General features: G+C 52.9%; 6 protein-coding genes and 1 long non-coding RNA gene across 22 annotated transcripts; 4 read left to right on the forward strand and 3 right to left on the reverse strand.

Annotated features, from left to right (window-relative positions):
- Positions 1-2,059: 2,059 nt before the first annotated feature.
- RASA4B (RAS p21 protein activator 4B) lies at positions 2,060-24,925 on the forward strand. 7 transcript variants are annotated; one of them, XM_025425894.3, is made up of 21 exons: positions 2,067-2,220; positions 7,120-7,176; positions 8,731-8,844; positions 9,380-9,441; positions 10,457-10,586; positions 12,736-12,817; positions 13,391-13,522; positions 13,761-13,852; positions 15,144-15,261; positions 15,516-15,666; positions 15,932-15,996; positions 16,256-16,368; positions 16,539-16,731; positions 16,876-17,013; positions 17,230-17,374; positions 17,622-17,788; positions 19,654-19,791; positions 20,762-20,897; positions 22,349-22,469; positions 24,094-24,161; positions 24,289-24,925. In XM_025425894.3, the coding sequence occupies exons 1-21, from the start codon at positions 2,156-2,158 to the stop codon at positions 24,408-24,410; spliced, it is 2,409 nt and encodes an 802-aa protein (XP_025281679.1). In that variant the 5' UTR covers positions 2,067-2,155; the 3' UTR covers positions 24,411-24,925. The 7 variants fall into 7 exon arrangements, with proteins under 7 accessions (XP_035573064.1, XP_048967034.1, XP_025281680.1 ...); XM_049111077.1 differs by lacking the exon at positions 24,094-24,161 and having other exon boundaries at positions 2,061-2,220; positions 8,731-8,971; XM_025425895.3 differs by lacking the exon at positions 19,654-19,791 and having other exon boundaries at positions 2,061-2,220.
- Positions 24,926-26,337: 1,412 nt separating this feature from the next.
- On the forward strand, positions 26,338-29,805 carry POLR2J (RNA polymerase II subunit J). Of its 3 annotated transcripts, none has more exons than XM_025425908.3 (4): positions 26,338-26,509; positions 27,550-27,639; positions 28,852-29,026; positions 29,590-29,805. In XM_025425908.3, exons 1-4 carry the CDS (start codon positions 26,457-26,459, stop codon positions 29,623-29,625), a joined length of 354 nt encoding a protein of 117 aa, XP_025281693.1. In that variant the 5' UTR covers positions 26,338-26,456; the 3' UTR covers positions 29,626-29,805. The 3 variants fall into 3 exon arrangements, with proteins under 3 accessions (XP_025281693.1, XP_035573066.1, XP_048967037.1); XM_049111080.1 differs by lacking the exon at positions 26,338-26,509 and adding an exon at positions 27,111-27,360; XM_035717173.2 differs by lacking the exon at positions 27,550-27,639.
- Positions 29,806-29,975: 170 nt separating this feature from the next.
- LRWD1 (leucine rich repeats and WD repeat domain containing 1) lies at positions 29,976-36,146 on the reverse strand. 4 transcript variants are annotated; one of them, XM_025425896.3, is made up of 15 exons: positions 35,886-36,146; positions 35,147-35,381; positions 34,929-35,045; positions 34,333-34,470; positions 34,002-34,106; positions 33,625-33,738; positions 33,445-33,553; positions 33,116-33,225; positions 32,806-33,013; positions 32,308-32,380; positions 32,085-32,225; positions 30,880-30,971; positions 30,533-30,688; positions 30,333-30,445; positions 29,976-30,244 (listed from the first exon to the last, which is right to left on the reverse strand). In XM_025425896.3, exons 1-15 carry the CDS (start codon positions 35,963-35,965, stop codon positions 30,104-30,106), a joined length of 1,932 nt encoding a protein of 643 aa, XP_025281681.1. In that variant the 5' UTR covers positions 35,966-36,146; the 3' UTR covers positions 29,976-30,103. The 4 variants fall into 4 exon arrangements, with proteins under 4 accessions (XP_025281681.1, XP_025281682.1, XP_025281684.1 ...); XM_025425897.3 differs by lacking the exon at positions 34,929-35,045 and having other exon boundaries at positions 35,886-36,073; XM_025425899.3 differs by lacking the exon at positions 34,333-34,470 and having other exon boundaries at positions 35,886-36,073.
- A 15-nt stretch (positions 36,147-36,161) lies between these two features.
- ALKBH4 (alkB homolog 4, lysine demethylase) lies at positions 36,162-42,290 on the forward strand. Of its 2 annotated transcripts, none has more exons than XM_025425901.3 (3): positions 36,162-36,330; positions 38,515-38,712; positions 41,387-42,290. In XM_025425901.3, exons 1-3 carry the CDS (start codon positions 36,208-36,210, stop codon positions 41,972-41,974), a joined length of 909 nt encoding a protein of 302 aa, XP_025281686.1. In that variant the 5' UTR covers positions 36,162-36,207; the 3' UTR covers positions 41,975-42,290. The 2 variants fall into 2 exon arrangements, with proteins under 2 accessions (XP_025281686.1, XP_025281687.1); XM_025425902.3 differs by lacking the exon at positions 36,162-36,330 and adding an exon at positions 36,987-37,214.
- Positions 42,291-44,826: 2,536 nt separating this feature from the next.
- On the reverse strand, positions 44,827-56,714 carry ORAI2 (ORAI calcium release-activated calcium modulator 2). 2 transcript variants are annotated; one of them, XM_025425903.3, is made up of 3 exons: positions 56,557-56,714; positions 53,065-53,352; positions 44,827-47,970 (listed from the first exon to the last, which is right to left on the reverse strand). In XM_025425903.3, exons 2-3 carry the CDS (start codon positions 53,287-53,289, stop codon positions 47,431-47,433), a joined length of 765 nt encoding a protein of 254 aa, XP_025281688.1. In that variant the 5' UTR covers positions 53,290-53,352; positions 56,557-56,714; the 3' UTR covers positions 44,827-47,430. The 2 variants fall into 2 exon arrangements, with proteins under 2 accessions (XP_025281688.1, XP_025281689.1); XM_025425904.3 differs by having other exon boundaries at positions 53,065-53,302; positions 56,557-56,707.
- Positions 56,715-56,876: 162 nt separating this feature from the next.
- LOC112646187 (uncharacterized) lies at positions 56,877-63,858 on the forward strand. Of its 2 annotated transcripts, XR_007411108.1 has the most exons (4): positions 56,877-57,150; positions 57,408-57,551; positions 58,482-58,690; positions 59,686-63,858. It is a non-coding gene; the product is annotated as an uncharacterized LOC112646187 (long non-coding RNA). The 2 variants fall into 2 exon arrangements; XR_007411107.1 differs by lacking the exon at positions 58,482-58,690.
- A 203-nt stretch (positions 63,859-64,061) lies between these two features.
- PRKRIP1 (PRKR interacting protein 1) lies at positions 64,062-90,136 on the reverse strand. Of its 2 annotated transcripts, none has more exons than XM_025425911.3 (6): positions 89,951-90,136; positions 87,405-87,505; positions 83,663-83,726; positions 81,590-81,675; positions 79,938-80,005; positions 64,062-65,389 (listed from the first exon to the last, which is right to left on the reverse strand). In XM_025425911.3, the coding sequence occupies exons 1-6, from the start codon at positions 90,122-90,124 to the stop codon at positions 65,289-65,291; spliced, it is 594 nt and encodes a 197-aa protein (XP_025281696.1). In that variant the 5' UTR covers positions 90,125-90,136; the 3' UTR covers positions 64,062-65,288. The 2 variants fall into 2 exon arrangements, with proteins under 2 accessions (XP_025281696.1, XP_025281695.1); XM_025425910.3 differs by lacking the exon at positions 83,663-83,726 and adding an exon at positions 89,151-89,229 and having other exon boundaries at positions 64,880-65,389; positions 89,951-90,134.
- Positions 90,137-101,912: the final 11,776 nt, after the last annotated feature.

Here is a 101,912-nt window from a genome sequence, read left to right on the forward strand (position 1 = left end):
CGTACGATATGATGTGTGAGCCACGCTATTGTTTGGTGAAAGCAATCGCCCATCAACTCACAGGAGACCCGTCAAAGAGATGATGGTACGTCCACACTGGAAAACCCGGCAGTTGGCAGAGAATGAGAATTTTTTTAACGCATAAATATGTATGGCTTTCCAAGATAAAGTAAGAGAAACTGTAGGCAGAACCTGTTAGCTACTATTTGCATGTAAAAGAAAAACATGTATGTCTGCTGCTGCATCGTAGGCAGAGACTGTCTTCAGTAGGCTGCACAAGGAATCAGGGGTGTGGATGCCTTGGGGGAGGGAATTTGTGTGGCTGGAAGAGAAGAGCGATTGTCTTTTTATTGAAAACACTTTATTGAAAACACTTGTTTATGGAGCCTACTTAAAATATATATATATATATATATATAAGGTAGGCTCCACACCCAATGTGGGGCTTGAACTCACAACCCTGATATTAAGGGTTGCATGCTTTATCAACTGAGCCATCCAGCCACCCTGAAACCATCTTTTTAAAGAAATCTCTATGGGCAGCCCAGGTGGCTCAGTGGTTTAGCGCCGCCTTCAGCCCAGGGTGCAAACCTGGGATCAGGTTTCACATCAGGCTCCCTGCATGGAACCTGCTTCTCCCTCTGCCTGTGTCTCTGCCCCTCTGTGTATGTGTGTGTGTGTGTGTGTGTGTGTGTCTCATGAATAAATAAATAAAAATATTAAAAAAAAAAGTAAAGTAATCTCTACATCCAAGGTGGGGCTCAAACTTAAAACTCCCAGACCAAGAGTCACATGCTCTATACTGAGCCAGCCAGGTGCCCCTCCTTTTTTTTTTTTAAGGAAGCATTGAAAGCATTGTAAATATTTGATATCCTTCGAATTTGGTAAAGTATGCATGTGTTGTATAAATAACAGAATAGGAAAAGAAAACAGAAGGTAAGAGAAAACAGAACCTGTGCTAGGCGCCCACACATTCAATGTTTCCTGGGTATCTATGGCAGGTGTCTCTGCTCCCTCTTTGCTGGGGATTAAATGGAACCAGCTCATAGAAGATCAGAAAGCCACTCAGAGTGACCAGCAAGGGAGTGCTGAGCAGTGGTGTTTGGGGAAGTGCCCTCCCGGGGCAGACAGATGCCCAGGGCCAGCTGCCGCTGTGCCAGCCCCAGGACTATGACCTCTAGCTCTGGGAGAAAACCACAAAGAGGTGGACTCTAGAGACTCAGGTCTGGACACCAAGTCTGGGAGAAGGACGGTGCCCGTACTGGAAAGGCCCCTGCTCACCGAGGACCCGGTAGGTCAAGCCTCGCCCTCCTTGGGCCAAACGGGTGACATCTAGCTAGTGATTTTCCCTCTGTGAACCTGAGGGCCTCATCCAAGTTCCCACTGCGGGGGAGCTAGGAGGCCTAAGTGAAGTGACAACTGAGAAAGCCCCCTCCTCCAGAGCAGGTTCTCAAAAATCATCCATTCTGATCTTTCAGACTCAAAAGCATGGTCCCCAAAGCTCTGGACTGCCACGGCTCTCTCGCTGTCTCCTCCTGGGTCCAGATGGTTCTAACACAGACATAGTGTTTGCTTAGTTCGTCCGATTGTTCATTCATTCATCTTACACCTACGCAGGGCGTCCCACGCGTCAGGCTCGGGTGGCCAGGGCTGTCCTCCCCGCGCGTCCCCTGCCCGCGTGTCCCCGTACTGGCCCACGCCTCTGAGCACACATAGCGTCCGTGCACCTGGGGACTGGCACCGGGACCACGCCCGCCGCCCACGCGTACCGGTGGCACAGGCCACCCGGGCGCCAACCATCGTCCCCTCGCCCCACCGCGACCTCCAGCGCGCGCCGGGCCAGCAGGGCAGCAGCCCTGGGCGCAGGCTCCTCCCCTCCCCCCAGGCGGCCAATGAGCGCCGCGACCCGGGCCGGCCCCGCCTGCCCCGGGGAACCCCGGCCGCCGATTGGCCCGCCCGGGCGCACTGGCCCCCGCACGTGGGGCGGGGGCGGGGGTGAATGAAGTGGAAGCGATTCCCCCGCCCCCGCGCTCACCTCCCGCGCCCCGCGCGGCCCGCCCCCCGCGGCGCCCAGTCCCGAGCCCGCCCGCCTGCCAGCTGCGCCCGACCCCGGCGGCCGGCTCCCCCGGGCCCGGACCCGCGTCGTGGACCCGCGATGGCCAAGCGCAGCTCGCTGTCCATCCGCATCGTGGAGGGGAAGAACCTGCCCGCCAAGGACATGTGAGCGCTGCCGGGGTGGGGGCCCCAACTTTCTGGGGAGGGGCGCTGCCCCTTAAGCCTCACCTCCCGGGGTCCACGCGGCCCGCTCGCAAGTGGAGCAGCGGCGAGGGTGTGGCGAGTGTGGCCGCGGTAGGGGACTGGAAGGGAAATGGGGACAGTAAGATTTGTTGGGAGCACCGGGCGGGGCGGGGGGCTGTAAGGGGCCTTAGATAGTAAGGAGGGAGCGAACGGCGGCTCAGGAGGGGAAGGGGCTTTCATAGGACCGGAGCTGAGCGTGGGGGGCACCTCGCAGGGAGATGTACTGCCGGGGGTGTGGCTGGAGGGGGTGGGGGAGGCCCCTGGAAACGATGTGTCTTCCTCAGTAGTTCTAGAACCTTTAGTACCCGAGAGTGTGCACCTGAAACACGCCCTGGGGCCCGGGGCTGTCCCGGGGCTTCCAGCTGTGCGCCGGCGTGAAAGGTGAATCCGTAGGTCAGGAGGCCGGGCCCATGCAAAGATGGGGTGGCTGGGGAGCAGCTGTTGCTTGTGCCCTGGGCTTTATCGGAGCCATGCGGTGGGCTTACCTCCTCACGAGCATCCAGCAAGGCAGTTCTCACCAGTCCATGTTACAGGTGAGGAAACCGAGGCTCAGAGACCTGAAATGCTGGCTCGAATGGCAGAGCTGGCTCCTTGGCTCCAGAGCTCCTAACAGACACTGAGATCTAGGGCTTTCCCTGGTCCCTGGCCAGATTTGAGGTTTCGGAGCCCCTTGTCCCAGTCTGTTGTTTCTCAGTAGTCGTAGAGCTGAGCTGCCCCATCGCATCCCTGGCTCCCCTGCATCCAGCCTTAGGCAGCATCTTAGCTCTGAAACCTCAGTTTCCCCTTCTGTAAACTGGAGGTCAAAATCCCTTCAGCATAGAGGTGTTGGGTGGCTCAGTTGGCAGAGCATGGGACTCTTGATCTCAGGGTTGTGAGTTCAAGCCCCCTGTTGGATGTAGAGATTACTTAAAAATAAAATCTTAAAAAAAAAAAAAAAACCCTTAAGCACAAAGCAAGAGGTGCTCTGGCTGCCTGGAGCAGCGTGGGGGAAGGGGAGCCCTGAGGCTGCATAGGGTCCAAAGTCTGCTGCCTGGAGTCCGCCCCCCCCCACCTCCCTCCCCTGCCAGCCGCGGCTCCTCAGCCAGCTCCTAGATGCCAAGAGGTGGGGAATGGGGAGGGGTGCCAGAGGCTGGGGCAAGGGTGTCTCTCTCACACGCACAGCGGCCCCTGTGAGTTTCCCTGCTCTCTCAGCCTCTCCAGCAGTTCTAGTTCAAGGCCCCCTGGGCCCGGCCAGGCCAGCTCAGCAGTTGCTATGGCGATGGGGTGAGGGAGGGGGCTGGGCGGGCTGTCTCCGGGTGGGTTTCTTTGTTGAGGGGGGTAGGTGGGGTGGGCGCTGGGTATGCGGCCTCTGGGGAGGACCGCAGACAGCTCTGAGGAGGGTCTCAGCCTCCGGGCCCAGCCTCTAAGCACCCCCGCCCTCCAGGCTGGCACTGCTAACTAGGTCAGCTTGGCCTCCTCTGGCTGGTGGCTGCCGGGAGGAGCAGCCCCTCCGTCTGTCGCCTCCTTCTCCATCCCTGCAGGCCCCTGTGCCTGGCTCAAGGCTTTCCCCAGCCCCGGGTGGTAAAACTGTGGACTGGGGCTTCCTGGGATCCAAGGTGCCAGGTTCTTGGCCAGGCCCTGCCTCTGCACAGCCCAGGGACCCTGAGTCTCCATCCCCCGAGGAGTGGCCACTGAGTCCTATTGGTTCAGCCTCCACCATCTCTTTCCTTGCCCTGCCTGCCTCCCTCCTCACCTCCCCTCATCTTGCTTCCTCTGCCCTCCCCACAGTGGCTGGCATACACAGCTCTATAGGTCACCTGGCTCTTAAATCCAGCTGTGACCTTCCCCAACCCCCCACACTTGGGCTCTTCACAGCCCTGCTTTTGTACACGTTTAGGAGGCTTCTGCCTTCAGACACTCCCCTTCAGAGTCCTTCAGAAAACTCCTGTTCATCCTTCAGAACCCCTCTCAAACTTGTTCCCTTCCAGGGCTTTCCCTGGTGCCCTCCGGCAGGGTTGGTTCGTTTGCCGTGTCATGTGCCCTCCAGCAGTTTAGGTCAGCTGGAGTTGGGATGGTAGCAGTTGCTGCTGCTTGGGCTGCCCCTGCTGTGGAACAGGAGGGTAGGAACCGTTGACTCGTGACTCATTCATCTTGGCATTCCAGGGGCCCTGGGGAGCTCCTGGTCCACGGTAGAGGAGAATGGAGGGTGTTGAGGACCCTTCCATTTAATCCTCGTATTAGTCTTATGAGGTAGTTATGCTCAGTTTGTTGAAGGGGAAACTGAGAGACTCGGGATGTGCAAGTCACTTGCCAAGGCCACACAGCATGTAGGTAGAGAAGTCAGGATTCAAAGCCACTCTTGCTGCTGCTGACGGGCCAAGAATCCTAGCTGGACCAAGGTTGCAGGCTTGTTGCAGGCTTGCTGTCGGGCTCAGTGGGAACCAAGCCCTGCAAATGCCATGCAAATCATTTGGCTCAGGGATGGGGTGGGGTGGGGTTTGGAGATCACAGGAGGCCCTCACTGAGCTTGGAGGCAGGGGTGGTGGTGAGCCTGCCTCAGTGTGCCTCTTAAGTCTGTCTTCTGAGCAGCGTCTCTTTCAGCCGGGACTTGCACACTTCTGAGGATGGGGAGCTCACCACTTTACATAATGGCCCATCTTGACTGAGGCTGTTCTGAGGAGGGAGACCTCATCACAGCTGCCAGTGATACTCATGGGCTTTTTAATTCTCTTAAGGGCACAGAGCACAGCTGTGCTCCTTGTCACCGACAGCTTTTGGAGCCCACCTGTTCCTGTTGTGTTTCCATCCACTATCTCCCATCCTTGAGTGCATAGCTCAGCCAGACAGGAGCTGAGTCTCATAATGACCAGTGACTGCCTGGCTCCCACACCCAGTGGCCCTGGGGACAGGCCCGGGACTATTTCAGGGTTTGCCCTGATCCTTCCCCTTCCACAGCCTGCAAACTGCCAAGGGGCTAAATATAGAGGCCCTGCAAGTAGTCAGGCTGGCTTCCCCAAGTGGCTTGGGGAAGGGGAAGTGGGGCAGGGGACCGGTCCAGGGGCCTCATCAGGCCAAGGGGTAATGGGCAGGGGCACAGATCCCAACAGCTGGCCAGGGATCATGGTTTGGGCTTCTGGCCTTAGTCCACTTCTGACACTACCCCCTTTGCCCTCCTCTGATCCAGCCAGCCAGCTCCTCGCTGCCCCTGCACACCAGGTCTGTTCCTGCCTCCAGGCCTCTGCCCACTTCGGTTATCTTGCTTGTAACACAAGCCCCAAACCGTGCCGTTCATTCAGAGATTCATTCATTGAGTGAGAGCTGCCCAGTGGGCAGAGCTGGATTCACGGGTGCCGGGGTGAGGAGGCAGAGGCAGGGTAGAGGGCCTCCCCCCAGGTCTCAGCCCACACGGGACATCTTCCTCCTTCTGAGTTCCTTGTGCAAATATGCACGCAGCTGCTGGGCCCTGCCACTGGGTAGCCCAGCTCTGGGGGCCCCAGGGATCTTATTGCTGGAGCCCTGGAGTCCCCTGGCTTTGGGGTGTTGGGATGCAGGCTGGCGTCTTTCCAGGGGCTGTCTGGAGGAGGGGGCTCCTAAGTGACAGGGGAAAGGCTTACAGGCAGAAGAGCAAGGGGTTAGGACCTTGCCAACATTTACTAAACACCTGCCATGGGCTGGCCCTCCTACCAGGCCAGGGACCCGGGGCAGCTACGCTGTGAGCGGTCATCATGTGCCCCACTGTACTGTGTGGGGAACTGAGTCCTGCCAGACATTTCCGCTCTGCATCAGGACCTTTGGAGATGTTTGTGTCTCCTCCTCCCTTCCTCTGCAGGAAGAGCCCCTTTTGAGAAGGGAAGCAGGGCTTGGAATTCCCCAACCTCCAACATGCAAATCACTTCCTTTTTATGGACCCTGGGCCTGAAAGGCACTCCCAAGACAGTCCTCACCCCCTTTCTAGTCTGGGACCAGCCCTAGGCCTGGCTGGGGCTGCCCCCACCCCAGGAATCCCCCACCCAACGAAACCAGGGCACCTGAGCAGTCCTGGGCTGGTCTTCCCCTTCCTTCTTTCCCAGATGGCTGAGAGCTCTAGGGCAGACTGTTCATTCTTTCATCCTGTGAACGCTCCTGGGCCCCCTGTCTTGTGCCCGGCTGGCCCTGCCTTAGGCCCTGGTGACACAGAAGTGGTTTAGTCAGATGGGGGTGGCCGCTGAGGACAGCACATCCCTAGCAGTCCTGGGATGGAGGGAAAGATGGAGAGGATGCCTGGCAGAGGGACCAGTGGGTCAGAGGGGAGAGCCTACTCTGGGACAGGGACAGGCAGGCTCTGAGAGGCGGGGGTGGGGGTGAGGGGTGGGGGGGATGCTGAGGCTGGGAGGTAGGCAGCACACTCCAGGTAGGAAGAGCAGAGGAGCATGGGCTGGGGAGAGAACAAGGTGCCGAATTGGGTATTGAGCATAGGGGTTTCTGGAGCTGGCCTGGAGCTGTTCCCTTCTCTGACTGTGGTTTCTGTCCTCCTTGGGGCAGAGCCCGGTGGGGCTGGAGGAAGGGGCTCCTGGAAGGAGCATCCTTTCCCCAGCAGGAGGGGGCAGGGGAGCTTTTGTCACCACCAGCTTCCCAGACTGATGGGGGATGGGGCGGGGCACACGTTTTAGCCTGAGGAGCTCTTAGGCTCCAGCCCAGGCCCCCTGTGCCTCAGCCCTGATTGTCCTTTCCCTAGGGTGACCGAAGCCTGAGCTGCCTGGGAGCCCCTGGACACCCCTACCTACCCTTGCCCCATTGGCCTCTCAGTCCGGGGTCAGCCCCTCGGTCCGTTGGTCAGCCCCTCCTTGGCCTTCTGTCTTGCAGCACTGGCAGCAGTGACCCCTACTGCATCGTGAAGGTGGACAATGAACCCATCATCCGGTACGGCCCCTCGTTCCAGTCCCAGCTGCGGGTGGGTGACAGGGCTGCACCTGTTCCTCCCCACCCACCCCACCTGGTCCAGCTCACATCTGGCGTAGGGGGAGGGCTCAGAGTATCTGATCTCCTGTTCCTGCCCCCTTCTCTGACACATCTGCTGGTAGGTGAGAAAACTGTCCCCTCACTCCTCCCACTGATCACACTGACCTTACGGCCCATCCAGGCATTAGATCCAAGGGCCTCTCACCAACTCTGTTTCTTTCTATGATCTTTAGGGCCCTCAGAAGGGACAGAGGATGGTGATTAGTGACAGCAGCTGTCGTTTATGGAGTACAGTCTGCCGGGCCGTGCGCTAAACCTTTTGTAGCCCATTTAAAAGTTGCAACAAACTAGATGTGATATTATTGAATTGCATTTATAGATGAGGAACCTGGGGACTCAGAGAGGCTAAATAACTTGCCCAGAGTCACATATCTAGGAGGTGGCAAAGTCAGACCAGAAGCCAAATCTGGCTGACTCCAAAGCCTGAGCAACTTCCCCCTCCCCGGTCCTTGCTCTCCCTCGGGGCTCCTGCTCTCTGAGAGACTCCCATGGTGGTTATATCCCAGAAAGGCTACTTCGGGCTAGGGGGCCCCCGCCCGTACCCAGAAGAACCACTTCCTCTGGATGTGCCTATGTCCACAGGCTCCACAATCCTGGGCAGGGATTTGAGGTCCCATCCCCCTGTCTCTTGGGCCTCTGCCTCAGACTTCATGTCTAGAGCCTCCCCACTGTTCTTCCCACCCGAGCACCCATCACTGACCACCACCCAAAGCTGCCAGACTCATGATTCTTCCCCCGGTGCAAATAGGACCCCAAATCTTCTTCCACATTCTATCTATCAAACCATGATACCAAGAAGGGGACAGACAGGATGGCTCTGATTGTCTCTGTGACAGACAGGGAGACCGAGTCTCCAGAGTTCAAATGATCTGTACAAGAAGTGGTTGAGGTGAAGGTCATCATTTGTGCCTTCATCCACATCCTTGGGGGTTTCAGCTCCCCACCGCCCCCAGTATCCCCTGCTAAGTCCCATGAGCTCTGTCCTGGAGGCTGGCCAGAGCTGGATGAGGCTCTCTCCACATAAAACTTCTCTGGGTCAGGCTCTGGACTGTGGCTCCCAGGCCCCCCAGGAGGACTGTTTAGTTCCAGAGTCAACTTGGCTAGTCCCCTGTTTCCACCCTCAGCGAGTCTGCTCAGCATCAGGGGCCAGGGTGAGGCTGGGAGGCCAGCCCTCTGGTTCTAGAAGGCTCTAACACCGTCCTGTTATGTGACCTGAGGCCAGCTATGGCCACCTGTGGTCTCAGTTTCCCCAAATGGAAAGTAGCCTGACAGACCTACCCAGGGCAGAAAGGAAGGTCAGGAAGGAATGATGGTGGACAGTGGGAAATCATCAAATAGCAGAGTGGGAGTGGAAGGGGATATGGAGAGAGGTGAACCTAAGTCACATGGCCCTGTCCTGTCACGTCCTGGGACCCGTGGGTGGCCCAGACAGGTGCTGAGGGTCCTCTCCTGCAGGACAGCCACTGTGTGGAAGACCCTGTGTCCCTTCTGGGGCGAGGAGTATCAGGTGCACCTGCCGCCCACCTTCCACGCAGTGGCCTTCTACGTCATGGATGAGGATGCCCTCAGGTGAGTGGGCCCCCACTCCTCACATGGGCCCAGCCCCTGCCATCTGCCTCCTCCCTGCCCGTGTCACTGCTGGGACTGCTGGTCACTTTGGATCTTCTTTACAGCCTGGAAGGAGGGGGAACCCCAGGTGGGTCTGGAAGGGCTCAGGGTTTGAGTGTGCAGATGTCTGTGGGGGGCGGGGGTGTTCACACTGTTCACCCCACATCGTACATACACATGCACAGCAATAAAGGTACAGGTGTGTTGGGCTGTGCACGGGCGGTGGGGGTGTGTGAGCTAGGGAACCCAGAGAGCATGAACTTGGCATATACGTGGGCACACATGTCTGTCCATGTGCAGAAACCCAGCATGTGCTCATGAGAGTTTCCAGAATACAGGGCCCACAGGAGGGTCATTGGTCCTGCTCTAATAGGCTGCTGTAAATGACTGGAGTGTCAGCCTCCCTGCTTCCCGCAGGGCCCCTAAACTGGGAGGAGAGGGGTCCTGGGCTCTCTGCAGAGCCCTGCCCAGCTCTGGCTCCCTCTCCATCCTCCAGCCGGGACGACGTTATCGGGAAGGTCTGTCTTACCAGGGACACCCTGGCCGCTCACCCTAAGGGTAAGATCCCTGGGAGGGAGCCCATGGCCTGCTCTTTCTTCTCCTCCCCTGGCCTCCCTCCTCTCTCCCTCCACTGGTCAGCCTGGTCCCTGGCCTTCCGCCAATTCAGAGATGCTTGCTCGAGGCTCCTTCACCGCCCATGCTCAGGGAGAGCCATGTCTGCCCTCCCTGGAAGGGCCTCTGTGTCCTGGGTCCCCTTCTGTCCCTTGTTGGGACCGCATCCCTCTAGGGCAAAGAGGGGCTGCTAGTGGTGGGACCTGGGGTCCCCTGTCCCCTCAGCCTGGGCCCCAGTGCCGCTCTGTCCTAAGCCTGAGGGGTTGGTCTGTGGCTGGACTAGGCCCCTTGGATGATTGCTGGGATGCTGACACTGTTTTGAGGCCTCACTGTGTGACCTGGGGCAGGTGCTGCCACCCTTGGGATGGGTGCCTGTCTGCCAGTGAGGGCTCAGACCAGGAGCTCTCAGTTCAGGTTCTCCTTGCTCGAGCCCCTGTGACTCTTCCCAGGCCTTTCCACCACACACCTGCTCCTGTCTGTGAGGCTGGGGCAGGCGTGCGGGGTTGGGCGGACTTTGCTGACTCACGGAGCCTCTCGGCCCCTGCCAGGCCAGAGGCCTCTCCTGCCCGCTGCCCCTGCCAGCCCCTCAGGGTCCAGTGGCCCAAGGGATGCTGGTCCCTTGTGGCTACCCCACTGGGGCTCAGCCCCTCCTCTAGCAGCCCCAGATAAGAACCACTGTTTTAAGATGGAGAAACTGAGGCCAGAGAAGGTGATCCTATCATGAGTCAGGGTCAGCAGCAGGGCACGATAGTAAGGACACAGGGGTTGCTGGATTTGGATTTGCATCAAGCCTCTTCCAACTGCTGTTGCTCAGCTTCCAAGCCCATGTCCACATCTGTCACTGGGGATGACAGCCCTTGCCTCATGGAGGGGGTCCCGAGGGGGTGGCAGAGGGGCCCTGTGACGCCTGGCAGGGCTGACGGATAGGGCCAGGCCCCCAGCTGAGCCACTGCTCCCACAGGGTTCAGTGGTTGGGCCCACCTGACGGAGGTCGACCCTGATGAGGAGGTGCAAGGCGAGATCCACCTGCGCCTGGAGGTGGTGCGAGGGCCAGGGCCCTGCCGGCTGCGCTGCTCTGTGCTGGAGGCCAGGTGAGGCATGCACAGGTCTGGGGTAGGGGTGGGGGACACCCTCTGTGACTGCCCACCTGCTGTGCCCCCCCTCCATGGCCTGGCCCTGCACCTCCTCTCACGGAGGCTGGCGCAGGTGGACAGGGGAAGGTTCAGTGAGCTGAAGGTGTTTTCTGGGTGACCCCACACAGAAGGCTGGGGGACACAAGTCCCCCTTAGGGGACTTGGTGATGTTCTAATGGTGGAACTTCAGGCAGTGGGGGTAGTAGGTGAGAGGGGACTTCAAACTCTGAGCATGCACCCCCAGTGCCATGACTGGGCTTCCCCTGGGTTTAACTCCAGTATGAACTTGGCCTGATGTGTGTGCGCACACCCGTGCATGTGTGCATGTGTGTTGGTGGTGAGGGAGGATGTCCTCAGTGGGGTGAAAGGAGTTGCTGAAAAAATCCAGATGGGAGGGGTGGGTTCTCTCCAGGAGGGACAGTGACTTGGGTGGGAAGGTTGCCTGAGTCACCTGTGACAGGACCCCCCTCCCCCCCCAGGGGTATTTTTAGTTGCGGGCTTCCCTCCTGTCTGGGCCTGAGTGTGAGTCACACACACGCTCCATGAGCAGTACCTTCCCTTCTGGCTCTAACCCGCCTCCACAGGGTCCTTCCCTGCCTCTGGGGTGGGAGGGCCTGGCCTGGCCTGGCCAGTGCCTGTAGAGGAGCGGGTCCCCGCAGGTTGGCTGGCTTCCCTGGGAGGAAGATCTCTCTCCTGCCAGTGAGGCTGTGGCTCCCCTGACTGCATTTTCTGTCCTGGGACTAAAGTGGGGAAGAGGCACAAGCAGATGGAAAGTGTGTGGACTTGAGCAGAGGCACCTTCACACCCTCACACCCAGTCATTCCCACCCTCCGGCCCCGTGCCCACCCGCCTCCTCTCCCATCAGCCTTGCCTGGCAGTGGGCTGTGTGTGGCTCGCATGCACGCACACTCACACATGTGCACATGCTCACACATGCTCACACCGCTCACACATGTGCACACACACTCACATGCTGAGACTCCTGGGGACGCTTAGCCGCTGCCTGGGCGAGGGGAGCAGTCTGTCCACACCTCTGTGCCGAGTGTGGGGGGGCACCCTTGGCCCCCCGTCGCCCCCTGTTCAGACCCTGCTGGCATTCTGGGAGGCCTAAGAAGCTGTCTTTGCAGAAAGAACATTTCTCCTCGCTTTTCTGGGCAGATTCTCAAGGCCACGTTCTGGAATTCTATTAGACGGCTCTGAGGAGGAAAGAAAAGCAGGCATGAGAGGCTTTAAACTGAAAATATGGAAGAGGGATCCCTGGGTGGCGCAGCAGTTTGGCGCCTGCCTTTGGCTCAGGGCGCGGTCCTGGAGACCCGGGATCGAATCCCACGTCGGGCTCCCGGTGCATGGAGCCTGCTTCTCCCTCTGCCTGTGTCTCTGCCTCTCTCTCTCTCACTGTGTGCCTATCATAAATAAATAAAAGTTTAAAAAAAAAATTAAAAAAAAATAAATAAATAAAAAATGAAAATATGGAAGAGAGCAGAAAATCGTATTTACAGTAAATGGAAGAGGAGAGGGCTTTGCTGTTATTCCACAGAAGGTTCTGAGCCGGGGCTGCTGTGACCGTGTTTGGGCCTTGCAAAGGATCGGCAGGATGGCTAATCAGGGCTGCTCTCCAAGATGCACCATCCCAGTCAGGAAATACTGCAGGGCAGGCCTTCTACAAGCCCCATTATCTCAATTGTTGGGGTTATCTTCTCCATTCTACCTATGGGGAAGCTGAGGCTCAGGGAGCCAGCCCCAGCTCAGGGATGCCCTGGGAACAGGGGGTGGGATGGGGGGCACAGCCCAGGAAGGTGCACTTGCCTCGATGCACTTGCCTCCACCGCTCTCCAGAGCAGAGGAGTTGCAGCAGCTCGTCTGCAGCTGTCAGGTCAGAGGAGCCACAGCTTCCACCTCAGGGGATCCTTGCCTGGTATGGGTGCCACAGGGAGGCTGGTGGGGTGAAGGCTGTGAGAACCAGCATCCAGAGAATGAAGAGGTGCTGTCCACAGTTACCCGGCTTGCCAGGGTGTGGATGAGCCTAGCCTGGTGTGGTTACCCCACAGTGGTGGGGTGACAGTCTGGGGAAGGAGATGTGAAAAGTGGATGCTCTGCTTCCCCACAGAGACCTCGCTCCCAAGGATCGGAATGGTGCATCTGACCCCTTTGTCCGAGTGCGCTACAACGGCCGGACGCAGGAGACCTCGGTGAGGGGGTTGGGGGTGGCGGGCGGGCCCTTATCACCTGGGAGAGGCAGGCTGGGACTGCGGTCTCACAGAAGAGGTTTAGAAAAGTGGGTGACCTCAGTGCATAGTAGGTCCCAGCCCTTCTGGCATCAACCCCTACAGCCCCAGCTGCCTCTCACTCCCAGCCACATGGGCCAAGACAGCCAGTGTGGGGTTCATCTGCATGGTCCAACAGCTCCCCACACTGCTTTCCTCACCTCCAGGAAACAGCGTGGGTGGTGGGCTCAGCCCTAGGGTGAGGAGGGTGTGGAGTCCTGGATTCTCAGTGCAGTCTGCTGCCTTTTTGCTGTGTGGCCTTGGACAAGCACCTTACCCACTCTGGGCCTCAATCTCTCCCCTTGAGAAATGAGCAGAGGTTTGGACAGGAAGTTTATACCTCTGCTGTTGCAAGGCCCCTGCAGGGATCCCAAGTGGGGTGTCTGGGGTGGCTGTGTCTTTGGCTGGGCCTTGTTCCCAGGGTGGGGGAGGTGGGGTTGGGGGTGCAGGGGTGGGGCTTGGTGTCAGCTCTCCCCCCACTCATCCTGTTCTGGGTAGATCGTGAAGAAATCATGCTACCCACGTTGGAACGAGACGTTTGAGTTTGAGCTGGAGGAAGGGGCTGCGGAGGCGCTGTGTGTGGAAGCCTGGGACTGGGATCTTGTCAGCCGGAATGATTTCTTGGGCAAAGTGAGTGCCCCGCCCCTTCCGGCTGCACCTGCCACCACCTTGGAGCCTGGCCTCCATCCTAGCACTGCCCCCAACCACACCCCCCACCCCACCGCTGCCCCAAGCACTCCCCAGAACCAGCCACTGCTGTTCAGGGACCCCCAGAAGCAACTCCTCCAAAAGGAACAGTAAGTTGGTGAGGAGGAGAGCTGAGGATATCAGCCCTAGTGTGGCTGCCCTGCCTCTGCCTTGCCCTCAGGTGGTGTTCAATGTCCAGCGACTATGGGCAGCACAGCAGGAGGAAGGCTGGTTCCGGCTGCAGCCCGACCAGTCCAAGAGTCGGCGGGGAGAGTGAGTGTCCAGGCCTGGCAGTGGGGCTGGTGGGCTCTGGGCCCCGGGGGGGGCGACGGGGGCAGTGAGTGCAGCTGACAGTTGGCTCCAGCAGGCAGGCGGGTGGGCTGCGCGGGGATAGGGGCTGACCCTTGCCTACTAGGCCAGGCTCGGTTATCCTGGCTGATCCTGCTGCCTGGCCCTTCTCACAGCCTTGGACTCAGCCCTGTCCTCTGAGCTCTGAGGCAGTACAGGTCTCTTGCTTTCTACCTTCTTGGCAGATTCTGGAACAGGCTCACAGATCCTTTCCCTTGAGGGGTTTCTCAGTAGACCTCAGACCAGAGTTCAAGTCCCCAGAGCTCTGACTCTCCCCCAGATTTTCCAGGAATAAGGTTACCAGATAAAATATAGGATGTCTGCTTAAAGCTGAATTTGAGACGAACATTGAATAATTTTATAGTGTAAGTATGCCCCTGCAGTGTTGGAGACAGACTTCTAAAGATACTCAAACTTAACTGGAGGCTTATATTTTTATTTTGGTAAATCTGGCAACCGTATCCAGGAAGCCCTCTGGGCTCAGCCTGAAAGTAGAGGATCAGCTGTGTCCCCCACCTTGGTTAGTTCAGCTCTGCCTCTGCGGAAAGCCCCAGACTCCCTATCCCCACCATCGACAGGGCAGGGGAGCAGGGCAGACGGCTGTGTCCAGGAGCAAGGCATTTCCACAGAACCAGCCGAGGGCCATGTGGACAGCTTCTACTGTGTGTGACGCCATGGGCTGATTAGCATCATTTTGTGAACTCTGCTATGCTTCTGGAAGTGGGGGCCTTAGAGACAGTTAAGCCTCGGTCAGTACTGTCACCAGGAGGGATTCGAGCAGGGGAGCTTGGCAGTTAGGTCTTTTGTGGCAAGTTGCCTAACCTTCTCCAGGCAGGTTGTTAGGACGACTGGGGATTTGTTTTACTGTGAAGCCTATACACGACGGAGCTGTGCTCTGAGGGTTTAGAGATTCAAGGCTGGGGAGCCCAGCATGTCCACCTGGGTCAAGCTCAGAGTCCAGGGAATCCAGAGGTGACAGGGAGCCAGGCTGTGAAGATGGGTGGAGGTAGGAGGGGCTTCCCAAGCAGGGAAAGAAAGCAGCTTGGCGAAAGGTCAGGACGTGGGGCAGTGCAGGGAAGCAGGATGGAGGGCATGAGCCAAGAGGCTGTGAGGCTGGTCGCAAGTGGGGAAGATGGAGGCAGTGGGGAGGGGGCATAGCCCCGGCGGCCTGGGTCCCTGGTGGAGAGGTGGAGAGGTCACAGGCTGCCCGTTCCAGGGGCAGCCTGGGCTCCTTGCAGCTGGAGGTGCGGCTGTGGGACGAGACGGTACTCCCCTCTGGCTGCTACCAGCCCCTGGTGCAGCTGCTGTGCCATGAGGTGAAGCTGGGCACCCAGGTGAGGGGGCCCCGGGGGAAGGTGGGGGGTCCGGGGACAGTAGGCCTGTCCTCCCTGCCCTTCTAAACCTGTTCTCAAGAGCAAAGCTCTCAGTTCTCAGGATGGTAAGGAACTAGCCAGTGCCCAGGGCCCCTTGCCATCCCTTGGGAAAGTGCCCCCCCCCCTTCCCCATGGTCCTCTGAGGTCCTCAGGGTGAAGGGTTTGGGTTCCCCTGCGCCTCCTCCAACCCTTCCTCTCCTTGCTGCCTCCCACAGGGCCCAGGGCAGCTGATACCACTTATTGAGGAGACAACAAGCACGGAGTGCCGCCAGGATGTGGCCACCAACCTGCTCAAGCTCTTCCTGGGGCAGGGACTGGCCAAAGACTTTCTGGACCTGCTCTTCCAGCTGGAGCTGGGTCGTACCAGTGAGGCCTGGGAGGGGGTGGCCTGTCTGAGGGTTTGATGGAGAGGGGAGCCAGGAGCCAAGGACTCCAGAGATGCTAAGAGGGGAGAAATCTGGGAAGTCTTCCTGTAGGAAGCTGCTGGGTCTGATTAGGAGGCAAAGGAAAGAGCAGAAGGCAGAGGTGGGGCAGTGGGCTGGGAGGTGGCGAGGAAGTTCCTTGCAGAGGGTCCGGTTTAGAGTCCTCTGTCCTCCCCCGACCTCCGACCCACTAGAACCTCTGCTTGTAGGTGAGGCCAACACCCTGTTCCGGAGCAACTCTCTGGCCTCAAAGTCCATGGAATCTTTTCTGAAGGTGAGATTAAGGGGTCTGTGGTCCTTCTTTCATAGACGAGATGGAGGTTCAGAAGGGCCGAGAGACAGTGGGAGCTTAAGCTCAAGTCTTCTGTCAGAGCCCGGGGCCCTGTAGGCTAAGAATGTCATGCATCCAACCACGCATCCGCTCACGGGCTCCTTCGTGCAGCAGGCAGGTGCAGCAGGCGGTGCCGGGGTGGCTGGGAGGCCAGGTGCGGGGCGATGGAGGCAGGACCAATGCCACTCCCCACGGCCCCCAGGTGGCTGGGATGCGCTATCTGCACGGCGTCCTGGGGCCCATCATTGACAGGGTGTTCGAGGAGAAGAAGTACGTGGAGCTGGACCCCAGCAGAGTGGAGGTCAAGGACGTAGGGTGAGGCCGCGGGTGATCCCTGGGGCGGGGGTGCCGGCTCTTTCTGCCTGGGTCTACCTTTCGTCGCTCTGCCCCCCTGTGTCGGCTGACGCCGTACCGCGCCTGCCTGGGGAGCCCCTGTGCGAGCCGCGTGCAGGGGCGCTGACCTCCTTCTCCGCGGGTCCGCTCAGGTGCTCGGGGCTGCACCGCCCACAGACGGAGGCCGAGGTGCTGGAGCAGAGCGCGCAGACGCTGCGCGTCCACCTGGGGGCGCTGCTGAGCGCGCTCAGCCGCTCCGTGCGCGCCTGCCCCGCCGTGGTCCGAGCCACGTTCCGCCAGCTCTTCCTGCGCGTGCGCGAGCGCTTCCCCGGCGCGCAGCACGAGGTGCGCCCCCTGCCGGCGGGGGAGGGCCGCGGGCGGGGCTAGAGCCGCAGGCAGGCTCCCCGCGGTCGCGGTCGCGGTCGCGGTGGCGGTGGGTGGCGAGGTCCGGCCTCGGCAGCCCAGCCCCGCCCCCCCCCCCCCCCCCAGAACGTGCCGTTCATCGCCGTCACCAGCTTCCTGTGCCTGCGCTTCGTGTCTCCTGCCATCATGGCGCCCAAGCTCTTCCACCTGCGCGAGCGGCACGCGGACGCGCGCACCAGCCGCACCCTGCTCCTGCTGGCCAAGGTGCGGCGGCGGCCGGCCCGCCCCAAAGGCTTCGGACTCCCCGCCTGTTCGGCCCTGAGCAGCGGGGGGATGGGATGCGTCCCTGAGCCGACCCGGTGCTGTCCCTGTCCCTGCCTCCGGTTCTACCGCGGGAGCAGCCCGGGTGTGGGGGCGGGGAAGGTGCAGTGCGGGGGCCCTTGACCCAGCGCCGCCTGGCCTTGCTGCCGTCACCCGCAGGCGGTCCAGAACGTGGGCAACATGGACACACCGGCCTCCAGAGCCAAGGAGGCTTGGATGGAGCCGCTGCAGCCCACCGTGCGCCAGGGTGTGGCTCAGCTGAAGGACTTCATCACTAAGTTGGTGGACATCGGGGAGAAGGAGGGTGAGGCTCCCCGCGGGGCCCCGGGCCACCCTCTCACGTTCAAGTTTGCTCCACCCCTGCCCAGTGTGGCCCTGCCCACAGCCTGCAAGTCCTGTTTGTGCTGTGCCCCGTGTCACCACCTACCCCTGTGCCTCTTTGGTCACACTCACAACCCCCTGCCCCCCGCTGCCTGGGCCCCTGGTGGCTGTGCCCCAGCCCTGCCATCATCCCTGGGCTCACGCGTTGCCCTCCCTCCCCGGCCCAGCAGAGCTGGACCTGCAGCGGGCGCTGAGCTTGCAGGCACCACCGGTGAAGGAGGGGCCACTCTTCATCCACAGGACCAAGGGCAAGGGCCCCCTCATGTCCTCCTTCAAGAAACTCCACTTTTCCCTCACCACCGAGGCCCTGAGCTTCGCCAAGACACCCAACTCTAAGGTGGGTAAGGAAGGAAGGAAGCAGGCAGGTGGGGTTGCGAGAGTTTATAACACCCTGGAGGCACCTGTGCCTCCCTCGGAGCCTGTCCAAAGGTCCACTGGGATCGGAGAAGAAAGCTCGGCAGGACCAGCCTTCTGGTGTTAGCCGCAGGATCTCTAAAGACCCGTGGGGAAGAAGCTCCTCTGCCCGGAGGGGAGGCAGCAGCTGCAGTGTCAGGCCTGGCTGTTTGGGGCATGAGTGGGGTGGGGGGCAGAGGGCTGCTTCTGGGAGATGAAGGAATTCGAGGAGGGCTGGAAGGGGTCCTAGTTTCCAGCCCTGTGTATGGAGGAAGTGTCTCAACTTTTCTGAGTTTTGGTTGGTGTCTTGGCCAACAAATCAGGGGTATTGGTCCCCACTTCCCAAGTTGTTGAGGGCAGAGGAGATGGTTGCTCTGAGGATGCAGAGCCCGGGCCCAGCATAGGGCAGGATCAATTTTTTTTTTAAAGATTTTATTTATTTATTTATTTATTTATTTATTTATTTATTTATTTATTTAATTTATGAGAGACATAGAGAGAGAGGCAGAGACACAGGCAGAGAGAGAAGCAGGCTCCATGCAGGGAGCCCGACGTGGGACTCCATCCGGGGTCTTCAGGATCCCACCCTGGGCTGAAGGCGGCGCTAAACCACTGAGCCACCGGAACTGCCCCATAGGGCAGGATCTTAACCAGTGGTGTTACCGAGGGCCCTGGATTGGCCTCCTGTCCATGCTCTTCTCCCAGGAAGGGCAGAGCATATACGTCTTGGATGGATTTGCTGACCCCTAGCTGGGCCTCCCCACCAGCCCCTTGCCAGCCAGGCTCTGGGGACTCTGCTGGGGATGGCCAACCCAGCCTGAGCAGCTGATGGGGAAACTGAGGGGGTGAGGGAGCTCCCTGGGTGACCTGTCAGCCTGGCCTCTCACTTTCCAGCTTCCTCCACTCTGGGCAGCTGCCCAGCGCCTGAGTCCCCCTTGCATTTTCTGTAGCCTCAGCAAAGCTTGGCAGGGCCTTCCCTTATCACACTCTGGGCCCTTTCCGCTCCTGGGCACTGGGCTCTGCCGTTTTGTGGGCACATCCCGTGCATCCACCTTCTGTTTGCTTCCTGTTTCCTCTCCAGCAGCTGCTCCCCAGAACAGCAGGCAGCATATCCTCTGCCTTTTGGGAGGCCCCACCCCAAGATGGCTCAGATGTGTGTCCCCAGGCCTCCCTCCAGGGTTTCCCACTCCTCCCCCAGAGATGACCCTGCCCTTCTCTGCTCGTTTATGAGGCCAGGAGGGGTGGTGGGCTCGGATGCCAGGCTGGGGTTGTGTGGGTGCTCTCCTGAGGGCCATGGGAACTGGTTGCTTGAGTGATGAAGGCCCTGATGAGTTCCAATGGGAAAGCCCAGGGGCTGGGGGCTGCTAGCACAGGTTCAGTTTCCTCAGGTTGGGGGCTTCTCGGGGACATGAATCTGTCAGACACAGGGCTTCTCCCTGTCCCATTTGTATCTCACCGTATCAGATGATGGCAGGAGTGGGGAGGGGCCGGGAGGTGGGGAAGGTAAAGGTAGGTGAGAAAATTATTCATAAGGGAAGAGGCACAGGGCCTGGTCCGGCGGGTGCTACTTTCCAGGCCTGAGGACTGCTGGGAGTCCAGACACTTTTCCGAAGCTCAGATCTCCCAGGACCACTGGGAACCCTCGAGAGGCCAGGCATTTGGTCACTATCTGTCTGGCTGAGGTCACTCACAGAGCTGGGTCCCCTGTGCCAGCCCCTGGTGCTGCAGATGCGGAGACTAAGGCCCAGGACTAGGGCGTGGAGTGGTTCTAGCTCGGACCCTGAGTCTCCTTGTTCTGGCCCACTCCAGAAAAGTGCCCTCATCAAGCTAGCCAATATCCGGGCAGCAGAGAAGGTGGAGGAGAAGAGCTTTGGCAGCTCACACGTCATGCAGGTCATCTACGAGGATGACGCAGGCAAGCCCCAGACCATCTACCTGCAGTGCAAGGTGGGGACCATATGGAGGACACTCAAGGGGAGGGGTGCTGTGAGACTAGCCGCCTGGTGTGGGAGTGAGTCAGGCCCAGCAGAGTGTGAGATCTGATGTGAGTGCACAGTGTGTGTGTGTGTGTCCTGGGCTCTGGGGACCTGTGCCCATGGTGTTCCCTGGGCCCGTCTAGACGCCCACATGTAGGTCTCTGTGTAGTCCAGTGTACGGATATGTACGTTCCTGTGATTCCAAGCTTTGCACATTGTACGTTTGTGGGAAACTGGATTTCTGAGTATCTGTGTTGGTGCCTATGTGTTTGTGGTGCGCGTCAACGCATATTAATCACCTGTTTACACAAGCATGTGGCTTTGAGTACATGCTCTCAAATTCTTCTCTTTAGGTATTAACTCATTCATTCATCTAAGACTTGTTTGTGGCGCCCCTGCAAGGCTCCCGGCGCTGTTCTTGGGGGTGGGATACAGCGTCAGAGGACAAAGCCTTGCCTTTATGGAGCTTGTCCCTCAGGAGACGGATGCTAAGTGAATATGTAAAATGTCACATGGTGACAGTGCCTTGGAGGACACAAGGGGAGAGGGAAGGGACACAGTCGTGTTTAGTAGTGTTTAGTGTTTAGGGGCATGCTACTCTCCCCGAAGGGCGAGCAAGAGGGCCTCTGACAGGTGGCCTTTGAGCTGGGACATTGTGAAGGAGAGAATGTCTAGGGGAAGGATACAGGGAGTAAGAAGGAAGGCTGGAGTCAGAGGGGGTCTGGCTTGTCCCTGAGAGTGACTGTCCAGAGCCACAGGGGAAAATGGTGACAGTGAGGCCACCACATCTGGTTAGCAGGTCATACACTGCCCAGGGGATGGCTGAAGTAGGCCCACTCTGTTCATCGGCCCATGTGCCTGGGAGCTCCAGGAAGGGAGGGAGGGCTTCCTGGAGGGGGTGGCCTCAACCCTCCCACCTACCCTCCCGGCATTCCATGCAGTGTGTGAACGAGCTGAACCAGTGGCTGTCTGCGCTACGGAAGATGAGCATCAGCAACCCTGGCCTGCTGGGCTCCTACCACCCCGGCATCTTCCGCGGGGACAAGTGGAGCTGCTGCCACCAGAAGGACAAGTCAGGTGAGAGAGGAGGCCTGTACCCCCTGACACTGCATCTGTCCACAACTGGCTCCAGGGTCCTAGCTGGGACTGGGGCCTTTGAGCCCTGGCTTGTTGGCCTGGCTGGGGAGCCACCTGTGCACCTGCGGGGACTAATCGGGGGCCGGCTAGTCCCTGCGGGTGCTCCGGGTGGGAAGGGTTCTGTGACAGGGTAGTTTGGGAGATGGTGTGTGGTGTGTGTGACACACATGGGCACGTTGAAGACCCTGCAGAGGCCTGAAAATGAGTTGGAATACCGTCTCTGATGCCATGTAATCCAGCACTCGGAACTCACGGGGAGTTAGGGGAACCCTTTCTTGCCCAGTGAGGGAGGTTCTGGCAAAACCAGTGTTCCAAGAACACACTTCAGGAACTCCTTGCTAAGGAGGGCACATGAGGGCTCCTGAGTTTGCCAGTGCACACCTGGCAGCCTGATACCGAAGCTGCGGGTGGGGGGACTCCAGGCACCAGAGGGATGGCCCATATGAGCTTCTGCTAGAACTTTCCGTGATAGCGGCAGTGGTATGTATCCGTACTGCCCAGTACTGCACTTGTGCTTGTCACGAACATGTGTGGTTAGGCTTGAACCATGGCCAGTGTGGCCCAGGAACTGAATTTTAAGTTTGTTTTAATTTTATGTAGTTTTAATTAATTTAAAATCAAATGGCCTCCTGTGGCTAGGTGGCTACCCTATGGGACAGCTGAGTTCTGGAACTGTTAAGATCTTCCTTCCCTTAACCTCGGTCTGCTTTACAAAATTATTGTTCCCCATTCACAGAAGAGACTCAGCCCCTGGAGCCTGTGGCCTCTGGGCAGGGCCCAGCCTCAGCCCCTGGAGCCTGGCTCGGGGAGGCCCTGGGAAGCTGCCCCGCCTGCTCCAGACCACCCCTGGGTCTGGGAGGGGGCAGTGGCAGCTCTTTACACGGGCATCACTGGTTGGTTGGCCTGACTTGCAGCCCCTGCTCTGACCTTGGTGGTGATAAATCCTGTCACTGGGGAGGGGGGCTCCCCATGGAGCTAGGAGGCATAGGGCCTGGTAGCCCATTTTATGGAGGAGGAAACTGAGGCTAAATGGGCTGATGCCTCTGCCAAGGTTGTAAAACCAACGAGTGACAGGGCCAGCTCCTTCCAGGGCACAAACCCCTCAGCTTCCATCCCCATGCCACTCCCTTCTTCCTTCCAGGCAACCAAACATCCAGAAAGTTGTCCAGCCCCCTGACTTGTGTCTTGTGTGGCTTCCGTGCTCTGCAGTCATGTATCCTTGGCCCTGGGCTCAGGAGTAGACCCGAGAGGGATGAGCTGCTGCCCTCCTGGGGCCCCTGAGGCCGTTCTTGTTCCCCTTTAGCCTCTTGTGTCCCCACCTGCACTATCACCAGGTTGGATGTAAGCTCTCCCAGGGCCTGCCCATGACTCTGCCCTCTCTGTGCCCCCAGATCTGGGCTGTGACAAGACTCGGTCACGTGTGACCCTACAGGAGTGGAATGACCCTCTGGATCATGACCTGGAGGCCCAGCTCATCTACCGGCACCTGCTGGGTGTGGAGGCTATGCTGAGGTGAGGAGGCCTATAGAGCCCCAGGGAATGTGGCCAGCGAGGACCGGGGTGAGGGACAGGGCCAGGGCCAGGGTGAGGGCTCAGGACTGGTCCTTGTGGTCGCTCTTCCCACTGCACATCAGGCCGGCCCCTGCCCTGCCTGCCTGGGACAGCTACACCCGCGGAGGGGCACATGGGCCTCTGTAAGCTCTCCCTCTGTCCTGCCCGGGCCCACCCAGCCTCCCAGCCCGTCCGGCCTTCCCGTTGTGCCCTTGGACCACAGAGCTTGTCCTCAACCCTGGCTCTAGCTCAGAAATGATCAGAATGCCTGGGCCCTACCACACCAACTCAGAGTTTCTGGAAGTGGAGTCCAGCATGGGGATATCTCCAGGCAACCCACTGCTTCCTAAGAGCGCTGTTTCCCTGAGCCTGCTGGAAGGGGGCAGTTTTCTAGCCCAACCCTGGTCCCGGCAGGGCCCAGGACAGGTGGTGGTGGTTGTCCGTGTTCCTCATCGACTTTTCCAGGGTTTAATCTTTCTCAAAACCCTTCAAAGCTCATGGGGTCAAACTGGAACCACTCATTCCCCTGTGAGCCACAGTTTCCGGTAGCTTTCAGGTCATTCTGCAGCCACCTCCTTTTTTGATAGTGTGGCCCCCTTGCTTGGTGACTTCATCCTCCACCTACGGGATGAAGCCACCACCCTGTCTTCTCTGTTCCTGGGACCCACAGTTGTCCTCCATTTAAGCCAGGAAGCGGCAGAGCAAAAACTCGAACCTGAGCCACCTTGGGTTTAGGTGGGCCCCAGCACGGGACCGGTGCCCATGGGCCTCACCGTAGCACCCTGCCTTGAGAGCCTCCCCACCTCCAGAACCACCCTTTCCATTCCACACCGCCAGACCTCCTGCCCCATTGGCACCTCTGATTCCGACTCAGGGGTCTGTCCTTACTCCCCGTCGTAACTGATCACTGCACACTTGTGTTGGGAACAACACTGATGTATTCTCTTGCAGTTTGTGTTGAATAAGCAAATGAGCAGAGCGGTTAAGGGACCAGGCCGACCCCACGGGGCCTAGAAGGCATTTGAGGAGGAGGAGCCTGTTAGATCTTAGCAGAGGGACACATCTCCTCCAAAACAAACCTGGGAGACTCAGAAGGGCCAAGCCAGTGCAGTCCCTAAGCAAGGAACTTCAGGCATGAGGTCCACATGGCTGCTCACTCTTCCTCCATGTGAGCTCCTGGGACTGTGCCTGAGGACCAGGGATCTCTGGTGAACCCCGCTTAGGACTCGTGCTTAAGTTGTCACCGTCTCCTCTTCCTATAAGAAAGAGACTCCTTCCACGGCCAGTTAATATGGGGGATTTTCAGGCCCCAACTGGCCCCTTTCCCCAGGGCCCTCCAAAACAGAAGTGACGTTCCAGAGTGCCTTCCATCGACCCACCGCTGGAGGTGGGGAGGACCAGTGGGGGCTGGAGAGGGAAGGTGCTAGGGGGCCAGAGGACCAAGGCCTGGGCCCCTGTTTTTCTTCCCCACAGAAAGTGTCAGCCCCCCACTCCTGGGATCCCCTCCAGCTCGGGAGGCCTGCAATGGGTCACCCAGCCTTCCTGGCAAGGGCACCACGAGCTCTCATTCGGTCCTCCCCTACAGGGAGAAGCAGCGGGAGCTGAGTGCAGCAGGCACAGAGGCAGGCTCTGCACTTAGGGGCTCAGGGGAAGGTAGGTCCTCCTAGCTGGACTCCCACACTGGCCTAAGTTCCACTCAGGGGTGCTGTGGGTGGGGCCCAGACTGGTGCTGGTGGGTGAGGCCCTGCCTGCTCTGCCCTCATCTGGCATCTGCCTCCAGCCCCCAAGGATCCACTGGCCCAGCTGTTCCAGGTGCTGCAGGACCTCCGGGAGGCCCACAGATCCAGCCCAGCCAGCGTACCGCCCTCGGAGACAAACCGCCTGCTGGAGCTGCAGACGTGAGGCCTGCCCCACATGCCCTCACTGAACCCCCTGCCAGGTGCTCGGAGACCCCCCCCTGGTGCGCTTTCAGCTCTTCACATCACTCCGTCTCACTGGGGAGCGGGGCTTAGGGCTCTCCTGGGCTGGGTGGATTGGGGGCCAGAGGCCCGTCCTTGCCCACCTGTAGTCTCTAGGGGACTTTGTGAGCTCCTTCTCCTCTATGAAGCCTGGCTGTTCCTCGCAGCCCTTGCAGCCATCGCTGGCACCACCCCACTCTCTCCAGGGGCCCTCTCCTACCCCGGCAGACCTAGCCAGAAACCAACCCTAAGATGGCCCTTGACCAGGTGGACTGATACTCCTTGGACTCACAGAGGTGGGAGGGAACATGGGGCCCACCCAGGAGACCAAGCCTTGACCTCAGCATCCCCTCAGCTCCTGGCCATCACATCACCTGCTCCCCTCCAGCCACTGGCTGGGCCCCCCCGGGAGAGCTTTGCGGTGCTGTTGCTGACAATAAACCTGCTGTGACTGCTTGGGCTCTGGGGTCTTGTGATGGGGGTCAGTAGAGGGACTGGGCTTGGTGTGGATTCCAGTGGCTTCTTGAGTGTGGCCAAGGACCGGAGCCACCAGAATAACCTTCGTGCATCCCCTCTGTTCACCCCCCCACACATCCTGGGAGGACTTGTTTCTTCCCCCAACTGCTGTTCCCACCATACTCCTGGGACCCCTGCTCCATCCCCCCCAGGCTACAGAGCCTGAACAGTGCCTCACCTTTCCTTCCTGCCCCCAGGTGGCTGAGCCTGCACCCCCCCTCCGCCATCACCAACACCCTGTTCTCTGGCTCCTTCCTTAGGACCTCACACAAATCCTCATGCTTTTTGAATCTCGGTGGGTTTCCAGGACCTTGTGGTCCGGAAGTACAGAGCCCAGGGTCCACTGCACCCTAATGAGAGTGAAGGGGAAAGTAGTGTGCACTACTTATGGGGCTGCCACAGGTAGAAGCCTGGGTTTGAACTGCATACATAGCCCCCCAGTGGTGTCACCGCCCACCCTCTCTTCCAGGAGGGTCCTGGATGGGGTGGCTGCTGCAGCCTGTAGGGGTGACAGTGAAGCAGGGCCTGGCACTGTCCCCACGGCTCATGTACCCCCACACCTCTAGGTTCTGTCAGGCGGGAGTGAGGCCCCTTTGGGGTAAAAACTATACCCCTTCTCTCCACCCCCAGCCAGCCAAGTGGCATCCTAGCTTTGCCCGGATGGCCCAGAAGGGTCGCGGCTACGCCCCTGTGCATCATCCCCTCATGCCTTCTGTTCCTCACCAGTTAAAGCCCCCCCCGTGGAGTCCAGGCTGGTGTGGGCCTCTGGCCAATGGCACCTCCTCACCCCAGGGCCCAAGCTTAAGCAAGGAATAGCCCTTCCCAGGAAATGGAGGCTCCTGGTTTCCCGGGCAGGTCCCCGGCGGCTCCTCAGATGCTGCGGCTACTGGAGCCGACGGGAGACCCAGCTCCTTGCCTCAAACAGCGCAGGTGGGGTCCGTCCACACAACTGCGGTCGGCAAAATAGCAACCAGCAGTGCCAACGCACTCCTCTCGGCCGCCAACCGCCTCCGCCGCCGGGCCGTCTGCCTGGCAAGCAGCTCATCGGCCCCAAGCCCGCTCCGCAAAGGGGCGACCACGCGGGGGAAGGTGGGGGTCGCGGCCGGCGGCCTTCTGGTCCTAGGACCTGACGCCTGCCGGCCCCACTGCGCCCTGGCTCCATTCTCCACTCGAGGGCCTCGCGCTGGGCCCTCCAAGCGCATTTGCAAAGAAGGATCTTGAGGGGGGGGCGGCCCCCGGGGCCGCCAACGCCCCCGCCAACGCCTCACGCATGCGCAGAGCCACCAGCGCCTCGGTCCTCCCGGGCTCCTCTCGCCTGCGCTACATCCCCCGGGCCTCCAGGGGGCGAGCGGCCGGCCTCCCCACGGGGGCCGTAACCCGGAAGCAGCCGCTAACCCGGAAGAGGTGGCGTCGTAGAGGGTCCTGCAGGCGTCGGGGGCGGCCCTGCGGCTTCGGCTGCGAGTGCGGCGCTAGGATGAACGCCCCTCCCGCCTTTGAGTCGTTCTTGCTCTTCGAGGGCGAAAAGAAGTAAGTGGAGCTGGCGGGGGCGAGCCTGGGGTCCGTCCAGTAGCGGGAGACGGAAGCCTCTGTGTCCGCCAGATTCGAGCCAGCCCTGCCGGGCGGTGGCGACGACCCCCTTCCGCAGATGCGGAAACTGAAGCTCAGAGAGCCAAGGAGCTGCCCCGGCCCTCGGGGAGTGGCGGTGTGCGTGGCGCCAGAGTGCTTCCCCCCGGGATCCGGCAGCCCCCTCGCTCGCGTGCCTGGCCGCCGCCTCCTGCGGCTGCAGCGGGGTCCGGCTCTCAGGCTCTCGTCCCGCCTTCGCTGGCCTCCGGAGAACCTCCAGCGGCTTCTTGCCCGCGGGGTGCAGGCGGTGTAGTCTTGCTGTCTCTCAGCCTGGGCTTGGCTCCTGGCTCCCCCACTTAACGTCTCCGTGTCTTTGGGCAGGTGGCTTAGCCTGCCTGAGGCCTGCTTTCCTCATCTGGAAAATGGGCTTCTTGCTCTGTTAAATCACAGGATTTTCTCAAAGGGGAGCTTGAGATGATTTACGGGAAGTGCTTAGGCCAAGGCTCAGCACACAAAAGACTGTCTTAAACGTCGGCTTTTCCTTCTCTTAACAGCCTGGTGTGCGGGGCTCTATGTCTAGCCCTTGCCAGCCACTTCGTCTCCCTTGGGAGCAGTGGTTGGCAACTAGGGGCTATTTTGCTCCCCAGGGGACTTTTGGCAACGTCTGCAGACACTTTCGTCACATAGGGGCTGCTGCTGGCAGCTAGTGAATAGAGACCAGGGATACTGCTCATATCCTACAATGTACAAGACCACCCCCTGCAGGAAAGAATGATCCACCCTAAGATGTCACTGGTGCCAAGGAGCAATCCAGAGTAGGTGAGGGTCCCGCAGAATCGGGGCATAGCCACTCTGCTGCTCTGAGTCAGAGGTCTTTATGGATGAAGAGATGGAGGAAGGCTTCGAGGTGGAAGTGGGGCTTAAGCCTGAGTTAAAGGGCAGGATTTATCCTGGGGGGAGGAGGAGAGCCCCGTTTCCCATCTGTTGCTACCACCTCTTCCTAGGATTACCATTAACAAGGACACCAAGGTACCCAATGCCTGTTTGTTTACCATCAACAAAGAAGACCACACACTAGGAAACATCATCAAATCGTAAGTTCCGAGCCTCTGACTCAGGCAACGTTTAATGGGGCTCTTTGAGGCAAAGCACACGTCCCAGATTTCCCGAAGTCTCTCTGAGCTGCCGGAAGGTCTGGGTGCTTGTTCTGGCAATTCACACGTTTCAGTACGTTTTCCCCAAAATGCTGCTGCCCTGGATCTGTTCCCACAGCTGTATTTCTGTACTGGTTCATTTATCCGATGAAAGGAAGTGAACGTGTGGCAAAGCCAGAGAAACCTAGGCCGACTTGCCAGAGATTGGAACTTATTAGAATGAGGGGAGAAGGTGGGGGAGAGGCTCTGTGATTATCCGATGCTCATGTTGGTTAGCAGGTGTGTAAGTACATTAGCGAGGTCCTGGCCAGGTAAGTGGTCAGTGATGTGGTTGCTGTTTGGGCTCAAGGGCTTTTGTCAGAAAAGCACCATGGGTGAATCTAGGTCTTTCCGAGGGTCATGTGTTTGAGACCACTGGGCAGGAGCCCACCTCACCTCTGGGCTGAAAGTAGGAGGTGGGGCTGGCTCTCTCCAGTCTGGCTGGCCCCACCCTGAGCCATGCCGGTGCTGCTCCCAGGCCCTTCTGCTCCCCTACTCTGGGAGGCATGTCCCCACCTGTGCAAGAGCCTTCCCTCTTGGTGCCTGCTGCTGACTGAGCTGCTCCAGAGAATCCCCCGCGGGCCCAGGGCAGAGCATGGCATGCACACTTCACCTCACAGCCAGGCACAACGGGTCCCAGGTGTGTGGGCAGCAGCGTTGACCAAAGGGCTTCCGTTTCACTAAGCACTCAGAGCCTGAGCCTTTCCTGCTGTGCCAGACGCTCTTACTGGGCCAGAACCAGCACATTGTGTTCTGGTTACTGAGCACTGGCTGCCTGGGGAGGGCTCTTTGGTGCTGTTGCAGGCCCCCGACTTCCCCTGAGGGAAGTTTGCTGGAAATCCTCTTTACCAGCTGGGGTCCTGGATCCTCATGGATGTAGGGGTGGGGGGAGGAGGGAGGTGTCCTCATGAGGCAGATGTTCCAGATGTTTTACTTGGAGATATCTTTGGGAAATCAAGAGCAGGAAAGCAGCTGGAGTCAGCCATCTCCTCCCTGCCCCACCCCCCTCGCTTCTAGGCCTCAAGCCAGTGGGAAGGCTCCTTGGTTAGAGGCCTGGTGGTCCCAGGTGCTAGGCCCAGCCCCCATGTCACACTGCCCATTTCCTGATCTCAGACAGCTGCTGAAGGACCCCCAGGTGCTGTTTGCTGGCTACAAAGTCCCCCACCCCCTGGAGCACAAGATCATCATTCGAGTGCAGACCACACCAGACTACAGCCCCCAGGAGGCCTTCACCAACGCCATCACAGACCTCATCAGCGAGCTGTCCCTGCTGGAAGAGCGATTCCGGGTGAGGAGCCGGGCGGCGAGGGGTGTTTGCATGCTAGCCAGTATGGCCAGAGCTGTTCTGATGCCCACACCGACAACCCCTGGGTAGTTTCCGGATTTATTGTGGGGTGGGGGCACGTGGTGACTGAGCAGCAGTGCCACTACAGCCTTGAACGAGCTTGGACTAAGGGGTTTTAACAGAGTTGAGGTCGGGGGCCTGCTATCTGCAGGCATGGGTGGGAACTGTACTGAGTGCTCCAGGGTCTCCTTGGGACTGCTCCCCCAAGCCTTCTCTGGTTAAGGCCTGGCTGCTTCCAGGTATCTATCTGTACATGGGGCAGCTCATCCCAGGCAGGGTGGGGTCCCACAGTTGAGGCCGAAAGGGGATGGTCCCACCTGTCCACGCAGAGGGCCTTAAAGTCTGACTTGGGTGTCAAGTGGGAAAGATCCACAGCTTCTCAGGCAGATGGGTGGGGTGTGCTCAGAAGGCCCTGGGGTTGCTGACAGGACAGCAGGGCCCGGGCAGACCTCGGGTCACTGGGGCTGCTTTCCCACTAAGCAGCTGCCCCCTCCCTCTCCGCTCAGGTGGCTATTAAAGACAAGCAAGAAGGCATCGAATAGTGGGCTGGAGGAGTCTTGTTTGGCTGGTTCCTACCCTGCACTGGAACCTTCTCCGGGCTTCCAGTAGAGGCGAGCAGCTTCCCTGGCTTCAGGGACATCTTGTTGAGCTCCTCCCCCCAGAGTTGGTGTGTCCTGTACACGGAGTGTTTTACCTTCCTAATAAAGACCTGGCTATGGGAAGCAGTGGACCTGCTCAGTTTCACAGCGGACAGGCCCTGGGCCCCCGACTCCTAGACCGACAACCTGGAGCCTGGGAGGGCAGGGGTGGCCTGAGAGGCATGCTTTAGGAGTCTGTTCAGAGCTCAAGGTAGGAACACCAGGGGAGCCACAAACAGCTCTCCAGCCTTCCCTCAGACAGCAGAGAGTTTATTAATAAAATATATTCACTGATGAAAAGATTCTCGTCCTTAGCCCCAAAGCTGAATAAGTTAAGTCATGTCCCTGGTGCTCTGCCGCAGAGGCAGGAACCCCACTCTGGCTACTGTCTCTTCCAGATGGCCACGATATTGGAGTCCGTCAGGGCGGTGAGGTAGGTAAAGGTGGGGTTGGCCACCACCGTGTTCACCATGGTCTTGGTCACCATCTGGCCGAGCGCCCAGGGTTGGGGCCACTTAAGAATCTGGGGTGGCAAGAAGAAAGGAGAGCTGGGTTCTGGCGTTCCACACACGGTCCCCAGCAGTGGGAGAGGGCAGGCAGGTGGCGCCTACCTGTGTGGGGGCCTGCGGAGCTGCTGGCCGTGGAGGCGGCTGGGTCAGGATGTGCCTGACGTCGTAAACCCACACGTTGCCCTCTTCATCTCCACACAGCACTATCCCCTCATCTGCTGGGACACATGGACAGAGGTCAAAGGTGGGGTGGGGCTCCCAGGGGTGGGGGGCGGGATTGGGGGGGAGGTGCGTGGGCTCACCGGGACAGGTGCTCAGTGAGAAGTAGGCCAGCTTGGTGGGGGACCACTGCAGCCGAGCCAAGACCACCACTGCCAGAGTGGACTGCTTGCCTCGGCCCATCCAGGTCTGGCTCCAGCTCCACAGGCAGATGGTACCCAGGCTGTTCCCCTTGGAGGCTGTGGGAGGGAGAACAGAGAACTGGGTGGGGGGCCCCCCTAGATGTTTCCTGGTGCACAGTAGGGACCACTCGGGAGCCCCTGGTCCTAAAACCCAGCCCAGGGAGCAGTAGCCCACAGAGGCCTTACCAGGGCCTACCTGGGCTCCCGGGAGGCCAGGCTGTTCCCCCCCTAGGGTGGGGCTTACTCACCCACGACATCCTCATTCACAAATGCCAGCCCATCCACTCTCCGCCCGGCTGCCTCCGCACCCTCGGAAAACACAAACTCCACCTCACACACCCTGCGGGGCAGAAGACGAGGTGGTCAGTTGCCTCGTGCATGCTGGGCAAGTGGCTGCTGCACGTCCCCACATGGAGAAGTGTGTGGGGTCATGTTGTGTCTGGAAAGGCCACCCAGCAGTGGCCCACAGTCCTAGAGATGCCGCCCAGAGCCACAAAAGCTGGCCAAGTACCTAGAGGAGGAGAAGCAGGCACAGCTGAGGCTTGGACTCCTCCCCAAGGCTTGGAGACCAGACAGACCTGGGGACGGGGCACGGGGCTTCACTCTCAGGTGGGGTATGGGCCGGCACAGGCACTTGCCTGGGCAAAAGCCACCAGCTGGCCCAATGCTTCTGTTACTTGGCTCCACAGAGCAGCTGCTTCACTGCCGTTACCTCCCCCCCCACCCGCGCCCCACCCGAAGTTCTTCCCAGACTACTCACGGCACTGAGGACAAAATTCAGTCTTACCAGAGCCAGTGTCCCCTGCTCCAAGCAACCCTGCCACCTCATCCTGTCCTCTCCACTTCCCAGGCTGGGCTGAACCTCCCTGGTCAGCCCACTCTCCCGCCCCTTGCACAGGCCGCCACCCTAGGCCTGCACCTTCTTGCTCTCTGCTGCCCCAACTCCCTTGCTAGGCTCACGTGGAGAAGGCGAGCCTGAGGACCCACCTCACCTCACAGTTCTCTCAACTCTTTCCTTCATACTTGACGTTACAATTCGTGGGGTTTTAATGGGCCACCTTTTTTAAACACCTACCTCTGCCAGAAGGCTGTGGGCCCCACGAGGGCAGGGATGCCATGCCGAGCATGGTCTCCCACCTTCTAGTGGTACAGATAAACCTTTCCAGGCTTCGTGTCTGCCCAGGCACTACCTCCCCACCGCCCAGGTGAGGTGACCACAGCTGGGAGAACCGACCCAGCCCAGTCCCACAGCCAAGCAAGCACTAGAGGGAGGAACAGGGCATGAGACTAGAGGAGATGGGGACAGGCCAGCCTCTTGAAGAGGCCCCTGAAAATGGCCTTTGGCTGCCTAGAATAGGGCATGGCTTGAGCATCACCCATGACAGATGTGCTTGGGGTCAGACATCTGGACTAGCTGCTGCTTAGCACCCAGACTTGGCTTTTGAGGCCTCACCTCCTCTTCTGCGGCTGGTCCAGCCGCACGTCCCAGCAGCAGCAGCCACCCTCACAGCCAGCCAGCAAGTAGGTGTCCGGACAGGAAGCCACAGGGCAGAGGCGCAGGGGGATGGATGCGGTATCAAGTGTGAGCAGCTGGCTGTCGGCAGGGGAGGAGAGGATGCGGCCACGGACCCAGGTGTCTGCCCTAGCAGCCCCCCTGCCCTGCCCCACGGCCTCACCTGGCCTGGAATTCGTAATCGTGGTTGGGCACCCCGAGGTCCCAGAGGATGATCCGCTTGTCATAGGAGGCGGCTGAGGAGGGGATGGGAAGGGGCTCTGAAGAGGCCCTACTCCCACCTAGGCTGAGACCGTGGTCGCAAGGCTGGCCCTTCCAAGGAGGGCAGGGCCACAGCTGGGAGACCCAAGACTCATAGGCCACCCATCCCTACCTCACCACGCCCCATGCCAGGCAGCCATCTTTTTGCAGGCCTCTGCTCACATACCCCTTCTCGGGCTTACCACACTTGGTGGGGTGGGTAAGGGGGCCAGGATCTGAAGCCTGATCTGTTGTCTCCAATGCCATGCTGCTTCTACCATGGCCAGAGTGGACCTTGGTGGCCTGGTGTGAAGGCCACCAGCCCCAGGACCTCCCTGGCATCCCAGGGAGGGCATACTGAGGTGTCAGGCTGCAGGACAGGGTGTTGGGAATGTCTCAGGTGTGCGGGAGAGGGTCTTACTGAAGAGATGGGTCTCGTGGGTGGGGCTGAAGCAGAGGGTGGCAATGGCCTTCTTGTGGGCCCGGATGACCCCACAGCAGAAGCCAGCTCGCACGTGCAGCAGCCGAACCAGGCCCCGAAGGCCTGCAGCCGCCAACACACTCCAGCGCTTCTTGTGGCCTGCCTGCGTGACCACAGTCAGGGCTGTCCAGGCCACTGAAAAGAACTCCTATGGGGGCAGGGGGCACAGGCGTCACCAAGGGGCCGAGTCTGGACCCCCAACCTTAGCACTGTGCCCCCGGCTGTGCAGGAGCCAGGCCCCAGCACTCACCTCGCCAGGCGCCTTGTACTTGTGCAGCACGATGCCTGTCTGGCAGTCTATCACACACACGGCCTCCCCGCCACACGTGGCCACCGTCTGAGACGTGGCCCCCGCCTGCCCTGTGTTGAAGATCAGCCCAATAAAAACATTCTGTGAAGTCTGCCCCTGCAGCTCCTTCTTCCTGTCCTTACAACACCTTGTAGGCGGTCTCTCCCAGGTCCCCCATTCACTGAGCCCCTGACCCCTGCAGGTAGCATTCCCAGGCGCCCAGTCTAGATAGCTCGTTCTGCTCCTTCCCCGTGGTCTTGCCCTGCCCTGCCTGCCCACCAAAGACATACCCTCCTCCCAGGCTGGCTCAAAGGCGCAGGCCCAGAGCTGCGTCTCCAGGTCCCGAGGGCTGTTGTTCTTGCTGTGACATTGTAGAAAGTGCAGGGGCTCCAGGGTGGGCTGTGGGGGAGGGGGGCAGTGGGGGGTCACAGCTGCCCCAGGCCTTGCTCCCTGCCCCCTTGCTAGCTTACCTGGCTGCCATCAGAGCCCTCGACGTGGGCCGACGAGGAAGAGGTACACACCCGCTTGTTGGGAGACAGGCTGAGTGGGGTGTCATCTGGCCGTTTCAAGGCCACGGGCTTGGCCTATGGAAGGTCAGGGCTGGCCTGAGGGCCTAGGGACCACGGGCCCATCTGCCCAGGGCTTGCGTCCTCGGCATTATAGGCTGGGCTGCACCCTCCCATGGGGGGAGAAAACAAGACATGGCCCAGGGTCAGTGCAAAAGAGCTCAGGCATCAGAGGCCATCTCCTGGGCTTGTTTCCAGGACCCCATTCCCCCTTTCCTTACAGTCTCCTTAGGCAGGAAAGGCCAAGGCAGGCCTTGTGGGCTCCATGGGACCACGCTTACCCTGGGCTCCCGGGCAGCTGTGGCTTTTGGAGGTCTCTCTGGGACGTCTGCCTCCCGCACCTGGATCCCACCAGAGGCCACCAGCTCCTCAGAGATCATCCGCACCTACGTGGGGCCAAGAGAGCAGGACGCTGGGTATGGACCTAGGGGCCCCGGCCCCTCTGGATGCCCAGGGCAGAGGAAGCCCTGGCTTCCAGAGTAAGCTGCCTTCCCTGACCCACCCCACTTTCCACCACCCCTCAGGGCCAGAGACCTCTAGGGCAGCTGAAGGCATGGAAGCCATTGAGGAGTGGGGAGAACCGACTCCCAGCATAGCAGGGTGAGGTCATACCCGCCACTGGGTGAACTCGCTGAGGGACTCAGGCCCATAGCGGACGTCCCTGACAGCAGACCTCACAAAGTCGGCCTGGGCCTTCTCTGCCTCCTCTGGGCTCAGTGCAGCCTTGAACTTCTCCCAGTGAGCTGTGACCTGGTACAAGAGGGACCAGATTCAAGCCCAGTCCACCCCAGATGTCTCGGACCCTCTGTGGCACCCCTGACTCCAATCTTATGGCCACAGATGACTCCACCGCATCCTGGAAGCCTCCATGAGCCACAGCTGTCTTGGTGGCAGCGTGCACAAACCTAAACCATGCCCACATGAGAGAAACTGCCCCGAATAACAGGGTCCAGTCACTGTGAAAGTGTCTCTGCCTCGCTGGCTGGGCCCTGCCCACACACCCTGAGAGAGGACCTCCATGGGCAAGAGGCCAAGCGCCATGGCCAGGCTCAGAGCAACATGTCAGGATAGGACATGAGCGCCATTCAGTGTCCCCTGCAGAGAGCCCCTGTCAACCCCGCTCAGGGTCCTCCAAATGTCCAATTCGATCACTCGCTCAAGGGCCCTGAGTGCTCCCGAACACCAGAGATACCTGCCGGCCCCCTCACCCTGCTGGTCAGCTCCCGATTTAGGTTCTCCACCTGAGAACAGGTGGAGGAAGCATCCTTGCCATTGACCTTACGGAGCTTGGGCAGGAGAAAGGAGACTTTCAGGTTGTCACTGACCTGGGGGGAGAGGGAGAATGGCTCAGTGTCACCCCAACTCTGAGCTGTGGCCCCACAGGGTGCTGGCCCTAGGTATGAGGCAGGTGGGGGCCCCCACTTACAGTCAGGAAGGGGTTGCCCTCCAGGCTGAGCTCCTCGAGCTGCGGGAACTGGCACAAGGCAGTGACGTCCCCCAGCTGGTTGTTGGCACAACGGAGGACACGCAAGTGGGACAGGCCCAGGTTGGCGGGCAGCGTCTCCAGCTGGTTGTTGGAGAGGTCCAGCTCTTGCAGCTGCTTCAGGCGGCTCAGGAGCTTGGGGTCCAAGTGCTCTGAGAGCAGCTTCATCCCCGACAAACTGGTTGGGGGCAGACGGGGAGAGCTCAGGACGCAGCCAGGCCTCCCACCTCACACCTGGGGCAGTCCTGGGTGCCTGAGGGCTTTCTCAGCAGAGATTCTCGTGCACGCACAGCCTTTCCTTCTTAAAATCTTTTAACTACAACTGCGTACAAGCTGGCCCTCCAGGACGCTCTCCCCGATCCTCTAGGGGGGCTCCTTTGTGCTGCCCAGGGCCTCAGGAACTAGCTCGACAGGCTGCTTAATACCCTTTCTGCAGAACTGTCTCCCCTACAGCCCGGGCGCCCTTCAGGGGAGAGGCCACCCCGGGCCCCGCCCGCCCGTCTCTTAGCGGGAGCTCGGCGCTTGGCCCGAGTGACTGGAGACGCCGACTAGCCGACAGGGCGATAACGGGGCGGGAAGGGAGTGGGCAAGAGTCCCAGCCTTTCTGCCCGACCTGCCGGCGACCCAGGCCCTGGGGGTGGGCTGTGTGGCCCCGGACGGCGGCCCCCGGCCCGCCTCTTACTCCAGGCTCCGGATCTTCCCCAGCCGGTCGCTCTTGGGACGCCCCCGCTGCATGAGGAGCCGCGCCGAGAGGGGCCCCATGGCGAGGAGGAGCGGCCCGCGCTGGCCGGTCGTTGGCACCGGCGTCCGGTTGGGTCCGTACCGCCCGTAAACCGACGCGAACGTCTGCCGCCGGCGAAGCTCTAGAGGCGGCGGCGCGCGAGCCCGTAGCTAGCGACGACCGGAAGGAAGTGGTCCCGCGGACCTCGTGCCTCGCGGGCGGACTACAACTCCCAGCGGCCCGCGCGGCCCCGCGCCTGCGCCCTGGCCGCCAGGACGGGGCGATGGCTGCTGCGGCGGTGGCGGCCCCCGAGGTCCTCCGGGAATGTGGCTGCAAGGGCATCCGGACCTGTCTGATCTGCGAGCGGCAGCGCGGAGGTGACCCGCCCTGGCAGCACCCCCCGCAGGTGAGGGCTGGGGGAGGGGCCGTGCCACAACTCCCTTCTTCCTATGGGGAAACTGAGGCCCAGACTGGCTACGGAGACTGGCCCGGGATCAACCCGTGTCGGGGGCCCTCGCGGGGGAAGGAGGGCTGTTGCAGGATGAGACGAGCGCTTTGGGGGGGTGGGCTTGGAGCGGGGAGGGGGCTGAAGTGCGTGCTGTCCTACCACAACTCCCCTCTGAGCCCCGGGGGGAGTGTGACGGCAGACCTCCCGTAGCCCCCAGGTCTGGGGCTTGGGAGCTTGCGGGAGAGGGGAGACCACCCGGAAAGAGAAGCGGATGCCGAGAACCAGGCAGGGCAAAGTGTCCTAGACGCCGTTGAGCCGGAGTGGGCAAGCAGGAAATGAATTCCAACTAATTAATGAAAAAGAACTCCGAGCCTTTGCGGCCGGCCTGGGCGTTCCCGCCGGGGGAACTGCTTGGGCAGGGGTCTGGGAGGAGCGGGATGCCTCAGGGGCGGGGTCCTGACCACGGGGGGCTCCGTGTGTGGTCCCTGGGTAGGCCAGACCTGTCCTGAGGGCCTCCAGCAGCCGCTCAGGGTTTTAAAGGAAGTTACACGTGATCTTTAGAAAGATCCCGGGAATGGGGGGGAAGCAGATTGGAAGGTATGGAGCCTGGGAAGCCAGTGCAGAAACTGCCAGAGCGTCCTTGGCGAAAGCTTGGAAGGTCTTGTGGAAAACAGTCTGGTGATTTCTCAGCAAACTAAAAGTAGAATTACTGTGTGATCCAGCAGTTCTGGGTAGACACCCAGAAATATCGAAAGCAGACACTTGAAGAGATACTTGTACGCCCACGTTCTAGCAGCATTCCTAGCAGCGCTGTTCCCAGCAGCTACAATATGGAAGCGAGCGTAAGTGTCCAGCAGTGGATGGCGGATAAACAACATGTGGCATACTGACCGCGGTGGAATATTATGTGCCTTAAAAAGGAAGGGCATTTTGACACCTGCTGGGACATGAATGGATCCTGAGATCATTATGCTGACTGAAATGTCAGTCACAAGAGGATAAATACTGCAGGATTCCACTTATGTGAGGTCCACAGAGGACTCAAATTCATAGAACGGCAGGTGCCTGGGACTTGGGGAAAAGAAAGAAGAGTTGTTTAGAGGACAGAGTCTTAGCGAGGGGGAGTGGGGGCACAACAATATGATGGTACCTAACACTGACCCATACACTTAAAGGTGGTGACGATGACAAATTTTATATGACATATATTTTGCCACAATTAAAGCCTGAGAAGTGCCAAAAGTCTGAACTTTGCCTACGACCAAGGGCGTGGGGGTAGCATCTGTCCAACTTGCTGGTTGTGGGATGAGCAGAAGGTACCGGATGACTCCCTGGTTTTAATGTGTTCGTGTGAGGTGCAAGAAGACATAGGACACGTTGCTTCACAGATAAAGTGGATAGCAGTGGTCGTGAAACGTAAAGGGGGAGAAAGCAGAATTAACTGGACAGGGTGGGCCTCAGACTGCCTGATAAGTGAGTCCCGAGTCGGGTATAAAAAGCCAGACTTGTGCTAAGTCATTGGCTGGGGGCTGCGTGGGATTAGGATGGCCTCAGCCTGAAACCTGAGGCAGGGCGAGGAAGGCACCACAGCAGGAGGTTGTCAGTTGGGCACTCCTTGAGGATGACTGGCAAGTTCTCTCTTGGGAAAGGAGATTCAGACAGTGCCTCCACAGCCACAGAGGCAGGGCCCAGAGTCATCCCTGCCCCAGAGACGGCGTCTGCCCCACAGCTGCCCAGCAAGCTCGCCCTCTGGACAGCCCCGGGGTCCTATCCTTTAGACACCCCACAGCGACACCAGGACGGTGAGGACTCACAGGCAGCCCCCAGCTCTGCAGCCTTAGGCTAGTTCCTTAACTTTGCTTGGCCCAGGTCACCTCATTTTTAAAATGGAGAACAGATAGTGGTTACATGGATGCTCTTCCCACATAAGATGAAGAAAGAGAGAAAGGCCAGGGCAGAGGGCCCTTCTCAAGAGGCAGCCCCAGGCCGGGGTTCTGCCTCCCTTTGGACTCCAGCTGCTTTCCAAAGTGGCTTCAGAGAACCCCTGTGCGGTGGGCTGCCCCCGAGGAGGCCTCCAGAAGGCACACACTTGGGCGGGGGAAGGGCTTCAGTGGTTCCAAGTCCCTCATCTTTCTTTTGCAGAAAACGCACCGTTTCATTTACTACTCTGACACTGGCTGGGCCGTGGGGGCCGAGGAGTCTGACTTTGAAGGCTGGGCCTTCCCCTTCCCTGGTGTGACGCTGATCGAGGACTTTGTGACCCAGGAGGAGGAAGCCGAGATGGTGCAGCTGATGGACCGTGAGCCTTGGAAGCTCTCCCAGTCGGGACGGAGAAAGCAGGTAGGCCAGCCGCAGCTGGGGAGGAGGGGAGGACCAGGCTGGCTGGTCAGAGAGGACTCCCCCCGTTGGGCCCCTCAGACTCCCTGCCCTGCGTGCTTTTGCTCACTTTCCTCCCAATACCTCTCCCTGTGGCCACAGCATCTCAAGGCCACTAGGGGGGTCAGCTCCCCTGTCCCTGAGGTTTGGGCAGCCAGGGGAGTGGTGCATGGGGTGTGTTGGAGGAAGGGGCACAGGCAGGCGTGGCCTGTTCAGCTTCCTCACCAGACACCCCAGACGTGAGGTGGGGCCATCCAGCTGAGGGCAGACTGATGCTCAGCTTGGAGGGTTTCTAGAAGGCCGCCGGTCACCTTCCTGCCAAAGTCCTCTCCCCATCAGTTTCGAGATCCTCAGGCCCCCAAGTCCTAGACCTCCCCTCTGTCGGGGATCGCAGCCCTTCTTTCCTGCAGCTGTGTCTGCCAGGACCTGCAGGCTAGGCAACGGATGCCTTCTCTTCTTCCCTCCCCTTCCTGTCCCCTCTCCTTTCTGTGACCTTTGGTGCCAGGCCGGTCATCACACCACTCACTCTGGTGCTCCTGTGCCCTGTGGCCCCTCACCATCCTACAACTTCCACCAAACCCCAGCCCCGGTCAGGTCTGCCTCCTGTGGCAGGTGGTCTCCTGGGCCTGGCTGTCCAGCCCAAGCTGGGCTGTCCTGCCCCGGAGGTCACCCCAGTGTCCTCTAGGATGGCCCCCTTGTGGCTTCTCCTCCCGCACCTTTCCCCTTCCCCCAGCTCTCTGGCTGTCTCTCTGCTGACAGCCAGGCCTCTCTGTGCGGGGGTGCGCTTCTCACCCCACCCAGGCCTTCTCTCCCTGCCCTGGCTTAGAAGGTGCTGTCCGACCTTGCTCCCCTCTGCCCCTGACATCGCCTGTTCCTCAGCTGGACCTTTCCCACCAGACCGCCCGCAGGCTCCACCTCTCACCCCTGCAGCCCAGCTCCTTGGAGGGCTCCTTCATTGTCTTCAGTGCCTCTCCTCCCATCCCGCTGAGCACCCCGCTGAGCACCCGCACCACTTCCATCCCAACCTCTGCACCCTCACCTAATGGCCAGTTTTCAGGCTCAGTCCTCAGGCCCCTTCTCCTTTTCCAGACACTGCCTTGCCGGGCTCCATGAGTCACGGCTCTGACACTGTGCATGCGCTTGCAACTCCCACACTCACGTCTCCAACTGGCTTCCCATATTTGCCAGATCCTAACTGAGCTTTAGGTCTTGGCCCGCCCCTGCAACCCTGCCATGTCCCCATCTCGGCAAATTCCATCTTCCATCTGCTCTGGCCGGAAAGCATGGAGCTTTCCAGATTTCTCTTTCTCCTTGGTAGTCCCTGTGTACTTTCTCCCTTCACACATACCCGGAATCTGAAAACCCAGCCACCCCCACGGCCCCCCTCTAGGTCCCAGCCCCTGGTTCTGCCACCAGGATTCCTGTGGGAGCCTCCTGTGGCCCTCACCCTCCTTCTGTCAGCTTGCCTTGGAGAGGACCCCTCCTCAGGTGGACCTGCTGCTCTGTGACAGATCCGCCAGGCCTTTCCCTGCTGCTCCAGGCAGCCCCCTCCAAGTCACGTCCCTCTGTGCCCTGCTCTTCCAGCCCTCCTCCCTTGCCTGCTGCTGCCTGGGTTGGGGGGAGCCGCTCTGAGCCGTGCTCATGCCAAAGCTGGAAGGAGAAAGACATTTGCACCAGATAGCACCACCCTCCACTGGGGGTGGGGGGACCCAAAGAGGGCAGGAATTGGTGGATAAATGGACATCCCTTGGGTTACAAGTCTGAGGAGTATTCTAGAAAGCTCCTCCCTAATCGTAAAATTCTCTCATTTAAACTGTATGGTTTGTTTTGCTATATTCATAACGTGCAGCCATGTCCAGTGCCTGCTTCTGGAACGTGCCCATCACCCCAAGGAAACCTGTACCTAGCAGCAGTCCCTCCCTGCTCCTCTGGCCCCTGGCAACTGCTAATCTACTTTGCCTCTGGATTTGCCAGCTCTGGACAGTTCATGTAAATGGGATTACATAACACGTGGCCCTTCATGTTGGCTTCTTTCACTGACCACAACGTCGGCAGCCTGTGTCAGTGTTGTGTGGCATCTGTGGCTGGATGGTGCTCTGTCGTATGGCTCTGCCACGACCGCCTCACCCACTCGTCTGATTGTGGACAGTGGGTCGTTTCTCGGGTTTCTGGCTGCTGTGAACACTCAGGGGCACATGTCTGTGTGGCCAGGAGTAGAATTGCTGGGCCACATGCTAATTTCTCTCTTGTGGTTCAAGCCCTAGTGATCCCAGCTTTGACCGCTTGCTGAGGCTGCCTTGGGCTAGCCCTCCCTCCCTTGCTACTCTTTCTTCCCACCTCCCAACCCCTTGGTATCATGTCCCCGGGCCTTGTTTGTCTCTCCCTCTGGTTTCAGGGGCACTTCATCCCCCCTTCCCTGCTTTATTTTTTCCCTTAGTGTTTATCAACATCAGAGTGTTTGCTGTTTATTTGTCATTGATGCTGGCCTCCTGCTGCTGGAGAGCCAGATCCTGATCCACAGAGTCAGGCAGTTTTGCCTGTCTTGGTCACCGCGATCAGATTCTCCAGACCTGGTCTGTGATAGCCATCCCCATAGACTCAGACGTTTCTCCACTTCCTCTCTGTCCTCACCCTTCAGGACTATGGCCCCAAAGTCAACTTTCGGAAACAGAAGCTAAAGACCACTGGCTTCAGAGGCCTCCCTAGCTTCAGCCGGGACGTGGTGCGGAGAATGGCCCTATACCCCATTCTGGAGGACTTCCGGCCGGTGGAGCAGTGTAACCTGGACTACTGCCCCGAACGGGGCTCGGCCATCGACCCCCACCTGGATGACGCCTGGCTGTGGGGGGAGCGGCTGGTGAGCCTCAACCTCCTGTCCCCGACTGTGCTGTCCATGTCCCGGGAGGCACCCGGCAGCCTGCTGCTCTGTCTTGCTCCTTCCGGCTTTCCGGAGGCCTTGGTGGAGGGCGTGATGGCCCCCAGCAGGTCCGTGCTGTGCCAGGAGGTGGAAGTGGCCGTCCCTTTACCCCGCCGCTCCCTGCTCGTGCTCACAGGCGCTGCGCGGCACCAGTGGAAACACGCCATCCACCGCAGACACATCGAGGCCCGCCGCGTGTGCGCCACCTTCAGGGAGCTGTCGGCCGAGTTCTGTCCCGGCGGGAGGCAGCAAGAACTAGGGCAGGAACTCCTGCAGATCTCTCTCTCCTTTCAGGGGAGACCTATGTAAGCCACCTCCCCAGGGACAGGAGCTGGCACCGGCTCCAGGGTCGACTGTTGGCCAGGTGCCCAGCTCGGGGTCTTTCTCCCCAGCTTCTAGCTTTTAAGAGAAGACTGCTTAGCATCCTGACACCACGACAGTATGGGCCCTGCCTGGGAGCCAGTTGTGATGGGACGCGCCTCAGGTCCTGTTTGACCTGTGCCGTGGCCGCCTGTGTGGCTGGCTTGTCACAGTTTGAGGGCAGTGGGATCATTTGAGCTTAAACGTGTTGGCACCACCTTTCCTCCTTTATATCCCTCCCTTAATGAAGTTCCCTGATACCCCATTCTCCAGTCCTTTGATTTGGGAAGTGAGTTGGAGAACAGAATTGACAGAAGATTGAAAGTTACTATTTCAGCCTGCAGAGCTGGTGACAGCCTCTGAGTTGGGCTCTGCCTGGGTCACGTTTGACCCCCAGGAGGTGTGGGAGGCAGTGAGGAGAGAGGTCTCCTGAGAGTCTGGTCCCACCTCCTTCCCCGCCCTAGGGAGAAGCACGATGTTCACTTGACACTGGTGCTGTGTGGGGTGCTCACCTAGATTGGTGGCCAGCCCTCTTCTGCTGCTTATGAGAAAATACACTCACCAGCCACATGCTCAGCGCCAAACTTTGGGACCAGGGCCCCATCATAGCCCAGGAAAATTCATGGTCCCCATTGGTCTTCGGTCATTCTAGAACCTTCTATGAGCAGTCAGGTGGGGGGCAGTCACTGGCTGCCATACACTGTCTGTGAAGTGGCATCACTCTCGAGACCTGTGGAGAGGCCGCTGGTTTCTAGTGGTTGAATGAGCCCAGCTACAGGGCAGGTGAGCTCAATTGGAGCAGGAGGGTGGACGGCTTCTTCCCAGAGTTGTGACCCTCGCCGACCCTGCTCTGGGGCCCTCACTGGGCATTCAGATGTAGGCCTGGCTGGAGCTCCAGCCAGTCCTGTTGCATATGAGCAGCTCGGTGGGCTTGCAAGCCTGGTGGCCTACTTCTTGGGGGCCTGTGGGGAGCCTATGCCCTGACAGGCTGGGCCTTAGAGCACCCGTGTGTGGAGCCTGTGAGATGCTGTGCTGACATGTGTGTCTGGGAAATGCTGCACACCCAGACCTGTGGGGGAGAGGCCTACGAAGGCCGGGAGAGCTGCTCGGCAAAGCAGCCCATCTCCCCACAGCATCACCCAGTGCTTGGCAGACATTTGACAGTGGGGCCCTCCTACAGCCCTGCAGAGCGCACCTCAGGCCCCACTCCATGCCGTGGTCCATGCAGTCCGCAGAGCACACACTGGGACATGCTGCATCATGTCACGGCCAAGTTGGTGGCCCCAACTTTGTCCTTGAAGCTACAATCTGCAGAGCATCTGGTTCAGTGTGCCCACCTCAGCATCCACTGCTCATGCCGCCACCTAGGTTGGCGTTGGGCAAGGCCCCAGCTGGGGTGGTTCAGCCACAGCCTGAGGGGTACAATGTTTGAGGTTGCAGTTCGCTCTGCGTGAACAACAGATACGCGGGCAGACCATTCTGTCCTAATGCTCTGGCAGTCTCTGACTATGAGGAGAGATGGGCCTTACAGGCACGTACTAATGTGGATGTATCCACTCAGGGTGGCCTCCTGCACCACCTTTCAGAATCAGTCAGGGGAGCTCAGCTGATACTCAGCCTGTCCTGCTCTGAAAGACTGTAAGGAAACTCAGGGCCTTTATTTGTTTGGAGCTGGGGGCAGGGAGGCCCAGGCTGGTCCCATTGGGCAGGAGGATGCTGAGCTCTGTCTAGGGAGCATCCTCTGGGTTATTCCTGTTGAGGCTCACGTAGAACCTGTCTATACTGTGTTCCCAGTAACTGTGGGGGGGACCCACAGACACCAGGAGCTGGAAAGAGGGTTCAGCAGGTTGTAAATGGGCCTAGTGAAGAATCTCAGCGACGTCCTGTGCCGCTTGCCCCAAGGGGCCCCACCCAGGGCTCTGTGGACCCTACCTCTCCACCTTCAGGAGGCATGTGAGTCAAGACAGCCTTGTATGGTTTGGCTGCACTCGCTGGGGAAATGGCTGTGGAGTGGACTTGCTGGACACGGGCTTTGTGCTGAACCCAGCCCTTCTCCAGACCTTCTGGGATGTGCTCCTCCTGAGCGGAGGGGCATGTGCCCCCCACAACAGATTGGCAGGCCTTGTCCATGCAGTGGTGTTGGCTGCTTGGCATACCTGATTCCTAGGAGCCTCTTAGGCTGAAGTGCTGCAGGTTAAAAATAATAAGAGACATCCTTTCCTAGATGGGGACCTCAATGGATAACAGTTACAAAACAGAATGTCTGGCAGCTTCTTGTGAGTGTCACTAGGCTGAGGGAGGGATTCCTGCTGCCTGGCTGGACCCCGGTCCTGACCCCAGCGCCACAAGTACCTGGGATAAAGAAGGCACCACGGGACTAGAGCTTCAGTGGCTTCTCACCTGGAGGGTATGGGGACCTTCAAGCTGATCCTGTTCAGACAGGCTCTGCTGGCACTCAGCCACCTGTGGGGCTGTCCCTTGCTGTGTTTCTAGAAAGAGAGAGTCCCGCTGGGGAAGGGAAGCAGCAGGCAGAGATGCTCCATTCTCTCGGGGCCCCCCTTGGAGGGAGCCTCCCTGCATGTCTGGGGCCAAGCACCCTGCCAGCCCACTCCAGAGAAGTCCACTCCCTTGCCTGGGAAGCTTGTTAAGACCTGAGGCCTGTGACCAGCAATCAGGAGGAGGCAGGAGGGGCTGCAGGAGTAGTAGTCTGCCTTCCAGGATGCGGCTGACACTGGGGAGGAGCCAGGGGCTTCCACCTGTCACCTTTGTCCACGGCGCTCCGCCAAGAGCAGAGAGGGCGCTTCACAGCTTCACTGGTTTATTCAGTTCAATCCAGGGTGACTGTTTTCAAACCCCCCACACAGGACAGGAGTTGTGCACACCACACGTGATCTCCAGTGTCACACATAACGAATGAATCAGCACGAGACAGGTAACCACTTCTGCCGAGCCCTGATGCACTCAGACTCACACAGTTTTCGCCTCAACACACTTTCCTAGAAGACACTAGAATACATTCTGCCCTCGCAGTTTCTAAAATAGAAACGCCGGAGTTTTGGAACTTCTGGTCAGGTACTAAATGGAGACTGTGTTCCACTTTGGAAAGGGCCTCAGCGTATCTGCGGGCGCTTGTTTCCTGAGCACCAGGCAGGCTCTGCTCTGAGGAAAATAGGGCAAGCCCTCACTGGCTCCGGGTGGCGTGCGCGGTGCCTCCGCCCTGTGGCCACTGCGCCTGGAACCTTCACAATCGGGTTAAACCTTCAGAAACCCCCTTTCCAGCTTGTAACCTGCTGTCTCTCCACCCACCCTCCAGCCTGCCCCGCTGAGTTGTCTGCAGCTGATCCTCCATCTCCCCCGAAGCTCCGGGGCTGCCCTGAGATTCTTCTCCGACCGCCAGTCCCCAGACCCGTAGTCCTGTCTGTTCCCACAAATTCCACTTGCCCCGTGCCCTGGGAGCTGGGAGATCACTCTGGATCAAAGAGGACAAGAACTACATTCTCCTAATCAGCGTTAAAAACACGGATGCGGCGTCTTTCCTACCCAGGTGGCACCGTCACAGGTAACCCAGCCACTAGCCCTGTGCGGCGAGGCCGGAAGAGCTGCCTGCGGAGCAAGCATTAACAGGCACCCAGCTGGCACTGGGGGGTGCCTTCCAGTCTGGGGAGCCTGGCACGTCTGGCACACTTGGGGCAGGGGCACAAGACAGCCCCTCTCAAAAGGCTCAGGGAGAGGAAGGGCCCGCTGCCCGCTCCCAGCTGTGGAGAGGAGCCAGCCCGTCTCGTCCCTGCCAGGACACAGGGAGGCTGTCTCACAGTGACGTGGACACAAAGCGAGTACATAAGAAGCCAGACAAGCCTTTTCAGCGAAGCTCCAGGAAAGAACAGACATGCACTAGAGAGCAAGCAAGCAAGGACAGAGGTCTGCAGAAGGCAAGGAACATGCCCAAGAAAGGTGCTAGGCTCTCGTCTGGCTCCAGGGAACCCGATGCCCAGGCTCCCATGATGTCCCGACTTACACCTGTGACTCCCGGCACAGCTCCCAGACAGCCCAGACAGTTGGCATTTTGGTTATGTGTTAAGGTTTATGACCTCCACAGTATGTCATGTTCCCAGCAGCTGCAGCCAGGCTAGCCAGGATTTCTTGGCATAGGCAACCCAGACCCCACAGAGTGAGCAGTCCACAGAGGTGCCATCAGAGCATGACGCCTGATGACAATGAAAACAAAGGCTCCCTCTCAAGGCTGCTGCTGGCTGATGTGGTAAACATGGTTTTTAAAAGCAGCTCGGGGTGTGGCATGCTCACCGATAGGCTGAGCTGTCATATATATGTGCACAGCCCAAGAACCTGAGCTCAGGTCCAGTGAGAACATCTGAGCCCACCCTGCACGTGGCCATGGAAATGTGTGAGCTGGGCCCCTGCATGTGGCTGAGAAGACTGGGGGTCCCTGCAGGGGAGCGTTATGTGGGGTGTTGTCCTCCCTGTGGTTGCTGCATTTGGCCAGCTCAGGCCAAAGGCCTCATCTAGACAGAAAGTCCCCCAGGTTGTGCCCTCCTGCCACCTGGGGTCACAGGCAGGTACCTTTGGCAGCCGAAGCATGGAGGGGCAGTTGCTTGGGGCTCAGAGGCCATCTTGTAACCCAAAGATAGAGGCCTCTGGACTGTGGGCCCTTTCCCCAACCTGGTGGCTTTGCTGGGTCAACGTGACCAGGGTTCCAGGCTGGCTAGAAGAGGGAATTTGAGCCTGGTGTACCTCAGAGCACCCCTCAGTTAAAAGTCTCCTCAGGTGGGCATCTCACACGGGATGCCTGCAGACGTGCCTCCCCAGCCCTGCCAGGCTTCCACCCTTGAAAGTCTCCCCCTGGGCCTGAGCACTGCCCTCACCTGCCAAGCAGACACTTGATCCAGGCTCCTGCCTCTCCCCTGGAAGCCTGGTCACCTATTCCCCCCAGGACAGGGGAGGGAAGCACCAGGCCAAGCTGTGGGCCCCCCTGCTGCCCCAAGACCCACCTCAGGTGTCACAGGGCAAGCCCTTCTCTGAAACTCTCAGCCCTCCCCCGACTCTCCCGGCTGCTGGTTCCACGTTGCTGAGATTGCCTGTGACAACCATGTGCTGCTTGGAGCCGGGTCTCCTGCCGCAGGAAATCCCCAGGCCCCAGGCTTTTTTTTTTTTCCCCCTCTAAGCTCTTAGCAACCGAGTCTCTCTTTTTACTACAAATTTCTATTTTCTGCGGGAGGATCACCCGGGCCGGGTGTTCCGGAATTCAGACGGGAGGAGGGGATACGACTTTGGTCTCGAACTCTGTGGCAGTGTCACAGTGGTGCTATTCCCGGGAGGCAGACAGGCAGTCGATCCTGGTGGGCTCCATGGTGGCGGCAGCACTGGCCTCTGCCCGGGGCACCATGCCCTCACACGACCTGCAGGCTGCGCTCATGCCCGTCCAGCTGCACCTTGAGTTTGTGCAGCTCTTCGATCTCACGGTTGTGCCGCTCAGTCTTGTGGCGCACCAGGGAGCGGTAGAAGTGGATGGTGAAGACCACGAAGATGAGGCCCACGGGCACCATGATGATGGTGGACACGAGGGCAGCTTGCCAGCCTGTGTGGCCACCGGGGCCAGGTGGGGGGCCGGGCTGGCGGCGCGCATCTACGGGAAGGAACTTGATCCAGCAGAGCAGCACCACCTCGGCCAGGAAGAGCAGGATGCCCAGCACGGTGGAGAAGCCCCAGGCCAGCTCGATGTAGGGGTGCATGCGCTCGTGCGGCGACTCGCTGATGGAGTTGAGATTGTGGATGTTGCTCACAGCCTCTACGTTGGGCAGGATGCAGGTGCTGATGAGCAGGGCAAAGAGGTGCACGGCCACCAGCACCGTGGTGCAGGCGCTGAAGGCGATGAGCAGCGGCCTGGGGTACTGGTACTGCGTCTCCAGCTGCACCTCTACCATGGCCACCTGCAACGCACAGTGGGCAGGGCTCAGCCAGGTGCTCTGGTACCAGGGCGCCCGCCTCGCTGTCCACACGCTTCAACTTCTGTTTTCTGCTGAGCTAAAGAACAGCTTGCTAAGGAAGAATCTCGCAGGTACAGGAGAGATTAAAGCAGAGGGTGGGGAACGGGGGGGGGGGCTCACCCCACTTCCCAGGGGCCTTCCCAGTGCTGACCCAGGACCAAGGCCACGCTTGCCAGGAACCAGTGGTTTGGCTGCTGGCATCAGCAGGGCTCCACCACCGAACTGCTGTTTTTCAAAAAATAAAACACTAATCTTTCAAAGGGTAACAAGAGAAAAGTAGTAACGGGGGCTCCTGGGGCCCCCAGACTCCCAAGCTGCACACCTGGACAGCCTCACACGGACCATCGGGTATACCTGGCAGTGGAGACCAGAGCCCCGGGGAGGACCCGCATCCTGAATGCCAAGAATGGTGACAGGAATGAGGGCATAGGTGGTGGGGGTGGTGGTGGGGGTTGGGGGAGGGGGCTGAGCTGGGCAAAGAGCTGAGTCATCACCGCAGTCACAGGAAGCCAACGCCAATAGCTAAGTCCAGAAATGGATAAATCTAGAAACAGCAGTCTGGAGAAAGTTATTCAGAAAGCAGGGGCCTGGAGGCGCTGCCCCTGGGCAGGGGGTGGGGCTGCTTATCAGCCTCCCTGCACTCTTTCCTTTGTAAACTGTAAGCATGTATTAACTTTGATAAAATAAAAACGTTTTATCATTTTTTTCTTAACTAAAAGACTTTTTCAGAGGCGCCTGGGTGGCTCAGTCAGTTGAGCGTCTGCCTTTGGCTCAGGTCATGATCCCAGAGTCCTGGGATCGAGTCCTGCACTAGTCTCCTGCTCAGTGGAGAGCCTGCTTCCCCCTCTCCCTCTGCAGCTCCCTTGCTTGTCTCTCTCTCTCTCTCTCTTACTGTTAAATAAATAAAATTTAAGAAAAAAAATTTTAAACAATAAAAAAATTTTTTAACTCACAACCCCAAGATCATGAGTCACATGTCTTATTGACTGAGCCAGCCAGGCATCCCAAAAACTAGTTTTAAATAAAAGGTAAATGGGCACCTGGGTGGTATAGTCGGTTAAGTGTCTGACTCCTAGTTTCTGCTCAGGTCATGATCTCAGTATCATGAGATTGAGCCCTGCATCCAGGCTCTGATCAGGGGAGTCTACTTGAGATTCTCTCCTCCTCCCGGTACCCCTCCCCCTACTCGGGTGTGCTCTCTCTCTCTCTCTCTCTCTCTCCTTCTCTCTCTAATAAATAAATAATTCTTTAAAAATAAAAGGAAAAAAGATCCACAGGGGGAACCAGAAGCCCCAGCCTATCTCTGTGGCAATGAATAGCCAGCAAGGCAGGATCTACTCACTGCAAGCCTTTCTGAGGGGCTTGCTTTCTTTTTCTTTTTTTTTTTTTTTTTAAAGATTTTATTTATTTATTTATTCATGAGAGACACAGAGAAAGAGGCACAGACACAGGCAGAGAGAAGCAGGCTCCATGCAGGGAGCCCAACATGGGACTTGATCCCAGAACTCCAGGATCACGCGACTCCAGGATCACACCTGGGCGGAAAGCAGATGCTCAATCGCTGAGCCACCCAGGAGTCCCTCTAAGGGGTTTTCAAACCACAGACTAGGAAGCATGCTCCTGCCTTGCCTCCCCCAGGGGAGACCTGGTCCACGGAGACTGGCTCCCACTGTGCCCTGGCACCCCCCCACCACTCCCCACCCAGCACTGTGGACTTCCCTGGATGGTTCAGTCTAGGCCTCGCAAGGACTCTGGGGCTCCGGGTACCCAGAGGTAAGAAACCAGATCAGTCAAGGAAGGAGGATGGGAAGGCAGAAAGAAGCCAGAAGAAGGTTTTTCTACCCACTGTTTGCTTCTTAGACCTAAGACATCCCATTTTTTAAATTTTACAAGAAAGATTTCGCTACTTGTAGCAACTACCACCTTCTAGAGTGAGAGACGCATCCTCTCAGCAGAGACGGAACATTGGGTAGGTAAAAAGAAGACACGGCAGTCCTAGTGGACCACAGCTGAACAGAAACTCAGAAGTGATGAGTGCTCCATACAGAGAGTCGCCCTACCACACAGGCTGAGGGGCGCTCTTTTTTCAGTGCCCTTGTGGCCTGAGCAGGCTCTTGTTACCACAAAGGACATGGCTCAGTCGAAGGAGGTTGTAAACCACAGAGGGCACAGAGGTAAGCAAAGATAATTAAAAGGCCTACAGCAGAAAAAATGGTTTTGGTCACCCTTCAGGAGAGAAAAGGCCAAAGGCCTTTTCAGTGTGTTTATGCAAAGGTTTTATGAGGAGGCCTCGGATCACTGGTTCTGTGTGTTCGCAGAACGATAAACATGAAGAAACAGGCTCAAGGCTGGGCATAAGTGCTTGCTGTTGGACCAAAGGACAGCTCTGCAATTCTTTTTTTTTTTTTTTTTTTAATTTTTATTTATTTATGATAGTCACAGAGAGAGAGAGAGAGAGAGGCATAGACACAGGCAGAGGGAGAAGCAGGCTCCATGCACTGGGAGCCCGACGTGGGATTTGATCCCGGGTCTCCAGAATCACGCCCTGGGCCAAAGGCAGGCGCCAAACCGCTGCGCCACCCAGGGATCCCTGCAATTCTAATTAGGGGATACATAACATGAAGGGAGAGGCTCCACGGAGCAAAGTGCCTGTTTTCATTGCTTCTCGTTCCTGCCCCTTGGTCGGCCACGGTGTCTGTGGCTGGAACGCCATCGGACAATCTGTCTGTATGTGTCTGGTTTCTCCCAAGCTGTGCCACCATCTGAATCATTACCTGGCCTACTGGCAGCGAGTTACTCTAGTCAAGTGGGCGAGCTGTTGCTTTCCCCACCCCTGGTCTTCATGCCCACGCTGTTTCTACGGCTTTCCAGTTTTCCCTGTTACGGCTGCATCTCTGGTGTGTACTAGGCTGTGGCAGCCTCCCCGAGAGGAACCCTCTAGAAGAGAAGGTGAGGGCACTGCACAGCTTCTGAAATGTATCTCGGACTACTCAAGGGAGCTGGTAGAGGAGACAATCCATAAATGCTGAAGAAATGAATTATTATGGCAACTGTGACCACCATTGCCAAGCAAGGGATGGACTCTGCACTCTGTGGTCACTATTTCTTCCTTTCTTTTAAAAGGCTTATTTATTTGAGAGAGAGAGAGCGTGCACGTGCACAAGCAGGTGGAAGGGCAGAGGCAGAGGGGGAAGCAGGTTCCCCAGTGAGCAGGGAGCCCAATGCGGGGCTCGATCCCAGCACCCTGAGATCTGAAGGCAGACGCTTCACAGCTGAGCCATGCAGATGCCCCTGTGGTCACTATTTTCATTCTAAGACCACAACCCTGCGGGCTGCCACTAAGTTTCAACTAGTCCTCCAGAATTCACTCTTTGTTTTACAATCTGATGAACGGGGCTTGTTTTCCAATTTTAAATGAATAGTTTTGGAGGTTCCAATCGGGGCTTCCCCTTTTGTTGGCTGGGAAAACAGTGAAGCTTCTCTAAGTCTGGAGATCCAAATGCTTGGAAGGCAAGGGTCTAAACAGACAACTGCAGACAAGAAGTGACTTCCAAGACCTGGGCCCCACACACAAAGGAAACTGTCTTACTGCATCAGGTCATGAGATACTCCCCATGATTTGTTTTCCAGAGTCACAAAAATAATAAGAGCAGGCCAGACAGACAATGCAATCCTGTAATTCTGTGGTGCAGAAAACAAGGTCTCATTTTTATAGTGACGTTTGATACTTCTCACACCTATTCCTTCAAATTAAGCTTGAGAAACCATTCTGTCTTCTGCATGAGATGGAAACCACGGGAAGAAAATCACCATAAGCCACAGTTGTGCACCATATAATCATACCCTTTTGATGTTAAAAATAAGTAAATCAATACCACGTAACACCTAAATAAAGCCTTTGCTTTAAACTACAGACCTCAACCCAGACTTATTGCCTCTAAGCTTGTGACCTCTGCACACCCTGACTATGCAGGCTCTTGGTTTTCCAAGGGTGGCCTGTACCAATGGGTGAGCAGGCCCCAGCCACAGTGGCCACCGTGGTCACTCTGACAGCTTATTTTCTGTCTCCAATCTGGGCTTCGGCAAAATAACAATCGCTTTTTACATTACAGAAAAAAAAAAGTATTTCTACCCGAGAGACACAACATACAACAACAGAGAAAGAGGGGTGGTCACCCTGTTGTTCTCACTCAGAATCCTGGCATCTTCAGCCTCTGGCACAATCCCCTGAAGGGATGTGGGTCAGGGCGTTGAAGCCAACAGGTGACATGGCCCTTCTCAGGGCACGTGCTTCTGCTCGAGACTGACTCTTGTCCTGGGGAGTGACTCAAGGAAAGCTGCGGCCTGGCAGCCAGGAAGGAGTCAGGCCAGAGGCTCTGCTTCATCACTAAGAGGTCACATTTGAGGGGCACTGGCATCCTGAGCTGGGCTACCCTGAGCAAACCCCAATCCATCCCACGGTACTACTCAAATCCTTCAGATTTCCAAACTCTTGTTTGGTGGTACCCGGGATGGGGCAGACATGGGGACCTTCCTCCTTTACACTGAAGCTATTTCTTTTTTTTTTTTTTTAAGATTTTATTTATTTATTCATAGACACACAGAGAGAGAGGCAGAGACACAGGCAGAGGGAGAAGCAGGCTCCATGCAGGTAGCCCGATGTGGGACTCGATCCCTGGTCTCCAGGATCACACCTCAGGCTGCAGGCGGCGCCAAACCGCTGCGCCACCGGGCTGCCTCACTGAAGCTATTTCAATTGCTCTCAACTTCCCTGCCAGGTAACTGCTTTGTGGGAATGTCAGAAGGGGACATCCTGGGGCCTCTGGGGCTTGGGGACTCTCCTGGGCCCCTAGACAACCCCTCCAGTTGACGGAGAAGCCCTCCTCGCAGGTGCTGAGCTGGGGGGGACCTTCTAAGGGTCCATCCTTGCAGCCAGTAGGGCCTAGAGGGAGTGCTTTGCTCCCTGAAGCATCACGGGGTGGCGACAGCAGAAGCCCACTTTGCAGGTGGCAGGCCCCACCACGTGTCTACACTCACCATGGCGAAGCCTGAGAGGAGGGCAGAGGTCCGGCTGGAGGCTTTCAGCTTGGCTCTGCTCAGGTAAAGTTTCCTCCAGGACAGGGCCTGCACAGAGTGGTGGTTGGAAGTGACCAGTTCCAGGTAGCTGCGGCGCACCCAGTCTCGGTAATCCATGCCCTTGTGGCCCGGTTCAGAGCAGGCAGGAGTGGAGGGGTCCACAGGCACGTTGAGCTCGGCGCTCATGGTGGGAGCCAGGCTGGGGGCAGGAGAGAAACACTCTTAGGCATCCCAGAGGGTTCCCGAGACCTGGAAGGGCCAGAAGCCAGGCAAGTTAACTTTCTCTGGGACCTGCTGTATACACCCTACACCAGAGGTGGTGTGAGTATGATGTACCCTGAGCCCTGCACAGGATTGTGGGGAACCTCTGCTGGGGAGGAGGGCCAGGAATGCATTTCTAGTAACCCCCCGACCTGGTCACTATCCATCGTGTCTCCACAAAGCTAATAATCCAGCCTTCCATCCTATATCAGAAAGGCTCCAAGCAAGTGTGCCTTGTGGGTGAATGGAACTCCAATGTTAGCCAAAAGCACCGAACGAATCCTCCAATTTGTCCCCTATCTTCAGGGAACAGGGAGTTACAGCAAGATCCTAGGATCTAGTTGCCAAGCCCGGATTTGATCCTACTGTGTGACCCTGAGCACATCTGAACTCTCCGACCCTGGGCATCTTCCAGTGGGGACATCCCTACCCTCACAAGACACTTAAACAAAATAACTGCTTCTCATGCCCAAGTGCCAGTCACGAAAAACACATTTCCAAGCAGGGTCTCAAATCCAACTTAGATTTTAATCAGTGAAGTTCACCCCCAGAAATACTTGGTTTACGTAACTAAAGGAAAGCCACATCCAGGCTGTAATGGAAACTGTGAGCAAAAGGAAAAACCGAATCCACCGAGAGGAGCACATTTGACGGAGAAATGGAGGCTACAGACGTCTGCAGTCATCCCAGGTAGATACCTGGTTTGACAGTAACACAGAATAAAGATCAGAAGGGCCAATCTGTCAAGATTTGTGAATTTAAACCCAAATCTCCACTAATCCAAATGGGGGATTGGCGGTTTCATGTGGCCCAAGGGGCTGGCCCATGCAGCAGCATGCCCGGATCGGCTCTAATTAATCTGTAGGGCAGACTTCAAGGGCACAGGCACCTCACAGCTCACTTGGCATCAGATATTAACTTGTACATTCAGGCCCGCATAGGCCCCATGAAAAGCCTACTTAAGGCTATTAAGAGCAGATCAGTGTTCCTAGATCCCAGGGAGCATGGCGGGGGTGGGGGGGTAAGGGATGCTTCCCATGGTCAGTGGCTGTGGAGATGTGCCAGATTTGATCCACCCATGACAATCTCTAAAAAAGGTTCTATGGGGAGATCCTGCAGTTGGGGAAAAGCTCTCTCTTTGGGGTGCCTTCCTCTTTGCTCTCTGCCAGGCTGCAGAGGTACAGCTTTTACTGACCAACAGGACCCTGGGGAACAGTTCTGTATTCTATTTCTGCCAGGGGATACCAATTACTAGGTCATGTCTAGGAATGTCGACTTGGGAGCCTTGGTCACTGCCCCTTCCCCGTGTCTGCAGCCAGCACCACTGCTTTCACGCACTTCAATCACTGAAACATCCCTTCCCTTGGGGAGAATTAAGAGATACGCTGCTCACTAATCCATCAGTTAACTCCAAATAATTTAGAATGCCATCATCTGGAAATTCACTTTTCCTTTTTTCTTTTCCCATATGTAACAAAGGTGAGCCGACAGGTATGAGGAGGACAGCATATGGCCGTGTGGATGGGTGGAAGGCACAACCTTTGCCCCCTCAGAGAATCCCTCCTCCAACCTCCATCGCACAGATGCTCACTGGGATCTCAGGTCAGGCTGCATTTGTTACTTAGGCATCAACGACGAAAATGGTGAGGATCCTATGAGTCCCTCCAAGGAACTCTGCCCAATGGGGGAGCAATTTAAGGGGGCGATTCTCACCTATTGAGCTAAATGCTGCTTTAGTGAAGAGGGTGTGAGAGCCAAGGGAGCAGAGGAGGGGGTGGCTGCCTCAGCCTCGGGAAGGGAGATGTCCTTACTGGGGAGCAAGGAGAGGGGACGAGGACGTTAGTAGTAAAGGCAGCACTGGCAAAGAGGGGCCCTCCCTCAAAGAAGAGAGGCTGCCTGCATGGGAGGGTTCCAAGAGGCAAGGGAACATGACAGAAGGCTGGCTGCAGAGGGGGTCAGGGAAATGTGGGTGGAAGGCAGGATGTGGGGAGGTGGGGGGCCGGGGGCAGCCCAGGCAGTATGAGTATGACTGTGCTGGGCTCCCTGGAGGGGCCGGGCTGCAGGGGCTTTGAAGGAACAGTGAAGGGGGCAGCCTGGGGTCAGGCTGGTCTCGGTGACTGCTGAAATGGTGGCTAAGGGACAGGAGGGCCTGGGAGCCTCCAAAGAGGTAAAGGCATGTGTGGGGTGAAGAAGAGGAAAGCCCAAGGACCATCAGTGGGCGTGGGCAGGGCTGACATTGGAGAGCGGACAGGGAGGCCTCTGGGCAGTGGCCAGGCAGTCTCGGGCCTGCAGATGTCCTCAGAGTGGCAGGGAATGGAAAGAAGGGCGGGCTGTGTGCTGCTGGGAGCCTGGGTCCTGAGGAGGCCTCTGGGTCCTGGAGATAGAGAGGCCACTTCCTGCTGAGGGAGCAGCCTGGACGGGATTCATATCCATCCCAACGTCCCAGCCCCAGGGTCCCACCTTGTGCCAGTCCTCCTCCCCCTACCCCAGGGAGAGGCAGAGTCCCGTCCTCACACTCCGGATGGAGTAGGGGCTGGGGTGGGGCAAGATGGAAATCGACATTTCTGTCAGGTGGCAGAGGCTCCAAAAGGTGCTCTCCTGCCTGAGCTTTGAAGGGTTTTTTTGTTTTTTATATATAAGGGGCAGTCACAGAAAAAGGCTCCTGGAGAATAACGGTGGCTCTCTGAAGACGAGCTGCTCTCCTTGGCAGGCCTGTCTGAAACAGTTCCAGGGGACAGTTTTGGGGTTTGCCTGTCTTAACTTCCTTTACACATCTGGGGCACGAGCAATGGCGAGTCTGTTCCTGACTCTGTCTTTGTCACAGCCGCGCGGGGAGGGCCCCCCGCAGCCCCCACGGGGCGGGTTCCCGGGGGCATCCACCTGCATCTCTGCCCCTTCCCCTAGGGAAGCCTCGGTAGCCGCAGGACCAGCACTCGGCCCCCGCCCCCGCCCCCGCCCCCGCCCTCCGTCCCGGATCTCAGCGCCTCCTCAGCGCCGCACCCGCCCGGGGACCCTGGACCCTGCAGCGTTGCGGCCACCTGGCCACCCTCCGACCCCGCGGCCGCCCCATCCCAAGCTAGCCCAACAGAAAGCCCATCCCCTCCCCTCGTCGAGTCTCCCGGTGCAATTCCGGTCCCCTAGCAGGGCGGGGTGCCCCCCACGCCCCGCCAACCCCCCACGGCGAGCACTCACCGAGCTGCCCCGCCCGCTCGCCCGGCTCGGCTCCGGCTCGGCTCCGGCTCGGGCTTGCGGCAGGCGGTGTGGCCGTGCTGCCCTGCGGCCCCGCGGCCCGGCCGGGGCGCTGAGCGCGGCCCCCTCCCTCCTTCCGCGCGTCCCGCCGGGTTCCCCCGGCCCCGCCCCCGCCGGCCGCCCCGCCCCCGCGGGCCACCGCAGCCGCTGCCAAGGCAACGGCGCGCCGCCGTCACGTGGTTGGCCCGTGGGGGCGCCACGAGCCACGTGACCCGGCAGGCCGGGAGGGAGGGGAGGGGAGGGGAGGGGAGGGGAGGGGAGGGCGGGGCGGCGCTCGCGGCCCCTCCTGGGGGCCCCGCGGCGTGGACCGGCCCTAGCCTGGACCGCCCGGGCCGGACGCCGGGGGGCAGGAGCCGCCAGACGTGCGCATCTCTCCGGTTCCTGGGCGCGCCGTGGGCCCCGGGAGCCCGGGTTGGCGCGCGGCGAAGGGGCCGGAAGCCTGGGCATCCCTCGCGCTCACCAGCCCCCTCCTTCTCCCGCGGGGGCGCCGGCAAACCTTGCGGCTGCGCTTTCCCTGGACAACAGGCCGAGGGCAGGGTGAGCCCCGCTCGGTTTGTGTGGGAGTCTCAGCACAGAGGGAGAGCACGGAGTCTCCGGGGTGAGCCCCAGACGATGCCCAGGACCAGCCGTGGCCAGTAGGAGGGGCGGGGAGAGGGAACAGGTGTCCCATTGTCAGGCCGCAGGGCGGGCGGGGTGAGGGGGCTGGAGTGGGGAAAGCTACACCCATTTGCCGGGTGGACGGTGGCGCGGGGTGGAGCAGGCAGGAACTGGTCAGGTGGTCGCCTGGTCCGCAGCCCCCACCCACAGGCCCAAGTGGACACGCGGGGTCCGAGCGCGGCTGCAGCTCGCTGGGCCCCTGATGGGCGTCCCCCGAGCTCCTCTACTGAGACACTCAAACAGGAACATTCTTTCAGGAAGTGCATACGAATAATTAAGAGGTGAGATGGGTTCATAGCAAGACCCGTGCCGGACCGCCCCTCACAGTCCTTCCCCTGTGCCCTACATAGGATTTTTCCATCTGTCACAACGCTATCCGACAGTGACACATTTATCTAAAGGAAAGAAAAATTCCACTCGTGTCAAGCAGTCCAAGTTTTCTGACAACTGTTAGGGGAGGTGAAGGATGTCAGGCCAAATTCATTTCTCTCTCAAGATATATTTCAGAGGCCATTGCTGAGAGCCAGAATGAGACCTTTTAATTCAGGAAGACATTTAAAAACAGACCACAGCATAGGAAAATCCCAGGGTCTGATTACTCACCCTCCGCCCAACACACACACACAGACACACACACACACACACACACACAGATGGGTATAGGAAAGGGATCATTTGAATTTCAGGGGACAAAATTCTCAAAACCAACAGCTCTTTGTAAAATGATCTGGAAAACAGGAAGAAACCCTTTGTAAACTACAGTCATTGCATCATACATGACCATTCTTTCCACAACAGAATCGCTTGCTTCAGTTTTCACCGTTGGAGTCTGACTGCACATCTTTTAGAAAGCTTCTGGTGCCAGTCAGTGGTGCCTCCACCCCCAAGCACACTTATCGAGCATGCCCAGACAGAAGCAAAATCTAAGTCATCATCACCAGTGCTTTTAGGAGCTGGTTTCCTAACCAAACACAGAAAATGGCTTTTTTTTTTTTCCTCCCAGAAGATTAAGGAAGGTGCTAGCACTATGCTGAACAGAGAGGAACAGTTAGAATAGGATTAGTTGGAGGGCCCCTCAGGTGCACAGCTACACAGAGAAGGAGGGTCGGGCAAGGCCCATGGGTACCAGCCACCCAGCATGTCTGGGTGATACTCCCCGGGCTGTGATTTCCCGAGTAGTTTGGCCACAGCAAGTTGCTCCCTCTTCTCAGGCCTCAGCTTGAAAATCACCCAATTCTCCAAGGCACTGGAGGGGCCGGTTGAGCTCTGATCTTCCCATCAATGCACACCCTCCTGCAGTGAAGACCGTGGCCCCTGCTTCCCTCCTCCCTGGGTCTTCTTATTCAGGATGGCTGCTCAGCTGCTCTGGCCAATGTAGCCAGTCCCGACAGTTCTGCCCCCTTGGCCGTTGACTCCTATGGTTAGTCCTTGTCACTGCTCTTTAGGAGATCTTAAATTCACACCTCCCACTTCCTGACCCTTTCTCACTCCACTGCCAGCCTGTGCTGAGACACGCCCAGCCTCCCCTCCCACTCAGCCCCACTCCTTCCGACCTCTCCTGCCACCGCCTTCCGCCACCTCACGCCACTCTCTTCAAGCGAGCTGTCATCACCACTTCCTTCCCGGCCCTCTACAGCACACTGCCACTGTGATGCTAACTCCAGGACAGAGTTCAGCCGTGTCCTTTCATCCAGAAACGACTCTGTCCTTGTTCTGGTGACCTCACTAACCTGTGCAGGCCCCCCCTCTGCTGTACCCTAGATGTGTTTCTCCACTACCCTCCCCAGGGGGTCCCACCCACTCCCCTTGTTTCAAGGAGCCTGTTGACCCCAAATGGTCACCTCCAGCCCAGATCCCCCGCAGCCTGGCAGGGCATGTCCCCAGCACCCCCCCACCCTCCCGCTTGCAACACTCCCAGCTGAATTAATCTTTCCTCACTTGCCTGCTCCACCTCCTGGATCACCGGTCTTGGCATTACAGATCTGCTGCTGTCATTCCTGATTCCTCCCGAACGCATCCAGTCCTATAAATTCTCCTGTTTCTCCCTGGTCCCACCGGTCTCTCACTAGTTCAGGCCCTCGTCACCTCTGCTCTGCATTCCTGCAAAAGCTTGTCCCCTTCCCATCTAATCTCTGCACTGTAAGGTGGAAAAATCCCCATCTCTTCACGCCCCCCCCAGTCCCCCACCCCACCCTTCAGTTTTCCCTCCAGTTCCCTTAACCTAGTAATCCAGGCCATGACAGGACATCTGCTACTAATCCTTACTCCACTTGCTTTCTTAGAACTGCTATGAGCAACCCCGGAGCTCAGCCCAGCCCTATCCGTACCCCGGAGGCCTGGGTCACATGCTGCCATACTGTACCCAGTGCTACGCACCATCACAATGACCTTTCTCTTGTCTGTGTCTCTTATCAGATCTGGAGCTCCTTCAAGGCAAGGTCTACATCTTGCTCACCATCATCCCATTGCTGAGCCAAGTACACTTAGGAATCCTTCAGATTAAGTTTTTGGTCCTGTTCAACAAACATCTGCTATATTCTATGGAATAATTGAATCCAGGTCTCGGGACCTGCCCCAGGGTGTTCTCTTTACTGAAATATATTAAAATATGGTAATTGTAGCTCACTTGAGTCAAGTGTGCCAAACAGTAGACATGAACGAGCTTCCACAGGGAGAAGGCACACCTGTTTCCCACACCGCCGGAGGTTACGGTGCCCTCCCAGTTCGCTTTCCAAGCAGTCTGCAAGCGGATTTAGTTATATTTCTATTTCTGAAAGTCAACAAAACCTCACTCTAACTCAATTGAATAATTTGTTTTTCCAAAAAGATACATGTTGAAAATGGAAAGGAAACTTGAACTAGTAACAGCGCTCAACAGGTTCCAAACCAGTGTTTCTGAAGGTGTGGGGGTGCCTGTGGCAGAAGCTGTGGTGGGGCGAGGGAGGGGCCCTGTCTGAAATGCCTGAGTTGCGAGGAGACGGCCTCTGGGATGTGGCCAGGGAGCCTGGATGTCTGAGGCAGGCTCTGCTGCTGCCTGGAGCATCGCATCTGTCTTGCGTACACCTGCCCAGACTCTTCCTGCTACAGGCTGTTTTTCGGGTATGAGCGACTTCCCTGTTCGCTTTCAGGCACTGAGATTTGCTCAGTCACCTACCTGGACATCACTCAGCACCTGTGATGTCCCAAGCACCGTGCAGGCACTAGAGGTACAGCAAGAGAACAGGACAGGCAGGTCCTTGCTCTGGTGGTGCTCAGAGTTAAGTGGGGATGTGAGGGATGCTGGTGTGGCAGGGTGCAGACCAGTAAACAAGGGATGCGTGCTAGGAAGACAACGAAACACAACCAGGTAGGTGGAAAGCCAAGGCCTGACAGCACAGGAAGAGGCAGAGCAGGAGTGAGGATAGTGGGGCATGGACCCAGGCAGAGGCGGAGGTTCCAAAGGGAAGCCAAAGGCACAAATTCAGAAGACAGGGGCAGCCCGGGTGGCTCAGCGGCTTAGCGCCACCTTTGGCCTGGGGTGTGATCCTGGAGATCAAGTTCCACATCGGGCTTCCTGCATGGAGCCTGCCTCTCCTTCTGCCTGTGTCTCTGCATCTCTCTGTGTGTCTCTCATGAATAAATAAATAAAATCTTAAAAAAAGTTTTTTAAAAAAAATTCAGAAGACATCGGTGAGGGTGGTATTTAAAGCCATGGGTTAGATTCAGATCTCCTTGGGGCCCGAGTGCTGACCATAAAAGGCAGTGCACTGGGTCACCCTAACATTTAGAATTTGAGCAGAGAAGCAAACCAGGGAAAGGCAGAAAGGCAGGAAGCAGTACTGTCAGGGATGCTAAGGGTTTAGGTTTCTAAACTGTACAGATGCTCCCAGGCCCTGGATGTGGCCAAATTGAAAGCTTTCAGTGGAATGATGGGGATGAAAACTTGGGAGAGGTGGAAGCAAACACAGAACTCTTTGGGAGTTCAGCTGAGAAGGGAGGAGATAAATGGGGTGGTAGTTTGCAGGAGAGCCTGGAGCAGGCCTTTGCTCTGTTGTCACAAATGGGAGACAGCAGAGCTGCTTGCAGCTGGGAGGGAGGGGGCGCACCAGGCACGGTGTTTGCAGGGCAAGCCTGGCAGTGCATGTGGTGGGGCAGGAGGGCTTGGCCTGAACTTCTGCTTTCTCTCTGCTCTGGGAGACAATTTCTTGCTGAGGGGGAAGAGGGCCGAGAAAGGACATGTAAAAGCATCTTTTAGATGGTAGAGGATGAATATATTAGGGAAGACCTAAGGAGAGGTGGGGAGTGCTGTTTCCCATGTGACTGCTATGGTCCTACATTCCAAGTCGGACTGGGGAGTCCAGTTCCTGATCCCCCAGGTGAGGTAAAGTCCCAATCACACAGGTAATACAGCACAAAGTACGTCTTTGCTTTAGGAAACACTGCTCTCTGGAAGCCTAGGCTTGCTCATGCACGTTCCCTCACTCTCCAAACACACGCACACAGTTGGTTCTCATTATTCATGGTAGTTATGTTCTGTAAAGTCACAGGGCCCTGAGTATTGATTAGTGAATAGTGAACCATCGCTGCTTGAGGAAATAGGGTTGTTTCCTCCCCCAGTCACATCACCCGATCAGCACGTAACCTTGTTTTATTTTTGTTTAGAAACACTTTAGTTGGGGGCACCTGGCTGGCTCAGTTGGTGGAGCAAGCAACTCTTTTATTTATTTAGTTTTATTTGGGGGAGAGGGGCTGAGGAATGGGAGAGTCTCAAGCAGACTCCACACTCAGTGCGGAGCCTGGCACAGGGCTTGATCCTCTGACCCTGAGATCATGACCCGAGTTGAAATCAAGAGTTGGAAAAAAAAAAAAAAGAGTTGGACGCTTAACCTACTGAGCCACCTAGGCTAGAGTTGCTAGCCACCTTGAGCATGCAACTCTTGATCTTGAGGTTGAGTTTGAGCCCCACGTTGGAGTGTAGATTACTTAAAAATAAAATCTTAAAGAAAAAATAAAAACACTTGTGTTAATATGTATTGATTCATTAATGACAAACTCGCAGCCAACAGCACTGTAACTCATGCCTGAACGAAGCTTATCTAAGGCACATCTGGTCTTGTGTTTACGACACTAGACAGTACTTTGAGTACTATGCTTTGGGGCCATTTTAAAAATGGCAAAATCATCAAGGAAAAAGCAAAAAATGGGGATCTCTGGGTGGCACAGCAGTTTGGCACCTGCCTTTGGCCCAGGGCGTGATCCTGGAGCCCCAGGATCGAATCCCACGTCGGGCTCCCAGTGCATGGAGCCTGCTTCTCCCTCTGCCTGTGTCTCTGCCTCTCTCTATCATAAATTAAAAAAAAAAAAAAAAAAAAAAAGATAAAGCAAAAAATGCAAAAAATCTGCCATTAAATAGACACATGAGCTGAGCAGGAAGGTAGAGCATTGCCTTGTTTGAACTCAGCTGGAAACAATGCATTTTTTACCACTCTGTGCATGTCTGCAGATGACCTCAAAATTACAAGTACTCATCTTGGGGTTACAGGTGTTAGTGAACAGGTGAATTCACAAATGGAGAGCTTAGGAACAATAAATGGCCTTCAGCCTAAAGCTCTGGCACCAAAAGAGATGCCCTGGGCCTCTCTCCCTACCAGGTCCAGGCTACACACAGCTTCTCCCTAGAGCAGCACAGCATTATGGTGCAGGGGCTGGAATTCTGGGAGGATTCTGGGAGTCACAGTGCTGGGGTTCAAATGTCAGCTCTGCCACTTACTTGCTGGGTGACCTGGGCAAATTTCCATACTGCTCTGTGTGTATAAATCTTGTTTGGTAAACCTATGAGGAACATCTGATTAAAGGACAGAATATTCTAATACAAATAACTTTGGCGGGCACAAGGGTGTCTCATGAAGTGCTCAATAAAAATGTGGGGAGCAAGTAAGTGAACAGAGTCAATCAGAGTTCTTCTACATGAGGTTTCCTGAGACAACCAAGTCATGCACACCTTTGTGGATCAAGCCCAGATTTACCCCCACCCATGAGCCAATTAATGAGGGCATTACTGAATGATTAACTTCCCATCATGGCTTTTTTTGGTGGTGGTGGGGGGTGTCTCTCTATCTTCCACTCCCTTCTCAATGATGACATCTAACTTCCCTTTTCTCAAACAATACTCTGAAGACCATCATTCAACCCAAGGTACTGACAGCCTCTTAAAAATTGCCAGAAATTGCTATAGACATTTCCTACCTAAACATCCTCTTCTGAAACCTAGTAAAGGTGTAGAACATAAACCTCCAATCTAGCATCCTGTTATCTGTCCCAGCGTTGACCCTCCGTCCCACACACTTCTGCGTTGTCATTGAGCTATTGGCCAGGTGCACTGGGCAGAGGTAGCATCAGAACAGGAATACCTGGCGGGGGGGAGGGGTGTCACATCTGGGTGGCTCAGTTGGTTAAGTGTCTGACTTCTGCTCAGGTCATGATCTCAAGCCCCACACTGGGATCCATGCTCAGCAGGGAGTCTGCTTGTCTCTCTCCCTCTGCCATTCATGTTCTCTAATAAAATCTTAAAAAAAAAAAAAAAAAAAAAGGAACTGGAATACCTAGGTCTTCAGGCTCCAAGTTCTAGCACTGTCGACAGCCTCCAGGGCAAGAGAACATCCACGAGATGCAGGCTACAGATTCAAAGCAAGAGTTGTGACACACATCTTGTGGGAAGATAAGGAAACCAACAGTATAAAGATAGTGGAACAAAAAATAAACACAAAACTAACTAGCCAGTCCCTGACAAGAGAAACACAGGTTCCAAAATGTAGAGCCACGGGGTATGCTAATTTACTAGGGCTGATTTTCCATTTCAGCTTCCTGGGAAAGAAAGATTCCTGTGGCTTGAATTGCTTAAAGTACAGAAGTGATCACAGATGTCGCCTGGCTCAGGGTGGGGCCAGGAAAATCCATACTGCAAAAATTAAAAACAAGTAAAATGCTTCTTAGTTTCCCTTAGCTCAAAACCTATTTCCTTAATTCTATCAAACTCCATAAAAGGCATAAAATATACTTAGAAACTTGGAACTAGAGATAAATAACCCCAAAAGTGAGCACAGGCTCTAATTCAAACCATCTCTGTCCCTCCTGCTGGCCTGAGAGGCTGCCCCTGGTCACCTCACACTTTGTTCAGCTCCCCTTTTAACACAGGAAGAAAATGCAGCTTTTAGCCAATTCACTCCCTCCCTTCCAGTTGGGCCAGGACTCCCCATACTCTGCTCTGGTCCAGTCCAGCATGGATTCTCTACCTGCTTATTTTCTAGTCTGTTTTTCTCAAAAGCTCCCTTCATACACCAAGTTGCCCTTCCTATGGCTTGGCCCCCGGGCTGAGCCCCACATCTGCCTTTGCACATGCCTCCCAATTTACACTTGTTGCCTGGGGGGCTGATGGGCAACAGCATGTATCACGGGGTACAGTCTGCCTCTCAGCTGAAGGAAGTAGAGGTCCTGCACTGTGCACTGTGGGCTGACCCCAGAGCCAGGGCCATTTCCTTCAGCAAGCTTGGAAGCAGGCCCACCCTGTCACATTACTTCCCAGCCCTTCCCTATAGCTTTGGAACAACATTACACAGGTCTGAACAAAACCTAAAGTGTTTCTGTTCTTTACTAAATAAACATCTTTTTTTTTTTTTTAATAAACATTTCTTTCATAGAAACTAGTCCAAACTTATCATATCACTGTCCAAATATGAGAACAGGCACCAGGAGCAGAAGGTTATGCGTGATCCCCATCGGTGGAAGCATGAATGAATTCTGCTCGGTGGTGCCCCAAGGGTTCAGGAGACAGTCTCCTCTGTCCCACAGGCATGGAGACCTGCTAACAGGCGGGCTGCGAACAGTCAGGATGGGTTCCCACTTGCTTCTCTTCAGCAAGGCGTTGGGAGGGGACCGGAGTTGAAACAGAGCCTCCTTTGCCTTCGGGTTGTGTGGAGGGTTTTCTGAGGCTCTGGTTCCAGAATGGGCCAGGCTCCAGACAGCCACTACAGCAAACACTGTCATCGCCCTGTGATGAAGCTGGGTTGCTGCTCCTCCTCCTCCTCCGTTCCAGATGCTTCCTCAGAGCTACTGGATGGCTGCTCCTGGGACTGACTGGATCCTGTAATCACATGACATCTGATTAGAAATATCCAAATTCATCCAGAGAACCAAGGGGCACTTTAAAAATGGAGAGGCACTGAGGAAAGATTATCAACTATAGTTTGCCCTTGAACAGTGCAGAGGTTAAGGATGCCAACCCCCCATGCAGTTAAAAATCCACGTATATCTCTTCTTTTTCTTTGCCCAGCACGGAGCCCAACACAGGGCTTGAACTCATGATCCCGAGATCAAGACCTGAGCTGAGATCAAGTTGGATGCTTAACTGAGTCACCCCGGCGCCCCTTCATGTATAACTCCTGACTCCCCCAAAGGTAACTACTAATAAGCCTACAGTTGACCAGAAGGCTTACCAATAACATAAGCAGTTCATTAACACATTTTGTATATGATATTTATTGCATTCTGTGTTTTAAAAAAAGCTAGATGGAAAAAAATATTAAGAAAATCAGGAAAATACATTTTACAGTGCAGTAAAAAAGAAAACTTCACATATATGCAGACCCACACAGTTCACACCTATATTGTTCAAGGGTCAGCTGCAGTTTCTCCTGCACAGGACAGTGAGGAACCAGAGGAAGTGCTCATGGCCATCAGTCCCTCGTGCCGCTTCTCAAATATAAAGGATAGAACCAATCTACCACTATTGGCAGGTGGATCTCATCCTTGTGAAGAAGGTCTAGCAGGATCCATCAAGATAGCCCAACACCCCATCGATTGGGCCTCCCTGCTTTTAAGATGCCATCCCCTTTACCCTACCAGGCCCCCATGTGTGTCACCATGCCAGGGTGATGTCCCCAGCCAACCCTTTACAATTTAATGTTAGGCTGACAACACTCCTGCCCAAGTCTCAAGCTCTCACTACAGTGTGCAAAAGGATTCAAAAACTGTGTAGCAGAGGGCTCTGCCCACAACAAATATGCCAGCTTCCCGGCTCTTCCCACAGACCCAGAAGCCTCCTCTGTTGACACTCCACGTGCAGCTCCGAATTCCAGTGTTTCCCCAGCATCACTGCCGGTACCCACGGTGCAGCTGAGCTGGCCAAAAGCAAAGCAGAAAAACAACCTGTTCCCAGCTACTTTTCCTCCTCCTCCCCTCTTCTTGGGAGCAGGGCAGTGGGCGAGAGCTAAAACAGGAGATCCAGAGCCCACAAATGCAGCCCTGTCCTCCAGCACCTTGCAGGCACAGTAGGCTCCCTAGGCCCACCAACAGGCCTGCTCCCCGAGGATGTGCAGGAACTCCCCCCAGCACCTCCAGAGCCCACAGGGACCCAGAGCTTTGCTACTGCTGTTGTCATAGGGTCAGACAGACAGCTTCAAGAGGGGAGACCCGGGGCACCCAGGGCAGAGAAGTCTACAGTTCACCCTCACACTTAGAATGAACACTAAAGAGCACTCATGGCAATGGCTGGAAACCATCTCTGAGATTTAGTTTAATTACTTGAGGATCTCGGGATGCCTGGGTGGCTCAGCAGTTGAGCACCTCCCTTCAGCCCAGGGCGTGATTCTGGAGTCCCAGGATCGTGTCCCACATCGGGCTCCCTGCATGTAGCCTGCTTCTCCTTCTGCTTGTGTCTCTGCCTCTGTGTGTGTCTCTCGTGAATAAATAAATAAAATCTTTAAAAATAATAATAATAACTTGAGGATCTCAACCTCATGCCAAAAGGAATGAGAAGTTTCCAAAAAAAAAAAAGAGAAGTTTCCAAAGTACAAACGGTGAGCATTTTTTTTTTAAAGATTTTGTTTATTTATTCATGAAAGACACAAGGAGAGGCAGAGACATAGGCAAAAGAAGAAGAAGCAGGTTCCCTGCAGGGAGCCTGATGCAGAATTCGATCCCAGGACCCTGGGGTCACGCCCTGAGCCAAAGGCAGCCGTTCAACCACTGAGCCACCTAGGTGTCCCAATAAATCTTAAAAAAATAACAGATTTATTTATTTACTTTGTGGGGGTGGGGGGTGGGGCAGTAAGAGAAAGAGCATCTCAAGCCAACATCACACTGAGTGGAGAGCCAAACAGCGAGCTCGATCTCATGACCCTAAGATCATGACCTGAGCTGGAACCAAGAGATGCTCAACTGATCGAGCCACCCCGGTGCCCTGAGCATGTTTTAATAACTAATATTTGTTAAAAATCTCTTATGTGCCAGGCACATGCTGGCACATAAGATGGTCTTTCCATATACCATCTCATTTCATTCTAACAGAAGTGTATGAGACAGGGTCACCTGACTGGCTCAGTCAGGAGCATGCGATTCTTGATCACATGGTTGTGAGTTTTATGCCTACACTGGGTGGGGAGATTACTTAAGAGAAGTCTGTGAGACAAGTACCACTACTACAGATCCACTTTATAGATGAGGAATGGAGTCTATAGAGGTCATATAACTTGTTACTCAAGGTCTCATAGTTACTAAGAATCAGGGCTCTGACCTGGACTGACTCTCTAGCCCTCTGCCTGGTGTGCCTGCAGGAGTGTACAAGGAAATTGAGACAGAAGGAAAATGAGGTGGAGATGGGGGTGAGGTGAGCATGCTGAGTGGATAAGCAAAGCGTCGTCTATGCACACAATGCAATTATTATTCAGCATTAAAAAGGATATTCTGACACCTGCCACTACATGAATGAACCCCGAGGACATTACACTCAAGTGAAATAAGCCAGCCACAGGGAGATACCTACGATTCCAATGAACAGAGATAGAGAGTAAACTGGTGGTTGCTAGGGGCTGGGAGTAGGGAGAAGGGGGGAGTCAGTGTCATTAGTTTCCATTAAACAAGTTGAAGAGTTCTGGGGATAGACAGTGGCGACGGCTGCACAACAGTGTGAATGTACTTAACACCACTGAACTGTCACTTAAAAATGGTTAAGATGATAAACGTTATGTGTATTTTACCACAACACACAGACACACACACAAAAAAAAAAAAGGGAAAGAAAAAAGAAAAACCATGCATGCCATTGAAAGATGGAGTAAAAAACTAGAGATGCATCAAAAACCTGGCTCTGACCTCTGGACACTACTAGGGCAGTACTCTCCAGCTACCTGAGTGCTGCACTCACAGAAAAGGATGCTATTTCTATAGCATGTGGTGCGACTGGTCCAGTCTCCACCCTGAGGGCCAAGGGGAACAGGGTCTTTGCCACTTATAGCCCATTCCATGGCTGGGAGCCCTGCTTAGAACTTAGGCTCCAAGGAGGAAACTGATTATTTGCTTTGTTCCATAACTTAGTCACCCTCTCTGCCTCAAGGTTCTTTAAGAACCACCAACCACCCATGCAGAGGTCTGAACACAGCAGACAGGTGCACAGGTTTCGATCTTCAACAAACAGGGAAACACTGACTAACTTGGATGTTTGTGCAATGGGTCTACTGGATGCCCGAGATGCTGAATACAAGAGGAAGGCTCAAATCCTCCCTTGTGATAGAAAAGCCTCTGGAAATGGGTTACTTAATAGCAATGCAACTGATTCCTACATGTGGGAAACATGTTGTCAGGACCTAGAAGCATCACTCTCAAAGAGAAGCCTAGGAATCTGGTACACACCCAAGTCCTTTGGTAATTCGACAAAATTATTTCACTTGCTTATTCATTCAACATAATAAACAAAAAATAAAGTGTTTATCACTACTATGTTTAATATCAAGGACAAAGAATCAAAAAGATGTCCCAAATTAAAACAACAGTGAGATACCACAACACAGACTAGAATGGCTGAAATTAAACAAACTGGCGCTGCCACTTGCTGGTGAGGATGTGGAGCAGCAGCAGCTCTCATTTATTGCTGGTGGGCACGCAAGATGGTCCAGCTACTCTGGAAGCTAGTTTGTCAGTTTCTTTTCTTTTTTTTTTTTTAATTTTTTAAAAAAGATTTATTTATTTATTCATGATAGACCCAGAGAGAGAGAGAGGCAGAGACACAAGAGGAGGGAGAAGCAGGCTCCATGCCGGGAGCCCAACGTGGGTCTTGATCTCGGGACTCCAGGATCACGCTCCCGGCCAAAGGCAGGCGCTAAACTGCTGAGCCACCCAGGGATCCCCAGTTTGTCAGTTTCTTACACAGCTAAACACACTCTTATCATAGGACCCAGCAATCACCCTCCTAGGTATACACTCAGCTGATCTGAAAACACATCCACACAAAAGTCACCACATAGATGTTTGCAGCAGCCTTCTTCATAATCACCAGAAATAGAATGCAAAAAAAATGTCCTTCAACAGGTGAAAGGATAAACAAACTGTGGCATATCCATATGATGGAATACCATTCCACAATAAAAAGGAATGAGCTATAAGCAAAAGCACGGATGTATCTTAAATGCATTTTTTCTAAATAAAAGAAGCCAGTCTGGAAAGGCCACATACTATAGGACTCCAACTATTTGGCCTTCTGGAAAATGGTGAACAGACTGGTGGTTACCAGGGATTGCAGGTGGGAGGAGGCTGGAGGTGAAGTATGGGATTCTTTAAGGCAGTGAAACTATTATGATACTATAACAGTGGATACCATCTGTCAAAACTCAAAGAACTTTATAGCACAAAGACTAAATCTCAACATATACAAATTTTAAGTTATTTAGGATCCCAGAATGAATGCAAAAGGTGACACATGAATCCAACTCTATACAAAATGGATGAAACAATTTTTGTAAAAGGGGTGGGGGAAAAGTGCTGTCCTAAGTAATTTTGGAAATGGTAGAGTCTGTAAGACCAAAGGCAAAGGAACTGTACAAAACACTATACTCTAGCTGACAAAATTATTTCATACAGGGAACAGGTTAACAATTCTGGAGCCACTATCCACATGCACTGGAAATGAACAACTAAATAAATGAATGGTGCAGGGTGCATAACGCCTCGCTCTTTTAAGTGTGGGCTGCATATAGTAACTTCTTTCCCAAAAGTGCAGTGTGGGAAGGGGGAAACATGGAATCAGTTTACAGTAGACAATCCTGACAGGCACTACGTCAGCCAGGTGATCAAGGTCAACACATTCAACAGTGTAAGTCATCTTGACAGTATATACCCTTGATATAATGTGATTAAGAATGGAACTTTAGGAGTGCCTGGGAGACTCTTTGGTTAAGCGTCTGCCTTCAGCTCAGGTTATGATCCCAGGGCCCTGGGATTGAGCCCCATGAGGGCTCCCTGCTCAGTGGGAGTCTGGTTCTCCCTCTCCCTCTGCTTGTGCTCTCTGGCTCACTGTGTGTGTGTCAGATAAATAAAATCTTAAAAAAAAAAAAAAAAAAAAAGACCTTTATTTGTGTGGCCTTCCTCCCCAAAATAAAGTTAACTCCAATCAAATCAGGAGAAAACTATCTGGGACACGTGGGTGGCTCAGGGCCTGATCCTGGATTCCCAGGATTGAGTCCCATATCATGCTCCTTGCACGGAGCCTGCTTCTCCCTCTGCCTGTGTCTCTCATGAATGAATGAATAAAATCTTGAAAAAAATAAAAAGAAAAGAAAACTATCAGACAAATCCCAGTTAAGGGGCATTCTACAGGATATCCAACCCTCCAAACTCTCAAAGGCATTGAAAATAAGCAAGTCTGAGAAACTGTCATAGAAGCCTAAGGATATGTGGTGATTAAATGAAATGTGATATCCTGGATGGCCATCCAGGGATCCCCCAGGATATCACAGCGGTTTGGTGCCTGCCTTCGGCCCAGGGCATGGTTCTGGGGTCCTGGAATCGAGTCCCCAATTGGGCTCCCTGCATGGAGCCTGCTTCTCCCTCTGCCTGTGTCTCTGCCGCATGCATGCTCGCTCGCTATCTCTCTGCGCCTCTCATGAATAAATAAATAAAATCTTAAAAAAAAAGAAAAAAAAGAAATGTGATATCCTGGTAAAAACTAAGGAAATCCGAATAGAGTAGAGACCTTAGCTAATACATCTATCAATATTGGTTTATTAACCGTGAAAAAACAGTTAACTTCAGATGTTAACAAAGAAATTTGGTATATGGAAATCCTTTGGGCTATACTGTCTCTGAACTTTTCCTGTAAATCTTAAACCATTCTAAAGTTTTTTATTTTAAAAAAAGATACTGCCCAGCACTCATGGAACTGGGATTACAAGCTGAATTGTGTTGGGGATGAATAATTTCCTCTGCCTTTCAAGGTCTTTCTAGCTGGACTAAGAATCAAATTGACATGAGATAGTAACAGGAGAAAATCAAATTTAATTTTGTATGTATGAGGAATCCAGACAGACACAAAATTCCAAAAAACAGGCAACAGGAAGGCTTAAGTGACATCCTGAGCATAGGAGAGGGGTACAAGGATACAAGAGGCGGAAGACCATTAGCAGGAAGGTAATAGGAGATGTTTGGAAAACAAAGGTTGCCCTATTGTGCAGATAATTTCTTAGGTAAAGAGGAATCCCTATTAATAGCTCTCTTCCTGGTACACCAGGCAGTTGAAGGGGAGGTAAAGAGCTTTTCCTGAATCTGCTGGATTTTGACTGCTTTTAACTTGTGAAAATTAATAACAGGAAACCTCACCAAAATGGAGTTGTGAGGGGTTTTGGCATCCTACCACTAACCCTCAGGCGCAGACTCAACAAGAAGAGATGGACTCGATCTTTCATGTGGACACTACTTTACTATCCCAGGTGGAGGAAGAAATGCTTCCATGTGCCCCCCAAAAGCTCAGCTAATGAGAAGCCACCATACTTTGAATTTCCAGTTTATTCCACTGGACTTTTAGTTTATAAAAGCCTTCTCAACTTAACCCTTTTCTCCTTAGAAATGCATTACTATGCGGAGACTGGCAGTTTAGCACTCAACCACTGAGCCACCCAGGTGCCCTAGAACGTGACTTTTTTTTTTTTTTTAAAGATTTTATTTATTCACGAGAGACACAGAGACAGAGAGACAGAGACACAGGCAGAGGGAGAAGCAGGCTCCACGCAGAGAGCCCCATGTGGGACTCGATCCCAGGACTCCAGGATCACACCCTGGGCTGAAGGCGGCGCTAAACCACTGAGCCACCCAGGGATCCCTGGACATGACTTTTTATTTATTTTTTATTTATTTTTATTTATTTTTAATTTTTATTTATTTATGATAGTCACAGAGAGAGAGAGAGAGGCAGAGACACAGGCAGAGGGAGAAGCAGGCTCCATGCACCGGGAGCCCAATGTGGGATTCGATCCCGGGTCTCCAGGATCGCGCCCTGGGCCAAAGGCAGGCGCCAAACCGCTGGGCCACCCAGGGATCCCAGACTTTTTTAATAGCTGATCTGAAATTTCCTGATCAACATTAAAGAGGTCATCTGCATGATAAAAACCCTGCCATTCCCTTTCCCCCAGAAAAGATTTCTTGGCCTGAAACAATCATTTCTTTTCATTTGCTTATAACCTCTTGCCCCACTCTCCTTCCAATAAAAACCTTTCTTTTTTGTACACCTCTTGTGGGCATCTCTCTACTTGCTAGATGGGACGCTATCTGATTCATGAATTGCTTAATGAAACCAATTAGATCCTCAAATTTACTCAGGTGAATTTTGCAATAAGCAAAAGAACAAACAACAGTCTAATCTCTTAAAAAAATAATCTCTTAAAAAGAGCTTTGGAAGTCATACACAGGTAGGAGAAGCGGGAATGGGCTGGGAAGAGAGTGAGGCTGCTACTCTGGTTCTGCCAGATTGGGATCTATATTTTTGTAACGTTTTTACTAAATCCTCAACGAGACCCTGACTGCTTTGAAGTCACATTTCTTATCCACGTGGAGGAATAATTTCTAAGAGCCAGTGCTGGCAAGGATATGGTAGAGGCATACACCATTACATATTGTTGAGGGGAGTAATAGATGGTACTACTCCTCTGAAAAGAAATGTATTAAGAGCCATGAAATCTTTTTATACTCTCTGATCTAGTAATTCCCACTGCTAGAAATTTGTCTTAAGAAAATAAACCAGAGGGGATCCCTGGGTGGCTCAGCAGTTTAGCGCCTGCCTTTGGCCCAGGATGCAATCCTGGAGTCCCGGGATCGAGTCCCACATCGGGCTCCTGGCATGGAGCCTGCTTCTCCCTCCTCCTGTGTCTCTGCCTCTCTCTCTCTATGTCTATCACAAATAAATAAATAAATAAATCTGAAGGAAGGGAAGGAAGGGATGGAAGGAAGAAAGAAAAGAAGAAAGAAAAGAAAGAAAAGAAAGAAAAGAAAGAAAGAAAGAAAGAAAATAAACCAGGGATTCCTGGGTGGCTCAGTGGTTGAGCATCTGTCTTTGGCCCAGGGCCGTGATCCTGGAGTCCCAGGATCGAGTCCCACATCAGGCTCCCTGCATGGAGCCTTGCTTCTCTCTGTCTCTGTGTCTCTCATGAATAGACAAATAAAATCTTAAAAAAAAAAAAAAAAGAAAAGAAATCATACATGGGGAAGGGAGATAGGTTTGTAATATTCACTAAAAAGCATCTTCTAAAGACAAAAACAAATCAATTCACTGTCAAGCAAAAGGAAAAGGTTAGGTGTATTGCAGCACAACATCTGCTGGATATTATCAGTCACTGAACAAATTATGAAGGACTGGAAATGTTTATAATATTAAGTGAAATAAAAATAACAAGGAACACTGTTCAGACACTATAACTACATACAAATGACATGTGCATGTGGAGAGAGATTAAAAGCAAATGACAGGAAGAAAGGAGATTTATTAGGATAATATTTGAGCTGTTTCCATTACTGTTATACTATTGTTTACATATTTTAAAATCTAGGAGTCTGAGATTTTATTCACACATTTTAGGAATACTAGGTAAATGCCACCGAGTTTAACTGAAACTGATATTAACTTCTTTGTTTTCTATAATCTTTATACCAACATGGGGCTTGAACTCAGGATCCTGAGATCAAGAGTCACATGCTCTCCCAACTGAGTCAGCCAGGTGCCCCCAAATGGATATTAACTTTAAAAAAAAAAAACAAAAAACAGATGAGGGCAGCCTGGTTGGTTTAGCGGTTTGGTGCCGCCTTCAGCCCAGGGTGTGATCCTGGAGACCTGGATGGAGTCCCACATCAGGCTCCCTATGTGGAGCCTGCTTCTCCCTCTGCCTGTGTCTCTGCCTCTCTCTCTCTCTCTGTATCTCTCATGAATGAATAAATAAAATCTTAAAAAAAAAAAAAAAACAGATGAAAGAACAGACTAGGAAAATATCCTTCCTTGTACTATAGAATTGTAACGACATGGGAAAATATTTATGAGGTAATGTTATGTGATAACATTAGAACTATAAATACAGTATTTACATAAAGAGGCTTACAAAATATATATTTAAAAACTGAAGTGAAAGAAATGTCCTTAAATGTTAAAATGACTGTTTTGTTTTTTTTTTAATTTTTATTTATTTATGATAGTCACACACAGAGAGAGAGAGAGGCAGAGACACAGGCAGAGGGAGAAGCAGGCTCCATGCACCGGGAGCCCGACGTGGGATTCAATCCCGGGTCTCCAGGATCGCGCCCTGGGCCAAAGGCAGGCGCCAAACCGCTGCACCACCCAGGGATCTCAAAATGACTATTTTTGAGGATTATTAAATTTTTGACTTTATTCTTTTATACATATTCCAAAAACTTTTATTTTTTTTCCAAAAACTTTAAAAATTATATGTTATCTTTATTCTCAAAAGGCACAAAGGATATGGGTAACTTTCCAACACAGCACTTATAAGAATTCTGGCACTGAAACAAAGAGTTCAATCTAAAATATGTATTGAGTACCTTCTGAACACCAGATACCAGGTGAGATATGAGTCTTAATTTGGGCAATTTTGTCCCCCATTTTCCCCCACCTCCACCCCAAGAACGTTTGGCAAAGTCTGGAGACATTTTTGACTGTCATTAACCTAGGGGACCTAGGGGATGGTGGGCACTACTGGCACCTAGTGGGCAGTTAAAAATCCCACAGTGATCAGGACATAGCCCCTCACAACAAAGAATTCTTCAGCCCAAAATGCCCATAGTGTTGAGCATGAACAACTGCTCTCGTTGTACCTAGTAACAAATCACCTGAGGCCACCCTAGGTTTCTTTGATAGGCAGGGCTATGTTAGGAAAAGTAACACTGCTTTGGGGAATTCAAGATTTCAAATTAATCACATTGGCTTAAATCCATCCCATGGTGTCATTCAGACAACACTACAGGGCATGTTCACTGAATTACTGGACCAGTGTGCACAAGAAAGGGGGATATTTCCTCTCCAACAACAGAACGGCACTTCTAGCCAACACCCCTTCACCATTTTTTAGAAGGCCCTGGCGCGATTTCCTAAGAACTCAATGGTGCACCAAAGCCACCTTGCGGCCCTGATCAAGATCACCACAGCAAGAGAATCTATTTTCTCTTTCACAAAATGAAAAACAAGGAAGGAAAGGGAGAAGACTGGATAGAAGGCACGCATACCATCTTCAGGACCAGCACTCTCTATCCTGCTCACGGGGACAACACATACGCAGACTGGGTAAAAAGACCAGAATACAAAGTGCCAGTGGAACAGTTCTGAATTCCTGAGGTCTTTTTCCCCCTCAGTATCCCAACTTTGGAGCTGGGATAATCAAATATGCAGAAGTGCAGCCCGGTACAGATGAACTCAAGAAACCCTCCAGTTCTGGTTTGAGGAGAAAAGGGACTCCTAATGCTTAGGGTAAGGGAAATCCTTGCGCTTCTTTTTAATCCATTCTCTCACACCCTGGCTCCCAGGCAATCCTGCCAGAGTCACAGTGGAAATAGCACCTGCGGTGGCAATGGGGGCTTGCAGACACAGAAACTTCAAAAGAGTGGGGAATCCTTTCTGATCAGAGGAGCTGTGGTCCTAAGCTTGGTTAGGCAAGCCCTACTGCTTTTCTTCTCTGTTATCCCACCACACGGCCCTGAGGGCAGGTGCAGGTGAAGGAAACGTGCCAGAGTGGTAACTAAAGCCCCAGTTTCCTGGCTAGAGGTCTGAGAAGGGGAGTACCAAGAAACCAGAAAGCACAGGAGAGCTCATAGAGAAAAAGCATATCAGGAAAGAGACTAGAAGTCATTTATGAACTCCCAGGCTCAGCTTGACAGCGCAAGCATGGATGTGGCCCTAATCATCATACCAAAAACACTTTGAGAACTGAAATCAAAGAACTAAACCCTGCCTGGACACTGGGTGGCACATGCAGGACACACCTGCAGAGCGTGGCAAAACTTTGAAAACTAAACTGACAGTAGAACCACAACCTGCAGGAGGCTGGTGAGAAACTATGTTCTGGAACACAGCCAGGCTGACTGCCTATTAAAACACCACCAAGACCAAAGCCTCATGATATAATATATTCAAAATACCCGGGGGTGGGGGAGGTGCCTGGGTGGCTCAGTCAGTTAAGCTTCTGACTCTTGGTCATGATCTCAGGGTCCTGGGATCAGGTGTGTAAGGCCCCCTGCTCAGGGGGCCTGCCTGGGGATTCTCTCTCCCTCTGTGCCTCCCCTCACTTGTGTGCTCATGCTTTTTCTTTTCTTTTCTTTCTTTTTTTTTTAAGATTTTATTTATTTATGAGAGACAGAGAGAGAGAGAGAGAGAGAGAGAGAGGCAGAGACACAGGCAGAGGGAGAAGCAGGCTCCACGCAGGCAGCCCGACGAAGAACTCGATCCTGGGACCCCAGGATCACGACCTGAGCTGGAGGCAGATGCTTAACCACTGAGCCACCCAGGCGTCCCCATGCTCATGCTCTCTAAACATACAAACAAACAAGCAAAAGAAAAAAAAAAAAAAAAAAAGCAAACAAACAAGCAAACACACCTTAAAAAAAAAATTGCCCAGGACACAACAGGAAATTACTCGGCATATGAAGAAACAGGAAAATCCCAACTTACGTGGGGAAAGACGAGGATCAATAAATGCCAAGGCTAAGATGACCAAGATGTTGGGAGTTACCTAATACTGTATGTAAAGCAGCTATTTAGAAGTTTTACCAGGAAGAGTGAACACTCTTGAAATGAATGGAAAGATAGAAAACTGCAACAAACAGAAGATATATAAAAAAGGATCAGGTAGGGGCACCTGAGGGCTCAGTCAGTTAATCGTCCATGGGATGGAGCCCTGCATCAGGCACCCTGCTCCATGGGGAGTCTGCTTGTCCCTTTTCCTCTGCCCTCCCTCCCTTGTGCATGTTCTCTCTCTCAAATATTAAAAAAAAAAAAAAAAAAAGAATCAAGTAAAAATTTCAGAACTTTTCTGAAGGAAAATAAAAAACAGTAATTGAGACAAAAAATTCACTGGGTTAGGATCAAGAGCAGAATACAATAGCACAGGAAAGAGCTTGAAGTCCAATTGGTAGGAATTATTCAACAGGAAGAATAAAAAAGATAGAGGGGAAAAAATGTCCAAATTTGACAAAAGACATATATGCCTACAGATTCGAGTACCTCCATGAACTCCAAACAAGATAAATCCAAGGAAATCCATGTGTAGACACATCATAATCTAACTACTGACATCTAGAGACGGAAATTAAAGGCAGCCAGAGAAAAACGATAGAACAATTTAAATGATTATAACATTTTCATCAGAAACTAGGGAGGCCAGAGAAAGTGGAATGGCATTTCTAAAGTGTTGAAAGAAAAAACTGCCAACCTAGAGTTTTATTCTAGTGAGAATGTCTGTCAGGAACAAAGGTCATATGAAGACAGCCTCATAAGAAAAGCTAAGAAAATTCATAGTCAGCAGATCTCTTCTAACCAAATGACTAAGTTCTTCAGACAGAGGGGAAATGATGCCACAGGCAAGACTGGATCAAGTACTTCCGTGTTCTCCTGTGTAGAGGGAGGGAGAAGAGGGCTGGGAAAGTAATGAGGTGGTTTATTTGAGGGATGAGGTTCTAGCAATCATATTTTAGTATTGTAAAATAAATTATTCTAAGAAATATAAGAAACAGTCTAAACCTATACCATATAAAGTGTGTCACAGTATATTCACAACTCAGAAGGAAACTGATTCTGTAAAGCACCATGGATATTTAGTGTCATCAGTGAAAGTCTGACTTTATCGGAAGACCAAAAGTCACAACTACAACCAGGAACCATTGCTAGTCAATCAGGGAAGAGCCACCAATTCAGTAACATGGTGTGCAGCCGTCATTTTTTTGGTCTTTTAGCGTCCTTGGTCCTTTCCATAGGAGACCTCTCTTTCCCTGATTCTCAGCGCAGGGGCTTCTCAGGAGAGCGGCTGGCACCTCTGGCCATGTGGGGGTCAGAGGTGGACAGGACTGGTAGCACTATGAGATAGTGGTACATGACTCACCTCCTATTCCTCCTTGTTAATAAAATCTCATTTCAGTCCAGGGTGGCTAGGTGCCCAGCTCCCAGTGATGGAGCCTAACAGGTTAAAAAAGATAACCACAACAATTCCGTTTTCTATTCTACCCTAATAGCAGCAAGGGATGGCAAAATGACGTAGTACTGAGCAATGAAATATAAAATGACATCTGTTGGGCACTTTGGGGGGAAGGGGGCGGCTCTTTTGCTCTTCTGTTAAAAAATTCTTCTTTAAACATAGGTGTGGGGATCCCTGGGTGGCGCAGTGGTTTGGCGCCTGCCTTTGGCCCAGGGCGCGATCCTGGAGACCCGGGATCAAATCCCACATCAGGATCCCAGTGCATGGAGCCTGCTTCTCCCTCTGCCTGTGTCTCTGCCTCTCTCTCTCTCTCTCTCTGTGACTATCATAAATAAATAATTTTTTTAAAAAAGTATAAACATAGGTGTGATATTAGGAGCTGCAGCAGCCATCTCATGCCCACAAAATAAAGGCCAGGAGAACTGCTGGGATTTGGGGCCTGACTTTCCTGAGCTGCAGAACCAGACCAGGCTGCCACCTACCACCAGATTTCTTGTTTTGTGAGAGAAATGAACCCTTCTTTAACTACTGCAAGTTGAGTTTTCCTTTTCTTAGAGGATATTCTTAACTGACTTGACTCAATCAGAGCCCAAAAGACAGAAAAACACTTTTGCTAGGTATCCCCTCAGTCTTGTCTTTTTTTTTTTTTTTTTTTTTAAGATTTTACTTATTTGAGAGAAAGCAAGCTACAGAGAGAGCACAAGCCAGGGGGAGGGGCAGAGGGAACAGCAGGCTCTCCATTGAGCAGGGAGCTCAACTCAGGGCTTGATCCCAGGATCTGGAGATCATGACCTGAGCCGAAGGCAGGCCTAACCAACTAAGCCCCCCAGGCGTCCCTGCCCTCTGTCTTTCCTGCTGGACAGGTACCCCACAACCACAGGGAGGACATGGAGCTGACTGAGGACAAGGAGCCAGGGAACAGAGGGAGACAAAGAATGCCAGTAACATCACCAACCTCCTTTACTAGCCATCCCTGAAGTGAGGCCTGTTCTGACTTTATGTGAGCCAATCTTTCCTTTTGTTTACCTTTCTGACACTTGCAATTAAATAAGTCCTAATTAATAGAAGTAAGTCATTTCTTTAGGAACCAGCCAACCAGCTCCAAACTCTAAATCTCATTCTGGACAGGTCAGTCATGGTGATCAACACCAAGAAAGATCACAACAAAGAAAAGTAGGTACTACTCACCTTCTTTTTGTTTCTTCTGTTCAAGTTTCATCTTCTTTGCCAATAATTTCTTCTCTTTTAACTTCTGGCTATAAATATAAAATGCATTAATTCCTTACCTACCTTATTGTATTACTTTAGAAAAATAAATATTTATAGGATGTTTAAAGATCTTATAATCACATACACTATAATAATGAAATAGAAGAAATATTTTCTCATGATTCTGCTTCTCCAACACCATCAATATTATCAAGCTGTTTTCTTCTTAAATCAAAATGAAATCCAAATCCTTGGGAGTCCTGAGGTGACTAAGGCAATCTCAGGAATATTGGAGATGTTTTCCATTCTAAGATATTTAAGGACTATTTTTATTTAGTTATTTACCTATTATTTTTTTTTTTAAAGATTTTATTTATTTATTTGTGAGAGACACAGAGAGAGGCAGAGACCAGAGGGAGAAGCAGGTTCCATGCAAGAAGCTCAATGTGGGACTTGATTCCGGGACTCCAGGATCACGCCCTGAGCCAAAGGCAGGCGCTCAACCACTGAGACACCCAGGCGTCCCATATTTACCTATTATTTTTTAAAATGACAACTTTATCCCAGCATTGGCAAGGGTCAGATTTCTGAAGCTGGTGAAGATGGGCGGGGGGGTGGGCAGGGCTTTCCATGTGAAATGTTACAGCTTTTTTCTTTTTTTTTTTTTTTTTTAATGATAGTCACACACACAGAGAGAGAGAGAGAGAGGCAGAGACACAGGCAGAGGGAGAAGCAGGCTCCATGCACCGGGAGCCCGACGTGGGATTCGATCCCAGGTCTCCAGGACCGCGCCCTGGGCCAAAGGCAGGCACTAAACCACTGCACCACCCAGGGATCCCAAAATGTTACAGCTTTACAAGTTTTGTTTCCTATTTAATTCTACCTGCAGAAACTAAAACATGGTAAAATAAAAAATGCAAAAGAGCTAGAAAAAAGATGTAATCAAGTTGTAGCATACAGATGTGCTCGTTAACTAAATTTACTATGCCTATCAGAAAGCAAATGAAAGAGGACTATCCCAATAAATTAACAGATTGCCAGAGACAGACTAAGAATTAGGGTCTGTTTTTAGAACCCTGCTCAGTTCTCTAAAGGTCAAGGGAGCACACATACAGTCTACATACTGACATGCTGTCACTGAGGGAGGTCACACACCCTAATTTAGGGAAGAAACTAAAGGAAGTTTGCTCACAGCATATTGTTAAACTTGATGTTAAAATACAGAAGTGAAGGGCAGCCCTGGTGGCCCAGCGGTTTAGCGCCACCTTCATGATCCTGGAGACCGGGGATCAAGTCCCATGTCAGGCTCACTGCATGGAGCCTGCTTCTCCCTCTAACTGTGTCTCTGCCTCTCATGAATAAATAAAATCTTAAAAAAAAAAAAAAATACAGAAGTGGAGGAGACCTAGAAATCCACATGATCACCAAAGTGCTAACCTGAGCTGTGAAGAGAGAGAGGTAATAAATCAGCAATAAGTGACTTAATCTCTCCTCAGGTACTGGAAGAAAGGCCATTCCTCTACTGGACCTCAAAAGGTCATATGGTGAACTTCTGACCACAAGGACTTCACCAGCTTTCACATTTCCTGCCTTTAAGTTTCATTGGTTATGAGAAGCCACAAAGCCCTTACCGCTTTTTTCGTCGCTTTGCCGTCTGCTCCTCTGCAGCAATTTTATTCCTCTCCAGTCTCTTCTGAAACTCTGCATCCAATTTTTGCTGTGAAAAAATATATCATTTAGACATACTCTGGGCTGTGTATGAGAGCTCCAGAAGTCACTACCACTACGGGTGCTATAGATACATCTAGGTCTCCAGAGCCGCTTTAATTGTCCAATAGGTGGGGCAGGAATCAATACATGGCTCTCTGATGGCGAACATTCAGTTCAGTAAGATACCACTCACACACAACAAAATATGACAGTGTAAGAAGGTGCACAACTACTGGTTATACAGCCAGGGTCTTGGCTAGTGAGATATTGTGATTTAAACTAAGAAATCTGAGGGACGCCTGGGTGGCTCAGCAGTTAAGCATCTGCCTTCGGCTCACGGCATGATCCTAGAGTCCCGGAATCAAGTACCACATTGGGGTCCCTGCAGGTAGCCTACTTCTCCCTCTGCCTATTTCTCTGCCTCTCTGTCTCTCATAAATAAATAAATAAAATCTTAAAAAGAAAAAAAAACTAAGAAATCTCGGAATCTTTGAACACAGGTTTGAACCTGTGTGGATCTTTTTTGATAAATACAAGACAGTACCATAAATGTATTTTCTCTTAAGATTTTATTTTTTTTGATAGACACCAAGAGAGCACAAGCAGGAGCAGCAGAGAGAGAAGGAGAAGCAGGCTCTCCACCGAGCAGGAAGTCTAATGTGGGGCTTGATCCCAGGGCCCTGAGAACACAACCTGAGCCAAAGGCAAACACTCAACCCACTGAGCCACTCAGGCACCCCTTTCTTATGATTTTCTTAACACTCTTTTCTCTTGCTTACTTTATCATAACAATATGGTATACAATACATATATAAAATACATGTTAATAGACGGTTTGTATCATCAGTAAGGCTTCTGGTCCACAGTAGGCTATTAGAAATTTTAGGGAGTCAAAAGTTATATGCAGATTTTTTTTTTACTGCATGGTAGGGGGGTTGGTGCCCCTAAACACCCCGTTCAAGAGTCAACTGTATTTGATCTTCATCCACTCTTTCTGGCATAGACGCCCTACAACTCTTGTAAATTTCCTATATAAGAGCCACAGAGGCATCTTTTATTACAATATTTCATTATGTTCCCGGTTCCTGAAATAACTCCAGAGATAAAGGTGAAATGGTGTCTTTTTTACAATAAGCTCCTTTCAACCACAGGAGTTTATGTTAATGAGTGACTTCTAAAAGCCCCTACCTAAGGAAGAGGGCTGGTCACCAGGCTAACTTTCTGCCCCACCTCCAGGGCTCTAAGGAGAGGAAAGAGGCTGCAGGTTGAACAAATTACCAATGGCCAATGATTTAATCAACTGGTAGTGAAGCCCCAAAAAGATGGGGTTCAGATGGTTTCCAATTTCGGGAACATGTGGAGGTGCTGGGAGGGGATGGAAGCTCTGTGCCCCCCTTCTTCCACCTGGCTAGCTGCTCCTGAATTCTGTGACCTCCTGTAAGCAAATTAATTGAACCTGAGGAAGGAGTCTTGGGAGACCTCCAGCCAGTCAGGTGACAACCTGGGCCTGGGATTGACCTTTGAGGTGGTTAGGAGCAGGAAGGCAGTCTTGTGGGACTGAGGCCTGAACCTGTGGCCTCTGACGTTATCACCAGGTTGACAGCATCAGAATTGAGCTAAACTGTAGGACACTCAGCTGGTGTCCCAGAATTGTGTGGTGTGAGGGAAATCCCCACACATTTGGCAACCAGAAGTGTCAGAAGAATAGCGGAGAACTGAGAGTAGAGGAGAAACCCAGAAGCGTGTTTTTTCCTTACAGTGATCTGAGCTCATCAGATGGCCTGGCCAGAGAACTGGAACTGTGGGATTTTCAAGTCCTAACTGACGACAGTTATCAGATGACTGATTCTACAGCAGCATTAGTTCCACTGCCATTACCACTACCAGCACACACTGGTGTACAGAGACATATGTATACACACACATCCACACTGAGCCACCCTTGTACTGTTCCTTCCTAGCAGCTCCCTGTCTCTAAGCCTCCATTTTCTCACCTGTAAAACAGGAAAAAGATTAATTCCTCTCTCCCAGTCTTCAGGAATAACAACATCTGATGACCTACAAGAAAGCACTTGTAAGCCACAGATGCAACTGCTATAAAGTGCCATCTCTTTCTTCTAGTCACAGCCATAAAGGTCAGCAGGGTAAATAAGGAGACTGCAGAGAATGAGGTGGCTTCAACACGTCTGCTGGTCTGCACTGCCAGGGCCGTGTGGATCTGCTTAGAGTGACATGGAAACTCTCTCTTTGAGAGCAAAAATCATGAAATTAAAAAAAGAAGGGTTGAGGCACCTGGCTAGCTCAGTTGGAAGTGTGTGCAACTCTTGATCTCAGGGTGAAGCTCCAGACCCATGCTGGGCGCAGAGATTACTTTAAAAAAAAAAAAAAAGAAAAGAAAAACATCTTAAAAAGGAAGAAGAAGAAGGGTCTCCTTTCCAGGAAATCAGCGGATCAGAGGACAACTCAAAAGGAAGCAACTTGAGGGACACCTGGGTGCCTCAGTTGGTCTCAGTTCAGGTCATGGTCTCAGGGTCCCGGGATTGGGCCCCACAGCAAGCTCCCTGCTTAGTAGAGAGTCCGCTTCTTCCTCTCCCTCTCCTATTCCCTCTCCCTTCCCCAGCTCGTGTGTGTATGTGCTATCAAATAAATAAAATCTTAATAGAAAAAGAAGTTAAAGTAAACAACTTAAAGCTAAAAACATGGTCTGTTTAGAAGCTGAGCCACAAATGTCTCACTCTGATGCTGGAGCAGCTGCCCTTGCTGGCTGTGAACCTGCCACAAGGACTTGAGCAGCACCACGCGCTCCTTCGGTAGTAACATCCTGTTAGTCACTATGAAAGGTAAGGACATGCTTCCCTTTTTGTTTCTTCTAACCTCAGAGGCTGTCTTTTGCCATGTGAAATAAAAACCTGGGTGTCTCTGTGGACTCAGGGTTTGTGAAACATTTTTCTGTATTTTCTCTGGGTCTTGAGATATACAAACTTCAGACTGACAGTAGCTAAGCCAACTGCACGCTCTATTTCCTTCCCTCTCTATAGCAGTTTAAAAATTTTTAAAGAGCTTCTGATAGTTTTTATATAGTTTTCTTTATTCTTGACAGTGGAAAACCCACTATGGTGACCAGGTATAGCTGTGTGACAAGCTACCAGAAACTTCCCAATGGAATTGAGAATGTCATAAACAGAAGATAGCAGTAGCTGGAGAAGAACTACCAATAGCTGGGGGCCAAGACAGGCTGCAGGACAAGCAAACGCCACGTGAAAACCACCATGGCAATGTTTCCATTCTGTTCCCAAATCATAAAGACATTTTTCAAACTTAACTTTGGCCATTCCAGTGAATTTTCACTTTTTCAAATTTTCTTCTGTATCATGCCTATCTCTTGTAATACATTCCCTTGTGTTTTATGTTGGAAAACTTCAAACATAAAAAAGTTGAAGGAGTTCTACAGTTCCTATACCCACCACCAAGATCCTACAATTGACATTTTGCTTCTTGCTTTATCACATCTGTCTACTTCTAGCCATCAATCCATCTTACCGCTTTTTTTTTAATACATTTCAAAGTAAGTTGCAGACACCAAGACATTTCACCTCTAAAGATTTAAGCATGCATAGCATTAACTAGGGTTTAATATTTGTTAACAGCTCTTCTATTTTTTTCTACTTAAGGTAATACATACAACAAAATACTCGGGCAGCCCTGGTGGCTCAGCAGTTTAGTACCTGCCTTCAGCCCAGGGTGTGATCCTGGAAACCCCGGATCGAGTCCCACGTCAGGCTCCCTGCATGGAGCCTGCTTCTCCCTCTGCCTATGTCTCTGCCTCTGTGTGTGTGTGTCTCTCATGAATAAATAAGTAAAATTTAAAAACAAAAAACAAAACCAAAATGCTCAAATCTTGAGTGTACAATTTGACCACACCAGAAAGTTCCCTCATACCCCTTCCTATCCAACTCCCAGAGATAGCTATTCTGATACATATACATAACATAAATTAATCTTGTCTCTTGTAGAATTTCATATAAATGGAATCATATGGCATGGTCTCTTTTATGCAAGGCTTCTTTCACTCAGCATGTTTTAAGAATCATTCACGTCACATGTATCAGTAGTTTGTTCCTTTTTATTGCTAAGTAGTATTCAATTTTCATGAATGATTGTTTTAATTTTTTAAGACATGTTCTTTCCTTTATATAGGAAGACATAAACGGGAACCCTGGGTGGCTCGGCGGTTTAGTGCCGCCTTTGGCCCAGGGCATGATCTTGGAGACCCAGGATAGAGTCCCACATCAGGTTCCCTACGTGGAGCCTGCTTCTCCCTCTGCCTGTGTCTCTCACGAATAAATAAAATCTTAAAAAAAAAAAAGGGGGGGGGGGAGACATTCTACAGTCTTTTAAAAAATCAAATTACTGGAAAATCAAATGTTATTGGATAGTTTCCTCCTTTATAAAAAGCAAACAATAAATATCATTTGAAGTATGTGAAGTTCTCTAAAACACACAGATGCACACAAGCAGGCTCCTGTTGATCAGGTAGCCAGATATGGGGCTCCATCCCAGGACCCTGAGATCATGACCTGAGCTGAAGGCAGACATTTAACCGACTGAGCCACCCAGGCACTCCCCCATCTCACTTTTTAAGATTTTATTTGACAGAGAAAGAGCACAAGCAGGGGGAGCTGCAGAGGGAGGGGGGAAGCAGGCTCCCCACTGTGCAAGGAGCCCGACGTTGGGCTCAATCCCAGGACTCTAGGATCATGACCTGAGCCAAAGGCAGATCCTTAACCGACTGAGCCACCTAAGTGCCTCTGGTTTTTATTAATAGGCAGGAAAATATAGGAATACTAAAATATCACTATTTTCTGATTTTTACTAATAGTAATAAAATATAAAGGAGCACCTAGCACCACTGCAATAAAATAAAGTAAAATTTTTGTACAAATGTGGTAAGATATATACCAAATCTCCATAAATCATCATTGAGAGATACAGAAAAAACACCAGACATTTCTAGAGATTACAAAACAGTATAGCATCCATTCTCATTCAATTTAAGTTACAGATTCAACTCAATTCTATAAAAAAAATCCAACAAGAATTTTTGGTGTGGATAAAACAACTCCAAAATTCTATTTGAAAAATAAATGAAATGTCTGAAGATTATTTTTTAAGAATGAGGAGGTTTTGAGCTCTTCTGGTCAGGTAATTAAAACGCTTAATAGTTTTTATAATACGATTTCTAAGTCCATTCCCAATTGTTAATTATTATTTCACACCCGTCATGAAGAAATGCCTGCCTCTATGCTAGAGCATTCAAAGAAGCAGACACATGAAACCACACTACTATTCACACCAAACACAGAGCTACATGGAATTATCAGAATTCAGCCAAAGAGGTAACAGTTAGAAATAATAACTCAAGTGATGTAGGAGATCCTTTCTATTCCATTTCATGGCAAATGACCCAGAGGGGAGAGGGGACTCTGCTGTCCCTTCTACACACATGGAAGTCTCTCTCCTCCCATTCAACTCCTAGTAGGAGTATCTTGATGTGATGAGTCTGACTTAGGAGTAACCTGGATTTACCTGACATGTTTCCCATGCTGACTTTAGAAGGCAGGCTTCACAAAGGCCAAGAACCAGGTGTATCTCCTCGTCTTTAAATGCTTTTTCCTTAAAGTCCTAAGTGCACACTGCCCAAACTCAAGGGCTCAACCAGCCTCCTTGCTCACTGACCTTCTCAGCCATGGCATCCATGTAGTCTTGTCGCTGATACTCTCTCCGACGCAGATGCCTGTACACATGGAATTCTCCACTGCCAGCCCCAGCGCTTGAACCTATAGTCAGAAGAGTCCAGAGTTCTTAATGAAATCCCATTACCAACAAAGGCCACTCTTAATCAAAAGGGACCAAAGAGGGATGCCTGAGTGGCTTAGACACTGAACGTGTGCCTTTGGCTCAGGTCATGATCCCGGGGTTCTGGGATTGAGTCCTACGTCGAGCTCCCTATGAGGAGCCTGCTTCTCCCTCTAACTATGTCTCTTTCTCTGTATCTCTCATGAATAAATAAATAAAATCTTGAAGAAGAAAGAAGAAAGAAGAAGAAGAAGAAAGGGACCAAAGAAAGAAACTGGAAGTAATGGAAAGGACCATTCCCACTGTACTCAGATCTGGCGCAGTGACTTGCATAGTATAGTTATCATTAAATAAGTGCTGCATGAATGTCAAATGCGACGTCACTAAAAATTCCACTCTAACATAGTAGTAAGAGGAAGAACAAACTGAGTGACCAGAAACCTAGAAGATAGCTTAAGATCTTTCCTTCCCCTGCCAGACGATTTCACATTTGACATGCTAAATTTCTACAGAGCTGAAAAGATGTCCATGTATATTAAGTTAAAAAAAAAATACTAAGTAGTATGTGTAAAACAACCATGTTTTTATAAAACCATTTTTTCTTAAACCTGAAGGGTTTCGACTATAGGAGTTTGGAAGGCTATATCACAATGTTGCACTGCCGGGGGTGGAGGGGTGGATGCCTGGGTGGCTCGGTCAGTAGAGCGGCTGAGTCTTGATTTAGAATCAGGTCATGATGTCAGGGTTGTGAGATGGAGCCCCATGAGGGGTTCCCTGCTCAGTGCGGAGTCTGCTTGGGATCTCCACCCCCTCCATGCTCTCTCTCAAGTAAACCTTTAAAAAAAAGTTACAGGGATCCCTGGGTGGCGCAGCGGTTTGGCGCCTGCCTTTGGCCCAGGGCACGATCCTGGAGACCGGGGATCGAGTCCCACGTCGGGCTCCCAGTGCATGGAGCCTGCTTCTCCCTCTACCTGTGTCTCTGCCTCTCTCTCTCTCTCTCTCTCTGTGACTATCATAAATAAATAAAAATAAAAAAAACAAATTATTTTAAAAAATAAATAAAAAATAAAAAAAGTTACAAGAATGGTAGAATTATGGGGGTTCAAAATGTTTCATACCTCTGTTATTCATCCTTCTTTATAATTAGTATGTTAATTTACAACCCCCAAAATAAAACTATTTCCAGTTAGAAAAAAACAAAAAACAAAAAACAAAACTGCATTATTTAAAACAATGCAAGGCACCTGGGTGGCTCAGTGGTTGAGCGTCTGCCTTTGGCTCAGATCGTGATCCTGGGATCGAGTCCTACATCGGGCTCCCTATGGGGAGCCTGCCTCTCCCTCTGCCTATGTCTCTGTTGTTTCTCATGAATAAATAAATAAAATCTTAAAAAAAAATAAACCAATGCAGAAGAAAATTCTCTAGTGCCAAACTGTAAGCAACAACACCCCTTCATTGTAAGTACTAAATTACTGAACCAGTGAACTTTTTTTCCTATTAGAGATGTAATTAACAAATATTAAGCACAGGCTTTTCATATCCACACTCCAAAATTTATACTCACTCTCTCTCTCTCTCTCTCTCTCTCTCTCACTCACACACACACACACACACACAAGACATTACCCATTACATCTCGAACAAATTCTGGGGGAGGCCGAGGTGCCCATTCACTCATTTTTTCTGGAATTGGAACTGCTTTGTCCTGCAACATTTAAACACAGGAGCATCTTTAAGCACAAACCTGCTGACAAATTCACATCTCTTAAAACCAAAGTATTTTAGCTGGATGGGTGAAATAAGGCTGCTTTGCTCCTTGAACTGATTTTCTTCCCTTCCTTAGATTTACTTCATTGCATATACTCTGGGGTCTATGATGGCCCACAGCGTTGCCAGGGCTACACTTGGAACTTTCCAAAGCAGAATTCAGAAACGTAAGCCATCATTTATGGCTGGAAACCTCTAACCTGAACTACGACAGGTGGAGCCAACCCTTCCAAGCCAAAGGTGTGAGACCTCACCCAATTATTTTTATGACCGAAAGGAGGAGACCCAGACAGGGGGAGTGACTCGCTCCAGGTATGTTGGCCAATGCCCTTCTAACAATCGGAGCCGTTTAGAAGAAAATAAACCCTTGTGCCAACCCATGAGTTGTATCTTTCTAGTCCATGCTTCAGTTCACACAAAGTTAAATTAGCGTCTTAGAGCACGGGAAACCGCTGCACGGCGCTCTCGTCCAGGTTGGGCTCCGATATAAGGCCTAGGGAAGCTATCTTCGGGGCAATCTATTCCTTCCTAAGGGCTCGCCCAGGGGTTCGGGTACTGAGTTCCTAAGTTTGGAGGCACGGGAGGCGGGCCCACCGGTCCCCAGAAGCCTGGAAATGAAGGGTATCGGGAGGAACCGTCAAACCAGCGTCTCGCCTCACCGGGTTCTTCATGAGCCGCTCCAGCTTGAGTTTCTGCTCTTCTGCCGCATTCTTGGGGATGACGAGGGCCTGTGGCTCTTTCTTGGGTCTCGGCGGTCGCACGGAGGAGGCAGCCGAACTTGCCATCACGGCTTCCCCGCTCTCCGGACGAGCGGCGGCGGGGGGCGCGCACATATGACGACAGAGCGGCGCGCCGGCGGCGCAAGCGCAGTCTGCCAGAAGGGCGGGGCTGAGGCGGAGTCGCCAGCCGGAAGGAAGCTGCTGAATATGCATGAGCTCGTGGCCGGGTGGGTTACCGGGATCAAAGCTGCTGGATTTCATTTCCTGTATCTGAGCAAATCAGGGCCGCAGTTCCTTTGGGAGAGGTGGCCTTGCTTGCCCGAGGGTCCGACCCCAGCCGACCTCCTGCCCGCGCGCACGGCGTGGCTCCGCCGGCAGCCCTGCTAAATGGCTCTCAGCATCCTCCCCGGCCCCCGGGCCTTTGTCCTGGGGGTTCCTTGGTCTGGTCCACTCTCTCTCCAGTTTCTGACAGTCTATTTAAGATAGCGCAGTCTTGTCATTACAAGCTCCCCGAGGACTGGGGCCATGTCTCTTTTGTCCTCCTCGAATTATTCTGCACCTGACACCCAGAAAATCTACAACGGTGGAATGAATGAGAGAGCCTTTCTCATGAGAGAGAGGAAAGCTCCCCCCGCCCCCGTCTGGGAGCTGGCCTGGCACTTGCAGCTAGGCCTTGCCGTCCTCTTCTTGGACATAAACAATTTCCCAGAATACCAACATCACCCAAGGCCATTCTGTCACAGTGATGGAGTGACTCCTCTTGCAATCGTGTTTGAACATAGATGCAAACGGGAATATTGTTGCAACCACAAAAAGACCAAATGTTTCCCTTGTTCTGGCTCTTAGGAGTAACTGCTGCTTCTTTAAAGCATTAGCCTCAGTTCACTTTAAATATTTATGAAGGCAGCAGTCATGGAATTGTGTCGCTTCCTGACAGCATCTGATCCAGAATTAAACCCACTTAACCTGAACCCTCCCCCAAATCACTTCACCCAAGCCCAAATCCTATCATAAGTCCTCTTTCACACCCCCTTGTTAAAGTAAGTGTCTTCCTCCTCGAAAGAGGCAACGGAACCAATTTTTTTTTTTTTTTTTTTTTTAACTACAGGTGTGTTTCTGGTGGTCTTTCACACTTGCTGGTTTTCTTGCTTATCATTTGTCACCCGCTAAAGAGTGGACATTCTGTTCATTGTGGTATTCCGACATCTGGGGCAAGGCCTGGCTCACAACAAAGTTCTCAGTTAACCTTTGCTGGATGCCCATGGGATCCTGGGGGCCGGGGACCTCAGGTACTAGTGTTGCTACTGCCTGCATAGCCTGCTCTGTCCAGGACAGCTCTCCCACTGAATGTCCTGGGCTGCCAGGGGACCTCTGTGACAGGGTGTGGTGTTAGGGCCCTAAGGCCATTCCTGGCCCCCTCATAGTAGGTGGTTTTCCAGTGTCCAAGGGTGATGAATCTGGAGAAGTCTTTGACTGGCCTGGGGCTGTCACTGGAACCTCTGGAAGCCTTGACTTGGGTGTGGTCATGGACACATGACCTTACATCATACACTCCAGCTACCCAGGTACCTCACTTTCCCCCAAATGTGGCACACGCACACACAAGACTTTACCTGGAGTGTCTTTCCCTTCCAGGAGCACTCCCACACACCCTTCTTAGCTTTGCTTAAATGCTACCTCCTCCATGAAGCCTTCTCTGATTGCCTTCCTTCCCTTCTTGGGTTTCCCCCACCCTGTTCCCTTCTCCAGGCAGTGAGTTGCTCTCTTCTTGATGCTCTCTCCGCTCTGGGTCCCGATGGCTGACATATGGTAGTTAGCACAACGTGTCCTCACCATCTGCCTACCCACAAGTCTGGGAGGAGGGTTGAGCCGGAATCCCAGCATCTAATCCTGGCCTGTAGAGTAGAATGGTGCTTCCAGAATGCTTGCAAAACGGAGGAATTAGGGAAAGAGGAAGGAAGGGAGTCGACAACTGCCTGAAAAAAATAATGATGTGTAAACGAGATAACCAGGGGACTGAAGAATGAATGAACACGAGAGACAGTGGATCACAGAGAGTGAAGAGCCAAGAGAGCAGCCATCTCCTTGTCACACACACACACACACACACACACACACACACCAAGGTCTGGCACAGAGCTGGTGTTTGGCAGACACCTGCTGGTTGGAAGTGTAATGAACGAATGAAGTGAGTGAGTGCACAAGGGTAGGGGGCATGTAGAGCTGTTAATAACAACCTCAGTGTCCAAGCCTAGTCTAAGTGTATTGATATGTTTAGCATCAAGATTAACTGAGGCCCAGAGGGGTGAGAAACTGGCTCAGGGTCACACAGACTTACACCTGGCACTCTGGCGCCAGGTCTGTGAGGGCCTAATTGATCACAAGGACCATGGCCCCCAGTAGGCCTTGGTGAGGTCTCTCCATGTGGCACCCTCCTGGGGCTAAGGTCAGTTTTGAGGTCCTGCTCCCAGGCTCCCACTGCTGGCTACCCCACACGTGTGGACTCAGACTCAGCACCACCTCCTCTACCAGTAGAGGGCAGCAGAGCTCCACCCAGGTGCACCTGGGTGCCCTGAGGCTCAGGACAACCGGTGCTTTGGAGACAGGCGGAGCTGATACCAGAGTTTGGCTCCACCTATTCTGGAGAGTGGGCTGGGGAAGCACTTTAACCTCTTGAAGGCTGTTTCCTTATGTGCAAATCAGAGACAAACTCACCTTGACACTTGCTTGCGAACAAAACGAAGTGACCCATGATCCATCCCCTGACACTCAACGGTAAGGTGACCACATAACCCAGTTTGGTCCCAGGACTGAGGAATTTCTCAGGATGTAAAACTTTCAATGTTAAAACCAGGAGAATCTTGGGCAAATTGGAGCAGCTAGTCACTCTAGAGGGGTGCTTTAATCCTTTGAGTTGGCTGGTACTTAAAAGAACAGCAAGGGAAGCCTGGGTGGCTCAGTGGCTGAGCATCTGCTTTCAACTCAGGGCATGATCCCAGAGTTCCGGAATCGAGTCCCACATTGGGCTCCCTGCATGGAACCTGCTTCTCCCTCTGCCTGTGTCTCCACCTCTCTCTCTCTGTGTCTCTCATAATTGAAAGAAAGAAAGAAGGAAGGAAGGAAAGAAAGAAAGAAAGAAAGAAAGAAGAAAGAAAGAAAGAAAGAAAGAAAGAAGGATTGATTTAAAAAAACAGCAAAAATGTTTGCAACTATTCCATAATTTGAGTTTCTTGTAGAATGAGCGAGTCAGTGGTCTTTCTGCAATGGTCCTGCAGCTGATGACAGGAGAACAGTTTCACCAAGGGGAACTAAAACTGAGATGGAATACACCCACTTGGGAAAAGAGGTTGTCAGTTTCCTATAAAGATAAACAGGGGGCCTGGGTGGAGCTCAGTTAGTTGGGTGTCCAACTTTTGGTTTTCAGGTCAGGTCATGATCTTGAAGTTGTGAGATTGAGCTCCAGGTTGGGCTCCATGCTCAGAACAGAGTCTGCTTGAGGATTCTCTCTATCCCTCTACTTCTCCTTCACCTCATGCTCTCTCTCTCTAAAATAAATAACTAAATCTTTTTTAAAAAGAGATAAACAGGGATCCCTGGGTGGCGCAGCGGTTTGGTGCCTGCCTTTGGCCCAGGGCGCGATCCTAGAGACCCGGGATCGAATCCCACGTCAGGCTCCCGGTGCATGGAGCCTGCTTCTCCCTCTGCCTGTGTCTCTGCCTCTCTCTCTCTCTCTCTCCTCTATGTGATTATCATAAAAAAAAATAAATAAATAAAAAATAAAATAAAAAGAGATAAACATACACATACCATACCACCCAGCAATCTCACTCCTAGGTATTACCTTATAGAAATGGAAATATATGTCCAGTGAAAGACCTGCATGTGAATACCTATAGTAGCTCAATTCATAATTCCCCAAAACTGGAAACAACCCAAATGATCGTTAAGTTGTGACATATCCATACAGTGATGTACTGCTGAGGAATAAAAAGGAAGGAACTATTGATATTTGCAACCACATGGATGAATTTCAAAAGCATTATGCTTAGTGAATGAAGCGAGATTCATCTGTAGCCTTTTGAATGATTCCATTACTTGATATTCTGGAAAAGCCAAAATGATAGGGACGGAACGCAGATCAGTAGATGCCAGGGGCCAAGGGCAGGAGGAGAGAATTGACTTTTTGGGGTGATGGACATGTTGTACATCTGGATTGGGGTTGTGGTCATGTGAACACACACATATGTCAAGCTCTGAAGTTTATGCTTTTTTTAAAAAAGGATTTATTTATTCATGAGAGACAGAGAGGCAGAAACAAAGGCAGAGGGAGAAGCAGGCTCCATGCTGGGAACCCAATGTGGGACTCTATCCTGGGACCCCAGGATCACTCCCTGAGCCAAAGGCAGATGCTCAACAGCTGAGCCACCCAGGTGTCCCTGAAGTTTATGCTTTAAAAGGGTGAATCTAAATGTCTGAAAATTATAATTCAATACTCTTTGACATAATAAAAGTCACCTTGCTAGGCTGCAGAGGTGCTGATCTCCTATTGTCTGGGTGGCTTTGGGGGAGCATTACCAGCTTTGAGCCCCTTATGCTTCCCGGAGCCAGCTCATTCTCTGTAAATTTGCGCTACTCTGCCCCGTTCAGTGTGGGGCTGAGGGGTCAGGTGGCAGTAATAGCCTTTCCGAAGGCCAGATGCCAATGTGGATGAAGCCCCCTGCTTCTGTCTCTGGGCCCCACACACCCACAGGACAGAGTCCTGGCTGCTCTGGCTGAGGCAGGCCAAGCACCCATAGGCTCCTTCTGCCCCGGGCCATGCTACCATTGCTAGGAGGTGCTTACAGCTGCAGCTGGCACTACGCCATTCCCCAGACCTCCCAGTCTGACTTACTTAAATACCTTCCTATTCCTGAACTTGGACCTCCAGGTTAGGGGACTTCAGCCAATAGGAGAAGTGCATTGCCCTGTTCAGGCTGGCACAGGATCTCTCAATTCCTGACACTGCCTGCCTCACCTGTGTCCCACATACCTTCCTTGGGGGGGCGCCCATGAATATGTGGACCACCCACAAATCTTCTGCTGAGTTCCACACGCAAGGGCAGGTCCCATTCAAAATATGCCCAATCCAATGAGAATTAAAGTCACTCACCTTAGCAGATTCTTTCCCATGTGCCAGACTCTTTGTGACCGGGTCCCATGCACTATCTCATTTAATTGGCACAAAACCTCTCTGAGATAGACACTATTTTAAACATCTATATCGTGAAATAAAGCATACATGCAGAAAAAAAAATGTGCAAAAACAAAACACACCTCAATGAACACTCACAAAGCAAACACCTGTATGACTCTTGATGGGAATCATCAAGAACTGGGACACGGACCATAGACTGCTTCTGATCCTCCAAATCACAACTCTCTCTTTCCCCCTCTAGGTAACCACTGTCTTGGCTTGAATGGTAATTGATTTCTGCCTTTTCTTTATATTTTTGTGTTTTTACCACCTTAGCATACATCTATTAAAACTCATGTGGTTAGTCCTGTTTCTGGAACTCTGCATTCTTGGAATCAATCGGAATGCATTTTCTTTCCACGCTGAGCTCACCTGTTTTCTTGCTTACTAGCATCTGTTGTCAAAAAGGAGCTCTTCCTTCGAATATAGTCAAATTTATCACCATTTCCTCTATCTAGGGCTTTTTGTGTCCTATTTTTAAAAATCTGTTCTTACCACAAGTTTATGAAGAAACTCCCCTATGTTATCTATTAGCACTGCTCTTTCGGCTTGCCTTTGTCATTGGATCTGCTATTTACCTAAAACTGTTTTGTGGGGGCTGATGGCAAGTCAAGAACTAATTTCATTGTTTCCCCCATACCAGTGTCTGGGTTCCCCAGAATCACTTATTGAAAAAAATTGCCTTTCCTCACTGCTCTTGTGCTTCACTTCAGATCTTCCTAGCCGAATTTTATTCTGGGCCTGCCACCCCCACCTAGCCCCACCCCACCCCCCACTCCGCCCCAGGCACAGCTCATGCCTCCTGGGCCCTCTGGGTACTTGCACAGATCCAGAGCCAGCCTTGCAAAGGGAGTTAACATTATATGTGGAATGCCTGACCAACCGGGACAGGAATCGATGGATAAATGCTTGTCTACACTTCTACTCCCTGGGTGGAAAGTTCTGAACTGTGCTCTACATGGCTTCTCAGAGGGTCCAATTGGCTTGAGCCCTGGAACGCCCACAGCAGGGAGCAGCTCAATCCTTCTCTCTTGGATTGGCTTTTTTCCTTCCCTGTTTCCATCTTCCTTGTCCTCTACTTTCTGTCACCCTGGGATCGCTTCCCAAAGTAAGTGACTCATGCTTCTGAATGGAACCCAGGCTAAGATTGTTGGTACTAGAAGTGTTTCAAGAAAGCAGCCCCTCGGGGTGGGATTATGGGATTGGATCATGCACTGGGCAGGCTACAGTAAGAATCCTCATGCTGGGGGCCAGTGGGGTGGTGATGCTCTCAATCTTCACAATATAGAAGCAGGAGAAATCCTCATGCTTTCTCCTGTGATAGATGGAACTACGATTCAGATAGAAGGTACTGCATTGGCTTATGTGCCCTGGTAGCCCTGAAAGGCCTAGGAACGATGGAAAGAAAGAATTGTGCTGTTGCCTGTTTTCTGTGAATTGCTCCAGAAGGATTGAAAGAAGAAAATAGAGGCTTGGGTCAGCCAACCATGAACTCAAGGCAGGCTATGGGAGTCAGAAAGCAACGAAGGTGGCCAGTAACACTGGGTAGACAAGATTGCTTGTCTGGTGCAGGTCGTCCAGCCTCTATCCTAAGTCACTCCAGTGATGGTACAACTGGCCCAGAAATGGTCCTCTACTCAGGGCAGAGCAGAATTGCAGAGAGAATAGAATTTCAGGTGCAATCAGAGCACAGTGACATGGGGGTAGCTTGGACATCACCTCCCCTTCCTGGAGCTCTTGATAGCAGCTGAATTTGCATGAGTTTTATTTGGAAGGTTTCCACCCTTTGCTGACTCATATGCAGCTTAGGTCAATTCGCACTCTTTGTATTTGTACCCAAGTCTCTTGAAGCTGCTGCAGAGGGGGAGGGGGACACGTGAGACACCTGATAATTCTCCCTGTTGAATTTCCTTGTGGGGATACCTCTGTCTGGCTGGCTGGCCCAGATAATCTTGGACCAGGAGTGTGACTCACTCCTCTTTAGCTCCCTGGCAGCCCCAGTGTAATCAGCAGGGCCAGCACCCTGTCCTTAGCAGCTCTCATCCAGCTTCCCAAGGAAGAGAGGCCACCAACTACAAAGGCTGCATCTGCTGTGGTTGAAATTCCACCCTCACCACCTTCATCCCATCTCATAGCTACAAGCTTTAGAAGCACAGCAACTTCAGTTTCAGTCCAGGACCTGCCATTTATAGGTTACCTAACCCCCAGTGAGTCACCAATCTTTCTGAGCCTGAATTCCTGACCTCTAAAATGGGAATAATGACACTATCTCATGGGTTGGTTGTAAGGGCCAATTAAGATCGTGTGACTAGGACACAAGCTGGCATTCAGTTCATAGAGGCTGGAATATAACAACCACCCTCGCCAAGGTCAAGCCTGCCACCCCGGGCTTGGCATCCTATTTCCCGGGACCCTCCAGAACTGGCTCCACTGGGAAGATCTTCTGTTCTTCTCAAGTCTATCCATTAGCATATAAACATGCTCTATCTCCCCATACTCAATGTCCCTCAGAAGGTGGCTATCCTCTTTACTATCAAACTTAATGTTTTTAAAAAGTTTAATTGTGGGGGCACCTGGTGGTTCAGTCAGTTGAGTATCTGACTCTTGATTTCAGCTCAGGTCATGATCTCAGGGTCATGGGATTGAGCCCCAGGTCGGGCTCCGAGCTCAGTGCAGAGCCTGCTTGGAGAGTCTCTCTCTCTCCCTCTGACTCTCCCCCAACTTGTGCTCAATCAATCAATCAAATCTTTTTTTAAAAAAAGGTTAACTGTGGATATAGAAAATAGTCCTAAGAAGAGAGAATACAAAGTGATTCCCACATACTCATCACCTAGCTTCAATACCTGTCAATACTTTCATTTCTGCCCCACTCCCCCAGTGTATGTTGTAAAGCAAATTCCAGATATCATGTCATTTTATCTGTAAATACTTCTGGATGTATCCCTAATAAATAATAAACTTAAAAATGTCCATAATGCCATTATCATGCCTAACAAAATTAATAATAATTCCTTTATATCATTTAATACCAAGTCAATGTTTTATTTTTTAAAAGATTTTATTCATTTATTCATGAGAGACACAGAGAGAGAGAGAGAGAGAGAGGCAGAGCCACAGGCAGAGGGAGAAGCAGGCCTCATGCAAGGAGCCTGATACAGGACTTGATCCAGGACTCCAGGATCACGCCTGGAGTGATCCGCTAAACCGCTGAGCCACCCAGGGTTTCCCCAAGTCAAGGTTTTAATATTTCCACATGTCTCAAAAATGCTTTCTAAAACAGTTGGATGGGGACGCCTGGGTGGCTCAGCGGTTGAGCATCGGTCTTCAGCTCAGGGCGTGATCCTGGAGTCCCGGGATTGAGTCCCACATCGGGTTCCCTGCATGGGGCCTGCTTCTCCCTCTGCCTATGTCTCTGCTTCTCTCTCTGTGTGTGTCTGTCATGAATAAATAATTAAAAACAAAAACAAAAAGAATTGGTTAAAAAATACGAAAAAATAAAAAACAATTATATATACTAAAAAAATAAATAAAACAGTTGGATGGGGCACCTGGGTGGCTCAGTGGTTGAGCATCTGCCTTTGGCTCCAGTTGTGATCCCGGGGTCCTGGGATCAAGTCCTGTGTCCGGCTCCCACGGGGAGCCTGCTTCTCCCTCTGCCTGTGTCCCTGCCTCTCTCTCTGTGTCTCTCATGAATAAATAAGTAAAAATCTAAAAAATAAAAATAAAATAAAAACAGTTGGATGGTTACATTTAGTTTCTACATCTTATTTATGTCAGTTCCTCTCCCTTCTTTCTTTTCACTACAGTTATTTGTTAAAGAAACGGAGTATTTTTTCCTGCAGAATTTCTCAGTTCTAGGGATGCCTGGGTGGCTCAATAGTTGAGCATCTGCCTTTGGCTAAGGTCATGATCCTGGGGTCCTGAGATCAGGTCCCGCATCAGGCTTCCTGAGAGGAGCCTGCTTCTCCCTCTGCCTATGTCTCTGCCTCTCTCTGCCTCTCATGAATAAATAAATAAATAAAATCTTTTTAAAAAAGGATTTCTCAGTTCTAGATTTGGCTAAATGCATTTTTAAAAAAGATTTATTTATTTATTTATTGAGAGCGCGAAAGAGAGGCAGAGGGAGAAGCAGGCTCCATGCAGGGAGCCCGACGTGAGACTGATCCCGGGTCTCCGGGATCACACCCCGGGCTGCAGGCGGCGCTAAACCGCTGCGCCACCGGGGCTGCCCTGGCTAAATGCATTTTTATTTTATTTTATTTTTATTTATTTATCTGAGAGAGAGAGAGAGTACAAGCAATGAGAGGGGCAGAGGGAGAGAGAGGGAGAGACTCCCCACTGAGCAAGGAGCCTGATGTGGGGCTTAATCTCAAGACCCTGAGATCATGACCTGAGCCGGGCAGATGCCTAATCCACTGAGCCACCCAGGTGTCCCTAAATGCATTTTTTAAAAGTGTTCTTTGACATGTTCATCTAGCCTCTTATAATAATTTATTTTATAAACTTATAGTTAGATCTAGAGACTTGAATTCAGATTCAATTTTTTTTTTTTGTTTCTTCATTTGAGTTCTGTATTCTTCCCACATCTCATCTTAAGATCCCTGTTGTGACCAGTTGTCTTGCTTTTAGTCATGAGAGGATTGATTGGGAATTGGAAGTTGGCAGGCTAATTCATCCATTATAAAGTTCCAAACACCTGACCTAAGGGGTTTTACAGCCTGCAGTGGTTATTCTTGATCCATTATTTTACTGAGTGCTACAAGATGTGATTTTCTAATTTTATCATTCCTTATGCATTTATTTTTCTCTAAAGAGCTTTCCTCATTGCCCATCTAGTTGTCCTATAGAGATAATGCAATCGAAGCTATGACCCACATCTCTTTGACCTACCTTTGGGTTTACCATACATCCTGAGAGCAGCACACCTTAACTTCTCATGTCTTTCTGCTCCTCTGGATGTAGCATGACAGTTGCCAAGAACCTCACCTGTGGCGGATCAGTAAGTACCCATGTATGTTGCACCCTTAGGTCCTGAAGGATGTGGGGGCTGATGGCAATGATATGAATTGTAGGTTTGGCTAGCTTTTCTTTCCTGCCCTAGAAAACTTGAAGGAAGAAAATAATAAGTTCAGGGCAGCCAGTGGAACCCAGCACAGGGAGAGTGCCTACCTGGCAACCCTTAAAGAGACTCTCATCTCCAGTGCCTGTAGGCAAGTCAATGTTAACGTTCATAGCAGCTATTACTCACAATAACCCAAAGGTGGAAATGACTGAAATGTCCATGGGCAGATGAATGGATAAGCAAATGTGGTATATCCATACCCACTGGAATATTATCCAGGCTTAAGAAGGAGGGAAATTCTTTTTTTTTTTTCTAAAAAGATCTTATTTTCTTATTTATTTGAGAGAGAGAGAGAGAGAGAGAGAGAGAATGCATGCACACACATATGAATAGGCAGGGAGGGGCAGAAGGGGAGGGAGAAAATCCCAAGCAGACTCGTGTGCTGAGCCCAGAGCCCAACAGGGGGCTGGATCTCATGACCCCAGGATCATGACCAGAGCTGAAACCAAGATGGATGCTTAACTGATGGAACCACTCAGGCACCCCAAGAAGGAGAGAAATTCTGACACATGCTACCACATAGGCAAACCTTAAAAAAACACTATGTTAAATGAAATAAGGCAGAAACAAAAGACAAGTACTGCATGATTCTCCTGGTATGAGGTCCCCAAAGTAGTCAGAGAGACAGAGAGTAGAATCACCTTTCAGGGACTGGGGGAAGGCAACGGGGAGCTGGTGTTTAATGGGGACAGTTTCAGTTTGCGAAGGTGAGTTCTGGATACTGCCCATACCTTCCTACATAGGTGAACACGGAGCAGTGATAATGCACCAGAAGAGAAGTGAACTATTTCCTTCCTTGTGTCCTCTGGACCTGCCTGAATCTGATCCAAAACATACCATTTCCACTATTCAGTGATTGCACTGTGTCTACCCAGCCTCATGATCCAGTAGATCTAATGCTATCCAGCTCACGATGGCCACTCCAGTTGCATAGACCATGGTTCCCACGGACAGCACTCAGTTTCTTCTGGTAACTAGGTGCCTGGACAGTACTCCACTTCACAGAGGAAGTGCTCATACCCAAGAGCTAGAGACAAGGTTCTCTGAGGTGGGCAGTAGGGGTGGTTGGTGGAGTTCTGAGAACTTAGTCTTGGCCCAAACACAATGCTGAATCAAAACTATTGTGCAAAACAGAAAACAAAACTCCTGTGCCTCATGTGAGCAAAAAACACTTTGAAATCTTTAACATCATTTTCATATTTCAAAGAGGACATCTAATAGATCTGAGAGCAGAGAGGTAAATCATCGCCCTGCCATTGCCAGAAACTTGGCCAGGTGCAAAATGTCCCTTCTGCTTGCTCCTCAAGGGTCCTCTGGTCACTGTAAGTCACAAAACACAGCCCCAATTCAGATCAAGTTATGACTCAACCTCAAACTCACTGAGGGGTGTCAAGCAGGGCTGACAGATTTGGCCGGTAAAGAAACAAGACCTTTTTAGATTTGGACAGTTTATCATTTACATAGAGAGCAAAAGCAAGGTCAGTGAAGGTGTCAACAACCTGTTTCCCTGTTCAAGAGGATGACACCAAAAGCAAAAGGTGACAGTG

Source organism: Canis lupus, chromosome 6, assembly GCF_003254725.2.
Source record: "Canis lupus dingo isolate Sandy chromosome 6, ASM325472v2, whole genome shotgun sequence".
Lineage (NCBI taxonomy): Eukaryota > Metazoa > Chordata > Mammalia > Carnivora > Canidae > Canis > Canis lupus.

Excerpts from the sequence above, each read along its gene's own strand:
- RASA4B (XM_049111077.1), top strand. Across the intron at positions 15,667-15,931 it reads GCTGGAGCTGGGTCGTACCA|GTGAGGCCAACACCCTGTTC; the intron begins GTGAGGCCTGGG and ends CTCTGCTTGTAG. Across the intron at positions 19,792-20,761 it reads CCATCTACCTGCAGTGCAAG|TGTGTGAACGAGCTGAACCA; the intron begins GTGGGGACCATA and ends CATTCCATGCAG.
- POLR2J (XM_025425908.3), top strand. The coding sequence starts at position 26,457 with ATGAACGCCCCTCCCGCCTTTGAGTCGTTCTTGCTCTTCGAGGGCGAA. Across the intron at positions 26,510-27,549 it reads CTCTTCGAGGGCGAAAAGAA|GATTACCATTAACAAGGACA; the intron begins GTAAGTGGAGCT and ends ACCTCTTCCTAG. Across the intron at positions 29,027-29,589 it reads TGCTGGAAGAGCGATTCCGG|GTGGCTATTAAAGACAAGCA; the intron begins GTGAGGAGCCGG and ends CTCTCCGCTCAG.
- LRWD1 (XM_025425896.3), bottom strand. The coding sequence starts at position 35,965 with ATGGGGCCCCTCTCGGCGCGGCTCCTCATGCAGCGGGGGCGTCCCAAG. Across the intron at positions 34,107-34,332 it reads GCGAGTTCACCCAGTGGCGG|GTGCGGATGATCTCTGAGGA; the intron begins GTATGACCTCAC and ends GGCCCCACGTAG. Across the intron at positions 30,972-32,084 it reads GACCAGCCGCAGAAGAGGAG|GGTGTGTGAGGTGGAGTTTG; the intron begins GTGAGGCCTCAA and ends TCTGCCCCGCAG.
- ALKBH4 (XM_025425901.3), top strand. The coding sequence starts at position 36,208 with ATGGCTGCTGCGGCGGTGGCGGCCCCCGAGGTCCTCCGGGAATGTGGC. Across the intron at positions 36,331-38,514 it reads CCTGGCAGCACCCCCCGCAG|AAAACGCACCGTTTCATTTA; the intron begins GTGAGGGCTGGG and ends TTTCTTTTGCAG. Across the intron at positions 38,713-41,386 it reads AGTCGGGACGGAGAAAGCAG|GACTATGGCCCCAAAGTCAA; the intron begins GTAGGCCAGCCG and ends CTCACCCTTCAG.
- ORAI2 (XM_025425903.3), bottom strand. The coding sequence starts at position 53,289 with ATGAGCGCCGAGCTCAACGTGCCTGTGGACCCCTCCACTCCTGCCTGC. Across the intron at positions 47,971-53,064 it reads TCCTCTCAGGCTTCGCCATG|GTGGCCATGGTAGAGGTGCA; the intron begins GTGAGTGTAGAC and ends TGTGCGTTGCAG.
- PRKRIP1 (XM_025425910.3), bottom strand. The coding sequence starts at position 90,124 with ATGTGCGCGCCCCCCGCCGCCGCTCGTCCGGAGAGCGGGGAAGCCGTG. Across the intron at positions 89,230-89,950 it reads AGCGGCTCATGAAGAACCCG|GACAAAGCAGTTCCAATTCC; the intron begins GTGAGGCGAGAC and ends TAAATGTTGCAG. Across the intron at positions 87,506-89,150 it reads ATTTGTTCGAGATGTAATGG|GTTCAAGCGCTGGGGCTGGC; the intron begins GTAATGTCTTGT and ends TTCTGACTATAG.